General features: G+C 47.3%; 2 protein-coding genes and 1 pseudogene across 2 annotated transcripts; 1 reads left to right on the forward strand and 2 right to left on the reverse strand.

Moving 5' to 3' along the window:
• The first annotated feature begins 14,338 nt into the window (after positions 1–14,338).
• On the forward strand, positions 14,339–100,511 carry AXL (AXL receptor tyrosine kinase). Its single transcript, XM_083159827.1, has 20 exons — positions 14,339–14,842; positions 36,063–36,261; positions 38,454–38,548; positions 38,779–38,961; positions 53,153–53,233; positions 60,925–61,040; positions 67,070–67,265; positions 72,277–72,416; positions 75,330–75,474; positions 75,559–75,576; positions 77,360–77,498; positions 77,589–77,680; positions 81,239–81,334; positions 85,961–86,038; positions 86,468–86,560; positions 90,600–90,721; positions 91,927–92,036; positions 92,283–92,442; positions 94,348–94,484; positions 95,462–100,511. Exons 1-20 carry the CDS (start codon positions 14,779–14,781, stop codon positions 95,859–95,861), a joined length of 2,664 nt encoding a protein of 887 aa, XP_083015953.1. The 5' UTR covers positions 14,339–14,778; the 3' UTR covers positions 95,862–100,511.
• Positions 100,512–110,135: 9,624 nt separating this feature from the next.
• On the reverse strand, positions 110,136–119,541 carry LOC146036927 (olfactomedin-4-like; annotated as a pseudogene).
• A 7,106-nt stretch (positions 119,542–126,647) lies between these two features.
• LOC146036712 (olfactomedin-4-like) lies at positions 126,648–133,627 on the reverse strand. The gene is made up of 5 exons (XM_083160610.1): positions 133,514–133,627; positions 130,696–130,842; positions 129,563–129,775; positions 129,256–129,403; positions 126,648–127,571 (listed from the first exon to the last, which is right to left on the reverse strand). The coding sequence occupies exons 1-5, from the start codon at positions 133,568–133,570 to the stop codon at positions 126,733–126,735; spliced, it is 1,404 nt and encodes a 467-aa protein (XP_083016736.1). The 5' UTR covers positions 133,571–133,627; the 3' UTR covers positions 126,648–126,732.
• Between the last annotated feature and the right edge of the window lie 10,552 nt (positions 133,628–144,179).

Raw genomic sequence — 144,179 nt, forward strand, 5'->3', positions numbered from 1 at the left:
AATACACAGCGCCGCAGGACAGGTACCCCCCTCCCCCGGCACCGGACAGCGCCGCAGGACAGGTACCCCCCCCCCCTTCCCCCGGCACCGGGGCGCCCCCACCCCGACTCGCCTGGGGCGCTCCGGTGCCTTGCACCGGCCCTGCACCTTTAAGTCGGGTTATTTGAGTATGCTGTCTTTTTATTAATGCGACTTGCAATTTGATGGTCGTTACAGTATTTTAATAATGCTTTGGCCCATTAACTGTCTGTAAGGGCTAAATTCTTTCCTATGATCTCATGGCAAAAAAAAAGTTGGCCAAATCTAGGTTGTTTTGCTGATGTTCTTTCATGGATTACATAACTGTCAGTGAGGGCATAATTTGGGACTGCTATGCTATTACTGGTGCCTGTCCTTGTGTTTCCCTCCTATCTCCCTATAGATTGTAAGCTTGCAGCAGGGCCCTCCTACCTCCAAGTCTGTCTGTTGTTACCCAGTTTGTTTTATCACTCTCTACAATTGTAAAGCCATACGTGCCTACTTTCAAATTTATCTCTCCGGAAGAAGCCCGGAGAGGCAACACGTCAGGCGGGCGGGAGCAAGGCTGACATCACTTGGCCCCGCCCCCCATGCTAGAAAACGCCGTGATTTGCGGGCCGCAGAGAGAGGCGGGGCTTAAATGACGCAAAATGCTGCGATTGCGTCATTTTAGCCCCACCCCCTCTCTGCAGACCCGCGATTTCCGGTAATTAAACCAGCGGGCATAGGGGGAGCGGGGGCTATTACCACAAAGCGGGAGACTTGCCTACCTTCCTGGGGGGCCGGGAGGCGGACCCGATTTCCGGGAGGCTCCCGGCCATTCTGGGAGGGTAGGCAAGTCTGTGGAAAGCGCAACGGAATCTGCCGCACTATATAAGACACTGTAACGGAATCTGCTGCGCTATATAAGACACTGTAACGGAATCTGCTGCGCTATATAACACACTGTAACGGAATCTGCTGCGCTATATATGAAACTGTAACGGAATCTGCCGCACTATATAAGACACTGTAACGGAATCTGCTGCGCTATATAAGAAACTGTAACGGAATCTGCTTCGCTGTATAAGACACTGTAACAGAATCTGCTGCGCTATATAAGAAACTGTAACGGAATCTGCCGCACTATATAAGACACTGTAACGGAATCTGCTGCGCTATATAAGACACTGTAACAGAATCTGCTGCGCTATATAACACACTGTAAATAAATAATAACTTGTCTAGCTGCAAGGATCACCTCATGTTATGACTGTGGGCCAGATGTACTAAGCTTCAAAAGTGATAAAATTGAGAGTGATTAACAACCAACCAATCAACTCCCACCTGACATTTTTTGAAACACAGTCTGTGACATGACAGGTACAGTAGGAGCTGATTGGTTGGTTGTTTTTTCACTCTCCATTTTATCACTTTTAAAGCTTAGTACATCTGGCCCTATAATAGTAAACTTTTGGAAAAGAGGGGCAGATTAGTCCTTGCAGGAAACCGGGCGATTTCCCGGTGGGCCGGCCCATAACTCATTATGGGGGAGATTCTCTTAACTAAAAATGCGGTAAAAACCCTGTTATGCTCTAAGCATCCCCCGCCGGGTTACCTCGACAGGGGGCATCGCCAGAAAAATATGGCGATGCCCCATAGAAGCCTATGGGCTTCTACCGCTATGATAGAGCATATGCGATTATTATGTCGGCGATGAGCGGCGAAGGGGGGCGGAGCTAGGCTGCGGAAAACATCCCGCCCCTGGTCCTTTGCGGAGCTCGTGAGTGACAGCTCACTGCTCCGTCCTCCTCCCTCTGACCCCCCCCTCCAGTGGCACCACTAGGGCCTGCCCCACACCAGCGTGTCACCCTGCACATACATCTGCACGGCCGCCAGAATTCAGTGTCACGCCCGGCAGAACTGACTGTAACAACTGACAGCTGAGATGATATACTATTACCTGACCTACAAAGCACCCTCAGATGTTGATGGGGGAGTGAGTCCCGTCATTCGCGGGTATTAAGGGGGCGGGGCTTAATGTTGCAAAAGGCCCCGCCTCCATCAGACACCTCGGCTGGATCAGGTAATGTGACTGTGCTTGCCCACCTCTCTCTGACACTATGGAGGTCATTCTAGATGATTTGGTACCCTGCGCGTTCACACGGGGGAAATGTTTTCCTATTGCAAATGTGTATAATGATTTATGCGCATGTGCAGGGTCTTTAGGCGAACGGCCTCGGCGACTTTCATAGTCGCCAAGCCGTTTGCATGTACTGTTGTCGCCCAGGGATGTGGGGCGGTGGACTTGGGTCGCGCCCATGGAAACACCCAGCGTTTCATTGTCGTCCCCATGAAAAATCTGGGCGGTACGCATGACGTCAGCCGCCTGCCCTGTCTTCGGCCGGATGCCCACAAATATAAGTCGGTCTCCAATGACTTATATTTGCGAGCCCTAGGGAAATTATTTGATGGTCGGCGACCATCGAATGATTTCTCCGGCAGTGGGCACATGTCTTTGTGACATATCCCTGGCATGGTTGCAAGGGGATACGGCATGGTGGGGGGGAGGTGGCGATTCAGCGGGGCGGACCTCTGGAACTTGGTAAGCTGTGAGGGCCTATGCTTCCCCCTCTCTCCCTGACTTTCTGCCCCACCCTCCCTGGCAGTCTGTTTCCCCATCCTCTTTTCCTAAAACTCTGTCCCCGTCCTCTCTCCCTGACACTCTCCCTGTCCTCTCTGATGCTCTGTCTCTCTTGTTCATTTCTCGACCCTCCCTTTCTCACTTTGCATCCCCCTTTTCAGCCTGCGTCTTCTCCCATCCTGCATCCCCCCAACCTGCGTCCCTCCCTTTTCACACTGCATCCCCCTCACACTGCATCCTCTCCCACCCTGCACCTTCCTCTCCCTGAGTCCCCCCTCTCAGCCTGCGTCCTCTCCTACCCTGAATCCCCCTCTCACCCTGCGTCCTCTCCTGCCCTGCATCCCCCCTCTCACACTGCGTCCTCTTCCCTATGTCCCCCTCTCACACTGCATTCTCTCCCACCCTGCGCCCTACCTTCACACTGCATCCTCTCCCACCCTCTGCCCTACCTTCACATTGCATCCTCTCCTATGCTGCGCCCTACCTTCACACTGCATCCTCTCCCACCCTGCGCCCTACCTTCACATTGCATCCTCTCCTACCCTGCGCCCTACCGTCACACTGCATCCTCTCCCACCCTGCGCCCTACCTTCACATTGCATCCTCTCCTACCCTGCGCCCTACCATCACACTGCATCCTCTCCCACTCTGCACCCTACCTTCACACTGCATCCTCTCCCACCCTGCACCCCCTCTCACTCTGCGTCCCGAAATTTCACTCTGAGTCCCCCCTCTCACCCTGCGTCCTCTTCTACCCTGAATCCCCCTCTCACCCTGCGTCCTCTCCTGCCCTGCATCCCCCCTCTCACACTGCGTCCTCTTCCCTCCTATGTCCCCCTCTCACACTGCGTCCTCTCCCACCCTCTTCCCTACCTTCACACTGCATTCTCTACCACCCCACGACCTACCTTCACATTGCATCCTCTCCCACCCTGCGCTCTACCTTCACACTGCATCCTCTCCCACCCTGCGCCCTACCTTCACATTGCATCCTCTCCCACCCTGCGCTCTACCTTCACACTGCATCCTCTCCCACCCTGCGCCCTACCTTCACATTGCATCCTCTCCTACCCTGCGCTCTACCATCACACTGCATCCTCTCCCACCCTGCGCCCTACCATCACACTGCATCCTCTCCCACCCTGCGCCCTACCTTCACACTGCATCCTCTCCCACCCTGCGCCCTACCTTCACACTGCATCCTCTCCCACCCTGCGCCCTACCATCACACTGCATCCTCTCCCACCCTGCGCCCTACCTTCACACTGCATCCTCTCCCACCCTGCGCCCTACCTTCACACTGCATCCTCTCCCACCCTGCACCCTACCTTCACACTGCATCCTCTCCCACCCTGTGCCCTATTTTCACATTGCATCCTCTCCTACCCTGCGCCCTACCTTCACATTGCATCCTCTCCTACCCTGCGCCCTACCATCACACTGCATCCTCTCCCACTCTGCACCCTACCTTCACACTGCATCCTCTCCCACCCTTCACCCCCTCTCACTCTGCGTCCCCCATTTCCCTGCATCCCCCCTCTCACCCTGCGTCCTCTCCCGCCCTGCATCCCCCTCTAACACTGTGTCCTCTCCCGCCCTGCATCCCCCCTCCCACACTGTGTCCCTGATTCTAATTGACTCAGTAAGCTGCTAAGCTAGCAGTTTACAGAGTCCTTATGATGCCGCACCGGCAAATACCTGCCCCCCCAACCCCCCACCGTATCCCCTTGCAACCATGCGAGGGGATGAGTATTGAAGACATCGAATGATTTCTCCAGGGCTCGCAAATACAAGTCAGTAAAGACTGACCTATATTTGCGGGATTCCGGCCAAAGACAGGGGGGCGCCTGATGTCATATGACGTCAGCAGCCAGCCCCTGGCACATCTCGTCCTGCCCGCATTCCCATGGGAATACCCAGCGTTTCCATGGGGAACCCATACCAGCCACCGCACACCCCCGACGCGAACGGCTCTGCGACTATGCAAGTCGCCGTAGCCATTCACACAGGGACCCAGAACATGCACATAAACCATTATGCGCATGCGCAGTAAAAACCATCGGTCTCCCAGTGTGAACGTGCGGGGGGACCAAAGCAATAAGAATGACCCCCCTGTGTCTCCTCCCGCCCTACATTCATCACTCCTCTCTCTGCATCTCCCCTCACAACCTTTGTCTTCTCCCACCCTGTGTCTCCTCTAACCGTGCATCCCCCTCTCACACTGCGTCCCTCCCACACTGTATCCTCTCCAGCCCTGAATCCCCCCTCTCACACTGCATCCCCCCTTTCACCCTGCGTCCTCTCTTTCCCTGCATCCCCCCTCTTTCTCTGCATCCTCTCCCGCCCTGCATCCCCCCTCTCACACTGCATCCCCCATCACACTACATCCACTCCCACCCTGTGCCACCCTCTCCCTGTATCCCCCCTCACCCTGCGCCCTCCCCTGCACTGCATCCCCCTCTCACACTGTGTCCTACCTCTCACACTGTCTCCTCTCACCCTGCATCCCCCCTCTCACACTGCTTCTTATCCCACCCTGCATCTCCTCTCACCTTGCATTCCCCCATTATTAATGCAAAGGGCAGCTATCCCTTTAATAGTTGCCCTCAGCAATGCGCTCTGGGGCCTGTTCTCCACAGGGCATTTCACTCCCCCAAGTCAAGGAACCCTATACATACACACACACCCGTAGCATAACCCATTCCATACACACCCACACACATCTGTAGCCTAACCCTGTCTATACACACACACACACAAACAAACACACACACATACACACACACACACACATACACACACACACGTAACCTAACTCTGTCCATACACCCTGCAACATAACTGTGGTTGGGAAATCTCGTGAGGGGGCATGGTCAGCTAGGAGGAGGGGGGAAGTGATATAAGAGGTGGGAGTACCCCCTCCCCCTTTGCTGACCACGCCCCCTCATGAGATCCCACCCCCATTAGGGCTGCTTTGAGAGATTTCCCAGGTTGGTTTAAAATCCCAATCTGCCCCTGTTGGAAACGGTCTAAAAATACTACACATTTACAGGGCTGCCATCAGAAATTGTGGGTCCCGGCCCGGGACTGAGAACATAGGCAGAGCTCCCATTACCGACTGCTCGAGTGATCCTCACTGCGAAAGCAGTGAGGAATGCCGGCGGCCCCAACAGCGGGACAGTCTGCAATTAGTGTCCCACTGTAATCGTAACAGTCTGCAATTAGTGGGACTGTCCCGCTGTAATTGTAACAGACTCAGTTAGGAGGTATGATGCTGCAGGTTTGATAGAGGGGGTTCGGTACTTTGCCTATTTTGTCAGCCCCTGGACCCACAATTTTTGATGCTCATTACCATATAGTTTTGAAATTGGACAGCTGAAAACTTTCTAATAAAACCGCTTAGCAATATCAAAAGTTTTAAAAGCACAACAGAGGGCAGGAAATATTTTGTAACAGAACAAGATTTGTATAGGATGTGGTAAAAAAAAATGTGCTAGAATGGACACTTTAATGAAATGAAGAAATGTTTTCCCTTGACCCGAATGATTGCCTGTGTGCTTCCTATTCATGTACATCCAGGAACGCTGAGTCAGATCAGAGGGCATGCGTGTGAACCACAGCTTGGTCATCCCTCCGATTTCACCCTCAAATCAGTCTTGGCCTTTGCCATGTGTTTCCTCTGACCCACTCCCACTTACCTGCATGTCACACGAACAGGTTCAGCACAAATTTCACAGCTCCTTGTCTGAACGTTTCCAGAGACCTTGAAACTTCACATATTAGTACAACAATGAGTCATACTTGCCTACCTGACCCTCTCCATGAGGTAGAAAATGCTCTGTTCCTGCAAGGGACTTCCTTGGTAATGGATGATTGCCATCACCTGTGGTGACACCTTTTTTATCTATTACCTAGCTCCCCACAGGTGCTGACAATCATACATCACCAGGGAAGCCCAGGAACAGAGCATCATGCCTCCCAAGACAGTCCAGCTTGCCGCTGGAATGTCCCCAATTTTGGGGATGTTCCCGTGTCCCGCCCGGGGCTGGCAGTGTCCTGCGTGTGTGTGTGTGGGGGGGGGGGGGGGGGGGAGTCGGAAGTCCCCCCTGTCAGACACACAGAATCTATTCCCACAGCCAGAGGGGCTGGGGGAATGGCTAGAGGTTTACAGAGCCTCTGGGCCATGCCCCCACAGCGACAAAATGGGGCGTGGCCTCGTGGGAGATATAATTATAGGCCACGCCCCTTTTGGGCAATCCATGCCCCCTAATTTCGGGCTTGCGCCTATGTCCCTCTTCACTGACCCTGGAAGTTGGGAGGTATGGAGCATGAAGGAGAGGGTCAGGTAGGCAAGTATGCAATGAGTATTTCCTTATCGAAAATGACTTGTTGTACTGTATGGATATTTTCAGCAAGCTCTTTATTAATTGTTTTGAAATATTTACTTCACCCATACCTCCCAATGTATGTCCTGCTGGGTCGGGACTTTCGAAAAGGGGTCGTGGCCTATGAAAAGATGGAGTCACCTCACGGGATGATGCGTCATAAGGCCAAGCCCCCGTTTTCCACCGCTCTGTGGTGCTGAATAGATGCTGTGCGCATGGGCACAGTGTCTATTCTCTTCAGGCTAGGGGGGACTCCCAACTGCCCCCCCCCCAACCCACTGCGGGACAATGGCGGCCCCGGGCGGGACGTGGGAACATCCCCAAATACTGGGACGTTCCCGCGGTAAGCGGGACAGTTGGGAGGTATGACCTCACCATGTATTTTAATAAGCATGGTATAATTTGTGCATTGTGGGATTATTCATCCTAGTTATGAATATTGTTTAAGGAGACCCCACCATTAAGGTGACCAACTTTTTTACAATGAAAAGGAGGACACAAATGAATAAAAAAAAATTATCGAAAATAAAGAAACATTTTATACAGTGCAACAATAAAACACCATAATATGATAAATGCATAAAAAAGTCTGGAGTGGCTCCCAGCATGTGGTGCCCACTCCACCATCCGCCTGACAAAATCATGCTACGGAGTCCACTTCCCTCTGAACAAATACGCTGATCACTGTGCAGTCGGCCGGGGGGCCGTCTGCAATTACCAGCGTCTGAGCAAAGGATGGTGGGCTCTTTTAACAGGATAATTTTTTATGGCCCCATAAAATGGCGTCCGTGCATTGTGGGAAATGCATTTAAAATTCATAAAATAATCAAATAACTCACCTAAAACCACTACACTTTTTGAAAAATTCTCCTGTGCTCTATCACACTGACGCGTTCCCTCTCCTTGTGGCCTGTGCTCTATCACGCTGACGCACTCCCTCACCCTATGGCCTGTGCTCTATCACACTGATGCACTCCCTCACCCTGGGGCCTGCATTTTATCAGACTGACGCACTACCTCATCCTATGGCCTGAGCTATATCACACTGACGCACTCCCTCACCCTGCAGCCTGTGCTCTATCATACTGACACACTCCCTCACCCTGCACTCTAACACACTGATGCACTTCCTCACCCTGCAGCCTGTGCTCTATCACACTGACGCACTCCCTCACCCTTCGGCCTGTGCTCTATCACACTGATGCACTCCCTCACCCTGGGGTCTGTGTTTTATCACACTGACGCACTACCTCATCCTACGGCCTGTGCTCTATCACACTGATGCACTCCCTCACCCTGCGCTCTACCACACTGATGCACTTCTTCCCCCTGCAGCCTGTGCTCTATCACACTGACGCACTCCCTCAGCCCACTATCACAATGATGCACTCCCTCACCCTGGGGCCTACGCTATATCATACTGATGCATTCCCTCCCCCTACGGCCCGCACTGTATCACACTGACTCACAACCTCAGCCTGCAGCCTGCGCTCTATCACACTGATGTACTCCCTCACCCTGCGGGCTGTGTTCTATCACACTGATGCACTACCTTGCCCTATGGCCTGCGCTGTATCACACTGATGCACTACCTCAGAATGCAGCATGCGCTGTATCACACTGACGCACTCCCTCACCCTGCGGGCTGCGTTCTAACACACTGACCTACTACCTCACCCTACGGCCTGCGCTGTATCACACTGACACACTACCTCAGCCTGCAGCATGCGCTTTATCACACTGATGCACTCCCTCACCATGCGGGCTGCGTTCTAACACACTGACCCACTACCTTGCCCTACGGCCTGCGCTGTATCACACTGATGCACTACCTCAGCCTGCAGCCTGCGCTCTATCACACTGATGCACTCCCTCACCCTGCGGGCTGCGTTCTATCACACTGATGCACTACCTCGCCCTACGGCCTGCGATGTATCACACTGATGCACTACCTCAGAATGCAGAATGCTCTGTATCACACTGACGCACTCCCTCACCCTGCGGGCTGCGTTCTAACACACTGACCCACTACCTCACCCTACGGCCTGCGCTGTATCACACTGACGCACTACCTCAGCCTGCAGCATGCGCTCTATCACACTGATGCACTACCTCACCCCACGGCCTGCGTTCTATCACAGCAGCAGGGCCCTCTTATTTCCAAGTCTGTCTTTTGTTACCCAGTTTGTTTTAGCACTGTCTACAATTGTAAAGTGCAACGGAATCTGCTGCGCTATATAAGAAACAGTAATAAATATTTTAGCACACAAAGGAGAAATTTGGTCCATCAAGTGGCCTCTAGAGGTCAGTAGTGGTACTTCACCTCATAGAGGTAAGGAGTAGACAGATAGATAGATGGTCCGTTAATGAGTTACTGATACAGGACCTCCTATAGGAGCCCGTCCTGCCCACCCATTAATGCTACACATTAACAAAGATTACTTATTGCTGAGAATTGCTGTGATAAGAAATCTTATCATCAAAATGTAATAAATCTGCCTGATAGCATCCCCTAAGTGTCAGTGAGTGCACAGGATGAATGTCCTATTTCTATGGCTCACACTTATTAATTATAGCCCCTTTAGTCTGACAGTACAATCTTGTCAAATTAATCTGAACATCCTAGAGCCTTAAGTCATTAACATGCCACCCGTGCTGTCCCCGGCCATTAGCTGGCTAGAAGAGTAAATACCTGAGATGCCTTGTCACTTACAGCTAGGACATGCTTTTCGCAGCCCTCTAGGGATAGGGTCAAAGTATCTGACAGACTTCAGACATCATTCACACCCCTACCTATAGGGTTAACTGTGTTGTTCTAACCTTCAGGGTCAAGAATCCCCGTTTCTTTATCAAGACAATCAGCCCAAACTGAGCCAAACAGGGTGTCAGGTTTACAGTAGGTCCCCCCTGATCTTGTACCCTGCAGTCCATGGTGTAAAATAAAGAACATTATCAGGCTAATTGTTTCCAGGGACATCTTGTTGCTGAGTCAGTGCTCATATACAATTGTTCTTGGTTCTGTCTAGAATGACGGACCTTGGTGCCTTGTTCCTGTTATGCTTGCAGCTTACTGAGCTTACTGGCTATGTCATTTTTTGAACTTTAAATGCTTTGCATGACTAAGTATTAAGAGGACTATGGGAGGTATTCAATCCCGCATTCCACCTGTCGAGACGTTCCGACAATCAGATTCCAGTCCATTGCCGATGGCTTCCAAAACGGTTTTCAATATACCGACTGTCGAGTTTTGGAAAACGGGCGTGAATTCGACAATCTGCAGCCGTTTCCGATAAAACAGATCCAACTTTGAAAAAAAATTGTGTATGACGCCCTCAATGCTGTCAGCAACGGCAGCATTGAATAGGTGAGTGCCTATTTTTCACCTATAGGCAGGCCTGCCTACCCTCCCGGGAATCGGGTCCTTCTACCGGCCCCCCGGGAAAGTGGGCAAGTCTCCTGCTTTCTGGAGTTAGCCCCCGCTCCCCCCTTGCCCACTGGTGTGATTACCTGAAAACGCGGATCCGCGGAGAGGGGGCGGGGCTAAAATGATGCGATTGCGGCATTTCGTGTCATTTAAGCCCTCCCCCTCTCCACGGTCCGCGAATCACAGAGTTTTCTGGCATGGGGGGGGCGGGGCCAAGTGATGTCAGACCTGCTCCCGCCCCCCTGACGTGTTGCCTCTCCGGGCTTCTCCCGGAGAGGTGAGCGTAAAAGTAGGCAAGTATGCGTATTACAGTTTGAATACCCCTATGTACCAGTACTATATACTGTACTTCTTATAATTATAAATTATAAAATATTCAGAAGTCTTACATACTGAATATTTTATAATTTATTAGCAGTTCTTTATACAGCTTTAGCCATACAGTATTTTTTTATCCATCCAGAAGTTTCCAAGCTTGAAATCACTATTCTGCATAATGGACTAGGGCATACTTGCGTAGGTTTGAAAACTAGTTTCAGGGAGATTATAGTTGGTAGTAGAATTTTGCACAGCGTCCCATTGAGGGGGGCGTGTCGTGCTCCAGCCAGAGGGCGTGTCTAGTTCCATATGGTGAGATTGTGAAAAGAGATTGTGGATGTGGCACCTAGATGCATGGGTGTGCACTGCTACATCTGAGAGGAATCTTTTAAAATGACTTATATACAAATGTAGATGAGCCCCAAGTCATTGATTGGGGTTGTTCCATAAAAATAGATACAAGAAATGCAGGTACTTATGTATTATCTGGGCTCCCATGTTAAATGAACCCCATTTTTTCATACCCCTACTATCCAAATACGCATGGAGTTGATTTTATATAGTGTGGCGAGCGCAGCGAGCCACCGTGCCCGAAGCGTGGCGAGCGCAGCGAGCCCCGCGAGGGGACACGGTCTCATAAGAAAAACGGGAGCCCAGATATTACATAAGTACCGAAATGCATGCCACCTTCATTGGGGGATCACTGTGTTTTATCACCAATGATGGGAAATGACCCTGATGATTCAGTGTAAATGTATCTATCTCTCAATACTTTTTCCCAAAAATATGTGATAGCTACATAATGTGGGCTACTGTAGGTGACATGAGAGAGATTGCTAGACTGATCAGGGAGAGAGGGAGATTACTGCTATTTCAGGGAGTCTCCAGCAGAATGCAAGAGAGTAGGTAACTATGGGCTAGGGTGTGGCCAGGGTAACATAATCCAAAGCCCCGAACACAGGGGGGAGATATATTGCTCAGCCAGTTTCTCCTTTTCATCAGCGACCAGAGATGGACGCTGATGAAAAAGAAACTGCCGGGGGGAGCCCGGCAGTGGAAATCAGCTGGTCGCAGGAGCATGTTCCTGCGACCAGCGATCACTACAGGGGTAAAAACGAGAGCGCGCACCCGGCGATATTACACAAAATCGCCCCCGTGTGTACGCACCTTTAGTACCACACACTCATAACACTGTCTGGGTGTCCCCTTCCCTGACCCTCCCAGAGAACAGGGCTGAGAAGTCAGCAGCTACTGTATGGCATATTGGGGCAGATGTATTAAGCCTGGCGAAGAGATAAACTGGAGATAAAGTGGAGATAAAGGGGAAGGAGATAACGCACCAGCCAATCAGCAGTGTTTGAAATATGACAGTTGGAAGTTGATTGGCTGGTGCGTTATCTCCTTCCACTTTATCTCCAGTTTATCTCTTCGCCAGGCTTAATACATATTCCCCATTGTGTATTGTAGCTCTTTACAAATAGTAATAAAATACAGCCCGTTTTTTGAGACTGTCCCGCCATCCCACCCAGGTGCAGCATTGTCCTGTGGTGGGGGGGCTGTTGACACTTGCTTTTTAATAGGGCAGCAGTGAATAGATGCAGTGCGAATGCGCATATTGTCTATTCACAGGAGACGAAGGGGCTGGGGGCGTGGATAGCAGCTCACAGAGCGCTGGCCATACCCCTATAGTGACTTGGAGGCGTGGCTTACAGGCAGGGGTGTCGACAGGTTGGTTTGGTAAAATGTAGGAGGCATGACTATTGCGAGAGCCGTGGCTAGCGGAAAGGGGGCATGACCCTGGTCTGCAAGAAAAAAAATACCCAACTTGTGCAGGCAGGCGCCAGTGGGGGTGCGGGTGTGATCGCACACCCACACAGGGATGGAGAGGAGAGGCTGCCGCTGTCTCTCTCTCTCCCCAGCTCAGCATTGAGCAGTGTGTGCTTGGCTGTCATCTCTCTCCCCACTGCCCATTTCCCTACAATGGGGGAGGGGGGAGAGCAACCAAGCCTTTGCCCCTGACAAATAGTACACCCCCCCCCCCCCCCCCCTCTGTGCCATTGCTTTACATGAAGCCATGCCCCTTTTTGACAAGGCAATTTCCCTTTTTAGGCTAGAGAGATACGCTTTATAGGCAATTCATCAAAGGTAATTCATCTGTAGCACCGGTGCGCTTGAGCAACCCATCTCGGCGCTCCATTCACCGCAAATGGGGTGCGTGAGCGTCCCGAGAGCGGGTTAGATGGACGTGGCCCCATCTGTACATCATACATTACCGCAGTGTCCGGCAGCTCCTTGTCTATGTTTTTAGATTTGTATAAAGCCAGAATCTTGGCGCTAAATCCTGGTGTAGATGTTCCTGTCTGATTACTAACAGAGGATGCTCTGCCTATAAGCTACAAGTTGATACAAGATTTATAGCAGTTTCCATACCACGGACAAGTCTTTAGGTGCTTGTTTCATTCATATTTTAAATCATTTCCCTTAGTTTTTTTCTGTCTCTTGAACAAGTTATACAAATATATTTTTCACTTGCAGTGCGGTGTGATCGGATAACCCAGGTTGGACCTGTTCAGAGCATTGGAAACAGGAGCATATTTATAATGTGTGTAGTGTGCACATTGCACATGGGTCCCTGAGTCCCAGGGGTCCCACCAGAGCCGAATTTCCCATTAGGCACGTGAGGCACCGGCCTAGGAGCGGCACATGTTTGGGGGCGGCACTTGGATGCCTGCAATAGTACTGTCAGCCCAAAATGTACCAATTACTGCAAAATATCCACTGTACTGTACTATATTCCATCTTAAATAGAGTGTAAATGGATGGAATATGCAGATACTGCCCCTGTAAACTGTCCTACTTAGTAAATATGTATTCATAGTAAAAGAACATGTCACAGTTAGTGGCTTTTTTTTATAAATCCATTATATTGGCTATTATCAAATGAGGGCTTATAAGTAATCAATAAAAATAATACAATTAGGCGGGGAGGGGGGCGCAGCTGGTATTGTTGTGCCTAGTGGTGCCATCACCTCTAAATCCGCCCCTGGGTCCCACACTACACATACTGCACCCATCTTTTTTGAATACTTACGCTCTGGAGTCCCACAAAGTCAGCAGCAGCACTAAAGAAATCGCTTGAAAAATGGCTGTGGTGCCATTTTCCCATAGATCTGAGCATGGGCAGGGCAATCTGAGCAGGAATCGCTGGAAAAATGTCCGCTGCGCCATTTTACTGGAGATCTGTGCATGCACAGTAGTATTAGTGCGATCCTGCTTTTGTAATCTGCAGGGGTATATGAGAGATGGATGGCTTTGATGAAAAAGTTTTGTAGAGAGGTGGAGAGTCTGGTAAAGACAGGGAAAGAATTCCAGGCAACTCAAAAACTGCGAAATGCCTTGTGCAGCGCACAGCTGCCCAGTGCGGTGCTTATAAGACGCACATAACTGGGAGCATAGATAGAATCCTTCAGTCCTCTGGTCTTCTCAGATTTACTAACACTTCAGGCCCCTCCCTGCTGTACTATGAGCTCCTGCAAAGGAATGCTTCCCCTCTGCTATTGTACAAAGTCTTAACAGTGGGTGTTTGAGTCAGACTACAATCCTCCCCTCTCACTCACCCACCCATCTAACCGTGTACTCCACAACTCACTTTTCACAACTCTTAACACAGAGATTTTCTCTCTCTTTGCTGAAGCTTCACTCAGTTTATTTTGTTATTATAATTTATACTTTTGATACTTTTGGATTTACTTGACATTGTGTTGTATAGTTGGGATGTTTATTTTGTGTCTACTACCTGCTGGATGTGATTGCTTACTGCGAAGTTACCCCACTCCTGTTGCAGAGCTTTGGGATTGCCGAAACCTGGAATTTGGGCATCTTTTCTAATTTACAGACTTTTTGGAATTTTTTATTTTTTTTGAGGAGTTTGATGATCTTTTGGCTCAGATGAAGAGATAACGTCTCAAGTGCTGCCTGGGCTTTGGAGTGGAGAAAGTCTTGTCACCAGCATGGGACAAATGTTTTGGGTGCTGTTTCTCATGGGAATACTGGGAGATGTATTAGCACAGAATGGTGAGTACAAACAAAGCTATTGTCTACTGATTATCAGAGCAAAGACAGGAACAATGGAAAGAATGTGTACTAGGAGACCTAGACGTGAGAGACGGCTATGCCTCCAAATTCTAAGACCTCCAACCTCTTCCTAATACATCCATAACACCACACAGCCATGTCACCTGTTCCTAGTACACACACCTTCACTTAATACACAGGGATTAGGACACGGACCTCTCACCTCCTCCTAATACACAGGGATCAGGACACGGACCTCTCACCTCCTCCTAATACACAGACATCAGGACACGGGCCTCTCACCTCCTCCTAATACACAGACATCAGGACACACTGACATCCTCCTAATACATAGACATCAGGACACAGACCTCTCACCTCCTCCTAATACACAGACATCAGGACACAGACCTCTCACCTCCTCCTAATACACAGACATCAGGACACGGACCTCTCACCTCCTCCTAATACACAGACATCAGGACACGGACCTCTCACCTCCTCCTAATACACAGACATCAGGACACAGACCTCTCACCTCCTCCTAATACACAGGGATCAGGACACTACCCTCTCACCTCCTCCTAATACACAGACATCAGGACACGGGCCTCTCACCTCCTCCTAATACACAGACATTAGGACACACTGTCATCCTCCTAATACACAGGGATCAGGACACAGACCTCTCACCTCCTAATACACAGACATCAGGACAAAGACCTCTCACCTCCTAATACACAGACATCAGAACACGGACCTCTCACCTCCCCACATTGCAGACTGTTAAATAAACTTGAAAGCTTGGGATTGGATTCTAAGATAGTTGAATGGATAAGAGCATGGTTGCAGGACAGAAAACAGAGAGTTGTAGTAAACGGAGTACAGTCAAAGGAGGGAAAGGTTACAAGTGGAGTACCCCAGGGATCTGTACTTGGACCGGTGCTTTTTAATATCTTTATTGGTGATATTGCAAATGGAATTGAGGGTAAAATGTGCCTTTTTGCAGATGACACAAAGGTATGCAACAGGGTAGACACACCAGGAGGGGTAAAACAAATGATTGAGGATCTAGGCAGATTAGAGAAATGGTCAAGAGAATGGCAACTACAGTTTAATGCCAAAAAATGCAAAATCATGCACTTGGGTCTCAGAAATCCAAAGACTCAATATAGTATAAATGGCACTATAATGGAAACTACTGAGGAAGAGAGGGATCTAGGTGTCACTATTTCAGGGGACTTAAAAGCAGGTAGGCAATGTAACAAAGCAATGAAGAAGGCAAGTCAGATGCTTGGTTGCATAGGGAGAGGTATCAGCAGTAGAAAGAAAGAAGTAATAATGCCACTGTATAGGTCATTGGTACGACCTCACCTAGAGTATTGTGTTCAGTTCTGGAGGCCATATCTCCAGAAGGATATAAATACATTAGAGACTGTACAAAGAAGAGCAACTAAAATGGTGCATGGCCTACATCACAAAACGTACCAGGAAAGACTAAAAGATCTTAATATGTATACTTTAGAGCAGAGAAGGGAAAGGGGGGACATGATAGAAACTTTCAAATATATCAAGGGCTTTAACAAGGTACAGGTGGGAGACATTCTTCACAGGAAGAGGAGCAACAGAACACGAGGACATGCACTGAAACTAGAGGGAGGAAGATTCAGGGGAAATGCGAGGAAGAATTTTTTCACAGAAAGAGTAGTAGATAAGTGGAATAGCCTCCCAACAGAGGTGGTAGACGCAAATACAGTAGTACAATTTAAACATGCTTGGGATAAGCATATTTATATCCTTACAAAAAAATAAGGATCAAATATGGTTTGAGGTAACATGTTTAAAAAAAGGGGCAGACTAGATGGGCCAAGTGGTTCTTATCTGCCGTCAAATTCTATGTTTCCTAATACACAGACATCAGGACACGGACCTCTCACCTCCTCCTAATACACAGACATCAGGACACGGACCTCTCACCTCCTCCTAATACACAGACATCAGGATACAGACCTCTCACCTCCTCCTAATACACAGACATCAGGACATGGACCTCTCACCTCCTCCTAATACACAGACATCAGGACACGGACCTCTCACCTCCTCCTAATACACAGACATCAGGACATGGACCTCTCACCTCCTCCTAATACACAGACATCAGGACACGGACCTCTCACCTCCTCCTAATACACAGGGATCAGGACACAGACCTCTCACCTCCTCCTAATACACAGACATCAGGACACGGACCTCTCACCTCCTCCTAATACACAGACATCAGGATACAGACCTCTCACCTCCTCCTAATACACAGACATCAGGACATGGACCTCTCACCTCCTCCTAATACACAGACATCAGGACACGGACCTCTCACCTCCTCCTAATACACAGACATCAGGACATGGACCTCTCACCTCCTCCTAATACACAGACATCAGGACACGGACCTCTCACCTCCTCCTAATACACAGGGATCAGGACACAGACCTCTCACCTCCTCCTAATACACAGACATAAGGACACAGACCTCTCACCTCCTAATCCACAGACAACGGGGCACGGACCTCTCAACTCCCCATAATACACAGACATCAGGACACAGACCTCTCACCTCCTCCTAATAGACAGACATCAGGACACACTGACCTCTCACCTCATCCTAATACACAGACATCAGGACACGGACCTCTCACCTCATCCTAATACACAGACATCAGGATACAGACCTCTCACCTCCTCCTAATACACAGACATCAGGACATGGACCTCTCACCTCCTCCTAATACACAGACATCAGGACACGGACCTCTCACCTCCTCCTAATACACAGGGATCAGGACACAGACCTCTCACCTCCTCCTAATACACAGACATAAGGACACAGACCTCTCACCTCCTCCTAATCCACAGACAACGGGGCACGGACCTCTCAACTCCCCCTAATACATAGACATCAGACACAGACCTCTCACCTCCTCCTAATAGACAGACATCAGGACACAGACCTCTCACCTCCTCCTAATACACAGAGATCAGGACACAGACCTCTCACCTCCTCCTAATACACAGAGATCAGGACACAGACCTCTCACCTCCTCCTAATAGGCAGATATCAGGACACAGACCTCTCACCTCCTCCTAATACACAGACATCAGGACACAGACCTCTCACCTCCCCCTAATACACAGACATCAGGACACGGACCTCTCACCTCCCCCTAATACACAGACATCAGGACACTGACCTCTCACCTCCTCCTAATACACAGACATCAGGACACAGACCTTTCATCTTTCGCTAATACACAGACATCAAGACACGGACCTCTCACCTCCACATAATACACAGAAATATGGGTAAATGCCTCTCACCTCCCCCTAATACACAGAAATATGGGTAAAGGCCTCTCACCTCCCCCTAATACACAGCTGGGCAAACAGTATACATTGCATTTAATCATCACAGAAGTAATGGATTGGCAAACATCCACACATCTGTATATGCACAATTGCCCCATTTCCAGGTCTGCAAAACACAGGTGCACCCCTTGGACCTTATTCTGGTCCGTTCGCAGCAAGTCTGCGTTCGCACGGGGACCGATGTTCTTTTAGTACGCATGCGCATTTCTGCGCATGTGCATATGTAGGGTGCCTGCACACATGGGGAAGATTCTGTTCGCTGGGTGCACGCACCCAACATAGCGGGCTGGGTGGGTGCGCCGGGCAGCTCCATTACCATATGGGAACGCCCAGCGTATCATGGGCATTCCCATGAGAACCATGGGCACTCTAATGGTAATGAGGCCGTGACGCGGGTGCCGGGGGCAGGCAGCTGACATCACTGGGTATCGGCTACCTGTCCATTTTCGTCCCAGGGGGGGGGGGGGGGGCGTGCATTCGCCAGGCGCGGTTTGGTGGACTCACAAGACTGCGAATCAACCAGAATAACCCCCCTTGTCTGGCCGTCACATGTAAATCATCATTCTTTATGCGGCTAATTCAGATCCCTATAGAATAGATTGCGAGCAGGGCCCTCCTACCTTTTTTGGCTGTATGTAAATACCAAGTTTGGTGTATCACTAAATATTAGTTTGGTGTATCACTATATACTATATAATAGCAAAATTTACTGCACTATATAAGTAACTGTTATTAAATAAATCTGGATTGGTATCGCTGCTGCTTTCGTGAAAGCAGTAGTGATAGCACTGTACGGTAGTGCAGCAGGAGGCATCTACTGCTGCAGTAGTGATTCATCCTGTCCTAGGACCCAGGATCGAATCACTGACTCACCATCAGGTAGACTGCAGCACCTATTGTGATGCGCAACCTGCCCGCCACAGACGCCAGGAAATATCTGTACTACCACAGATATCCCTGGACTCTTCCCTCCCCCTAAATGGCGGAGACACACCTCCATTTGTAAAATGGAGACTGTCGTTGTCCCCTCTCTGACAGTCTGTTGCCCATAATCACCCAACATCGCAGGACCCATTCGCAAACACGCTGATAAACAGTACTTTGCGCATGATGTCATAGATGCTCCAGGATCCCATTATCTCCCACTATGTCAATGACAGAAGTATCCAGCTTGTAAATCAATATTAGGGGCCAATTCAATTCATCACAAGGTTCTGTTGGAACCTTGAGCAAGAATATTACCAGGTTGTCTGGGCTGGATGTAGTATAGCGGCCCAACAGTTATACTAACATCGGAATCCCAACCGACAGTACTCCGACAGGGAAGCAAGCACAATAAAGCCCCTTGTGGGCTCGATGGTTCGCTGCACTCGCCACTCGCCATCTATGGGGTCTTGACTGTCGGGCATTTCAACAGTTGGGATTCCAATATCGGTATCCCATACCTCCCAGTCCAGTTTTTTGCGGGTCCGCACCGTTTTTTTGGTTCTGGCTAAGTGAACCTGACCTCTATTGTAATATTGCAGGAAAACCCAGCACTTGCTCATGGTATTGTTACATGTAGTAACATAAGATCTTGCCAAGCACATTCTTTGATGGAGGAGGGAGGGGCCACTGAGCCTTGAAGTACATTGTATTATCTCCACAGAGATTATGTTGCACCTTGTTTGCTGTTGGAGTACATATAATGGGCTATTAGACACACTGATAGTTATATATAAACCAAGCCCACGATTCTCATGGGGCCTACATGTGGGGTGATCTCACTAGCCCATACACTGGGCAATGTACATTACCTGCAATCTCATTTCCTTTGATTGCAGCAATCAATCACAGGAATATAGCCCAATTGGCAGGTGACTGATTGCGGATCCTATGCAATGCGCATCGCACCGGACCCACCGAGTCACCCCTGCTGCAGAAGTAATTCCTTGACTGCTTCTGAGCCGGGCAGAATCTTCTGGGATTGCATGCAATATATATTGCATGCAAATGGACCGCACTGAGAATTGTGAAGTTGCCTCAATGTATAGGGGCCTTTATAAAATGCCCCTACATCGCCCTGTGTGTAGGGGCCATAGTAGTGCGTGGCCCCATGCATCGCTATAACCCAGCATGGCTGTATATTTCATGTATGTGAATCTCATTTCTGCACTACAAATCCCAGCATTCTGCTCTTCATTGCCTCCTGTGTGCCCTATGCTGTATTTCAGGGTTGCCTACCAGACCCTCCCCATGAGGGAGAAATTGCTCTGTTCCTGGACTTCCCTGGTAATGTATGATTGCCATCACCTGTGGTGACACCTTTCTTAAGGTGGCCATACATCAGAAAGATATTGTACCCAATCATACAATCTCAATTGATTGTAAGATGGATTGTATGCAGATTGTGTGCACATCTTTTGTACACAATCATACAATCAATCAACAGATGGATTGTATGAGTGATTGTATGATGGATTGTATGCAGATTGTGTGCACATCTTGTGTACACAATAATGCAGCAGATGGATTGTATGACTGATTGTATGATGGATTGTGAGTAGATTGTGTGTCCAAAAACCACCAAGGACAGCCAGGGATTTCAAGGGAAATTGTACACAATCATGAGCGCAATCAATCTTAAGATCGATCTTTCTGATGTATGGCCAGCTTTATTCATTACCTAGCTCACCACAGGTGATGGTAATCATACATTACCAGGGAAGGCCAGGAACAGAGCATTTTCTCCCTCATGGAGAGGGTCAGGTAGGCAACCCTGCTGTATATTCCCATTGATATCCTGAAATCTCTATAATCTGTTATTATGTATTATCCGGAGAACTATTAATAGGAGATTTTGACTAGATAGTAAAAATCTCCTAGCAGGTTAGCCAAAATCTCCCTATTTTTCTCCTGCTTATGCTGTGTACACACGGGGGCGATAGGGGCTATAATCGCTGGAAATATGGTCGCAGTCGACCATATTGCCAGTGATTGGAGTGCGCACCAGCGATAAATCGCCGGGTGCGCGCTCCCGTTTTCTGCCCCATTGTAATCGCTGGTCGCAGGAGCTTGATAATTACCTCTGCAGCTCCCCCAGCAGAGGTCCTTTTCATCAGCGACCATCTCTGGTCGCTGATGCAAAGGAGACACTGGGCAATATATTGCTCAGGAATATATTGCTAGCAATATATTGCTGGGCAATAAATCTCCCCCCCCCCCGTGTGTAAGGGGCTTTAGTCAAAATTGTCTAGCAGAGATTGCTTAGCATAGACTGACTGTGCAGGCAAGGCAATTTTGACTAGATCATAGACTATCATTGCTTAGAAAAAATCTCTTAGTCAAAATCTCCAGTGCATCTAGCCAACATCTCTCCCAAAACTTCTTAGTCAAAATTGTCCATTAGTGGGGGATTGCGGGGTCTAGAGTCCCAGGCCCTGACAGAAACAGGGGCCCGGGGCAGATGGTTCTGCAGCCGTCCTTGAGATCATCTTGTTCCCTGGACGTGCAGGTGATGTAACTGATCGCGCGCACACACACAGGCAGCCTGTGCCCCTGCAACTTTGGATGAAGGCGCATTGCATCTGAGCCCGCCGCCAGCACTGATCCTCCGCAATTATCAGGGACTCACTGTACCCGCGTCGGGGACTCATATGGGCAGAGACAGAGCGTTTCAGGACACTGCAGTGGGGGCAGACATGAGCGTGAGTATCGGCTGCAGAGAAGGCGCGCAGTAGGCGCACTTCAGTGTCAGCGTCAATGAGAACATGGCACTGTGTCAGCTGGTGTTGGTATTCTCACCCCTTTAGCAGGTTAGTGGGAAAAGGGTGTACCTGGTGTGTGGCCTGGCTCTATCAGCACAGAAGGGCTGGGGGGCATAGCAAGCCGTGGTGCAGAGTCAGAGGTGTAACTAATATTGTGGCGCCCCCCCGCCAAAAAATTACCTTACCCCTCCGCATGCCGCCGCCGCTGCCGGCCCCGCATTCAGTCCGGCACCGCAGATAGCCTCCGGGCTCCGTCTCCTGCAGTAATGAAAAATGACACGACAAAATGGTTGCCCCCGTACAGCAGACAGTTTTTTTAGGGATGTTAGAGGAGGCGGCGGCCTCCTCTAGCATCCGTAGAAACTGTCTGCTATTAGGGGGCAGCCATTTTGTCGTGACATTTTACATTACTGCAGGAGACGGAGCCCGGAGGCTATCTGCGGTGCCGGACTGAATGCGGTGGCGGCGGCATGCGGAGGGGTAAGGGGGGGTCTGACCAGAGTGCCCCCCAAGCAGCCGCGGTGGCTGCCTTACGGTAGCTACGCCTCTGTGCAGAGTGCCTGGTCTGCATCAGATCAGGGCTCCTCCTGCAGCTCAAAGCCATTATTGTTTCTGTGTGTAGGGACCACAGTGAGGGTGTGTGTATAGGGAGTATTTAGCAAGGACTGGAGGTTGTGTGTATAGAGACTAAGGATTAATGGAGATTTGATATGAATTTTTTTTATATTATTCAGATAAAGTTTATCTGAATTGGCTAAATTGGCTTCATATATCCCATTTCTGTAAGGGGCACTGTAGATCATTTTATATTATTTGATCCTAATTGAAGATGTACAGTATAAGATTACGTTGTTTTTGAACATTCTGCTTCATTATTCACCTTTCTCACTTTTTGTCATGTTCCTCTGTATAGTATAAGATATTTCTATATATTTGTGTGGCTGTCTGTGTATGAATTGAGGGCACTGTGGCATGGGGGCCCAAACTATTCTGCCAGTCCTGGGCTTAACCATTCCTGATGGCAGCCCTGCCACTACCAACCCAACCCCCCCCCCCCCCCCTCAGCAAATTACACACCAATCTACATGTTTTAGTCAAAAAATGCGGCCATTTTTTCAGCTAATTTTCTCCAGTGCAGAATATTGCATCGGCAGAATAGGTATTTCTGGATTTTTCAGCTAGCCAATGAATATAATTGGATACACCCATACAGTCCATTGATATGCTCAATGTCTTAACGATGCGCTCTCCCGTGCATCGTTCACGACCCCAACCTCCTGTCCACTGTACATGCAACTCTAGTCAACAATTGCATGTACAGAGCAAAGGATAGGTGACGTTATTGACCAATATCTTTACCGAAATGCACTATATCATGACCATTATACAGTAGTTAACAATTTTGGTGATGCCGGAAATCACCCAATGTGTGCCCAGCATTAGACCCCAGAGCATCAGAATTTTTTTCACGGCATCTCTAGGCCAAAAATGTCTTACTAAAAAATTGGTACTTGTGTATTATCACGGCGCCCACGATGTGCATCGTAGGGCATCTCATCGCATTGCATCGCATGCCATATAGCGGCATACAATGCATGCCATGCATTTTTTAATTGTGCAAGCACCCTGATGGGTGCTTACAATGTGAAATGGCCCCTCATTGTCAACGCCACCCCCAGTATCAACGCCAACCCGAAGCGTGGAGAGCGCAGTGAGCCTGCTAGTGGAGGCGGTACGCGCCCTCCGAACTTTTCATAACCCCACTATCCACGTCGGCGTGGAGCTGATTTTATATAGTGTGGCGAGTGCAGCGAGCCACCGTGCCCGAAGCGCGGCGAGCACAGCGAGGGGACGCGTATTACTTTACATGTATTCCACGTCCCCTCGCGTAACTCGTCTCGTTCACCACACTATCTAAAATCAACTCCACGCCGACTTGGATAGTGGGGGTATGAAAAGGACGGAGGACGAGTACCACCGCCGCTCGCCACGCTTCGGGTTTGCTGTTGATACTGGGGGTGGCATTGACAATGGGGGGCCATTTAACATTCTAAGGACCCATCAGGGTGCTTGTACAATTAAAAATCGTATATGATCGCATCGCATGCCATTTAATGGCATACGATGCGATGTGATATTTTATTGTACAATATCGTGTCGCATCGCATACCATCGTATACCTTATTTAGTGTAATGGTATACGATGCGATGGGCGCCGTGATAATACACAAGTACCAAAACATTTAGTAGTAGAATATTCAATTAAGTAAATTGTGTTTATGTGTCATCCCTAGATTCAAATATGTGGTGAGGAATAAGATTCACTGTTTGTCCACATATTTTATGATTGGCAGCCTATTACATTAAATATAAACAATTTGAATTGATCCTGGACCACCAAACCATGGCACCCCTGAAAGTGTCCTGAAGCACCCTGCACAAAGCATGGATCCATGCATATTCTATCATCTTCAATGTTTTATAAGGAGCGGATCTGGCCACACATGCATTGGCATAACTCCCAACATTCAAGATGATCGGCGCGGGACGGCGCGCAGCAAATTTTTTGGGGTGTGGCCTGCTGGAAAAGGGGCATGGTCTATACTCACAGCACAGCCGCATGGCCATGCCTCCTTTTTCCGCCACTGTCTGTCGGCCCTCTGAGGAATGCGGGAACATCCCAAAATATCGGAACGTTCCCGCGATAAGCGGGACAGTTGTGTGGTATGCATTGGCCTCGCCTCCTCTTATTACCGGGGGGTAGCAGAGCTGTACAGCACAGTGGTATTTATATGCTCGGTACTCTTTACCTAGCACGGCACCCACGATTTTGATCGTGGGCATCGCAGGTAAAAAAATCGCGGGCATCGCGGCCATTGAATGCACTAAAAATCGGGTGCGACGCGACCGACGTGATGCTCGCGATTTCCCATAGGGAACAATGTTAAATTTCTCAATTGACCCGATTTGACTGTTCAATGCCTCAATTGACATGATTTTTCCATAGGAAACAATGTTAAATGGCCCACAGAGGCCAAATAGCCACCCTGAAGTGTGAAATGGCCCCCACAATTGGTAACGCCACCCCACGATCAACGTCAACCCGAAGCGTGGCGAGCGCAGCGAGCCCGCGAGGGGTGGCGGTACGCGTCCTACAACCTTTTCATACCCCCACTATCCACGTCGGCGTGGAGTTGAGAATAGAATAGTGTGGCGAGCGTAGCGAGCCACCGAGCCCGAAGCGTGGCGAGCGCAGCGAGCCCTGCGAGGGGACGCGGATACCTTCACAGGTAAACGCGTCCCTTCGCGGGCTTCACAGGTATCCGCGTCCCCTCGTGGGGCTCGCTGCGCTCGCCACGCTTCGGGCTCGGTGGCTCGCTGCGCTCGCCACACTATTCTATTCTCAACTCCACGCTGATGTGGATAGTGGGGGTATGAAAAGGTCGTAGGACGCGTACCGCCGCCCCTCGCGGGCTCGCTGCGCTCGCCACGCTTCGGGTTCACGTTGATCGTGGGGTGGCGTTAACAATTGTGGGGGCCATTTCACACTTCAGGGTGGCTATTTGGCCTCTGTGGGCCATTTAACATTGTTTCCTATGGAAAAATCGTGTCAATTGAGGCATTGAACAGTAAAATCGGGTCAATTGAGAAATTTAACATTGTTCCCTATGGGAAATCGCAGGCATCGCGTCGATCGCGTCGCACCCGATTTTTTAGTGCATTCAATGCCCGCGATGACCGCGATGGGCGCCGTGCTAGGTAAAGAGTACCGTATGCTCTATAGAAAGCTGTCAACAAATGAAATATATTCTGCCAAAATCTAATGAATAAAATCAGTATGCTGGGTACTACAGCTCACTGCCGTGCGGTACTACAGCTCACTGCCATGCGGTGAGTGTCTTACTTCTTAGTCATCATTTGTAAGGAAAGCGTTAATCTGAATCATTCAGCAACCACTGCACTGAGTCATTCCAAGGGCATCTGTAACAATTGGCCGCTCTCACTCAGAGAACTCTGAAATGCCAAAATTTAGGGAAAGTCCTAACACGGGAGACTTTTGTACCTTATTAGGTCTGACCTGTATCTGTAGCTTTCTACATTGTAATGAAGAACTAAAGCTATACACTACACTATGGTCCTTAGTCAGATCTGATCGCAGTACAAATTTGTTCTCAAAATGGGAAAAACCATGTGCACTGCAGGTGGGGCAGATGTAACATGTGCACAGAGAGTTAAATTTGGGTTTGGTGTGTTAAACTGAAATTTAAATTGCAGAGTAAAAATAAAGCAGCCAGTATTTACCCTCCACAGAAACAAAATAGCCGACACAAATCTAACTCTCTCTGCACATGTTACATCTGCCCCACCTGCAGTGCTCATGGTTTTGTTCATTTTGAGAACAAATTTGTACTGCGATCAGATCTGAATAATGTCGTCTGCTACGGCAGATCAGAGAGACATATGAGGAGTATTGTCTAGTGTGTGCCCACTACAAGGCGTACTCCTGCATGCAGGGCTGACATAAGACATCATTAGCTATGGCCATGCTGCGATACGATCACGCATGTTCAGAATGGGTCTTGAGCGTGCGCTAATGCCCCAACATTGGGAAACTGCATAGGGGTTCTTATAAGTGACCCCTGCTGAAGAAGGCCCATTATCCCTACCCTAAAGGATGGTATTGCGGGAACTTCACTGTCCCTGTGAAACAGCCATTTCCCAGCAGAATTCAGCTTGTGTAAAACTGAACTCTTCAACTAATTCTTCCCTGGAAACTGTAATTACCAGAAAACAAATCACAAAAAAAACAGAACTTACAGTGATTTATTAGATGACAAGTAAAACAAAATATGACACAAGAGTTAAGGCCCCCATACACTATGCACTTTTCGGCCGATTTCATCCAATTTCGGTCCTTTGGGCCGATAAATTGGGTGAAATCGGCCCAAAATCGCATGTGTTTTACATCTGAACTGGTCTGATGCGCGGTCCCGCGCGCATCGGATCACGGCGTCGGACCTGCAGAACATAAGATATATCGGAATCTGAGCCACCATGGGTGCTTTTTAGCACCCACGATGTTCAGATCCGATATATCTTTATATACAGCCCCCCTGTCTTACTAGCTGCGCCACCCCCCCCGCATTGACGGCTCCCGGCAGAGGTAGTGCAGGCGAGGACCGCAGGCGTTGCAGAGCAGAGACCGTCGGCGCGGCGGGAGAATAGGAAGAAATCCTATTCAAAAGACCGGGCGGCCGCTGATTGGCTGAGCTCTCAGCCAATCATCAGCCGCCCAGTCTTTTGAATAAGATTTCTTTCTATTCTCCCGCCGCGCCGACAGTCTCAGCTCTGCGACGCCTGCGGTCCCCGCCTGCACTACCTCCGCAGGGACCCGGGAGCCGTCAATGTGGGGGGGGGGGCGCTGCTAGTAAGACAGGGGGCGCTGTGGGGGACACAGAGTTGGCAGTAACAGAGCCGGGCAGGAAAAGCTGTCAGCGCTGGGAAAAAAAGCCCATACAATGAATGGGCAGCCTGTGATTGGCTGAGCGCTCAGCCAATCACAGGCTGCCCATTCATTGTATGGGCTTTTTTTTCCAGCACTGACAGCTCCCGCCTCCCCCTGCCCGGCTCTGTCACTGTCCCCCGCAGTGTCCCCTGCACGCTGCCTTAGCAGCGCCCCCCACCAGCAGCCCTGTTCTGCAGCCCCCCCTGCTCCCCAGGTTTACATGTGATAAATCGAGACGATTTATCACATGTAAAAAATGGCACATCAAGTGCCAATCTTATCAAGCTCCCCCGGGGAGCTGCCGGGGAAGCTCAGGGGGAAGTCGGGGGCGACTTGTCCTCAGGACAAGTCGCCCTAGTGTATGGGGGCCTTTAGTTCTCATTTTTGTGAACAACTTGCTATATTTAACTTCTAGATTCTGTGTGATACAGTTTTTGGTTTCATTTGAATGTATTTAAATTATTTATCCTTATATTGCGCACACATATTCCGCAGCGCTGTACAGAGAATATTTGAACATTCACATCAATCCCTGCCCCAGTGGAGCTTACAATCCATATTCCCTACATTATGTACACACAGACATTGTAGGGTTAATTTTTTTGGAACCAATTAACCTACTGTACCAGTATATTTTTGGACTGTGGGAGGAAACCGGAGTACCCGGAGGAAACTCACTGATTATGGTTTGTGGCCCTATGTAGAAGCAGGGTACTACAGGGTATTACTTTTAGGCTGCCTCCTCCAGGCAGGTCGGGTGTGTGTGGGTGGACGGACGGACATGGTGCAGCGTGTGGAGGGAGCGTAGCGTCAGGGCTGATGATGTACAGGTGATGGGACGGTTCTTTATCCTTGAGACACAAAGCACATCAATGGCTTTTTTTTATTTACCTGGGGGTTATTCATACTTGCCGACTTTGAAGATCCGGTAGAGGGCAGCCAGCTCAGTATGGCAGGCGGGCCGGGCCAAATCTGGGAGTAAAAAGGGGCGGGGCGGGGTCGAGCCACAGCACTGATGACCTGTTTAGGGGCGTGGCTAGATGGATTGCAACATTTTAGCCACGCACCTGCCGAGCAATGCCGGTATTTCAGGCATTGCACTGCGGGGGGCGGGGCTAAAATGCTGCGATCGCTTCATTTTACCCCCTGACCCCCGGCCAAGGGGAGGTTTGCGGGAGATGGGGTATTATGTGGGAGGGTTTCCCCCCTTTCTGGGGGGGCAATTTCCGGGACCCTCCCGGCCATTCCGGGAGGGTAGGCAACCCTTGGGTTATTCAGTTAATAGATAATCGTCCGGGTTGTGATTTTGCAGCCCAGCGATCAGGTCTGAATAACCCTCTCTATATGTGACTCTAACTTCACCATCAAAATATCTGTTAAGCATAAAGCTTCACATAATTTTGCCACACACAGATATGTGATATTGGATCATTTTCCTCGATATAAAATTAGCGCGTCTAATGTTTTTTATTTTCATTTGTTTGATTTGGTTCTTTATATACTTTTAGGGCTTGTGTGAAAATCTGAGGTAGTTTCAAGACAATTTTCGTTAGAAATATAAAAAATTCTAAAGGTTTCACGTACATTCATGCACCGCTGTAGCTAATCTATCTGGCAAATTTATTGAGGCCTGGAGGTCACCTTATTTTTGGCATCTTGAGAGGAATTTTCCACTAGAGCCAAAATACAAGAATCACAAAGTAAAATCATCACTGGAGAACCGGCTGATTATTTTATTAAGCAATGTATTTATTAGAATTTTCCATCTTACTTTCTAACATGTTTTCAGTTGATTACTTTAATACGGACCAGCCGTGTCCACATAAACCATCAGTGGTGTCATTTCATCCGCAGTCTGAAGATTGTAATAGCTGATTGTGTGCTGAAAACAAAGACTTATAAAATTGCCTTTACTTTCCTAATCCAAAACTAGGAACCAAACTCCAAGTTAAGGAGGTCAGTTAATGTAGGCCGGGCGCTGAGGGAGGAGGGGTGTAGCAGGTAGTACTTACCTGGGCCAGCTGGAGGGGCCTGGGTCAGTAGCATTACAGGCAGGGAAAGAGAGGAGACTACTGCTGTTATGAGCCGCACTAGCGGCTTCCGCCCGACGGGCTTCCGACAGCGTGTCCCGGCTGTTGCCAGGCAACCGGGACGCCGCTGCGTGACGACGCCGCCGGGCGGGGACAGTATTACTAGCCGCACGAGCGGCTTCCGCCGCCGCCCGACAGTCTCCCAGCGGCGCGTCCCGGCCGTTGCCCAGCAACCAGGACGCCGCTGCGAGAGCGCACTGATAGGCAGGGCTGGGGAGACGGGGAACAGCGCATCGTCACTTCCTCCCCTGCAGCAGCGGTTGCCTAGGCGACGGGGGACGCCAGGCAGCCGCAGGGAGGAAGGGGTTTAGCGCTCAGCTGTCCCCACTCGCAGCTGCAGGGCTGCCATTGGCTGCTTTTCATATTTAAACCCCTCTAGCCCCTGGTCAGACGCCGGATATAGTTCTGACGTCAGTCTAGAGTGTTCCCGGTTCCTGAGGCCAGTCTTGCCTGTCAGTTGTGGGTTACCTGTCCAGTGGGATTTCTCTCAGCCTTCCAGCTCTCCAGCCAGACCCTGCCTTGTCCTTGTGCTCCGTGGCATTCCTGTTCACCTAACAGATAAGTGGGAACGTTTTCCCATCTCTCCTCCCTTGCTACGTTAGCTGTTTGCCATCTCAGCCGTGTGTATAGGTTGCAGGAATTGCCACTGATATTGCCATTGATTGTTATATACCACCTCAGAGCATTGTTGCCATTGATTGTTATATACCACCTCAGAGCATTGTTGCCATTGATTGTTATATACCACCTCAGAGCATTGTTGCCATTGATTGTTATATACCACCTCAGAGCATTGTTGCCATTTACTGTGTACGTCCTGATTGCATCTCCAGGTGGAGTACCTGTATTATCCATCTCGGTAGAGTCACCCCCCCCTTAGGGGGCTCGGGGCTCCTCGCTTAGCTCTGTGCTAGTTAGAGGTTCCCCTTGTTGTCGGCTAGCCTTGGCAGACACGTTGTCACACACAAGACCTGGTGGCATCGGGGTTAGAGCCGGCCTAACTGGCTCTTTCGGACGCGGCTATTATAGGCGAAGCCTAGCACCGCACGTGTCCGTCAACCACTAGTCCGAGGCAACGGAGTTAGGGTCAGTGAGGACGCCCCGAATCCTTAACAACTGCTGCTGCTGTGTGCTGGACTGCAGAGGAACGCTTTACCTGCATGTGTTATGGTGGTGGGAGGAGTCACACTGATTGCACCCCTGCAGGGCCGCCATCAGGGGGGAGCTGTGGGTACAGCTGTCTCGGGCCTAGCCTCTCTGACAGAGAGTGAAGGGCCTGGGCCACACATTCTGCCCACCATACCCCTCCGACTGCATGCGCTGAACGAAGGCCACTACACCCGGAACACAGGTTTCTTCATCTCCGGACGCTGGCAGCCAATTAAAAAGCTGCACCGGGTGGTGAGCCAATGAGAGTTTATGAGCCCCAATTAGCTTACAAGTCGATGCCATATATTAAACGGCCACCGGAGATAAGGAAGCCTGCGCTCCTCGAGCAGGGGCTTCATTCAGCACAGGCAGCCCAGCGCAAGAGGTGGAGGCAGAGCCTGCTCTGCTCCCACCCAAGCAGTGCCGGGCGGTAAGTTGGGGGGGGGGTCAGGCATGTAAGTGGGGGAAGGGTGGCTGGACTAGAAATCAGTCCCAGGTCCCACAATTTCTAGTGGAAGCTCTGCTCCCCTCCCATAGTTCTGCCCCATGGTTGAGAGAACAAATCCGCCCCACTTCACAACACGTGGTTCCCAACATAGTACCTATGCCCATCCTTGCTCTCGACAGCCCGGAGTATTGTGTGTAGGTAACCATACCACAGATGTGTCCAGTATAACAGTTGTTTGCTCTCTGGTCACACTGCACTGATAATATATAAACTGATCTCAGAGCCGGCCCTAGCCTAAATGACGCCCTAGGCAAGATTTTGTCTGGTGCCCCCTAGCACCGCAACTAGTTCCGCCTCTGACCCTGCTCCCCTTTCCCAGCACCATCAACCCTCATCATAGCAGTCATCATTTTGGTGCCCCTACCCGCAATATTTTAAATAGAAACAGCACACACATTCGGTGCGCAGCCCAAACAGGAGTGTGTTCTTGCTGGGAAGGGGCATGGCCACACAATATTACCCCCAATTCAAATTATGCCACACGGTAGTGCAACTTTATTCACATTATATCATGCGATGGTGTCCAGTAGTACCACTTTACCTTATATACATTACGCCTCACATTATTCACATTATACCCTTAGAAAAAAATCCTGAGAAAATGTTGTATTTTAACCACCTCCATGGCGACACTGCAACCCAGCACAAAGCAGTGTGTGCTGGGCAGAGGAGAAGAGCTGCAGCTGCTGCTGTCACTTAAGGGTAGGGGGCCCGGGGCCCCCACTGGGCCCTTCCATCAGAATTTGGCCTGGGTAATTTGTACCCTCTACCCCTTTCTCTCTGCACCCCTGATAATACCACACAGAAATGCCCCTTACACATGACACACATTATTAATGTCCTTATAACCATAATGCCCCTTACACATTATGCCAACCTTTATTAATGCCCTTCATACACATAATGACACACATAATGCCCCTTACACATATGTTGCACATTACTAATGCCCTTATACACATGACACACATAATGCCCATTACACATATGTCGCACATTATTGCACAACCAACCCACCCGCAGACAGCACTCGCACAGCCGCTACCACTGTGACCTCTGCCTCTGCTTGGATACAGATGTTTCCTCATACATCTTGCCTCAATAGTCCATGCAGCTCCTGGCCAGTTCTGCTAAGGTTGGGTGCCTTTTTTGCTGAAAATTCATCTTATTTGCATTTTTATGACCAGCACACACAAGGAGCTTCCAATGATTAAAATGATATGCAGCATGCCTATATTCTGTGAGCAACTGTGGCTGTACCTGCATGCGGAATGCTATGTTACAGTGATTTCCATAAATACACTATTTCATATGCAGACACAGCCTCACTCACACTCAGAATATAGGCATGCTGCATATCATTTTAATCAGCAGAAGCTGCTGATGCCCCTAGGCATTCCAAGTGCCCTAGGTTGCCTAGTTTGCCTATGCCTAAGGCCAGCTCTGTCTGATCTATTAATCAAGATTAAATAGTATTTAGACATTGATAATTCAAATAAAATACTAGTGGATGTTCATTCATTTAAATCTACAGGACAGCGGATGTACATAACAATTCAAGGTTCTGCTCCCCCCGGTGCTCATTGTTGCCAGTAGTAACAGAATACACAATTTGTCAAGAAAAACTAGAGACAATGGAATTGCAGGGTTGAGTGAGTCAGTGAATCTTTGGCAAGACGCAGCCAGTGAGGATGCTCATTCATCATAAGAAAGAAAGGAGCACTGTAACCACAAAGCATCTAAACTTGGCCAAATATGGGTCGACGTTTTTCTGACCCCAAACAACAGGAGTGATCTGACAATATGTACCGTAGATCTGGACGACATCCGTTGTAACATGGGTCTGTAACAATTACTGTATACTCTGAACATAAACACACACGGCAAATATAGCTTTGTTCTGCCAAACACGTTTCAATGGGTATAATTATTATTTTTATATTATTACTTTAATAGGTAAAAACAACCATTAATAACAATACAAATAAGCAGGATATCAGGATAGACCTTATTTGTCATTGGTAGAGCATTCAGAGATCATTACAAGTCAGTACAATACATGAACAAATAAAAGCCCCAAAATGAACTCTTTTGTAGTAGTTCTGGGGAAGTAAAACAAGATAAAAATTAGGACTGGGAGGAAGGGAAGGCTCCAAGGGGAAAGCAGGACGAGGTGCATATTATAGGTGACTGGGCAGGTAGTTATTCGGAAGACAGTTAAGTAAAAGCATTGAGGAGATGACAAGATATTTTGGTGAGCCATCCTGGGAGCACACTCTAGGAAGTATAATCCAGTTATGTATCTTTAATGCATTGATGATGTTGATTACTTGACCTGTAGACCGTATTAGATTGACAACAAATGAGGGCAGCAGATGACCACAGTTGGGGTGACAACACATCTGCCAACTTAAAAATGATGCAGTATTCCACAGATGATGGATAAGAAGCCAAATGTATGGATAGGGGCTGTATGGTTACTTGGATGAGTACAATTCTGCATACAGGCCAATATCCACCTTTAATGCTGCACAATTACGGCCGAGTTCCACTCAACTCTGCATTGGCCCCAATGTTTGTATATGTGCCCCAAACTGATCCTGGATGTGGATAATTCTCAGGCATGTCCATCATTTGGAGGCCACACACATCTAATCTACTGGTAGTGATACCGGTAAATGTGATTCACTACCTTATGCCAATGCAAGAATTTGTATGGCTATTGTGGGAGTTGGTGCATATGCTATGCTGCCCCCACTTCACACAATGTTGTGGCATTTGTATCGGTCACCACAGCCACTTGCTCGTCCACTTTCCTGTGACATGCCCCCCCCCCCCATACACACACTGAGCTGACCTACAGTAGTTGCCCCCTCCAAGGGGTGGCTACCTCCGGGAATGAAGGAGAAAAACCATACAAGGAAAGCCACAATCCTCACGCAAAAGGAGATGAAAAAATGTGTCATTGAGATCTGGGAAATCTTTTATCTAAAGGGGATTCTGGATTCTTCAGTTTAATAGAGTGTTGATTTGAAAAGTGATGAAATAATATATATTTGAACAATGTATAGTACTGATATAGAACAATGAAACAGCATTTGCTTCTGCTGTGCTCATTATTGCCGGTGGTTAGATTGTAATACAAAGAGATTTCATGGAAAGCTCTAGAGAAGCGATGACAGTGTTTGGTGAGTGAGTCAGTAGGGTCTTTGGCAAGAGCACACAGCAAGTGCATGAGAAAGCCCATTCATAGCTACAGAGAAAAGAGTGATTTAACCACAGAGCAACATCGGTCAAAGGTTCGGTATTTCATCACAGTGCTTCCCTAGGACAATGGGATCTTTACATACAATGAAGGTTATTTGTGAAACACAACAGAGGTGCTCTGGAAGCTGCTTCGGCTTCAAACGGGTGCAGTAAATAGTCTCTTCCCAGAAAATGCCAATGCTCCCCTCACTTCGAAGATCCCTCTGCAAGCTGCATGAGAACCTGGATTTTAGTAGAGGCAGCAAATCCTGAATCATGTTTTTGTTTTTCTCACTTAAAACTTAATTTGGCTTAAGCCAGGAACAGGGTGCCTTAGCACTTCTCCTATCATCAAAAGGTTGACGCATGAAAAAGGTTGACATGTTATACGTTAACAATTGCAAAATGTCAACAGAAGCTAAAGGTCGACATGCACATTTTTTCAGGCTGACTTACTTCTCCATCAATGTCGACATAGAGTGAGATTATTAGAGTGTGCTGAGCATAGCGAGGCACCGAGCCTGAAGCATGGCGAGCGAACGCGTTACACTAATTGGGGGTCAGTACCGACATAGTCACACAAAAAAACTCCCCAAAAAACAGACATAGTAACGTGCTTTAGCGGGACTACGTGCGCACGCCAGCTACCATTCATGTCAATGGCATAATGGGAGCTTGAGATCACGCCTGCGGAAGCATGCGCTGAAATGTGTTCGCGTACGTCCCCTCGCATGGTACCGAGAGGATTTGGCCTGAGTTCCTTTGGGCAAAGCCGATCCTGCCTCCTGTAACCTTTACTATCTAAAAATGACGTCATTTCCCTGGCTCCATTCTATCATTTCAGCTAAGTCTTTATATAATGAGACACAGTTGTATGTGTCCTTGGATGTAACACAGCTTTGCATGAGTAGAGATCGGTGTTGTGTTACATCCCATGACCATGAACATTAACAACTGCATGAAACTTAATGCCATGTATCTAATAAAGTTACTAGATGACATCTATAAGTCAATAAATTGAAGCCATAACAAGCTGAATAATCCTGAAGAGAATAATATTCTGTGAGTTTGTTTCATGGTCAATTTCATTTTTGATTGGTTAGTTGTTATATGCCATTGTGTTCTGACTCAAACAAATAAAATGCCACAGAGATGAATTCAACAAATGGAATGTGGGGACTTAACATCTAACAGTAATTGGCACCAAGACATTGAAGAACATAGACTAGAAGCAGTGTGCGGCTGAGGGGTCCTAAGATTACCTAAATTCCCCGGCTTTTCCCAATTCCTAGATATAAGAAGAACATACAAAAGTAGATAGGGCAAAATGTATCAAGCATTAAAAAGTGATAAACAGCCAGCCAATCAACTCCAAGCTTCCATGTTACAGGCTGGGTTTGAAAAATGACAGGTAGGAGCTGATTGGCTGGTTGTTTATCACTCTCCACTTAATCACGTGTTGAAGCTTGATACATCTGGCCCATTGTTTCAACTTGCTGAGCCAATATCACAATGTACAGTATCTAACCAACCAACTGTCGTTATACCATAGACGTTCATTTCAAGACACACCCGTCCAACATCACCTCTTCGCTCGGGAAGGACATCGTGATTCGGTGCTCGGTGATTGGTGATGGGGAGATGCCAGATATAGAGTGGCTGAGAGAAGGGGAAGCTTTGGACTTTGCTGACAGCAACCAGTTCCAGATGCCACATGAAGATGATACCTGGCTGGTCATCAGTGAACTGAGGTAAGTGAAATCCATGAGCATAGACTAGAGCCATGTCTATCGTCCTTGTTTTGTATGATTCCTTCATCAGCCAGTATTGCTATATCTATCAATGGACTAGAGACTGGGGCCAGATTCTCTAAGCTTCAAAAGTGATAAATGGAGAGTGATAAACAGCCAGCCAATCAGCTCCTACCTGCCTTGTCATAGACTGTGTTTGAAAAATGTCAGACAGGAGCTGATTGGCTGGCTGTTTATCACTCTCCATTTTATCACTTTTGAAGTTTAGAGAATCTGGCCCTAGATATGAAGGATAATGTGTAATAATGATAATGTTTACTTGCTGAAAAATTCCAGAGAATTTCAGCTACAGGTCAGTGCAACTGAAGAGGAAACTGAAAAGTAATAGTTTAAACACAATATGACCACTATCAACATTACAGGCCACCCTACATGATATTACAAACAACAAGATGTCCAGCCACCATCTTGTAGTGTAAACTATGAGGACATTCTGTATATCCCAAAAGGAATGTAAAGTCCTAGTATAACCAGTGGTGGAGCATTCCATAACCATGGGCAGTGTGTGGAGAATGTAGGAGGGACGTTGATTTCAGGGGAAGGGAAGTGTAGAGCAAAAGTTCAAATCACAAAGTGGAAGGAAAATGAAGTAAGATTATAAAAAAGAAATGTCCATGAGTGATTGCTCTAGCACTGTACTTTGTGTTATCCTGTTGAGCATTCTTGGAATAATCCCACATACACAGCTGCAGTAGGGTGTGGCATCAAAGGTCTACACTTATTAGATAGGCAGTCATTAGGTCAACAAAATATGGTCGACTGGGTCAAAATGTTGACATGAAAATTGTCGACACAAAAAGCTACACTTTTTGTAAGTTACATCTCCTGTGACCCCTGTTATTGGTTACTAGTTGAAAGCCCATCAAAATGACAGCTTAGTCAATACCTGCTCCTACCACCAATCTCTGGGAGGGATGTACTAAGCAACTGCGGAACATCCCGCTGCACATCGCAATGCAGAGCCGGCCCTAGCCTAAATGACGCCCTAGGCAAGATTTTGACTGGTGCCCCCTAGCACCGCCACTAGTTCCGCCTCTGACCCTGCTCCCCTTTCCCAGCACCATCAACCCTCATCATAGCAGTCATCATTTTGGTGCTCCTACCCGCAATATTGCCTTTTGACTTTCTATCCATAATCCAAATATCGTTGCACATAGTCATCTCTGGTATTTGCATGTCAATCTCATTTTGTATTGCAGCTCCCATCTTCTCCCACAGACAGAACTACTTTTTCTGTTCTGCCCACCCCCCCCCTCACACACATTTGTCACTACATCTCCATTTGTGCTGCAGTGTGCTGCAGATCTTTCTGTACTGACCCTTCGTACACAAAGATCTGTCACTGGGGTGCAAATCTATTAAAGTGGTGCTGGAGTCATGGTGGAACTCATTACCCTCTGCCGCCTAATTAACCCCGCCCCCCATTAGGCAGTGCCAGGGCCAGTGGTAAGGTTTTTGCCCCCCCCCCCCCTTAAACTATAATGATTTTCTGTTACAATTACTGTGTAGTGCCAAGGATGTTGAACTGCTGTAGTTCCACCTCACCATTACAGGTGGTGGAACTCAGTTCCAGCCCAACTTTAACACTGGCCTATTGCCATCACAAACAAGAATTTTTGCATGTTATACTGTAGGTTCTTGCCTCAAATTGTAAGCATTACAGGTGGTGAGACCTTTAACTGGCAGTGCATCCTCCATACTTTTACATGGGCAAGCCTATTTAATATGTATTGTGGTGGCATCTCATTGAAACAATGGCATTAACTTGACCTTAAGAATGGAAATTAATGTTATATGGTTGAACATCATTTATATTGTCTTGTGATGGTAGTGTTTTCACTATGCAATGGTGACTTTCCATGTGCGGCTACTGATGGCCATGCAATGTTAAAATACAGCTGAATACACCTTTTTAGCAGCAAAAACGATGGTAGACTTGCCGTGGCACACGGCCGAGCATCATGCCATCATTAGCTTTCAGTATCCATCCACAATTATATCTTTAAATCTGATGGGATACAGACAGCCTACACACACACACGTAAAGCTCCCCCATCTTTTGTTGGATCTGTTATATGAATGTATTGGCATCAGAATAACTTTAGCTGGTACCATTTCCTTCCTCTCCGCAGAATCCGTTCTCTGAACTTGTCAGATGCAGGCTGGTATCAGTGTTTGGTCTCGGGAGTGGAACTCTATTCTGACGCAGCATTCCTAAAACTGGAAGGTAAGACAATGTACACGGAATTTTATGCACAAATTCAGACATAAAGAATCCCCATTATATAAAATTTATGTGGGTATAGATATCTGGTTATATCGGCTTTGATCACTAAATCAGCCGTAACATCTTCTGGACTATAGAAACTATTTTGGCAAGGCCGCATAACGGAACTGTGAGAGTATATTCCAGGGTCCCTAAAAATGTACTAATTGAATTTATTTTGTTACCCCCAGGTCTGCCGCTCTTTACCGACGAGCCCCCGGACATGCATGTGAATCCTGGCGTGCCCTTTAATCTTAGCTGTGATGCACATGGGCCCCCTGATCCCGTGCGCATGATATGGCTGCACGACGGGGTCCCGCTGAACTCCCTGGATGATGAACTGGCATTGACACCTGCACTGCTTCAAGTTAGAGGTGAGGGGCTTATTATCAGTCTATTGTCCAGGGGGTGTCATAGAGCCGTCTTCTGGCCTTCTTTGTCCTGTTACGCAGCTACAGTAATTCATGTGTGTCCTTAATCATTTGACATAAAACACTTTTATAATAGAGGTATGTTGTCATAGTTACCGTTTTTTATTACGTAGTTAGAAAACATGCCATGCGAGTGTTCCGTATGTCCAGCAGCTGTTATATCGATATATTCATGTCAACACACTAAAGGTCAACACAGGCTTAGGTCGACATGATTGGAAGGTTGAAACAAGCATTAGGTCGACAGTCAAAAGGTCGGCATGGGCTTTCCACTTCACATTTGAGGCGACATGTGCCGACAGGCAGTGATTCATGCCCTACCATCCCCTAGGGCTGGGATGGGGAACCTTCGGCCATCCAGCTGTTGTTGAACTACACATCCCAGCATGCCCTGCAACAGCTGTAGCATGGCCACATAACACAACTGTAACAAGGCATGCTGGGGTGTGTAGTTCCAAAACAGCTGGTTCCCCATCCCTGCCCTAAGGCATGGAGGGAGAATAGAATAGTGTGCTGAGTGAAGCATGGAGAGCATAGCGACGCATGCATTGTAAGGTTGTGGTCAGCGCTCAGTGGCTGCACCGCTGCCAATCAGTGGGAAATGCGGCGTGGATCCTCCTGACCAATCCTGGGTGATAAGTCTGACTCACCTTCTCATAGACTGGACTGCACTTATTGATGTCATTCCTGTCACACTCACATATACAATGGCAGAGACACAAAACTAGATTCCAGTTATGATTAAAATGCGCATATGTATTATTTCTCAATAAACCAAGCTCAATACCACCAGCTCTTCAGACTGAGATATACCATCTGGCATTCCTGTAACTGCGCTGGAAAGTCCCTACTGCATTTTTGATGATAATTTATTTTCAGATGTGTCACAATTTATACATCTGATACAAATAACCTGGGTTTATGACAAAACCTCAAGCAGATGATTCATCTTCTGCAATCAAAATGGCTGCTGTGTTTATAGTTATAAACATTCTGGGTGGTATTCACTTGTTTTTCACCAGCATTTCATCTTGCTGTCCCTGGGGGTGGTGAGCTGAAATGCGCAAAAGTGTGGCTAAACCTGACCATAATAAGCATGATATGCGCAAATAAAATTATCAATTGAATTCCGCCCTACAATCTCCTGTCATTTTAGATGGGATTGGGTGTGATATAACAATTGAATTCCACCCCCTGTGTTTTAAGTCCTGTTCTTCATGTCATTAAAACAATAGAACCCGCTCTCAAAGGTGCGTAGGGTGTCAGAGTCCCCAAAATCAATACCTGCATTCGCAAGTAAGCATGGATAAGGGAATTGGCTTAGCGGATTTCCTTATCCTTGTAATTGATACCATCATGATAGATGACAATTCATACGTTCCACACAGACCTGTAATATATGAAGACAGCAGACGCACAAAGTAAACAGTACAGCATCATAGTCACTGCACATGACAGAGTATACAGGCAACATAGAACTAAAGGTCCACATATTGATAAGAGCGTGCCAACAGTGGTAATTAGCACCTGCATGAGGCAGCCAACAGTGAGCAAGAGGTGCAGGGTTAGGTGTTATATAAGGGAAGAGGATCCTTCTTATGAGAACTTACATTGTAAAGGGTAGGGAAGGGGTGAATCTATGCTGTTATGAGGTGCAGACTTGCAAGGTTTGGCTGCTTTTTTCCATATGCACCAGGCATGTATCTATAATGGGTGCAATATGCGAGGTGCACATGAGTCCCCGCACTTCACACACTGCTTTTTTTTACTTCTCACTCCTCCGGAGTCCCTCCGCGCCATTTTCCCGGAGGTCTGCACATGCTCAATGGAGTCTAAACTCTCTAGTGCTCAGACTCTATTGCGCTGTGCGGTGCTGTGTCCAGCAGGGAGGAGGGGGCCCAAATGGAGGAAGCTGCATACGGGCCTCCTCCTCTCCTAAAGTGCCCCTGTGCGGAATGATGCATGCAATCTCATGTGGTGGAACTAAGGGACTGATTCAAAGGGCTACATTTACTAAACACTTCTAAAAAATGAAAAGAGGTGATGTTGTGCCCATAGCAACCAATCAGATTCTGTCTATCAAGTTCTAGGATGGAATAGAGAAATGAGAGACAGAATCTGATTGGTTGCTATGGGCAACATTACATATTTAAATTTTTAGAAGCTTTAGTGCATTTGCCCCAAAAAATAGACTGTGTTATGCACCCACTGGAGCAATATTTTTGGCACTGCTCACATGTCTGATTTATACAAGCACTGCACATGTGCTGTAATGGTAGGTCCCAGGGAAGTGGTCACAAAGTGATTGACAGTAAGGGACGTTTGTGGGAGGTAACAAGGGAGCGGTGCCTCAAATGTAGGTGTATCATCACCATTTTAGGATCTGAGCTTACAACTGCGAACCTCTATAACAGGCAAGGCCAAACTATGGCCCTCCAGCCGTTGTGAAACTACAAGACCCGACCCGTCATGCCTTGCCACAGTTTTGCTATTAGGTAATGTTAAAATTATGGCAAGGCATGCTGGGATGTGTAGTTTCACAACAGCTGGAGGGCCACAATTCTGTGGCTGCTCTATACAGATACAATGGCTCCAGCCTTTTACTACCAGCTGCCATGCGGCACATCCATTGTGAACAAAAATTGAGAAAGGCACTTATCCGGCGCTAGGAATATCACTGGATTTTCTCTTTTTTCTCCACTCGGCACATATGGAGGAATAAGAAATGGTATGCAATAGTGAAGTATGTATTTTAAACACACATCATTTAATGGCAATACACATAAAATCCACATAAAACACGGAATAAAACAAAGCTTAAAATATGGTTATCCAAAGATGACAGGGTTTGCAAAATTACCGGATCCTGTGGGAACTGAAAGATCAGCTCCAGATGCATTTAGAGTGTCTCCCTCACAGGCATTACAGCTGGGCACTTCTGCTGCAAAAATGACCGGAATCCCCTGTCTTTCCTGGAGTCCAAATACAGTCCACCACCAACGCGTTTCTTTCTCCTCAGAGGACTTTTTCAAGGTGTACTGTTTCCCTGTATTGGAGTCCTTAATATAGTCAGTCCTTCCCGCGTCTCAGCTGGACTTCTAATTAATGAATGAAAGACTACATGTCCCATAGTCCCCTGCTGAGGCTGCGGGACTTCCTGTTACTGTTGCCAGCAACTAGGGTAATCTTGACAACCACGGCGTCCTTGCTCTGCATGCAGTCTAAGAAATGTCCATTGGTTTACTCAAAGGGACAATGTCAACGGATTCCATGCACAAGCAGCAGCTACGGCATTTGAACATTTCCGCATAGTTGCTGGTGCGGTTGCTTGAGTGTCCTTCTCTGACAACAAAAGTTGGGAGCAGAGATGATACCATAGGCAGAAAGGTTGGAGGGTGGATGGGACTGGCAGAAGAGGGTAGGTCTGATGGTAAGTGTGAAGCCTTGGACGGTATCCAATCCAATGTCTATATAAAGTTGCAACATCATTTATGAAACTAGTTCATGTCAGTGTGACTGCGGCATGTCTAGACAGCGCGGTGTAACTAGTGCGCTGATGATTAACTGTGATTGGACCATTGATAAAGTCTTATCATTCAGTGATCTCTGTAATACGTAACCAGTTTTGAGCGAGTTTAGTAACTGATCTAGATAGAGTGATGGTAATGATTAGGACCAACAGGCTGGACAGGAGAATGAGCTCTCTGCCCTCACACCCCCCCCCCCCCCCTTCCTCCCCACTTCTCCCCACTTCTCGACTGTGTTCCAGGGACTTTTCCTTCTCATCCTGTTTTTAGATCTCTTATATTTCTTTCTTTTCTGTCGGAAATTCACAATTTCCACTGACATCTGTCTTGAAAGCCTAAAGGAAACTAAAAGTTTGCAGAGTTGGCAAATGAGTGGGAGTGAGAAATGCAAAGCAGAAGCACATTGCCTGCCCAGACGTACAGCGGCTCCAGACATACAGCAGTCCCCGAATACAGCGACCAGCCTTATTGTGATGCGCAATATAACATGGGCCAGGGTCCTCTTAGCCCTAGCATGTATTTCTGTCTCATGGGCACACATATGCAATAGAGTTATATATTTGGAGTGTGGAAGGGAAAAACCCAGGTAAATGCGATGAGTACATACAGACTCCACACAGATGGATTCTTGCTCAACAATTAAACTCATGCCCTCTGGATTGTGAGGTGGCAATGCTATCCCTATACAAACTGTGCTGCCTGTTAGTGTCTGCCCTTCATAGGACTGTATTAATGTAAGAATGGTGAGATGGAGCGTTAGTCGTGTCAGTAATCACAGGCAGTATTACATAATAGAGCAGCCCTGAGATGCTGGGAGTTCTCTTCCATAAGGACGTCAGTGGGATGACCACAAGGCAGCTGTGTTGTTGTTGTCTCCATTGCTCTGTCTAGGGAGGGGGGGTAGTAAACCAAAGTCTGATCAGTCCCAGATGCTCCAATCCCTCCACAGCACATCTGCCATAGAGGGGGTGATCTGGTGCCCATCTGAGGGAGGAAGAGGGTATTTCTGGCCATGCTACCTGGAAACGTGCGGCTGATGGTCTTATGTCCAGCAGTAGTGACAGGAGGTGACTGTCAGCGATGAGTCTTATGTTAGCTCTCCCTGTCTCTGGTATATAACCCTCCCTTCCCAGACTTCATCTATCCCCCCTGACCCCCCCCCCCCCCCCTCGCTCATTGTCTGCTCCACATTCCTTTCCCTGTGGTATGCTGCTCACTCAATCTCACGCTCTCTGGGTACATCACTATTAGAAGCATTTCCTTCCAGCTAAATTTACACACAATTAATGTCATTAAATGGTGAAAAACAATGACTTTAACCTGCAAAGTTCCTAATACTAATAACAGGGTTAAAAAAGCAAGAAGTGTCAGCGCTGGCTATACCAATGAATGGATCAGACGGTTCTCAAAAGTATAACAAATTTAATAATACAGTATATTATACAATGATAAATGAAACATAAAAAATAGAATTAAAAAGGTGTGAATCAAATAGACTGAATGTCCAATAATTTCTTTAAAAAGAATATCACCGGGATATTTGGATATATAGGCACTTATTGACTGACATATATGTTACCATCATGGGTGGTCTGGTTGGTAGGTGAATCCAGACTGGTGATCGATTGTGTCCTTAGGTGTCCTATAATTTCAAGGACTCACGGTTCCCACTTGTACTGATTGCCTCTTGTTTTGCTGGAAGAATTAGGGATTGTGCTGTTATCCCAATAAGATAGGTCCAGTATTGATTGAGGAGTATCTGTGGGTGGATCGGACAAGTCACCAAATGGTCAGAGATGGAGTCAGTCGGCCAGGTATTGTGCAGCTCAACGCGTTTCCCCGGAAGGTTTGTGCATCCGGCTTCTTCAGGAGCAAGTGTCCAAATGAGAGCTCATGGCTCATATATATACCAGAGGACTTAATTGTCTAATTGATTCACCTGTATGTAGTTTTCACACCAAAAGATACAATATTAAGTAAAAAGAAGGAGAACCGTCTGAAAAAAGCATATATTTAATATCCATAACAACTTCCAATGTAATATATTTCTTTTTTATTTTGATATAATGACATATAAAGCAGTTTTTAAGCATAGTGTGTCCACTTCATGTAGTTCACGGGTCACATGACCCGGAAATCATTTGCATATATTACGTATTTCACTTAGAAAGGGATTCCAAATGAGGGTCCTCTGTTGTCCAGTGCTGGGGCAGTCATAGACATCCCAAGGCGCCACGCCGCCGCGGCCCGATTGCCGGTATCGGGACGCGATCAGCGGGACGCCCGTAGGTGTCCACGGCTGCGTCTATGGTGTTGCTAGGTGACGGACCCGGTCACATGCACCCCACGTGACTCGGGTCGTCATTGACGGTGCACGATGACGTCCCCCCCGCAAGTCCGGTCACTGGGTATGGAAGGGGCGTGCACGCCCTATTCACATGACACACAGTGATCCCTCCCAGCTCCGTGACATCGCCTAGCAACGCTTAGACCCTGACATATATATTGCTCAGGCGCTGACACTTCTTGCTTTTTTATCCTTTTTACCCCTTGGGGTCTGACAACCCCGTGTTAGTTGCTGATTGGTTGCGCACCACGCATACACACTACTCTAATAACAGGGTTGCCTACCCACCCAGAATGGTCAGGAGGCTCCCGAAAATCGGGTTCGCCTCGCGCGGGTCTCCGAGGAGGGGATGGGCTAAAATGTTATCATTGTGTCATTTTAGCCCCGCCCCCTCCATGGAGATATGTGAATCGGGTTATTTACAGTCCTGGGGGTGGAGCTTGATGATGTCGCGCTCAAGCCCCACCCCCCGAAGTGCTGCTGATACTCTCCTCTCTGGGCTTCTCCCGGAGAGGAGTCTAGAAAAGTAGGCAACCCTGACTAATAAACTATGTAACAAAGGCCTGATTCACACCTGCTCGCTGGGGTCCGGCCACCATTATTGTGGGCACGCCCATGAGATGCTCGGGGTCCACTGAGGAATGCTCCCTGCCTGCATTCAGGCTGCGAACACCTCGGCCATGAGAGACTTAGCCAAAGGTGTTTGCAGCCACGGCCTGCACATGTGCATTGGCGACAATACGTATGCGCAGGGCAAAAAATATGCTGCTCAACGGGCAGGTCTGTATCGGACCCAAAGTGCACTACACACACCACAACACCCTGACAGATATACACATCTTAATACCCTGACATGTACACACACCAAAACACCCAGACATGTACACAGTGTAATACCCTGACATGCACACATAACACCCTTCAGTGTGACATGTACACACATCGTACAGTACATCAGGGTTGCCTACTTTTCCAGTCTCCTCTCCGGGAGAAGCTCAGAGATGAGACTGTCAGCAGAACTGCGGGGGCAGGGTCTGATATTGGCATCATCAAGTCCCGCCCCAGTCATGCAAATACCTGGATTTGTGTGTCTCTGAGGAGGGGGTGGGGCTAAAATGATGTCATTTAAGCCCTGCCCCTCCCCGAAAAGCCGTGAATCGTGGTATTTAAATACTGGGAACAAGGGTCAATGGGTGGGCCCGGCGGAATCCGGGAGGTTTTCCCATCTTTCAGGAAGGCTGGGAGGGGGACCCGGTAAATCCGGGAGGGTAGGCAACCCTGCAGTACATACAATGTAATGCCCTGACATGTGCACACACCACAACACTTTGACATGTACACAAGGGAGTTACTACCATAGGTGCAATGGGTGCAGCTACTATGGGGCCCATCTTTACTGTAATGTGTTACACACATTTATAACCATCAGTTGCTAAATAGGGGACCCTTAAAAACTTTTGCTATGGGGCCTACGAATATCTAGTTACGCCCCTGCATGTACACACATCGTAAAACCCTGACATGTGCACACTCCACAACACCCTGAGTACCAGGGGCCATATGCATGTGCAGTGTATCAACAGTAGGCCGCTATTAAGAGCCTGTGAATTTGTGATTGTTAAATAAAGCTATTGAAAGATAGGATAAGGCCATAGGAAATCTCAGGTGAGTGGCAGTTAGATCTGCCAATCAGGTAGCATTGGGGAGGTAGCTTAGAGAGGGGTATATATAGGCAAGTGGATAGGAAGAACTTCCTCTTTGAGTCTGGATCCCCACCCTCCCTTCCCTTTTTCTCTGTGCTACCCGGCTCACGGGCCTTTCACCAAATTTATTTGATAGCTTTAATTATTAATCGGCGAGAAGGTCCACTCAGGTGGGGTGTCAGGTGGTCTCTGTGCTGTGTGCCCCTCCCCCCTCTGCCAGGATGGCGGGCGAGTCCTGACTCAACGCGGTGGGGCGCTGGCCACTTCCTGGAAGTGTCCGCGTCAGGCCATAGGAGGGGTGTGGCATATCCATCACAGCGCAGGCTGTACCCACAATGGAGAGATGTTAGCGGTTTGGGGCGCCCTGGGCGCTGCCATGAGTAACATCCGCGGGGGGGGGGGGGGCGGGTGCTGGTCTCAAGTGCTTTTCTTTGCCATCCCTTAACAAATAGGGTCATACCAGTTACAATAAATATTCCATGACCTTTAAACTTACGCAGTTGGTGTCTGTGCCTTATTTCTAGGCTCAAGAGTCAAGTAAAGGTATAGGCCAAGCAGCATAATTCACTTGGCGCCTTAACTACACAGACAAAGCTCAGTACATATGTTGTTTGTGGTTGAGGTGAAATCATTTCTTTGTTCCTAGAAACACCTATATTTGGTGCCATTGTACATATCTCAGACCCACAATGGGTATATACGGGTTGGGATCATTTGGTCTATTGCATTATGGTAGAAAGTCATTAGGTCGAATCCATTAGGTCGACATGCTAAAAGGTCGACATGATTCTAGGTCGACATGTGAAAAGGTCGACATGAGTCTAGGTCGAAAGGTCATTAGTTCGACAGGTCATTAGTTCGACAAGGTCATTAGTTCGACATTGTTTATGTCGACATTCACAAGGTCGACATGGGGTTTTTCACTGTTTTTTTACCTGAATGTCAACACAGTCAACATGGACACAGTTTAAAGTGCACTGCATCCCCTCGCATCGCTCGCTGCGCTCGCTATGCGTCGGGCACGGTGCCTCGCTACGCTCGGCACACTATTTTATTCTCCCACCATGCCCTAGTGGATGGTAGGGCATGAAATACCGCCTGTCGGCACATGTCGGCTCAAAAAACAGTGAAAAACTCCATGTCGACCTTGTGAATGTCGACATAGACAATGTCGAACTAATGCCTTGTTGAACTAATGACCTGTCGAACTAATGACCTTTCGAACTAGAATCATGTCGACCTTTTCCCATGTCGACCTAGAGTCATGTCGACCTTTTAGCATGTCGACCTAATGGATTCGACCTAATGACTTTCTACCATAATGCAGTAGACCAAATGACCGCATCCCGTATATACTGTACACATCCTTACATCATACAGCATTGCTTACTGCTGGTCCCAGCAAATGTACCCTGTTTCTATATATAGCATTTGAGCTAAGGTGACAGAAAAACGACACTGGGTCCCTGATTCCGTCTCACAGAGCAGCGGGGACAGGCTGTTCTCATTTGAGTCTTTTCATTTAATTTCCATAATCTTCAAGTCCTCCCTGCTGTGGGGGCTGACGCAGGGCATGACGTATTAGTTGTTTGCTTTGGAGTGTTTCAGTCATTAGATCATCTAATATAGAACAGTTAGACATACCAGTCTCTCTCTTCCAGGGAAGTCTTGGGTAATAACACTACTGCCCTGAGGGAGAACGTATATATGTAAGAAGCACCTACACTAATATCAGTTCAAAGAGCATTACAGGAAGGCTCCAGGATCTGTGCCAGTCTCTCCTCCACACAATAGACAGAATAGTTCATTCCCAGTATTAGTGGTGTACAGGGGCGGGCTGGGCCGGGGGTCAGAGTGCCATATGCCCCCCGGGCCGCTTTCCCACCCAGTGGCTGCGGGCCGCGCTGGATCAGCTCCTCCAGCCCTCCTGCGCTGGCCGCGGCTTCCAGAACACGGCCGCGGCTACAGGAAAATGGCCGCCGGCCTCCTGCACTGGAATGTCTATTTTCCAACTGGATTGTGTCAGTGCTTTTTGTTTATGGGCCGTGGGTAGCAGTTATTCGGCGTAGATCATTTTAGTTTTATATTTGCGGTTTTGGAATTTGGAAATCACTGGGGAAAGCTTATCACCCGCCACATGGTCATCCTGGATAGGTTGTAGTGTGTTAGCATAGTGTAGTAGTTGGGCTATAGAGAATAGACTTTGGGCGGGGAGTCCAAATTTAGTTTGGATGTGTTTACCAGATAGTAACTTGCCACCTGGGTCGAAGACCTGGCGGAACATCGGATTCGTAATCCCCGGGGTAAATAGTGGATTGCCCCATATGGTAAGCCATTTTGAGTTGCGTGGGTTGTGGTTTAGGGTATTGCATACCGACCACCAAGCTTCATATGTGTCTTTGAAAAGCAAATGAGTATATATTCAGGGGCGGGCTGGGCCGGGGGGCAGAGTGCCATATGCCCCCCGGGCCGCTTACCCACCCACTGGCTGCGGGCCGCGCTGGATCAGCTCCTCCAGCCCTCCTGCGCTGGCCGCGGCTTCCAGAACACGGCCGGGGCTACAGGAAAATGGCCGCCGGCCTCCTGCACTGAGGACGTCCTCAGTGCAGGAGGCCGGCGGCCATTTTCCTGTAGCTGCGGCCGTGTTCTGGAAGCCGCGGCCAGCGCAGGAGGGCTGGAGGAGCTGATCCAGCGCTGCCCGCAGCCAGTGGGTGGGTAAGCGCCCCCTCCCCGCAGCATATGTATTTCTGGCACTCTGTGGGGGCATATGTGCCTCTGGCACTCTGTGGGGGCATATGTGCCTCTGGCACTCTGTGGGGGCATATGTGCCTCTGGCACTCTGTGGGGGCATATGTGCTTCTGGCACTCTGTGGGGGCATATGTGCCTCTGGCACTCTGTGGGGGCATATGTGCCTCTGGCACTCTGTGGGGGCATATGTGCTTCTGGCACTCTGTGGGGGCATATGTGCCTCTGGCACTCTGTGGGGGCATATGTGCCTCTGGCACTCTGTGGGGGCATATGTGCCTCTGGCACTCTGGGGGCATATCTGGCACTGTGGGGGCATATGTGTATTTGGCACTGTGGCGGAATATCTGGCACTGTGGCGGCATATGTGTCTGGCACTGTGGGGGCATATGTGTATTTGGCACTGTGGGGGCATATGTGTATTTGGCACTGTGGCAGAATATCTGGCACTGTGAGGGCATATCTGGCACTGTGGGGGCACTGTGGGAGCATATGTGTATTTGACACTGTGGCGGAATATCTGGCACTGTGGCGGCATATGTGTCTGGCACTGTGGGGGCATATCTGGCACTGTGGGGGCATAAGTGTATTTGACACTGTGGCGGAATATCTGGCACTGTGGGGGCATATCTGGCACTGTGGGGGCATATTTGGCACTGTGGGGGCATATGTGTATTTGGCACTGTGGCGGAATATCTGGCACTGTGGGGGCATATCTGGCACTGTGGACATCACATTGTGAGGTGTAATGGGCATCATGGTATGGGGCGTAATGGGCATTACGGTGTGGAGAGCATTGGGTACTTGCCATCACAGTATGGGGTGTAATGGGCATCAAGGTGTGCGGCATAATGTGTAATTAGCATTACAGTGTGCGGTGTATTGAGTAATTAGCATCGCAGTTTTGGGCGTAATGTGTAACTGGCATCATGGTGTTCAGCATAATGTGTAATTGGCATTACAGCATGTGGCTTTATGTGTAATGGGTATTACAAGGTTCGCTAAAATGTGCAATCTGCAGGTAGACAATACAATCATGGTACAGGCCACTTCCCCTTATGATAGGCCACGCCCCTAATTTTCCTGCGCCCCTTCGGCGCGCAAAAGCATTCCGTCTGCCGTACAGTTGGCAGATTATGGGCCAGTGCTCTGGACTTGCCCCCTAGGCTAAAAGTTGCCAGCCAGCCCCTGGTGGTGTAGCTAGGTGCCACGTTGCCTGGAGCAAGGACATGTTTTGTGCCTGTTTTGTGCCTGCTCCTTACCCTGTGTCCCCTGTGCCTACTCCATACCCTGTGCCCCCTGTGCCTGCTTCTTACCCAGTTTCCCCCATGCCTGTCTCCGTGCCTCCCCCCATGTTTGCTCCCCCCCACCGCCGTGCCTGCTCCTTACCCAGTGCTCCGGGGATACAGCCAGTGGGCTATGAGGAGGGTGGGTGGCAGCAGCAGGAAGCAGAGGAGCCGGTGATCCAGCGGCAGAGGCAGCGCAGTAGCCGGGAGGTGACCCAGCTGGAACCAGCGATGCCACCGCCAATCAGTGGAGGGGAGAGGAGGGGACCATAGTAGCGCCCCACCCCTCCCTGCCCCCAGGTCGCAGTTTTTTGTGAACTCTGACCCTGGCCCCCCTGAAATGGACAGGCCCAGATAACGGGAGCAGACGGGGGAGCCGGGAGCTGGGAGAGGGCAGGGGAGAGGGCGAGCTGGCGGTGCAGGGACGGCTCCGGCGCCCGGAGCTCGTGCTTCACCGGCTCCGCCCCTGCTCAGTATTGGCTTAAATCCATTACAAACTTATAAATGCTGATTTATTTATTATTAGGAATCTTAAGCTACATTCAAACCTATTGTCAAATCTCCCTCTCTGTGGGGAAAACAGGTGCCGCCATGTTATCGGAGCTGTTCCCTAGTTACCTCATCTCCCTACACCCACTCATTGCATGTATGAGTCATAGAATCGACACTATGAAGGTTGACACACATTTGGTCGACAGGGCTTAGGTTCGCACATGAAACAGGTCGACACGGCTAAGGTCAACAGGGTTAGAGTCATAGAATCGACACTATGAAGACATTGGGTAGGTCGACAGTCAAAAGCTCAATGTGAGTTTTTTACGTTTTTGTCCCGAATTTCGACGTATGTCAACAATGACACCGTATTCGTGCACGGTGCTCCGCTATGCCCGGCACACATGCCGACCTTTTGACTGTCACCCTTCTCATTTTCAACCTGCCGATGCTGTCGACCGTAACCAAAAGTTTCTATGCAAACCATGATATATAGAAATACGGGCAACACTTCTGCTCATCCTGGGCGGAAATACATCTGGTCATAAGAGGCGCTATTACCGACAGCGAAAACACCACAAGGCATGATAATAAATATACGTGGTACATGTGATGGTACGGCAGGAGAACACATGACTGAACAATGTTCCTGGAAATTTGGGCAGAAGACATGATGAGATGTTACTACCTTATAAACTCTGCGTGTTATACATGACCGTCCTGTCTTATATCATGGCGCGAGGCTTCTTTACGAGCCTCTGCATCTGTCTGTCATTAGTGTGGTTGTTCGTATGTGTGCTGGATTTTATTATGTGTATTTTTACTTTTCAATACATTTGGAATCTATTTTTCCTAACACTGGAATGTGTTTAAAGCTCAATTAGCATTGTGATGCTTTCCTGATAAACCACACTTGCCAGTTTGACAGGTCATTAGGTTGACACAAGCATTAGGTCGACATGGTCTAAGTCGACAGTCAAAGGGTCAACATGGGGGTTTTCACTGTTTTTTGACCCGCATGTCGACACAGTTGACATGGACACAGGATTAAGTGCACCGCGTTCCCTCGCATGGCTTGCTGCACTCGCCATGCTTTGGGCACTATTTGATTCTCCCACCACGCCCTAGCTGTTGATAGGGCATGAAATACCACCTGTCTGCACATGTCGACTAAAAAAAAAAAACAGTGAAAAACCCCAAGTCGACCTTTTGACTGTTGACCTAGGCCATGTCAACCTAATGCTTGTGTCGACCGAATGGCCTGTCGATCTCGACCCATGTCGACCTAGACCAATGTCGACCTTGCAGTATGTCGACCTAGTGGTGTTGACCTAATGACTGTTGCTCATCAGCCAGGCCAGTCTCTGCAGATGTGATCTTGCCACAGAAAGTAAATGGAGTATTGTACTAGTAAGCCTCAGTACAAACTAAGGTGAACAACTGTGTGGCCTGTTGGCATCATCACCCACCTGCCACTAGCTATTTGCTGAGGGCCCGGGGGCGTGTCTTGCTGATACTGTTTGGGTCATAGCACACCTTATGACAGGTAGAGGATTTTTGGGAGAATTGGTAGCTATTGGGAGTCTCCTGGTCAATTTGGGGGAGTCATCAGCTATGACAAAAACAGGTGCATGTATTATTAATGAATGAATAATAGGTGTTCTTGTTTTAAGAATAATCAAAAATCAAGCTGTTCCTGTTAATAAAACTCTGGAGATATATAACCTTGGGTTGGGATTTAGGATTTTATTATTGTCAAGCAGACTTTAAAAGAGATACTGTAGCAATAATGTTTATTTGTCACTTTGTTCACGAAATACTGTAGCAATATTTTTTGTCACTTTGTTCAAGAGATACTTTTGCAATAAAGTTTATTTATTTGTCACTTTGTTCAAGAGAAAAAAAGTTATAGGAAAACCCTCTATGTGTGTGATTATACTAGCATTACCTTGGGTCCGGTTATTAATCAGTTTTTCCTGTATATAGAGGATCATTGCATTATAGTACACACTGTTTCCTATTCTCCCCTCTAGGTCTCAATAAGACCTCTATGTTTTCCTGTGAAGCTCATAATGGAAAGGGCGTCACCACATCGAGAACCGCAACAATTAAAGGTAACGTACAGTATACAGAGAAGGAAGATCTTCCATAGATTGTATGTGGGGGGATGTTATTGAGAAAGGACCTACTGTACAGTATCACAGGTCCTTCTGTTTCAGAACCCTGTGGGGTAGATGTAGGAAGGGAAAAGTGAGCCAGATGAGTGGAGCAACCAATCAGCACTGAAGTAACATCTATAATTTTCGTAATATAAAATTATACAGAGTAGCTGATTGGTTGCCATGGGCCACTTCTCCTCTGGCTCCTCCCTTATCACTGAATCATACATCTATCTCTCTGTCCTAGATCCAAATTAATTTGTATGACTATGTACATTGTTATTAGTGATCTTGTATTTTACGGTGTTTGCTGGATGGTTTCTGGTATTGTTACTAGGTAATGGTGGCATATTTTGCTATTATAATCCAGGATGGAAAGCCCCCACTCACTGGTGCTCAGTGCTCTAAAAAAAGTTGGTGTCATCCAATTGGATAATATCACCCGGTGCTGCCCGCAATTCCCTAGTGACACCACTGACTACCACTGACTACCCAGTGGCATAACAATAGCCCCGCAGACCCCGTGGTGGTGGGGAGGTGCTGAGAAAGTGTGGGCGCCAGGGGTCGGCAGGGCTATGGTTACGCCGCTGCAGTGTCTGTGGCCAGGGCTCACAGTTGTCTGTCGCATCTGTGTGGTCCCGGCTCTCCGTCTCCTCCTCGCTCCTGCTGCAGTGCTACTGAAAACAGACCCTCTTAAAATGGCTGCCCACATACAGAAGATAGTTTTTCAGGATGCTAGAGGAGGCCTCCTCTAGCATCCTGAAAAACAGTCTGCTATTAGGGGCAGCCATTTTGGGAGGGTCAGTTTTCATTAGGAGCAGTTCGAGGAGCGCCGGACCACGGCGCAGAGTAGACCAGCCAGGAATGCAGTGGTGGCACACACTGTACCCTATTGCATAGGGTACAGAGATGTTGTGGGTTGCATAGTCACGGAGGACGTACAATGCCAGTCCACACTGTGGATGCCCCTGGTATGCTCATCTGGGCCTCAGCGGTTTCAGGCGCTAACACAGGGAAGTTCAGCAGTTTAGCAGTGAACGCAGATGAACCTTATGCATGCTACTATAGAAGAGCAGGAGACCCTTTTGAGGCTATACAGAATGGTCACATAAATAGTGAAGACCCTAATTGGGCCCCATGCATGCACAGACAGTAAGGTGGGAGACTCGAGAAAGCCATGAAAATGTTGCAATGGGACCTTATGATGTCCTTTGTAAAGGGTAATCAGGCACTTTGTTGTACAGTGTGGGGGGAAATCAGACACTGTATTGTACAGTGTGGGGGAGAGCAGACCCTGTATTGTACAGTGTGTGGGGGAAGGGAGATCAGACCCTGTATTGTACAGTGTGGGGGGAAATCGGACCCTGTATTGTACAGTGTGGGGAGAGCAGACCCTGTATTGTACAGTGTGGGGAGAGCAGACCCTGTATTGTACAGTGTGGGGAAATCAGAACCTGTATTGTACAGTGTGGGGGAGAGCAGACCCTGGGGGAGATTCTCTAAGAATCTCCGTCCCCCTTCGCCTCTCTTCGCAATTATAATTATCGCATATGTTCTAACATATGCGATAATTATAGCAAAGGACAGCTCTTGCTGTCCTTTGCGGTGAGAGTCGCCGGGTCCCAGCAGGTCCCGGTGGCTCCCCCCTCCCTCACACACCCGGCGCTGCTGCTGCTGCGCCGGGCTCTCCTCCTCCCTGCACCCGGAAGAGGATCAGTGCAGGGAGGAGGAGGTCACAGGTCCGGGCAGCACAGCTCTGTGCTGCCCGGACGCAGGAGAGGGGGCGATGCGGGGCGGTGGGGGTCCGTGCGGGGTGGCGGGGGGGCGTTGCGGGGCAGCGGTGGGATGCGGTAGAAGTCTATTGGCTTCTATGGGGCATCGCCAGATTTTTCTGGCGATGCCCCCCGCCGCGGTAACCCGGTGGGGGATGCTTACAGCATCCCAAAATGCGGTAAAAACCCGATAACAGACCCTGTATTGTACAGTGTGGGCAGAAATCAGACCCTGTATTGTACAGTGTGGGGGAGATCAGACCCTGTATTGTACAGTGTGGGGGAGATCAGACCCTGTATTGTACAGTGTGGGGGGAGATCAGACCCTGTATTGTACAGTGTGGGGGGATCAGACCCTGTATTGTACAGTGTGGGGGAGATCAGACCCTGTATCGTACAGTGTGTGGGGAGATGAGACCCTGTATTGTACAGTGTGGAGGAGATCAGTCCCTGTATTGTACAGTGTGGGGGAGATCAGACCCTGTATTGTACAGTGTGGGGGGAGATCAGACCCTGTATTGTACAGTGTGGGGGAGATCAGACCCTGTATTGTACAGTGTGGGGGAGATCAGACCCTGTATTGTACAGTGTGGGGGGAGATCAGACCCTGTATTGTACAGTGTAGAGGAGATCAGACCCTGTATTGTACAGTGTGGGGGGATCAGACCCTGTATTGTACAGTGTGGGGGAGATCAGACCCTGTATTGTACAGTGTAGAGGAGATCAGACCCTGTATTGTACAGTGTGTGGGGAGATGAGACCCTGTATTGTACAGTGTGGAGGAGATCAGTCCCTGTATTGTACAGTGTGGGGGGAGAGCAGACCCTGTATTGTACAGTGTGGGGGGATCCGACCCTGTATTGAACAGTGTGAGGGGGGATCAGACCCTGTATTGTACAGTGTGGGGGAGATGAGACCCTGTATTGTACAGTGTGGGGGAGATCAGACCCTGTATTGTACAGTGTGGGGGGAGATGAGACTCTGTATTGTACAGTGTGGGGGAGATCAGACCCAGTATTGTACAGTGTGGGGGAGATCAGACTCTGTATTGTACAGTGTGGGGGGAGATCAGACCCTGTATTGTACAGTGTGGGGGGGGATCAGACCCTGTATTGTACAGTGTGGGGGGATCAGACCCTGTATTGTACAGTGTGGGGGATCAGACCCTGTATTGTACAGTGTGGGGGGATTAGACCCTGTATTGTACAGTGTGGGGAGATCAGACCCTGTATTGTACAGTGTGGGGGGGAGATCAGACCCTGTATTGTACAGTGTATGGGGGATCAGACCCTGTATTGTACAGTGTGGGGAGATCAGACCCTGTATTGTACAGTGTGAGGGGGGATCAGACCCTGTATTGTACAGTGTGTGGGGAGATCAGACCCTGTATTGTACAGTGTGGGGGAGATCAGACCCAGTATTGTACAGTGTGGGGGAGATCAGACCCAGTATTGTACAGTGTGGGGGAGATCAGACCCAGTATTGTACAGTGTGGGGGGAGATCAGACCCTGTATTGTACAGTGTGGGGGGGGATCAGACCCTGTATTGTACAGTGTGGGGGGATCAGACCCTGTATTGTACAGTGTGAGGGGGGATCAGACCCTGTATTGTACAGTGTGAGGGGGGATCAGACCCTGTATTGTACAGTGTGGGGGGGATCAGACCCTGTATTGTACAGTGTGGGGGGATCAGACCCTGTATTGTACAGTGTGGGTAGATCAGACCCTGTATTGTACAGTGTGGGGGGGGAGATCAGACCCTGTATTGTACAGTGTGGGGGGGATCAGACCCTGTATTGTACAGTGTGGGGGGATCAGACCCTGTATTGTACAGTGTGGGGAGATCAGACCCTGTATTGTACAGTGTGAGGGGGGATCAGACCCTGTATTGTACAGTGTGTGGGGAGATCAGACCCTGTATTGTACAGTGTGGGGGAGATCAGACCCTGTATTGTACAGTGTGAGGGGGGGATCAGACCCTGTATTGTACAGTGTGTGTGGCGGGGATCAGACCCTGTATTGTACAGTGTGGGGAGATCAGACCCTGTATTGTACAGTGTGGGGGAGATCAGACCCTGTATTGTACAGTGTGGGGGGAGATCAGACCCTGTATTGTACAGTGTGGGGGGAGATCAGACCCTGTATTGTACAGTGTGGGGGAGATCAGACCCTGTCTTGTACAGTGTGGGGGAGATCAGACCCTGTATTGTACAGTGTGGGGGAGATCAGACCCTGTATTGTACAGTGTGAGGGGGGGGGGATCAGACCCTGTATTGTACAGTGTGTGTGGCAGGGATCAGACCCTGTATTGTACAGTGTGGGGGAGATCAGACCCTGTATTGTACAGTGTGGGGAGATCAGACCCTGTATTGTACAGTGTGGGGGGGAGATCAGACCCTGTATTGTACAGTGTGGGGGGGATCAGACCCTGTATTGTACAGTGTGGGGAGATCAGACCCTGTATTGTACAGTGTGAGGGGGGATCAGACCCTGTATTGCACAGTGTGTGGGGAGATCAGACCCTGTATTGTACAGTGTGGGGGAGATCAGACCCAGTATTGTACAGTGTGGGGGAGATCAGACCCAGTATTGTACAGTGTGGGGGAGATCAGACCCAGTATTGTACAGTGTGGGGGGAGATCAGACCCTGTATTGTACAGTGTGGGGGGGGGATCAGACCCTGTATTGTACAGTGTGGGGGGATCAGACCCTGTATTGTACATTGTGAGGGGGGATCAGACCCTGTATTGTACAGTGTGAGGGGGGATCAGACCCTGTATTGTACAGTGTGAGGGGGGATCAGACCCTGTATTGTACAGTGTGGGGGGGATCAGACCCTGTATTGTACAGTGTGGGGGGATCAGACCCTGTATTGTACAGTGTGGGGAGATCAGACCCTGTATTGTACAGTGTGGGGGGGGGGGATCAGACCCTGTATTGTACAGTGTGGGGGGGATCAGACCCTGTATTGTACAGTGTGGGGGGATCAGACCCTGTATTGTACAGTGTGGGGAGATCAGACCCTGTATTGTACAGTGTGAGGGGGGATCAGACCCTGTATTGTACAGTGTGTGGGGAGATCAGACCCTGTATTGTACAGTGTGGGGGAGATCAGACCCTATATTGTACAGTGTGAGGGGGGGATCAGACCCTGTATTGTACAGTGTGTGTGGCGGGGATCAGACCCTGTATTGTACAGTGTGGGGAGATCAGACCCTGTATTGTACAGTGTGGGGGAGATCAGACCCTGTATTGTACAGTGTGGGGGGAGATCAGACCCTGTATTGTACAGTGTGGGGGGAGATCAGACCCTGTATTGTACAGTGTGGGGGAGATCAGACCCTGTCTTGTACAGTGTGGGGGAGATCAGACCCTGTATTGTACAGTGTGGGGGAGATCAGACCCTGTGTTGTACAGTGTGGGGGGAGATCAGACCCAGTATTGTACAGTGTGGGGGAGATGGGGTACAACGTACAACTTAATCTATGTTATAGAATGTGGGGTAGGTAAGATATTGTACTGAACACAGTTGGACAGTCAGATAATGATTATATATCTATGTTATACGGTAAGGTGTAGGCTTAAAGACCGTTAAATGAACCTAAGACCTGCGGTCACACTAATCATTCCCACCTGTCTCCTGAGTGGGTGACACATTAGAGTGGAAGTTTCCTGCAGGAGGAATGTGGCTGATTCACTTGTTTAGATCCAGCGTGGCCTGACTCAGTGCCCACTAACCTCGCTGGCATCTGGGGGAGGACATAGCGGGAGGCTGCTGGCTTTATGTTAACTGCTTCATTGCGGCTGCCATGTAATTCATCATAATTCCCTCCCAATCTAATATTCTTCTTCTGTGTCATACAATCCTGCAGCAGACTGCTGTTAGCTGCTACCGATATTGGGGCTGATTTATAACTCCAAGCAAATCCAGCTGCTGGGTGCAGAATGTGTACCTGAGAAACCATTATGTACTGCAGCAGGGATGGGGGGATATACGGTATATACACACGACCCTGAGGGGACTACACAATGTACAGTTAGAGTTAGAACAGGGATGCTGACTTACTGGCTGCCCTCTCAGTGAGGGGCGGAGCCACTGACAGGATAGGGTGGGGATGGTCGGTCGGCAGATGATCATTGTGGGGGCGTGGCCAATGTAATTGCGTCCTCGCTCCCCCGTCATGCAATGCAGGCATTACACAGCAGGGGATGGGGGGCGCAGGGGGCTTGCCTACCTTTCTGGGGGGCCGGGAGGTTGACCCGATTTCCGGGGCCCAGGGTATTCACTGATAGGCCCCAGTGATTTAGGACCCCTTCCACTTTTTTATAGGAAATGGGGCCTGTCCCAAACCCTCATTAAAAGTTAATGCCGCCAGGCAGTCAGTAGTATCAGCTATTGACTAACCCGGCAGCTGCAGGATTTCTGCTCTGTTTCTGTGCGGACGGTGGGCACTGGGCAGGCACGTCGCTTCCTCGCAATACGTTGTGACGGCACACGCCGGACCGGCCGACACTATCCCCCGGAGGGCCCTTAAAGTCCAGTCCAACACCGGCTGTTTCTCTTCCTTGGGTCAGTTTACTGGGCACGCGCCAGTTCTCACTACTCTCACAAGTTCTTCCGTCCAGCCCGAAGCTGGCAGCCGCTGCATCCAGGGACAGTGCTGTCCTTGCTGAGGTGAATGGGCAACGACACTTGCAGCTGTTGAAATCTGTAGGTGTCGGAATGGTCAGGGCTAGTGACTGTTCATACATTGCCCCCGCATAAGAGTGCTGCTATCTTGTATATAGCCGCACCAATTTATTTATTTATAACAGATTCTTATATAGCGCACACATATTCCGCTGCGCTGTACAGAGAATATTATTTCCTGTTATTTATAAGGTGCACACATATTCCGCAGTGCTTTATAGAGAATATTTGAACATTCACATCAGTCCCTGCCCCAGTGGAGCTTACAATCTATGTTCCCTACCACATGTACACGCACACACAGACATTCTAGGGTTAATTTTGTTGGGAGCCAAATAGCTTACCAGTATATTTTTGGGATTGTGGGAGGAAACCGGAGTACCCGGAGGAAACCCACGCAAGCAAGGATAGATTATACAAACTTCACACAGTTAGGGCCATGGTGGGAATGGAACCCATGACCTCAGTGCTGTGAGGCAGTAATGCTAACCATTACACCATCCGTACCCCTAGCTGTGTCAGCTGTGAGCTTCAGACTGAATGGGAGATCTTGTGATAGTAGTGATATCTTACACACCCAGTGATCTGGCCAGAAGGGGAGACAGGGCATCAGCACTAGGCTATGTTAGGGATGGCCATCATTGCCATTGCCATCATTGGCAACAGTGCAAATGGCCATCGATGGTGCTAAAATGTGCAATGGATGATCATCAATATTTTTACCTATCGATGGATATCCATTTTGGTTGCATGATTGGCCTGTGGGCTAATTAAAACACGGGGTGGGGCTTTGAAGAAGCCAGGGGGCGGAGCTATGCTCTGTGTCCTGGTACTTTGAAAAAAAAGAAACAGCAAAACGCCATCGATGGAGGGAAACCATCTGGTTCTCCCCTATCAATGTTAAAAGTATTCGACATCGGCCATAAACCATTGGTGATTTCAAATCATGGATGGTCAATGGCCATCCCTAGGTTGTGTGCTCTGGCGGGGATCGTCAGAGGTGGTATTTTCACCCACTTTATCATCCAAGCATTTGGGTGGTACTGCTTTCTGCTGAGTCTAAGTAATGAGTGATATGCCTGCAGAATACGTTTGAATATAATACATTTACCCCTCAGTTTAGTGCAGTGATGGTGATATGCCATTCCAGTCATTAATAGCTGAAATTTCTCTTCTCCATGTAGTTCTACCTAGGCGGCCAAAGGAACTGAGTCTGGTGACTAGGAGTACAACACAGCTGGAGATATCGTGGCAACCAGGGGAGAGCGGAGTTCACAAAGTGAATGTTTGCACCATACAGGTGAGTGCACATTAGCATAGGATGTACAAACCTCTGTCATTGGCAGTTATTATTGGTGGAGGAGACAATTGGATAAGTAAATTTTTTATTTCAGCCACTTTGGTATTTTTCCATAAGAGTTACTAGTCATACTGTATATAACATTTCAAAGTGGAGAAGTTTGCTATTGCAACCCACCAGATTATTTTAGATTGTTCTAGACAAATGATAGCTGCAATCTTATTGGTTGCAATGGGTAAATTCTCTACTTGTCCTCCTTTTAGTGGTATTCCCAATAAATCAGAGTATACAGTACTAATGACTTCCCTTCCCTTGCTGTTTACCTTGCCCATCACTACTGAGTATCCAATGACCAAATAATGGGATCTCATGGCATGTTCCATTTCATTGGAGGGTGTGTTTGTGGTGAAGCATGGGGATTGCATTGGTGAGACAGGAAAAATCAATAATATACCAGACAATGTGTGACTGATCCCCCAGCAGGGGCCAGTCTGTCATTACATGCCATGAGAGAGGGAGGGAGGGGTGAGGAACAGGGGGATGGCATGTTGAGGCAAGTGGCTTACAGATGAGGAGGAGAGACATTACACACCATATGTAAAAAGATGAAACTATTATTGATGAGATTATTTTGGTCACTAATGCGTTGATTTGGTTGTACAACTATTGAAGGTACTCATATATTTGCCGGGAGCCCACTAAGCAAATAGCTTAGTGGGCTATTCTGCTTAAGAAAATCGCATCGCATGCGATTTTTGCATGCAATGCTAATTTTCCTATGTAATTTATTCACTGCTCTCTGGCCTTCTGCGGTGCGATGAGATCGCATCGTATCGGATTTCCCCGCACATAAAATCGCATGCGATTTTATAGGGTACGATGCCATTTAATTTACTGTACAGTTATATACATACAATGGGATTTAGGCACCACCCCACTATTGAGTGAAGAATGTGTATAGAAAGACAATGTGCCCAACTTGCTCTCTATATAGAATACATCCCATTAAAACTGAGAATGCTCACGCAGGTCCCTGCTGTATAACCCACATCCATGCTGGGGGTTACTCAAATGACCGAAGTTCACACGCAGTGATTTAATGCTTTGGCATCAGCCGCAGCAGCAGATCATGAAAGCACCAAACAGGAGGCATCTATTTACACAAGACACCTGCAGTGGCATTAGTATTTATTAACATAGCCACGGTGTGCAAAGACTCTGCTGCTGCGCTACTGCGTCGATCTCTGAATCAGGCCAATACTGTAGATGCTGAGGTCGGGATGTACCAAGTAGTTGCGGTACATCCTGCCACAATTCGCATTAATACAAATTGCATATGTACCAGGGTTGCCTACCCTCCCGGAAAGGCCAGGAGGGTCCCGTAAATTGGGTCCCCCTCCTTGCCCCCTGGAGAGGGGGTAACCCTCCCGGAAAGCCGCCCAGCTCCCATAACCCCCCTGCCCTCCTCAACGGAGGAGTCCTCGGGTCAAATTACGCGAATCGCGCCATTTTAGCCCCGCCCACTGCAGTGCAATGCCTTAACAACGGCATTGCACGTCGGGGGTGTGGCTAAAATGCAACTCTCGCTCTGGCCTCGCCCCCAAACAAGTAACCACTAGTGTGGCTCTGCCCCCACCCCACCCCTTTTCACTCCCGGCGGCCCCGCCCCCCTGAGCCGGCTGCCCTCTCCTGGAAAGGACAGCCAGAAAATAGGTACAGTGCGTATGATATGTACTAACATTTGCGATTAGTATTGCATGGGGCAGCTCTTGCTATAAGAGCAGCCGGCCGGGGTGAGCGGGTCCCTGTGGCTCTCCCCCTCCTGCTGGGAGGCTGCCCAGACATCAGGAGAGGGGGGCAGTTAGGGGCAGTGCGGGATGGCGGGGGACGCCCATAAGCTCTAGCTGGCGTAACCCCCCGCAGCGAAGTGCATCTGAAAACGCACATTTTCTGTTTAGTACATCCCACCCTGAGAGAGCAATCACACAGTAAATATACAGCATTGTTCGCCTTTAATGGGAGGAAAGAGAAATGTACCAACTGGAGAAGATTTCTATTGCAATAACTGTGTTTCATATGTTCCATACAATAGACCAGAAGAACAGAAACAAACAGACAATTTAACTTACACAATGAGTTCACTGTTTCTTTTCTGCTGGTGGATGTAAAGTTGCCGGAATGACATTTCCGTATCCACGGTCTATAAACAGGCAGTGAAAGAGGAAGAACTAATTGCTGAGTGTAACTTCTTACTTCTCCATTGACTCGAGAGTGTAAGCAAAAGGCTCTAGCATCATGTATAATGCTCATGTTCAGTGGTTGTAGAATGCAACAGATGTGTATTACCATCCTGTCAAGTGGTCCGGTATGTTGGGGATCATGGCAAGATTAAGGTCTGTGGAGGCCCTGAACCACAAACGTGTGGGGGCCTGCATTGTGATCGGTTCAATTCCTTAATGAAGAAGATGCAGTATTTTTTTGAAAACCAAAATGCAAATCGCACAGCTCAGCTGATTCATGCTGTGTGCTAATTTCAGTACCAGTGACGTGCGCATTTCAGGGGAGGACGGTGGGGGCCTCTACTGTGTTCGGGGCCCCTGGATGGCCGCCCCTGTTGCCTTTCCTTGGATCCGGCCATATTAAGGAAGTTGTGTCCGCTAACTATATAGAGTGCGTCACATTGGGGCTATTCATAGGTCGGCGCTTTAGCATGGCATCTTTGTGAAATAATGCTAAAACGGCAGGAAGGTGTCCTTAGTAAAAAGAGGCCCAATGGTGGCATCTCTGACCTGCAGTTGTGTCCAGAACACACAGCATTGAAATGACTGCATGACCATCGGACATCTGAGTAACCCTGGAGCCGCACTGCCAGGGCTAGTGTATTCTTCTGCACCCCCCTCTGGTACTTTCTCCAACATATGTGGTTCTGAAACACGTGTAGACGGACTATTGTGCTGCATTTATTCTGGTAACCCGCCTGTTACATAAGGGACCCACTCGGAATATACTATAGCCCAAGTCCTGCAATGATCCTTAGCTAAGACCACCAGGTTATATTCTATTTCGCACCAAAGCTAGTTGGCAGTAGTCATTCCTTAAAATCCCCGAGCTCATGACCGGTTCATTTTATCACAGAACGGACAAATTGGTTTATGCTTATTCAATAATGAGTAACAAAACGAAGGGGATGCGGTGCACATTCGGGTCAAAAAACTGTAAAAAAAACCATGTCGACCTTTTGACTATCCACCTAGACACTGTCGACTTAATGCTTGTGTCGACCTACTGACCTGTCGACCTAAACCCATGTAGACCTAAACCCATGTGGACCTTGTTCCATGTCGACCTAGAACCATGTCGACCTTTACCCATGTCGACCTACCGCTTGTCGACCAACATGCTGTAGACCAAACGATCCCAACCCCAAAACTTTACTCATCGTACTTATTTCTTAATAAGGTCTACTACACATTAATTAGTTCTGAATAATTAATTAGCTTATATACAGCATGTCCTATGAGTTGAGTGTAGATTACGGCCACTGATTATGTCACATTGGATCACTAATTAACTGATATAATCTCCATTCTCATAAACATTGGTCCAGCTCTATAATAGCTTCCGCCGCAATAGCTCTCTGTAATATATAGGACAGAGGACTGTAGTTTTGTTTTCCTCTTACGCCCCCAGTTCCCCTTTTGCTGGGAGCTGTGGTTTGATTGGGACTTTTCATTATGTCACAGTACAGAAAGTGGAACAAGAGTGACATTATATAAATACGCCTGTTTCCTGAAAAGATGACCCGATTCACATGTTTTCTGGGGTTTACTCACTCCAATACAGTAATTCAGATTACAATGCCGATTCATTTGTATTGGTGTTTGGTAACACACTATCGATGTTTGTCACTCTCATGAAATCACAAAATTGTATCATATTATAAAGATTGTGAACTTTTATTCAAGACTCCAGATATGTTGGACACAAAATTGTGGATCGGACGGACGGAGTGGGACAGGCTACAGTAATAAAGGGCTCATCAGTCACTCAAATGAAGCACAATAACCACACTAACCTGAGCCAGGCAGTGGGGATCCGTGCAGCACTGCAGTGGGGTAGAGATGGGCAAAACAGGTCATTAACGAGAGCTGAGATCCAGCAGTTCAGTCAGTGAAAAGATCCGTATCTTTTAGGCGAATCGACGGTTCACTTAGAAAGAAGGGGTAATTTGAGAATAGCGAAGCATAATTTGTTTTACAATCATTTATTTATTTATTTTTTAACTTTTTTTTTTTTTAAACAGTGACCTGAACAAATAAGAACATACATGACCGAGTAAAACACTGATCGATGGCTGGGTGCAGAATCGCCATTGATGGCGATTCTGCACCCAGCCATCGATCAGTGTTTTACTCAATAGAAACAGGCTGATCGGGGCTGGAGTGGACGTCACCTGACTTCCCCATAAATGCCTGGGCAGCCTGTGTTATCCCTGACACTCCCAGAAAACGTCCGTGTGACACCCACATACGCCAATCAACTTGCATGCGGCCAGCAATTAAAAAAGATGCTGGATTTTATTGCAGGATGGGCTTGCACATGCATGCTAAGATATGTACGCAAGCACAGTCCATCGATTATCATCTGGCCTGCGGATTTGCAGCCTTGGGATCAGGTCTGAATAACCCCCATTGTTTTAGTGTGTGAATATGTCCTATATGATAGACATGCTTTAGTTCATAAGTTACACATGGTCGACACGGTCAACAGTGCTTAAGGTTGACAGGTACAAAAAGGAAATATGGTAAAAAGGTTGACAATGGCCAACACACAAACTGTCATCTAGAGATGCATTTGCAGCCCATCCAGCAATCGAATGACAGCACATGTGCATGGTATGCAGTGCAGTGTCCGAGGGCAGCCAGTAAAGGCTAGTCTTCATTGGCTGTTGGTAGGATGATTGACACCCTGCTGGCATTTAGTGGCGGTAACACAGCATTTTCTGGGAGTACCCCAGCAGGTATACCCTGACATCATCAGCGGCCTCCTTCTCCTTCACTTTGCAGTGCCGGATTAACCACGGGGTGACAGGGGCGGTCACCCCGCGGCCCTCATACCTGCACTGCTGTGGCGGTGGCGGGTGGGTGGGTGGCAGGCAGTGGGGTCGGGCAGCACGGGGCGGGCAGGGGGTCCCTGTGGTGGCTGGACATGCAGCGGATGGGAAGTCAGTGACGGGGTCCCTGCGGAGGATGGGCAGTCAGCGGCTGGGTCCCTGCGGCAGATGGGAACAAGTAGCGCTACTAGTTTCCGCCGCAGGGACCCCGCCACTGACTGTCCATCTGCCGCAGGGACCCCACTGCCTCCCCAGTGCTGCACGGTAGAGATGGGTCGTTCGCGAACGAAGCGGGTATTTTGAACGGATCCCATAAAAGACTGAGGGAGCCACCGCTCCCAAAAAGGTGATCCGTCATTCTTTTACTTTCAGTTTAATTTTTCATTACAATGCATTTGCCTGATCTCAGCACTGCCACCTGTGGCAGCTGAGATGTACTGACTCCGGAGACTGAGTACAGTGCTGCCACTGCAAGTAAAAGAAAGAATAACAAGGCTGCTGCTAGGAATGGCCATCAGTGCAGACGCCATCGATGGTTGCCATCGATGGCGATTCTGCACCCAGCCATCGATCAGTGTTTTACTCGGTAGAGTAACAGGCTGATCGGGGCTGGAGTGGACGTCACCTGACTTCCCCATAAATGCCTGGGCAGCCTGCGTTATCCCTGACACTGCTATCGCACTGGCCAAGTAGGTCCTGGGCTACGTACACACTGAGAAAGTCATTTGAGCAGTTGCGATTGGATTTGCACGATTTATAGGGCTGCAATATTTTCACAGGCTTCACGGGGCGGGACTTCACTCTGGCTGGGTAGCAATTACCTGATTTTAGGGCTATACAAATTAGCAGCCCAGCGATCAGGTGTGAATAACCCCCATGTTTTATATATTTACAATATATATATTTACTTCTTTAGGCCACTGTCTCCCAGAACCACCTCAGCACTGCTCCTCACCACAAGATATACAACCAGAACATCAATGTGCCCCCATACAGTCATGTGATCAATGGCCTGGCACCCTACACAATGTACGAAGTCCGTGTGGCCTGCCTAAGCAGCGAAGGGGTGTCCCACTGGACAGACTGGGTTGACATGGAAACCATGGAGGGAGGTAAGAGTTTTTTTTAGCATAGATAGTATTCACATTGTCAGCATTTCTGGGTGAAGTGTATCAAGGTTTGGAGGGAGATAACTTGCCAGCCAATCAGCTTCTAATTATCATTTTACAGGCTGCGCTAGAAACATTACATTGAGAGTCTGATTGGTTGGTATGTTGTCTTTCTCCACTTTATCACTCCCGAAGGCTTGATACATTTCCCCCCTCTCTTATTTTGCGGGCACATTTACTATTGTATTTTATACCTTTGAATTTGTCATTTCTTATTGGTCATTGTTCCTATGGTAGCCTGTATTTGTAGTGCGTTAGAACTGACCACTTATGCTTCTCCTTTGGGGCCCGGGTGAGTGGAGATTGACTGGAATTCATCTACTGGTATCTAAGGAACGACCGCTGCTTAGCGAGCCTTGCTGAATTATTTGTGGGAAACTTCTATTTATTGGAAATGATGCCTCAATTTGTAACCAACTTTGCTTTAAGCCTTTTGGCTTTTATTATTCTATTGGCCTGATTCAGACCTGATAGCAAGGCTGCAATTTTTTCAGATGGACAAAGCCATGCTGCACTGCAGCTGAGGCAGATGTAACATGTGCAGAGAGAGTTAGATTTGGGTGGGTGCGTTCAAACTCAAACCTAAACTGCAGTGTAATAAAGCAGCCAATATTTACCCTGCACAGAAACAAAATATCTCCCCCAAATGTAACTCTGCACATGTTACATCCACCCCACCTGCAGTGCAGCATGGTTTTGTCCCTCTGAAAAAATTGCTCACTTTCTTACAGTCCTGAATCAGGCCCTATAATTATCGGTCCCATTTATTAAGGATCGCATTTACAATGTGATATTGGCAGAATATTATCGCCCAGGACGCATTGTAATATGCCATCCTATCGTGGAGATGTATCATCCCGCGCACACAGGGACAGGGCTCAGCCAGGGAAACGTCAGACCAGACTTAGGTCTACAGTCATTAGGTCGACCCCAGAAGGTCGACTGTCCCCAAGGTCGACAGGGTTAAAGGTCGACATGGCTCAAGGTCGGCATGACTTAAGGTCGACATGGGCCAAGGTCAACATGGTTTTAGGTCAACAGTCATTAGGTCGACATGAGTTTTTCACTGTTTTTTTAGCCGACATGTGCCGACAGGCGGTATTTCATGCCCTACCATCCACTGGGGCGTGGTGGGAGAATAAAATAGTGTGCCGAGCCCGAAGCATTGCGAGCGATGCGAGGGGCTGCGGTTCGACTCCAACTGTGTCCATGTCGACTGTGTCGACATTTGGGTAAAAAAACAGTGAAAAACTCATGTCGACCTAATGACTGTTGACCTAAAACCATGTCAACCTTGGCCCATGTCGACCTTGAGCCATGTCGACCTTTAACCCTGTCGACCTTGGGGACAGTCGACCTTCCGGGGTCGACCTAATGACTGTAGACCTAAGTCTGTTCTGACAGATGTACCGCTTCCCTCAGCCAGGAGCCGGGGGGTCTGCTCATGTGCGGTTAGCGCTGGCCGCAGTACCCCAGTGGGAGTGCTACAATGGGCTACCGCCATCTTAAAGTGGCAGTAGGCCAGGGACCTGAAGCAATGCAACATCGGCAGCTTCGCATCCCCCTTAGTAACCTATGGGGGATGTGGCCGGCAGCGATGCCGGAGGGATCACAGCAGGGATTGGAGATTTCTGCTGTGGTCCCTCCTGATACATTCAGGGGATCAGGGCCGGCGCTACCCACTCAGCAGCTCCTGCAAAGCAGGGAGGCGCCATACTGAAAAGGCGCTGTCTCCTTCCCTGCTCTGCTAAAGCTGCATCAGCCCTCACTGTCACTGCCTCCTGCACGCCACCCGCAGCGCCTGTCTGACAGCGTCGGCAGTATGGAGAGGCTGAGCAGCTCCCTGCACCGCGCACACACTGGCCTCCTCCTGCGACCTGCCCCCTCTTCCTCACGGACACTTGCGCTGAGGCATGTAGCGCTGTCTGTGAATGCCTGGATGACATGTCATGTCCGGATCCGCCCCCTGCCCATTGCTCCCTGCGCCTGTCAGCTGTCTACCAAATGACGAACAGGCAGCAGCGCCACCTCCCCTTCCTTCCCTCTTCTCAGTGTGCTGTGCCAGTGCCGCTGCCAGTCCTCAACACTCCGCCCCTCTATCTCCTCCTCTTCCATCTCCTCCTTCTCTTCCCTCCTTTCCCCCTCAGTCACGAGTGCTGCACATACTTTTTGTACTGTTTTTGGATCGCATCACACACACATTGCATGCATGCCGTGCAATGTGATCTAGCCCATAACGTATGCTATTCTCGCAGCGTGTATGGGCACCTTTAGTGCCTGCAACATTTTGCGGACACAGTACTGAGATGGTGTATGCATACATGTACATGCACCCGAGATCCTCCATAGGATCGCATGTTGCATACACTCCCACAATCGGGCTGCAGCTTGTTGCAATGGCAATGTGAAAGGGCGCAAAATGTATGGTTTGCAGGAGGGCTCCAGACACCCTAGCACCGGCCCTGCAGGGGATACTTAATATTTGCAGCAAACCATCGAAAACGGGTGTTTTAGGGATTTAGCCGCATATATTAAATGATAAATGGGCCCCTAAATCTCTCTCTCTCTCTCTCTCTCTCTCTAACTGTTATGTCTACTTTCCCCATCTTTGTGTCTGTGTTACTTATTCTTTCTCTGTGCCTCAATTACCATTTGCTAAATGTTTCTCCCTGTCTGCGTCCCCTCCATGTCTGCCCCTTTCTTGGCAAAGGAATGAAAGCAACTGTGCCTTTCAGAGGGGCTTCTTTTCAGCCGCGGCCCCTCATGGTCATTAGTATACAAGGCGCAAACAATTCTCCCTGTGTCAGCATTCCTGCTGCAGTCCCAGTAGCTGTCGGTGCCTTTCCAGTTCCACCGACGAGATGTCAAATGGTTTCACTCCAGCTTTAGCCATTGTCCCCACTTTATGTTTGTCTCCTTTCTGCCTCTGGAGCATGCATTAGTGTACTGTGGCAGGCCGCTGTGATAGAAATTTAACTCTTAAGCTGGGTACACAATGGGGTTTATTCTGGTTCACTCGGAAATTTACAATCACTCTCTAATGGACAAAACCATGTGCACTGCAGGTGGGGCTGATGTAACATGTGCAGAGAGAGTTAAGGTGCGTACACACGGGGCAGAAAACGGGAGTGCGCACCCGGCAAATTATCGCCGCGAAACACTTCCATCACTGGCAATATGGTCGCCTGCGACCAAATTCCCAGCGATTATAGCCCCTATCGCCCCCGCGTGTACACAGCATTAGATTTGGGTGTTTTATTGTTTCTGTGCAGGGTAAATACTGGCTGCTTTATTTTTACACTGCAATATACTGTAGATATCAGTTTGAAGTGCAAACTGCACCCAAATCTAATGCTGGGTACACACCAGGACGACAAGGGTCTGATCCCTTAACCAATGCTGCCTTATAAGTGTACTATATAGTGACTGCACCTGAGCCAATGCTGCCTGATCAGTGTACTGTATAGCGACTGTACCTGAGCCAATGCTGCCTGATAAGTGTACTGTATAGCGACTGTACCTGAACCAGTGCTGCCTGATAAGTGTACTGTATATTGACTGTACCGGAGCCAATGCTGCCTGATAAGTGTACTGTATAGTGACTGTACCTAAACCAGTGCTTCCTGATCAGTGTACTGTATAGTGACTGTACCTGAGCCAATGCTGCCTGATAAGTGTACTGTATAGTGACTGTGCCTGAGCCAATGCTGCCTTATAAGTGTACTGTATAATGACTGTACCTGAGCCAATGCTGCCTGATAAGTGTACTGTATAGTGACTGTACCTGAACCAATGCTGCCTGATAAGTGTACTGTATAGTGACTGTACCTGAGCCAATGCTGCCTTATCAGTGTACTGTATAGTGACTGTACCTGAGCCAATGCTGCCTTATCAGTGTACTGTATAGTGGCTGTACCTAAACCAGTGCTGCCTGATAAGTGTACTGTATAGTGACTGTACATGAACCAGTGCTGCTTGATAAGTGTACTGTATAGTGACTGTACCTGAACCAATGCTGCCTGATAAGTGTACTGGATAGTGACTGTACCTGAACCAATGCCGTCTGATAAGTGTACTGTATAGTGAATGCACCTGAACCAGTGCCGCCTTATAAGTGTACTGGATAGTGACTGTACCTGAACCAGTGCCGCCTGATAAGTGTACTGTATAGTGACTGTACCTGAACCAGTGCCGCCTTATAAGTGCACTATATAGTGACTGTACCTGAACCAATGCTGCCTGATAAGTGTACTGTGTAGTGACTGAACCTGAACCAATGCTGCCTGATAAGTGTACTGTGTAGTGACTGTACCTGAACCAGTGCCACCTGATAAGTGTACTGTATAGTGACTGTACCTGAACCAGTGCTGCCTTATAAGTGTACTGTGTAGTGACTGAACCTGAACCAATGCTGCCTGATAAGTGTACTGTGTAGTGACTGTACCTGAACCAGTGCCACCTGATAAGTGTACTGTATAGTGACTGTACCTGAACCAGTGCCGCCTTATAAGTGTACTGTATAGTGACTGTACCTGAACCAATGCTGCCTGATAAGTGTATTGTGTAGTGACTGTACCTGAACCAGTGCTGCCTTATAAGTGTACTGTATAGTGACTGTACCTGAACCAATGCTGCCTGATAAGTGTACTGTGTAGTGACTGTACCTGAACTAGTGCTGCCTTATAAGTGTAGACTCTTGAGGGTAAATGTAATCGGGTCCGGGCTTTTGTCCGATAATGACCATATTTTTAAAGCAGCAATCATTTACAAGGCAAAACCAACCTGGTTTTGCCTTGTATATGATTGCCATTTTAAAAATAATGCCATTCTTGTTGGAAATCCTGGACTTCCGGCTTTTCGTACCCTATTAGATGTACCCCTTGAAGATACATTAGCTGTGGTCTCTATATACACCATGCACTCATCATATTAATTTTCCCCTTTTCCCCAATAGTTCCATCTGGTCCCCCTGAAAATATAACTGCAACAAAGAACGAGTCTGTTACGGTAGTGACGTGGAGAAAGCCAAGGGCATCATTAAATGGAGTTTTAAGAGGGTACAAACTGGCATATCAAACCAAGGACCAACCTGAGGTGCAGAATGCATGTAGAATTAAATGTTCTTGGTCTGTGTGTATACATTGTATCAAATCTGTATTCATCTAGGCCAGTGGTGGCCAACCTGTGGCTCTTGAGCCTCATGCGGCTCTCCCCCTTGTAAAGTGCGGCTCCTGCTCCCACTGCTGTCCGCCGTCCACCGTCTGTCCCAGTCCTCCCTGCTGCCGGTTCCCTGAATCCCTTCTCCTTCTGAGGGGAGGAGAGCGCGCATCGCGCATCTCTCCTACCCCTTACTGTGCATTCTTGTGACTGGGCCGTCTGCCAATCAGAGCTCGTGGGCCAGCAGCCAATCAGGAGCCGGCCAGCGAGCTTTGATTGGTGGGTGGCCCAGTCACAGGGAAGTGAGGGGGAAGGAGACGCGCGGTGTACTGTGCTCTCCTCCTATCGGTGACATGACAGGAGGACTGCAGGGGGACACCAGACTGTCCTCTACCCGCCTGGCAGCAGCAGCAGCAACAACAGTGAGTGCTGCTGCTGGGAAATTTGCACTGTGGGGGCATAGCAGTTGGTGGCACTGTGGGGGCATAGCAGTTGGTGGCACTGTGGGGGGCATAGCAGTTGGTGGCACTGTGGGGGGCATAGCAGTTGGTGGCACTGTGGGGGGCATAGCAGTTGGTGGCACTGTGGGGGGCATAGCAGTTGGTGGCACTGTGGGGGGCATAGCAGTTGGTGGCACTGTGGGGGGCATAGCAGTTGGTGGCACTGCGGGGGGCATAGCAGTTTTGGGCACTGTGGGGGCATACCAGCTTTTTGGCACTGTGGGGGCATACCCGGCACTGTGTGGTGCATACCTGGCACCGTGGGGGGGCATATGTGTATCTGGCACTATTGGGGGCATATGTATATATGGCACTGCACTATTGGAGGCATATTTGTATCACACCCACCCAAGGGGTCAAAATAGACTACGCTTTTTTGGCGCATGCGCCTTTGGCGCGCGCATGATGTTGGCTCTTTAGCTTGACTATCGATATTTTTCGGCTCTTTACCTCTGACCGGTTGGCCACCCCTGATCTAGGCTGTTTACATGACATGGTGTAGTAGTGTCTGTGCTGGAGCAGGGCTGTGTTTGGATACATTGTATCATATTTGTATTCATCTAGGCTGTTTACATGTCATGGTGTAATAGTGTCTGTACTGGAGCTGGGCTGTGTGTGTATGGCATGATGTAATAGTGTCTGTACTGGAGCTGGACTGTGTGTATGGCATGGTGTAGTAGTGTCTGTGCTGGAACTGGGCTGTGTGTATGGCATGGTGTAGCATACCTCCCAACACTCACGATTTCAGTGGGACAGTCCCGATTACCGGGTCCTGTCACAGCGTCTATTCCCAGCCGAAAACGGGGACGCGGCTCATTTGCATAAGCCGCGCCCCTCATTTACATAAGATGCGCCCCCTTTTTGGATGCTCGCGCGAGTGTCCCTATTTCTGCAGCTACAAAGTTGGGAGGTATGGTGTAGTAGTGTCTGTGCTGGAGCTGGGCTGTGTGTATATGGCATGGTGTAGTAGTGTTTGTGCTGGAGCTGGGCTGTTTACATGTCATGGTGTCTGTACTGGAGCTGGGCTGTGTGTATGGCATGGTGTAGTAGTGTCTGTGCTGGAGCTGGGCTGTGTGTATATGGCATGGTGTAGTAGTGTCTGTGCTGGAGCTGGGCTGTTTACATGTCATGGTGTCTGTACTGGAGCTGGGCTGTGTGTATGGCATGGTGTAGTAGTGTCTGTGCTGTAGCTGGGCTGTTGACATGTCAGGGTGTAATAGTGTCAGTGCTGGAGCTGGGCTGTGTGTATATTGCATGGTGTTGTAGTGTCTGTGCTGGAGCAGGGCTGTGTGTATATGGCATGGTGTAGTGGTGTCTGTGCTGGAGCTGGGCTGTGTGTATATTGCATGGTGTTGTAGTGTCTGTGCTGGAGCAGGGCTGTGTGTATATGGCATGGTGTAGTAGTGTCTGTGCTGGAGTTGGGCTGTGTGTATATGGCATGGTGTTGTAGTGTCTGTGCTGGAGCAGGGCTGTGTGTATATGGCATGTATATGGCATGGTGTAGTAGTGTCTGTGCTGGAGCAGGGCTGTGTGTATATGGCATGGTGTAGTAGTGTCTGTGCTGGAGTTGGGCTGTGTGTATATGGCATGGTGTTGTAGTGTCTATGCTGGAGCAGGGCTGTGTGTATATGGCATGTATATGGCATGGTGTAGTAGTGTCTGTGCTGGAGTTGGGCTGTGTGTATATGGCATGTATATGGCATGGTGTAGTAGTGTCTGTGCTGGAGTTGGGCTGTGTGTATATGGCAGTGGCGTAACTAATTAAAATGCACCCCCCCCCCCCCCCCCCCCCCGCCAAGTAAAGTTAACCACCCCCTCCTTACCCTTCAGCTTGCCGCCGCATTCTTGGCCTGGATCTGCGCCGCGGTCCGGCGCTCCTCTTCTCCTAATGAAAACTGACCCTCCCAAAATGGCTGCCCCTTATAGCAGACCGTTTTTAAGGATGCTAGAAGAGGCCGCTGCCGCCTCCTCTAACATCCTGAAAAACTGTCATTTGTATGGGGGCAGCCATTTTGGGAGGGTCAGTTTTCACTGCAGCAGAAGCGACGAGGAGAGCCGGGACCACACAGACCACCACAGACGCTGCAGCAGCGTAACCATCGCCCCGCAGACCCCCGGCGCCCACACTTTCTCAGCGCCTCTGCGCCACCGTGGGGTCTGCGGTGCTATGGCTACGCCACTGGTATATGGCATGGTGTAGTAGTGTCTGTACTGGAGCTGGGCTGTGTGTATATGACATGGTGTAGACGTGTCTGTACTGGAACTGGGCTGTGTGTATACATGTTACTGTATAAAGATGTCTGGGTTATATCTTCCTGTAATGAAGTGTATAACGTTCTGTATTACTCAGGTTGTTATGGATGCTGGGCTGACCACTGAAGTAATACTGGAGAGTTTGCATCCAGTGGATAACCTGACAGTCCGGGTGTCCTCTTATACATTTGCTGGGGATGGCCCATGGAGTGACCCAGTAGTTGCTTCATTTATAACTTATGGTGAGTAACAGGAGCACCTTACTGCTGATTTCTGCTTGTCTTGTATGTTCTGATGTCTGATCTGTCTCTCTCTCTCTCTTTCAGATATAAATCCAGCAGAAGGTGAGGAACAGAGCGAAGGATGCTGGGAGTTCATATCTGTGTAGCTGTTAGAGCAGGCGTGTCCAAACTATAGTCCCATCATGCCTTGCTACAGTTTTGCTATTAGTAGATGCTAAAATTATGGCAGACATACATTAGGTCTTCAAGCATTAGGTCGACCACTGAAGGTCAACACGACTGAAAGGCGACATGCATGAAGGTCGAGAGGTCTTTCGGTTGACCCAAGCTTTTGGTCAACATGGGGAAGCTCAATAGTCAAAAGATCGACATGGGATTTTTCACTTTTTTTGTCCCGAATGTCGACTCAATCGACATGGACACTAAAAAAGTGCACCACGTCCCCTTGCATGGCTGGCTACACTCACCATGCTTCGGGCACTATTTTATTCTCCCACCATGCCTTAGTTGATGGTAGAGCAGTGGTGGCCAACCTGTGGCTCTTGAGCCTCATGCGGCTCTCCCCCTTGTAAAGTGCGGCTCCTGCTCCCACTGCTGCCCGCCGCCCACCGTCTGTCCCAGTCCCTCCTGCTGCCGGTTCCCTGAATCCCTTCTCCTTCTGAGGGGAGGAGAGCGCGCATCGCGCATCTCTCCTACCCCTTACTGTGCATCCTTGTGACTGGGCCGTCTGCCAATCAGAGCTCGTGGGCCAGCAGCCAATCAGGAGCCGGCCAGCGAGCTTTGATTGGTGGGCGGCCCAGTCACAGGGAAGTGAGGGGGAAGGAGACGCGCGGTGTGCTGTGCTCTCCTCCCATCGGTGACATGACAGGAGGACTGCAGGGGGACACCAGACTGTCCTCTCCCTGCCTGGCAGCAGCAGCAACAACGGTGAGTGCTGCTGCTGGGAAATTTGCACTGTGGGGGCATAGCAGTTTGTGGCACTGTGGGGGCATAGCAGTTTGTGGCACTGTGGGGGCATAGCAGTTTGTGGCACTGTGGGGGCATACCAGCTTTTTGGCACTGTGGGGGCATACCCGGCACCGTATGGTGCATACCTGGCACCGTGGGGGGGCATATGTGTATCTGGCACTATTGGGGGCATATGTATATATGGCACTGCACTATTGGAGGCATATTTGTATCACACCCACCCAAGGGGTCAAAATAGACTGCGCCTCTTTTTTTGGCACATGCGCCTTTAGCGCGCGCATGATGTTGGCTCTTTAGCTTGACTACCGATATTTTTCGGCTCTTTACCTCTTACCGGTTGGCCACCCCTGTGGTAGAGCATGAAATACCGCCTGTAAGCACGTCCGCTCAAAATAAAAGTGAAAAACCCCATGTCGACCTTTTGACTGTCAAAATGACCTAATGACATGTCAACCTTCCCCATGTTGACCTTCAGTCATGTCGACTTTCAGTGGTCCATCATGCTTGATGATCTAGCAACCGTATCCCAGCAGACTGCAATGCTCATTAATGTATTTTTGTGTAACCTTAAAGTGGGAGGGACAAACGCCATACACTATCTCATATCTCCCTTCTGACGTAGCGATTTATCCTGTTTCCTAAGCGATCTGTCTAGATCGCCTAGAAAGTCATCACGGCTCGCTCAGCACACATTGCCGGTGCATTGCATGTGTGTCAGCGATGTGTGCTGAGCGATCTGTGCTTAACCACCTCGCTCAGCATGTGGCCCCCGTCTCCCATGTGTCAGGGGCTTTAAACGTGTTCTACAGCTCTCTTCTGTCTGCGAAGCTCTGCAGTTGTCAGAATCTACCTCATTCTTCATACAGTATCTGACTGATTCCCCCTGATTCACCTTCCATTCATTGGTCTTTTCCAGCATCTGTCAGAGATAGTCCAGCTCCTGTCTTCACCTGGCACTGGTGGTACGTGGTGCTTGTGGTTGCTGTGGCGATTTTTGGCGCCATCATAGTTGCTGTTTTTCTGGCACGTCTTCGGAAGAAGGAAACACGATATGGGTGAGTGCAGATTCTCCGTTTGTAAGGAGAACCATGGTAAATATTGGACAAATAACACTAACACTGCTGCTGTTACATATATGTATGCAGAGAGGCGTTTGTACCAACGGTGGAGCAGGGAGAACTCGTCGTCCGCTACCGAGTGAGAAAGTCTTACAGCCGCAGAACTACAGAAGCTACTCGTAAGTCTGAGGATCAGGTTTGATAATTAGAGAACTGCAAAAGTTACAAACAATAGCATCTCCTCACTCTCCATTGCAGCAGCCTAACCCTAACCCACCCCTGCCCGCTAATGTTTAAAACCTATCCCATGTACCCCACAACCTAAGCTTAACCCCCCTGCAGCCTAGTCCTAAACCCCTCCCACACACACAGCCTAACCCTGTGTCCCCTCACCCTAATCCTGCCTTCCCAGCCTCCTTCTACCAGTTCACTGATCAGGATGCTGTCAGTAGTCCGGTGACAGCATTGTGATCTTTTTGAGGTTCCGGCACTGTTTTTGTGATGGCATTCAGGGTGCCGGCCTCTGTATACTAAACGCCGGCATCCTGACCTCCAAGATTCTAACTGCATCCATAACACACACCTTCTCCAAACATTAACATACACGCAATCACAACACACACTTACCTAAAGCTGGAGAATACATTGGAGCAGATCAGCGGTGATCTCCGGCTCCCCCAACTGTCCCCCCACCGGTGAGACATTGCCACCCATGGGAGGGACAGCGGGACAATGTCCAAATAGCGGGACTGTCCCTCTGTAATCGGGACAGTTGGGAGGTATGAGAATACATACCACAGCCAGAGTCCACGAGGCCAGTAAAAGGTAACACACTCTCAGGGAGACTCCCTGAAATAATATTGATCTCCCTCACTCCCTGAAGTGTCTGACAATCTCCCTGGTTGAACCATACCCCCATTATGTAGCTGTTTTATTCTTGGGAATAAAATAAATCAGTGCTCTATCAATGCCATGTCCCTGTTTAGATTATAAAGCACAATGATCTCTATGGCTACATACATTTTAAAGTATGGTTTCTTGTGCCCACTTATGTGGAACCACTTGTAAAACACAGTACATGAGCAAGTCCTGAAAGTATCATGTTTTTATCATCAAGTACATGATCCTCAAGATCTACCAACAGTTTTTAGGCAACCTGTGGATCTATAGTAGGGATGAATGCAGCAGGTTTGAAAATGTGACAGTTAGTAATGACTCATACCTCCCAACTTTGGCTGCTCAGCAGCCGGGACAATTTTCGGGGGCGTGGCCTAATTTGGGGGCGTGGCCTATACTCGCGGCTCCCCGCGAGGCCACGCCCCCATTTTGCCGCTATGGGGGCATGACCCAGAGGCTCTGTGAGCCTCTAGCCATGCCCCCAGCCCCCTGGCTGCGGGAATAGACGCTGTGCGCATGCGCACAGCGTTTATTCCCCGCTGCATAGCAGCTGACAGGGGGGACTCCCAACAGCCCCCCCACACCGCGGGACACTGCCGCCCGCGGGTGGGACAGCGGGACAGGCCCTAACAATCGGGACTGTCCCGATAAAATCGGGACTGCTGGGAGGTATGATGACTACAGCTGTACACCAGCCAGGTGATCTGGAAAACACGGACTGTTGGTAGATCTCGAGGACCGTTTTGGCCACTCCTGAAGTAGACCTTACTAACTGCTTTGGGGCTCATTTACAATTGGATGTAAGTCATTTCACAACTGGGCAAAACCATGCTGTACTGCAGATGGGGCAGATGTAACCTGTGCAAGACAGTTAGATTTGGATGGTGTGTGTTCAACTAATATCTAAATTACACTGGAAACAAAGTTGTCTGACATTTGTGGACTACACGCAAAAGCAGACAGCATTTACCATGCACAGAAAAATATAACCCACCCATATATAAAGTTCTTTGCACGCTATATATACCTGTACCACCTTCAGTCCAACATGGTTTTGCTAAGTTGTGTGTTCCTTGGCTTTGCTTGCATCTCTGAAGCAGGCCCAGGAGGTTCTAGTACACCCTGAGCACAGTCTGTTTCTAATAAAATAGATTGCAGATTGTAGTTGAACATCGGCTTATGTAACATCTGAATTCCATGACTGTGCTGCTTGGTGTTGCTTGTTGATTTATCTGCCAGATGTCAGCAGAGCCCCATGTGTGTCTTTGGAAGTGAAGGTCTGCAGTGCAGGGACTTTGTGGTGACACAGGTTGGGCTCAGACCAGACTGATGGACACATGATCTTTAGGAGACTGCAGGGAATCTGCACAGGCTTCGTCCACTTGGCTGAACATCAGGAAATGACTGCTCTTGTTTTGTTCTGGATAACTCTGGGATCAAGGCTGCTCCATAGTTACCGAGGGACCCTCCTCCCAGCCATGGCCATATCCACTTCAATGCATGGCTGTTCTGGAAGGAGAGCAGCTTTTAATGGAAATTAATACTGCGCTCCGTTATAGGGGTCAGTTGGATAAAACAAGTTTGCTGTGTAACAGGGATTTTCCACCAGAACTGAACGTGCGCCTGTTGCAGAGCATATCCTGCATGACTTATAGTAAAGCAGGCCTATAGGACAATCTGGACCGTACCTACGTGTGAAGACACATTTGCAATGCGCATCCCTATTGTGCAATGTATGCCTGATTTATGTTTAGCAGCAGGCCCTGCGTGCAATAGTTCCTGCAGCGCCCTAGTGTGCCACCGAATGCTCCTACTTCACAAACCTCTGCTGGGTGATAGTGTAATAAATTTAGATTTTTGTTCCAACCAAGAAGATTAGACAGATAGGGTGGAATGTATGAAGGTAAAAATACAGTTTAACACCCATTTTTTGGGGTTGTACCACATTTTCAAATGTACTAACACCCGGCCGCTGTATTTTCGCCGGCCAGGGTATCGCCACCTTTGGGTGGCAATACCCTATAGAAGCCCATGGGCTTCTTATTGCCGCCCGCCGCAGCCGCTGACCCCACTCTGACGAGTCCCTGGCATACAGTACCTCCATCAAACTCCTCCTCCCCCTAGCAACAAAGCCGGAGGTCCTTCTGGCTGCAGGGGAATGGATGTGGCCAGAACACCGTGACTTGCTTCCCTGCCCAGGAATGTGATGTAGACCCCCCCGCACACCACATCACAGGTATCGCGGGGACCTCCATCACCACATTGCGATGCTAGTCGCATATGTTAGTACACATGCGATAGCATCGCTGCGGTGGCGCGCCGAGGGGCAGCGATGTATTTTAATACATTCCGCTCATAATATTAAACCCCATACACACTATACGTTCCCTGCCGCTGCCGATCTCAGTTCATAAACACACAGGGGGAGGGAGAACACCACATCTCCCAATTTGTAGGTCCCGGTGATCGGGATGCCGAAAAGGGGCAGGGTACACTGGGGCAGTATGTATTAAGCCTGGTGAAGAGATAAACTGGAGATAAAGTGGAATGCACCAGCCAATCAGCTGTGTTTGAAATATGACAGTTGAAAGTTGATTGGCTGGTGCGTTATCTCCTTCCACTTTATCTCCAGTTTATCTCTTTGACCGGCTTAATACATCTGCCCCAGTGTACCCTGCCCTGGCTTAATACATCTGCCCCACAGTTACTTCCTCCTTGCTACTTTATTCCCATATCAGAATCATGCCCTGTGTACATAGTAAGATGCCAATACGTTTCCTTTTATGTTTGTTAACACACTTGTTTTTACATTAACCATAACATTACATTACATCTTTCAGTGAACCGGCTGGGAATTAGCGATGACCTTAAAGAGAAGCTCCGAGATGTTATGGTGGACCGGCACAAACTGACACTTGGCAAGACGCTTGGGGAAGGTGAGTAGATGAAGTGTTTTTTTTAAAATGGTTGTACTATGAAAAAGGCCAATGGATTACTGTCTTAATTGTTATCTAGTTAACCACTGGTCTGCAGTCTACTGACTGTCACAGGTTAATTGGTGTTTGCTTTTAATATGTATTCTACTCCCCTCTGACCAATCTCTTCTTTTCCCTCCCCTCTCCTCAAACATCTTCTATGTCTTCTCGTCTCCCCAATCATCTTCTATGTACTCCCGTCTCCCCAATCATCTTCTATGTACTCCCGTCTCCCCAATCATCTTCTCTCCCTCCCGTCTTTCCACTCTTCAATCGTCTTCTATGTCCTCCCGTACACCCACTCATTTACCTTCTCCTCCCTTCTCTCCAGTTATTTGTCTCCCCTCCCCAATCATCTTCTATGTCCTCCCGTCTCCCCAATCATCTTCTATGTCCTCCCGTACACCCACTCATTTACCTTCTCCTCCCTTCTCTCCAGTTATTTGTCTCTCCTCCCCAATTATATTCTATGTCCTCTGAACCCCCCAATAATTTACTCTCCCCTCCCTTCTCTCCAGTTATCTTCTTAATCCTCCAATTTCCCCAATTATCATCTCTCTTTAATCACTTCTCTCACTTTCCTTCATATTATCTCCCTAATCATCTTTTTTCCCCTCTCCCCTCCTTCCCATTCCCCTGCTCCTCCCATCCTATCCTCTCTGTGCCATTTCCTTCCAATTGCTTCTTCAAATTAACTGCTACACTATAACTAGATATCTATAGCTGAGAACGTGATATGGCAAAATGTGAGTAAATTACAACACCCAGCATTGAAAAACCATATAACCCACCCACCTACAGAGCTGTATATAATTCAGGATACAAACACCTATGCACTGGCAGCATATCATTGCATCAAAATGTCAATGTACCTGCCCTGCAGCATCTGAAAAATGCATCTCCTAACAGGTGTATGTGCATGTTTCTGCAGCTCCAATGGGGCCTGGGTGAAGTGGGCCCCCTACTCTGAGCTGCGCCCCCTCCCTGCACATGTTGCCATGCTACCCTCCTCCTCCTCTGTGGTGCTATCTTCCAAGTGAGGGAGATGGCACAGTGCCAGAATCTTTGCTTGCACTGTGCGACTCCATCTTCCCGAAGATGTCACTGGGAATATGGCTTCGTGGACGAGGAGGAGGGACCCTCTACCTGACGCACATGGTATTGTATAATCTAGGTGCAGTATGAGCCTCTCTAAACCCAGGGTCTTGTATGCACTGCACACATTATAAATACATGTATGTACTGCACATACAGTACTCCATAACAATGGTCTGACATCTGCTGAATGTAACAGGCTAATAGTGATTCTGTATCAGAGGCAGATCCTCATGTAGTACATGTGCTTTGTCCTGAGTGTAACTACAGCAGTAACACACTAGACTGATTAATACTGATTTATGCTGAGGTTGATCTCTCTATTTTCAAACCTCACAATTAATGAGAGCAGTTCCCACTGTCTGCTCTGCAGTGTGTGGGAACGGTCAGAGTAACACGAGTCTTCCATGCCCCACTTCCGTTCCCTGTCTTATCCTACACCGTCTGGAAAATCTATCGGAAAACAGTGCTTGGTCTAATGGCTTCCTCTTACTCTCTCCTGGGAGACTGATCACTAGCCAGCTCTTCCTCAGCTCTTCCTGTAGGGCAGCTCATTAGCACAGCGGCTGGGGAAGAACGCAGCAAATATATGTGTAGCAATGAAGATAAATCTGATATATCTTAATTTCAGGAAAAGTTTATATATTTAAATATATAAACTGTGTGTGTGTGTGTGTGTGTGTAGTTTATATACTGTATATAAACTGTGGATACATTGTAGCAACATACTCTGAAGCTGGCAGTAGAATAACCAGACAAATGACTATATACTTGTAAGGGTATCAGTATTTATGGACTACAAAAGCATTGCTGCTGAGAGGGTAATTAGGCATGGAACCAATTATCCAAGCACAGGTTTCTAGTGGGGCCTACACACGGGGTGATTTCAGGGCATTCAATCATATATGCCAGTTGGCTGAGACTGAACCCAGATAAAACAGAAGTCCTGATGATAAATCACAGGACAAGACGGCAGCATAGCCAACTGACAGATCTTACGCTGGGGGGCACAGCACTAAAAAACTCTGATCATGTGCGGAATCTTGGTGTTGTCCTGGATAATGGCCTGATACTTAAACATCAGGTGTCAGCCACAATCAAATCCTCATTCTTTCATCTAAGACACATAGCCAGAATCAAGCACTTAATTCCCTCAGAAGACCTGCCTAAAGTCATACATGCATTTATATCTTCACGACTAGACTACTGCAATGTTCTCTACCTGGGTCTTCCAGCAAAAGAATTTCACCGCTTGCAGATGGTACAAAATGCAGCTGCCAGACTATTAACTCACCAGCCCGGCTCCAGCCACATAACTCCCATTCTCTACGCCCTTCACTGGCTACCTGTAAAATGGCGAATCGTTTTCAAGATTGCCTTACTCACTTTCAAGGCCCTACATGACCAAGGCCCAAGGTACCTGCAGCAGCTTCTGATTCCTTACTGTCCTACTCGATTACTATGATCCACTGAAGAAGGACTACTAACCGTACTCAGAATTCATCTGGGGGTCGAGCTTTCAACTTTGTTGCTACAACTCTATGGAACTCTCTTCCTAGCACAGTGCGAGAAGCCCCCACTGTAGAATCCTTTAAAAATAGACTAAAGACGTTCCTATTTACTCAAGCATTTCACTGACATCTACTGTTAAGCTTGTTTTGTATATTGAGCTGTAAATACAATTGTAATGCACTTTGAGTCCTATTGAGAGAAAAGTGCTATATAAATATAATTTGTATTATACATGTTCAAAACAAATGAATTATGACGAATTATGTGCTATTGCCCGGTGAGTAATATCTAGCATGTTACATCACCGGTCAGGGCCACGGTTCTCACCGGACAACAGTGGCCCTGACAAATCGCTCACCATGCACATCGTTGAGCTACTTCTGAGCTATCTTGCTGAGCATTCAAACATTGCTCAGAACACTCAGCAGTCTCCCTGGGTGTAGGCCCCTTAAGAGAGCTGAGGGTTGACCACATAGATGTCACAGCCAATCAACCTTCCCCCATGACATCTTCATAGTTGACTTAATGAGGTGGGGCCATGGCCTACTTCCAGTATTGGGGCCCGTGTATGACCTCTCTGCCCAAGTTCTACTTCCAAAAAGATGTGTTGTATAATCCGGAATCAGGAACAAATCCACCCAGCGAGGGGCTTGTCCCATAGGATGTGCTTCTCTGGCATCTGCTATCTGAACACATACAGTGTTACACAACGGAGCAGATCTCTCTTAGGGGACAATGTAATTAGCTTCGGAGAATTATAAGGTGGAGAGAAATAAAGTACCAACCTTTGAGCAACAGTCATTTTTCAAACACAGCCTGTAACATTGACGTTATTGGCTGGTACTCTTTCCACTACATCCAAGTCTTAGTACATCTCCCCCTTAGTGAGATCATGCTTATGAGATGGGTAAGTAGAGGGTACTGTACAGGGCGGATCCAGAAAATAATGACAGGGGGGACAGTATATTTATATCTGACTTTGGGATGAACTTTATTAAGTTGAGATATTAAGTTGGATTTTTTATCTTTATCTTATTATGCTATATTGTTCTCTTTTTAAATTAATTGTCTTAAAGTGTGTCTTTATATTAATTAAAAATATACATAGATTTATTAAGTGCGCTCTCTCTTTTTACTTTAATTTGTTTGTGTTGGTTCAAGTTTATTGGTAGCAGCACTTCAACTAATTACTGCTGTGGTATACTGATTGTTAGGCATTATTTATTTATTCATTTTAATTTATATTTGGCGCCTGATATACCGTTGGTATATTTTGTTGGTCAATTAGCTAGCGGTCAGAGATGGTAGAGACTAGATCCCCTTCAGTTTTGATTACAGGATGTGACGTTCAATGAGGGTGGAAGTTGTTAGATGCACTCACAACGTTTTGTATTTTATCTGTAATTGACGTAGGTGTAGGTAATTTTGTTTTATTTTAGCTGCCCTTTTACCCTCGTGGGCTCGCTGAGCTCGCATGCTTCAGGTACGGTGGCTCGCTTCGCTCGCCAGAGATTTATATTCCCCCTCCAGATATATGTGGACCCATCGCATGATGGTAAAATTGTCAAAACTGAAGGGGATGTAGACGATACCCTGCCTTGTATCCCCGCCTGGCGGCTCCTCCCACACTTCAGACGCATGGGCGGGCGGTGTCGGTGTTATGATGTCACCGGCACAGCGCCGAAACTGGGAGTAATCTGAGGCACCCAGCGGTAGGATCCGGCTTCGGCATATTGGTCCTTGGCAGCAACCGGCTGCTACTGCTCCCTGCCCTAGCCCCCTCATGGCCCGCTGGAGCGTTTTAAAGAGTAATTGAAAAAAAAATACTAAACGACAGGGGGGGCGTGCCTAGGTGCCCCACCCCCCTAAATCCGCCCATGGGGCTGTATGTGTAGATTACTACATAGGACGGCTGGGGTTCGGTTATGGGATATAGATAATGTGAGACAAACTAACCTGATCATGTTTTTGAATTCTCAGGAGAGTTTGGCTCTGTCATGGAGGGGCAATTAAATCAAGATGACTACATCCTGAAGGTGGCTGTAAAGACCATGAAGAGTAAGTGACTATCTATTACCCACACTGCAGTGGGAGTGACAGACTACATATATCATAGCTTCCCTCTGACTGGGTCACCCTGCAGTGGGTGGGACAGACTACATATACTACAGACAGATTATATAGCTTCCCTCTGACTGGGTCACCCTGCAGTAGGCGGGACAGACTACATATACTACAGACATATATAGCTTCCTCTGACTGGGTCACCCTGCAGTGGGAGGGACAGACTACATATACTATAGACAGACTATATAGATTCCCTCTGACTGGGTCACCCTGCAAATGGGAGGGACAGACCCTGCACATCATAGTTCGCTGCATAGATCTCTACTGCCTATAGATCTGTGGCACCTGGCAGTGGGAGGGGTTTTACATGTTATATGTATTATTTTTATATTTTGACTGTGTTTGTCCTGCCCCTCCCAGTCGCTATCTGCACCCGCACGGAGATGGAAGACTTTCTGAGTGAGGCCGTCTGCATGAAAGAATTTGATCATCCAAATGTCATGCGTCTCATTGGTGAGTAATGAGGTCCTCAAACATAATCCCTGGCCGCATCTATAGGTCTATGCAGGGCCGGTGCTACCCACTCAGCAGAGGATGCAAGGCAGGGAGGCGCCGAGCTCTTCCTGTTCTGCATCCCCGCAGATGGTCGTTGCTGCTGCCGGCTGCTGCGCCTGTCACACACTGTCTGACAGGCAGCGGTAGCATGAAGCTCCCTCCCACCTCCTGTAATAGCACCAGTGATCAGGGCCTTAAGGCGAGCTAGACAGACCTCAGGGGCGGATCTAGACAGACCTCAGGGGCGGAGCAAGACAGACCTCAGGGGGTGGAACCACGCGAGAGTCAAGACAGGATGAGCTGCCAGGCAGATTTAGGTAAGGGTAGGGAAATAAAGCTGTGGTGGTTGTGGTGGGCTTAATGTGTGCCCGCTATGTGCGGTGTAATGTGAATAAGACGGAATTACAGTACTCTGGCATTATTTGAAATGTGGGTTTTGTGTGGTCACACACCTTCTTTGTGGAACCATACCATCCAAAATCAATCAGCGAGCAAATTGCACCGTGTGTACACACCTAAAGAGATTATCCCCGCCATAAGACCTGGCTGCTTTTAAACGGTTAAAAGGTAATTAGTATCAGAAATCTGGCAACAAAGCTGCAAAGTTTGAAACAATCAGTGAAAGTTGAAAACGCCTAAAATAGTAATTGGAGGGCCCTGTGGGTTACAGAGCTGGACAGAACAGTTCAGATTTAAAAGATTGTTTAGCGCAGTCCTCAAGCACCACCAATAGGTAATGTTCTGTGCACGTATAGGTGAGTTAATCTATGTTGCTGGGTCAGTAATTATCCCACCTGCTTCCACTGACAGAAATCCTCAAAAATAACCTTTTAGGGAAACTTGTGGGTTGAGGTTGAGCAGCAGTGGTTTATAGTATACTGTCCTGTCCTTTACTGCCACCTAGTGGCAGAAGTAATATACTGTACAACATCTCCTAGTAAGCCAACATCTGCGTTTGGATAAGCTTTCTCCTCCCTCCTCCTCTTCTACAATTTATCATTCCTGAAGACAGATCTCTAGATTCTAACAAAATATTTTTCTGCACTTGCGACCATCTGATTTTGGGCGGGTCTGCATTACCAAAGTGTTTTTCAATTTATGTCTGGATGTGTCTACATGCTGCGTAACTTGGTACAGAACATTTACCCTTCTAGCAAAGTAAGAAATACAACTTTTTTTTTTAGAAGTAATAAGGCAGCTTTACATAATGTCGATAAAGTTAGTCCACACACAGCAAATCATCACTAACAAGAACCTTAGGTCATGCCCTTTCCCTGGCAACACAAAGTTAACTCAATAGGGAACATTTTCTAAGATGGGAGTTCCATTTCAGATAGGATGTTGCTATCGGCAACCAATCAGATACAATATATTATCTTCTAGAAGGTGCTGAAACTCCCAACCGCAGGAAGACCTGAACTTGGCACTTTGGCTTTTTTCAGACCTGATCTTAGGGGAAATTTGTTCTAAAAATTAGCAAAACCATGCTACACTGCAGGTGGGCAGATGTAACATGTGTAGAGAGAGTTAGATTTGGGTGGGGGGTGTTTAAACTGAAATCTAAATTGCAGTTTAAAAAAAGTAACCAGTATTTACCCTGCAGAGAAACAAAAAAACTCACCCAAATCTAAATACTGTATCTCTGCACATGTTACATCTGCCCCACCTGCACTGCACATTTGCCCATTTTGAGAACAAATTTGCCCTGCGATCAGGTCTGAATTAGGCTCTTGGTTCCTTGGGAGATCCGGACCGGGTTTTGGCTCAGGCTTGGACCCCCAATATTTAGGTGGATTAGGTTTCTGTAGAACCGAACCACACATCTTAAGCTTCGATTTTTCCGTTTTCGATTCGATTTTGCTTATAGAAGCATCAAATGACTTTTAGGACACTTTCGATGTGTATTCAATGCGCTCTCCCGTTTTCTCAAAATCGAAAAGAAAAATACACTGTGCAGCCAAGGAAATATCGAATTCGATCCAGTAAATCGAATGTGTACAATGTACCATGAATGTAAATTGAATTCGATATCGAAATCGATATCTAATGCAAAAGTACAGATCTAATGCCAAATTGAACATCTAATGCCAGATCTAATAGAAAATCGAATCTAACATCTAATCTAAAGCAAATCGAAGTGTGTGTACAGGGCTTTACATTTACAGGTCCTCTCCAAGAGATAATTATTATGTTTATAAGGATTGACCTGTCCACTCAGCTTTGGCAGTAGGAAGAGTAGATCATATATAAACCAGGGACCTATCAGGTAGACAAAGTAAATGAATCAATTTTTTTATAACCAAGCGCAGGGCACTAATTATAGTCCCAGCTGCCGTTTATAAGGGATACTCAACCCTTAGAATGAACAAACACTTAGACAAAAGAAAGTAAACGGCGCTTATGGACTATAACTCAAGTTCAAAAGTTTATATAATTTTTTATTTTTTAAGCAATTAGCTTAAAAGCTATATATTAGCCAATATATTTTAACCCTGCAGGTTACAGTTAAATGGTTCAGAATTTTTAAGAATCTATATGTTTTTTTAAGGAATTCTGTGTACACAGTTTGTGATATTGTTCTACCGGCCGGTGGTATTGTGTATTAAATTTATTTTGCTTAAAAAAAAATAAAAAATGATATAAACTTTTGAACTTGAGTTATAGTCTATAAGCGCCGTTTACTTTCTTTTGTCTAGACAAAGTAAATGCAGATGTGTAAACAACTGGTACGGAATGGTCTGCTTCTGACAGAGCTTACAATCTACTCAAAAAAGGGCTGGGCTAGGATGTGTGAACGTTATACAGAGATTGGGACAGAGACACCAGTGATAATATTAATTGAGGGATTACTTAATGGTAATATGGTTGATGCATCAGGGCAAAGATACCCTGACAAGTAAGGCGGTCCAGTGGGTATAAATCATACTTGTCTACTTTTGAAAACTAGTTTCAGGGAGATCATAGTTGGTAGTATAATTTTGCAGAGCGCCCCATTGAGGGGGCGTATCATGCTCCTCCCAAAGGGCGTGGCTAGTTCCATATATGGCGAGATTGTGAAAAGAGATTGTGAACGTGGCACCTAGAAGCGTGGCTGTGTACTGCTACATCTGAGAGGAATCTTGTAAAATGACATATATACAAATGTAGATGAGCCCCAGAGCAGTTAGTAAGACCTACTGTACTTGGTAAAGTGCTGGGAAATGGTGCTGATGACTCAATGTAAATGTATCTGTCTCTAATTCTTTTTTCCCCAAAAATGTAACAGTGTAATGTGAGCTAGGTGACATGAGGGAGGTTGCTAGACTAATGAGGGAGAGAGGGAGATTGCTGCTATTTCAGGGAGTCTCCTGCAGAACGCAGGAGGGGAGGTAACTATAATGTAACAGTGTAATGTGGGCTAGGTGACATGAGGGAGATTGCTAGACAAATGAGGGAGAGAGGGAGATTGCTGCTATTTCAGGGAGTCTCCTGCAGAATGCAGGAGGGGAGGTAACTATAATGTAACAGTGTAATGTGGGCTAGGTGACATGAGGGAGATTGCTAGACTAATGAGGGAGAGAGGGAGATTGCTGCTATTTCAGGGAGTCTCCTGCAGAATGCAGGAGGGGAGGCAACTATGGTATAAATATCTCTCCCCAACCAAAATGTAGAAAGTCCCAGGGACATAATAAAGTGTATGCGACCAGTGCTGCCCCCTAGGATGGAAGGCTGAGGGGGTATAATGATCGGTACCAAGATGGGACCCTGCTACAGGGTGTTACACTGCAGGGTGCCTGGAAAGCCTCATTATAAGCCTTAGATTATTCCTAGAAGCCAACTTCCTGGTCCTCTGTAGCTTCCAGTGCCACACACAAGGCTGAGGCTCACATAGCTGAGAGATGCTTTGCTACTGGTGAATCAAGTGGGTCTGTGTGTGATAAATGGAAATAAAGACACAATTAAAATAACAGCCGTTTCCTGTTCATCTCACAAGACTGTCGCTCTCTCCGCCATCTAGGGGTGTGTCTGCAGAATACAGAGAACGAGGGATACCCATCTCCTGTGGTCATCTTACCCTTTATGAAGCACGGGGACCTGCACAGCTTCCTCTTGTATTCTCGTCTGGGAGACGCCCCCCTGGTACGTAACGCAGAATCCCTTCTATAATGCACAACATATGCTAATATACCTGTAACTTCATATAAACTATATCTATATAAAAGGAGAGTTCTGGTGTATTTTAAAGTAATATAGTAGCCCCTTATGTAACGTAGTATAGTGCTTTAAGCTATCCTGGGTGTTCGCTTTCAGCTATTCTTGTTGTACAGGGGGCAGTGGATAAATGCAAAGCTATCTACTACAAGGAGCACAATAAATCACCAACATTAATATATACAGTATATACATGGGTCCTGCATTATTGGTTGCACTATAGCTGCAGCAATGGGGGAGTGGAGAGTGGGCATTGCCGGTGATCTGCAGCTGCATCCTACACCACAGCAGTGGATTACTAATGCATGCTGTAAGCTTCTACTTATACCAGATGCCCCCTGCTGTATTCAGTGGTGCCGAGAGGCGGGGGGGGGGGGGGTACTTATTACTCAATTCCAGTTCTTATGGAAGGGCCCAGTGGGGCCCCCAGCCTGGAAGCATCAGCTGCACCAGTCTCTCTCAACCAAACACATGCTGCTGTGTGCTGGGCTGCAGTGTGGCCCGGAAGGTTCCTTTTAAAGTACTTTTTTTCCAGTTTTTATTCAAAGGGTGCATGGCCACGCCTCCTGCACTTAGGCCACACCCCCTGGGATGTACCTGTGCCCAGGCAGGCTCTCTTCTGCCCTGGCTGCATTAATAGATCAACGATGCTCACTACAACTACATCTGAATCATGCCCAGAGTCTGATATAAAATTGTACAATAAGAAGTTCATGGAGCATAGAGAATGACTGGCTGATGACGTGATTATCCACTTGATGACAATATTTTCTGTCATATAGACAGAACTGATGTAAAACAATGACAAATTATGTTTAGTCTTTTAAAACTATATGTAGCTGAAACAGATTTGATCAGATCATTAGATTGATGTTACACTGGACTGGCTACAACAGTGATCATATCAGACCAGCTATCACATTAGACTTGCGGCCAGTGGTCATATTAATCTGGCAATCACATTAGAGAGTTAAAGTAAATGCATTCAGTGGCCCTTTATAGGCTGGGGGACACTCTTAAAGGAACCCTCCTTATCCCAGTAGTGTAAAGAAAAGTTATAGGAATAGTTAAAGGACTTTGTAGCATGTGTGCTTGGTTCCTCTTGTTGACCCTGCATTAATTACCTTTCACAGTACCTGCCAACACAGACGCTGGTGAAGTTTATGACGGATATATCAAGCGGTATGGCGTATCTAAGCAGCAAGAACTTTATCCACAGGGACCTGGCTGCCAGGAATTGCATGTGAGTTCCCTGAGGGTGGGGTTTGTGGTTTTCTTCCTGGGGTAATGGTCTGTTACATTCCCAGCTCCGGTCTTCCCTCACAATGTTTTTACTGTTCTTCGCTACTTTGATCTCATCATCTCCGCTCATCTGCCGCAACCTCATCCATGTGGAGCTTATTTACTTCTGTGTTTATTGACTCTTCAGTGTGGTGGACCTAAGCTTCTTCATTCATGGTTCTTATCCACTCTCTTTGCCTCCATCCAGGCTAAATGAAAACATGAATGTCTGTGTGGCAGATTTCGGTCTGTCCAAGAAGATCTACAATGGAGATTATTATCGTCAAGGTCGGATTGCCAAAATGCCAGTCAAGTGGATTGCAATAGAGAGCCTGGCTGACCGTGTCTATACCACCAAGAGTGATGTGGTGAGTAGGAGATGGGTCAGTCTCATGTTGGGAGACTGTGGGGGTAGATGCATGAAGCAGTGATAAGGGAGGAGAAGCAGGGCCGGATATGTGCCTAGGCCCGTGAGGCACCAGCCTCAGGGCGGCACCAATTAAGGGCGGCAGGCAGGCTGACATTCTGTTAAATAGCAGCATGGCAGAGCGGGTGGGCAGCGGCGAGTGACGAGTGCCGCCGCTGCAGACATGAATGATCATATGTCGGCGGCAGCGTTGCTCGTCACCCGCCACTGCCCACCCACTCTGCCATGCACATTACATCACCGCTTATTGGCTGGGTCCGACGGTCCCCCTGCGCATCCAGAAATAGCTCAGGCTCACTGCTGCCAGCCCCCGCCCATTGGCTACTCTACACACACACACAGTCTATTGGCTGCTGTGTATCCAGCAGCTGAGCTGATCGGCGCGCAGATCCTCCCTGCACTCAGTCAGTCACAGTGTGAGAGAGACTGACGGAGACACTGTGCGAATCACTGTACTAATAAGTGCCTCCCTCCGGTTCCTCCGTACAGTGAGCAGTCCAGAGTGCTTAAAAAATATTAAGGTGGGCTACAGTTAAATTTTAATGAAATTATATAAATAACAATGTGTATACATATATGATTACATTAAAATAGGGGGAGGGGCGGCAGAAAAATGTTGTGCCTAGGGGCGGCCTGACCCCTAAATTCACCCCTGAGGAGAAGTGATAAAGTGCCTGGTACGTTATCACCGGCCGATCAGCTCTTAACTGGCCTGTAACTTAACAGTCAGGAGCTGATTGGCCGATGATAAAGTACCAGGCACTTTATCACTTCTCATCCCATATCACTGCTTCATACATCTACCCCTGTATGAGAAAGTATCAGGTGTCTCTGCTGCTTGAAAACTTAAACATCAAGCATTCCCCTCCAGTACACTGGTCTGTGAGCCACAAGCTGCCCAATGTTGGTACATGTGGGATTGGTCAGCCAACACCAGGGTCACTCATGCCCCTTTCAGACCGCACTTAAAAACCGGTATTTTGACGATTTTTATCCATTTTAAAATGGTAATCTGTGCGGTCTGAAAGGTGCAGGACCACTTTACCGTTTTTGTAAAATGGTTAAAATGGAGGGTCCTACCCGTTTCAGACGCGGTATTTTGCCATCAAAACCGGGTCTGAAACGGTATTTAGGACCCAGCCAATGAGCTGGGTCCTAAATTCAGCGCAGTGAATATTTAATGAGTGCTCATTAAATATTCACAGCACTGGAGCCGCCCCCCGCGCGTGGGTTAACATCCCCTGATTACCAACCCCCCCCCCCGCAATGTGTCAAGAAAACACCCCCCCACCTCCGAGCTGAAGACTGGCAAGGGGGGCGGCGGGGGGACGAGCTGAAGACTGGCGGGGGGGCGTGCTGAAGACTGGCTTTGACCCTGTGTGATGCGGTGTGGCGGGTTTTACCTGGTAGACCCGTTTTTGGAAACGTTTCTAAATACAGGGTCAAAGCCAGTTTTGCGGTCTGAAAGCAGCATCAGCTTCACTATTAGATATGTAACTGGAATGGAAATGCTGTGTAATATTCATCAGAACAGTATAATACTGGGTACACACCTGAACGATTTGGCCTCAATTCCCCCAATTTCAATACAATCTTAACTGATTGTATGTAAATTGGCCATGTTTTTATATCCGATCCGATGCGCCTCCCCGCTTTTCGTTACCTGCTGCATTCAGGATTTGAAAACGATCCCTTCAACTGGGTACAGGTCGTGATGGGATCGCATGCTCCAACAGATCGTGCAACCATCGTACGATCGTCTCACGATCATGAGCGTTCTGGTGTTGAGTCTACATACGATGTTTTGGTAGCTGTAAGGTGACTGTTCTCCCTTTCTTATTTTCAGTGGTCCTTTGGAGTCACCATGTGGGAGATCGCTACAAGGGGCCAAACGCCTTATCCTGGGGTGGAGAACAGTGAAATTTATGATTATCTGAGACAAGGGAATCGTCTGAAGCAACCACCAGATTGTCTGGATGGACTGTGAGTTCTATTCCATCAGTATTTGTAATACAGAAATGAAGCACTAGGGGCAGTGTTGCTACATAGAAAGGGCATGTAGAATGTAGAGATGTGCCCTCATTTACTGGTTGTCTGTACGCCACTCAGCATGAGACGCCTGGCAGTGCAGCGACAAGCAATAGTCAGCCCTAGGGCAAGTCTTCACCTGAAGCCCCAAGCTCCTTATTGATGTGATTGCTATAGCACTGGTGTATAATGCCTGCTTATATGTCATTATAGACTGATGTCTCTCTTTATTATAAAGTTTTCTTTTAACTTGTTACTCAGACTAATAGGGGCCCATGTGGTACTTGAAACATTTCAGGTTGTCTACCACTGATTTACGTTTCTCAGTACAGTAGTTTATAGACACCTGTTCATCCCCCAAAGTATGAATTAAATATTGCAATAACATATTGCTACCTGTATTATGTCAGCATTTGTGTAAGTACTGGCCTGTAAGGATCATTTATATACATACTTGCTGACATTAAATGTCTCCTGTCTTGGAGAAGCCCAGAGAGGAGACTTTCAGCTGCCATTAAGGGGCAGGGATGGAGCCCTACATGATCAAGCCCCGCCCAATTGCAGAAAAATCCAACGATTCGTGGGTGTACAGGGAGGGGGTGGGGCTAAAATTACCTGATGTGTCATTTTAGCCCCGCACCTTCCGCGTCCATGTACATGTGGGGGCATGAAGGATGCTTGCCCATCTTTCAGGGGAGGCTGGGAGGGGGACTCCATTTTTGGGTGCCTCCCGGCCATTCCAGTTGGGTAGGTAAGTATGATCCTACACAGAGAAAGTGGTGGACAAACACTATAATAGGTGAATAATTTTTTAGCTATTACCAACATGCATATTTGTAGGAGCAGATGCCCCCCAAAAATGTCAATTGGCCTAAACAATTAGTGTAGAAAATGGCATCTAATGTGATCAATGATTTATTTTCTCTTGCTAGGTATGAGCTAATGTCCAGTTGTTGGCATTTGAATTCCAAGGAACGGCCATCTTTTGAAACACTCTATGGAGAACTGGAGAAAATTCTCAAGAATTTACCTCCAGCAAAAGACCCCGAAGAAATTCTCTATGTAAATATGGAAGAAGCCCACTCCACCTCCTTCATTGATGATGGTGAACTTGGAGCTGTGGGTGGCTTGGATGTCAAGGATTTGGTTGAGGACATTTTCTCAAAGGCCAGTTCTATCCCTGCAGAAGTTCACCAGCCTGAGAGCACCATTCGATACGTTATGTGCCCAAGACGGGAGAACACGAGGCTCTCCATGGAGAATCTACGCTATAGCTCAGCTTTAGAAGATGGGACATTGGAAGAGCTATCAGCTGGCTTAGGATCCAGATAATGAACAGTTGCCAGATAACGTGGGAAGTTTTTGTTAGAGTCTCAACATTGTGTTTCTACCATAGTTTCCTCAGAGTTCTGGTCTTCTTTTAGCTTTCGTATTCGCCTCTTAACCAACTCAGCAAACATTCCCCTTCCATATAAAGGCATTCACGTAGCAAAATGTATCACTGGTCTTCCGACTTTACAAGGAGTCTCCTGTTCCAGTACTGAATAGTTCCAGTGTACTGAATTGACCATCTGTGCTAAATAAGAGCTACAGAATCCCAGTGTGCTATGGGAATATGAGATGCCATGACAGCAATGCCGCGACAAGCCATTTATATCATGGTACAATAAACTACTGTATGAATGTGCATTTTATGGGAGCACAGACAGACTCAGAACATTGCTATAATGCATTGAATGGTTACTGGACGGTGATGGAGTCGTCATACTACTTTACCAGTACCCAACAAAGACCTTGGTTTGACAAATGGTTCTACCACTCTCATCTTGCCACTGGTTGTTCGTAAGGGTCATTTCCATGCTGTGTAGAAAAGTTCCATGGTTTCATATGCTATTGGTCCTACATTTTGCATGAAGAAATGCTCATGCCAGTGCGGACTATATTTCTAATTGAGTCTTTGGAAGAATTTATCCAGCTCTGTCTATTTGATGAATGTTGTGAAACACGGCTTTGGAGAACATCTCACTGCTATATATTCTTCTTCTTACTGCTCCACTTGCTCTCTTGTGTTAGTCACACGGCTCCAAGTGTCAGGATAATAAGGGATATAACAATGTATGCTTGAACTACTGTATGAAGTGATTGGCTGCCATGTTTTATATTTGAGCACTTTGCATAGCACACCAATTCTGCTCACAGGGAACAGAGCTGTTTCATGTAGCCTGGTGTCGGGGGAATCTGTGAATTTTCCCAACCATGTCAGACGTATGGGGTCAATAACTCCACAATCACAAAGGTCTAAAGTTATTTTTTTTAAACGGCTACTGTTAAAATGACCAAATTGTCCTTAAAACTGTGCGCTAGTTATTGTATAGTGATACATTTATAAGAATACTGATCCGTGCACAGGAGAGAACCTCGTCTAACATAAGGCTAGGTCGATGCGCACAAGTTCGACGCAAGCAAAAGGTTGACGTGAAAAAGTTGGACACATGAAAAGGTCAATGTCTACACGTGAGGATGATGAAAAAAAATAGTGAAAAACTCATATAGACATTTTCGTGTGTCGCTCAATTACCACGTTGATCTTTGCTTGTATTGACCCTTTGTCAGAGTCGACCTAATCCATGTTAAAATTTTTGTCAATGTTAACCTTATGCATGTTGAATTTTGGATCTGCATCTCGCTACATATATCCGTCTTTCTCCCCATTGTCCCTGGCATTCATGTATTGATGACATAATATAGCTGTGCTCCTCACATATATTTATGTGCATATTATCCTTGAAAAGCAGTACAGTAATAATGATCTTATATTCCTCCTCTTTTTCTTACCTGGCATTCAGAACTTCTTGGATAAGGAATATCAGAATTTGCAGATTCTATACCTGGGCTAATTGCTAGAATGTTACTAAGCTAAATGTGTTTAGTTGCTGATAGCTTTTTACTAACAATGGTCATATATACAAGTCTCGCACAGGCAGTGGTGCAGAGAGCAGGGTTTCTAATTACCTGAATAGTACCTGGGCCCAGCTAGGCTCTCTACTGTCCTAATTTTTGGAGCCCTGCGATCAGGTGTATGCAGCCCCGCCAGAGTGAAATCCCGCCTTGTGCAAGCCTGCAAATTTCTTCGCATGGCTTTAGCTGGATCGGCAGAGGCGTGAGTCTGGGAGGCAATGGAGACATCTGCCACCGGGCTCCTGCTCCCAAGGGGCACCTCTCCTCCGCTGCATGTTTGAATCAGTTAATTGAAAGCAGTTGATATCGCTTCTGTGGCTGACTCCCCCTCCTAACATCATATTGCATTGGAACCCATGACCTGTCTTACTGATTGAGCATTGGGGGGGGACCAATATATATCTGGTCTCCGGGCAACTGGGACGAACTTACGCCACTGTGGATAGGGGAATAGCTGCAAATACATTTGCAAGCAGCTCACATTCAAATTATTTTCCCAGAGTGAGCTGTCTGTCCGTAGCACAGGACTTACTCGGCGGCTGCGATAGAATCAGCCTGATCAAGGCCGGACCTGATGTCACACACTATCCCCTCAAATGCCGGGGCATGCCTGCATTTTCCCTGACTCTCCCAGAAAACAGACCGTTACCACCCAACAAGGCCAGCTTCCTGTCAATCAATTTGTTAGCGGCCAGCGATTTGAAAAAAGTAGCAGGATTTTATCGCAAGATGGCCATGCGCAGGCCTAATATGGGACGCCTGTGTGCGCAGACTATTGATAATTGCCCAGCCTGCGGATTTACAGCCGTGCCATCCGGTCTGAATTAGTCTTTCAGCTCTAGCATCCCATGTGACTATGGTGACAGTGCAGATAAGCTCTCACATGCAGCGTTAGTAAATAACCCTCGTTATCTCAGAATTCACAGAAAGAATCTGTGCATTTATTAATTATTTAATTAGTAACCATTTATTCTGAGCTCGTCCTGTTGTGTAGATATGCGAGTAGCACTTTACAGCTTGTACCCTACCTACTCTTTGGTGTAGCTGCACAGAGAATTGCATTGCACTAATGTATATTCACGTTTGTCATAATAATAATAATAATAAATAATAAATAATAATATTCTGCTGCATTTAGGGAATTAGAATGTGCAACTACTTTTATTTATTTCCTATAGTCAGTGACAGGTGGGACATACTCTGTTACTATTGGGGTGCTTCAGAGTTGGACGCACTGCTTATATATGCGCACTGTGTAAAGTTTGCCGTAGAACTTGCGCCAGCATTTTCAGTTTCATGTATCTTGTGGCGTGTTCACTAGGGAAGGCGGATACAATTCAGGGATGATCACACGCAAGCACGACACTGCAGGGCAAGCAGGCGCCAGTTATTGACGCCCACTTTCAAACAGAACAGATTGTGGGTTCCGCACATGTTTTAAATACCTACCTACTTAGTAAGAGTAACTTATGTGACAAAGCCAGACGGATGCAGTTTAGGGAATATAAAACTATGTATCATTACGCCCTTCTATCTATATCGCCCTGCAATGGGCGATGACCGAATCCAGTATATCTCCATTTTGTAATTATTACATATTTTATTTGAAGTGCATGTAAACCAGCTAGGTGACACTGCCATGCGCCCACCTTTGTATACAGTATTTCTTATCGCTTGTCCCCATTTTATCTCCATTTGATCATCACAGCCAGGACTGCACTGCCTACAGGTACAATCACTATACAGACAATGCCTTCCCCACCCCCAGTATGTAGCAGTGACACAAGAGGGCTAATGTCGTTACTGTAAAGGGAATGCCACATCAGCCTCACAGCATAGCCTATTGTACAACAAGCTGTATATAAATACGGTACGTCACAGCTGTCACACTGTATAGACTGGTACAGAGATCCCCAGCACCCTGGGATCACGTTCCTCAGTATATCAATACTGAGCATGGGCAGAATACAATGAACTTAGCAATGGTACTGTTTGTCTCAGGAGGGTACTCCGGAGGCAGCCATTTTGTACTGTCCCGTTACACATGAGAGTGCAGACAATGTGATGTCACAAGCTCCCATTAGTCAGTATAGATATTGGTTCCTCCTACAAAATGGCAGCTTGTGTTGTGTGAAGGCAACAGCTTCGCTGCCAGTGCATTGTATAGCTGACAGAATTCTGTATCACATTCCACACTAAGGGGTAGATATGATGCAGTGATAAGGGAGGAGAAGTGAGCCAGAGGAGAAGTGGAGCATGGCAACCAATCAGCACTGAAGTAACAGCTATAATTTGCATAATATAAAATTATACAGAGCAGCTGATTGGTTGCCTTGGGACACTTCTTCTCTGGCTCCTCCCTTATCACTGCTTCATACAACTACCCCTCAGGATCTTATATCCATTCAATTATCTAACTGAAATTGGATCAAATATTAATACTTTCAAGACAATACAGGTATGAGATCTATTAGCGGACATGACTGACTACCAAATAAGGGGTCTTTCCATAAATTGTTAAATTCTACATAAAATTATTTTATTAGAGCTCCTCACAGTAATTTCCTAACACTTCTAAAGTAAAAGTGATGCTGTTGCCCATAGCAACCAATCAGATTTTAGCCAACAGTTTACAAAATCTATAGCTTGAATCCTATTGGTTGCTATCGGTAACTCATCTTCTTTTCCATTTTTAGGGAATCTACCCCTAAGTTGATCTTGTGTTTTGTACAGTATATGACAAAATCACTACAATGCAGCATTATTCCACTCTGTATTATGGAACATTCCGGATACGTCCGGATAGCCATCTCATACCTGTATATCTTTGTGTGAAGAAACCTCTTTGGGACAAAGTGACATATCTACGTTACAGATAGATACACCCATGTCGGGATGTTCTAGTTACTTGTTTGTTACAAATGTATATACATATTTTTTTGTATCTGAAATGAAATATATATTTCTGTACACTTTGCTGATAGAAAAGCGCAAACTGTCAAATAAATGCTTATTTTTTAATCAGATGATGTTATTATTTTTTCAAAATAAAGAATATAAATAAATTATAGATATATATAGATATACACACAGTAAATATATCCAAGAAAGTAACTAGAACTTTGTGGGACCCAAAGCAAAATCTTGAAACGTTCCAAGGCCTGTCGGCCTTTTCATCAGGACGTGTGAATGAAAGTGCAGATAGTGCTGTACAAATATACCTAACCCTAACCCTATATTTGCACAGCACTATCTGCACTTTCATTCACACGTCCGGATGAAAAGGCCGACAGGCCTTGGAACGTTGACAATGTTACATTTCACTATGGATTTATAAAATATTTTGTTTTTCAAACCGGTGGAAGGCCGCCTTCTCCCCCTAAGCTCCGCCATAATCTGTGGGGATATTTGCAACTTTTTAAAGGTTGAAACCTGGCCCTGGATGTTGAAAGAGTCTGCTTCTTTAGGTATAAAATATTTTGGGATACATACAGATGACCGGCGGTTGGGATACCGAAGTAGGGAATCTTGACAGGGGTCAGGTAAGGCGGTTGGAATACCGAAGTATGGAAGCTTGACAGGGGTCAGAGGTCACCCTGCACCACTACTAACCCTCACTTCATACAGCCTAAACCTTACCCTCCCCCCTGCAGCCTGATTCTAACTCCTGTTCCCCACCGCCTAAACCTAAACCCCTGTTCTCACTGCCTAACTCTATCCTCCCCATTTGGAGTGCCTAACCCTCCCTCCCCAAAAACCTAACCTTAACACCATGCAGCCTAACCCTAACTCTACCCCTAGTGCCTATACCTGACCCCTGTTTCCTTGGCCTAACCCTTAAGTGCCCTGACAATTCCACACTGCAAGAGCGATTTTGGCAGGACGAACAAGCATGATCGTGGCTACATTTGTACAGACATCTCAGGATCTGACCTACATGCAGACATGCTTTTATAACTAAAACACCCGGTAATTACAGATATTTGGGATGCACTACATGTTCTTTCCTAGAAACAGGAGATCAGTTTGTGCACCCACACTCGGGCAAGAAAATTAGGGGGAAATTTACTAAAGGAAATTTGTAAAATATAGGTGTATTTGTATCCAGAAATACACTTATTTTTGACATTTACTATCCTGAAAATACGGCAATTCGTATTCGTATTGATAGCACATCACTACGACTACAAATTGCTGTATTTTCGGGATAGTAAATGTCAAAAATAAGTGTATTTCTGGATACAAATACACCTATTTTTTTACAAATTTCCTTTAGTAAATTTCCCCCTTAGGATCAAACATGTCCTCTCGTGTAATAGTAAATTTGTATTTTTTTTTCTGTAATGCCCATGTAGCCTTTATTACATCAGAAAAACTATTTGCCAGTTTAAAGAGAGAATGACGACAAGACAGGCGCTGGAAGGAAAGAACATTGAAAAACCTATAGAACAGCATTTTAAGCAAACACACACTATCATCTGTAAGATAAACAAATATATATGGTGCCAGTGGATAAAAGAGGAGACAATGGGTGACATTTATTAGAGATCGATGTTGGGTTTTTGGCGATTTATATCGCAAAAACGTCTGTTTTTTTCTTTTTTTTCCCAAATCGACTACTTAATGGGTGGCGATTTGCGGCATAAATCGCACTTTTTGCCGCGAAATCGCACTTTCTGAAAGTGCGATTTTTTTTAACTCCGGAATTCGCATCCAGATGTTTTAAAACTTTATTACATACACACATCCACACACCTCACTTTTACACCGCTATACATACCGATCCAGGATCCAGTGCTGGTCTCTCTGCAGCAGAGCCGGACAGCACGCACTGACAGCGGGCTGACCGGCTTTCTCCGATGCAGCTAACAGCTTCTGTCGCGCTGTCCCAGCGCGACACTGGCTGAGAGCGTGATTGGGCGATGCGTCTCCATGGAGACGCATAGCTCAGCCCTGATTGGCTGAGCTATGCGTCTCCATGGAGACACATAAGCCGGAGACGCTCTCAGCCAGTGTCGCGCTGGGACAGCGCGACAGAAGCTGTTAGCTGCATCGGAGAAAGCCGGTCAGCCCGCTGTCAGTGCGGGCTGTCCGGCTCTGCTGCAGAGAGACCAGCGCTGGATCCTGGATCGGTATGTATAGCGGTGTAAAAGTGAGGTGTGTGGATGTGTGTATGTAATAAAGTTTTACTTTTCTGTGTGTGTGTTTTATTTTAACATTCTTTTTACTGGTGGACTACAAGTCCCAGTGGGCACATTAATGCCCCGCATGCTGGGACTTGTGGTTCTCCAAGTCCCAGCATGCGGGGGAGGTCTGCTGGCACTTGTAGTTCTCCTGTATTAAGCAATGTTAGGAATGTGAATTTAACCATATCAGGCCGGCGTCCAATGGCCAGGGACGCCGGTGACAGCCCCGGGCTTCAGCCCTGGACGGGTGAAGCCTGGGGGGGGGGACCCCCTTTATTGGGGGGGTCCCCACTCCTCCAGGTACCCCGTCCAAGGCTGACCAGCCACGGTGCTCATGGTACGGCCGGGGGACCTTGTGTAAAAAGTGTCCCCCGGCTGTGGCATGACACTGCGGGCTGTTGGAGCCCGGTGCTGGTTTCAAAATACGGAGTACCCCCAGATTTTTTGTCCCCCGTATTTTTGGAACCAGGACCGGTCCAAGAGTCCAGGGCTGGTTTCAGAAATACGGGGGACCCCTACGCTTTTTGTCCCCCGTATTTTTGGAACCAGGTCCGGCTCAATGAGCCCGGGGCTGGTTATGTACAGGAGGGGCGACCTCACGCCAATTTTTTTTTTTTTTATCACAAAATCGCACATTTTAAAAAAATCGCACCTTTTCATGACTAAAAAATCGCACTTTTCATCCCGAAAATCGCCCTACATCGCACTTTCATGCCGGAATACACACCTCATTAAATATTCGATTTCTGGGGGAAAATGTGATTTAAAAAAACGGCGATACAGGGCGATTTGAGCAAAAATCGCATTTTCGGAAAAACGGTCAACACAATAAATCTCGCCCATAGGGTCTTCTACTAATTCTCCTTCTCTTATTCCCCTTTCACACAGAAAATGAAATTCCCGGGTAAAGCAGTTCCACACGAGAATTTCATTAAATACACGGGTTCTTTTTCTGTGTGAAAGGCTTGATCCGGATCTAAAACTCCGGGACTCCGACCATGCAAAAGACCAGGGTTAGATATCCGGAATTTAAGACCCAGATCGACCCTTTCACACGTGAGTGAGAAAATCCAGTGTAATAGAGCAAATCTCCGGGTCTAGGGCGTGGTATGAGAATAAAATAGTGTGCTGATAGTAGCAAGGCACTGCGCCTGAAGCATGGCGAGTGCAGCGAGCCATGCAAGGGGACGTGGAGATACGTTTCAGTGTCCATTTCAACTGTGTCGACATTCGGGACAAAAAATGTGAAAAACCCCATGTCGACCTTTTGACTGTTGACGTAACCCATGTCAACCTAATGACTGTCGACCATCATGCTGGTGACCTAATGATCCATACTCTCTGTCAGCATGATCCGCCCTTTCTCGTCTGCCCCCCCCCCTCTACTATGATAAAGCCAATCTGTAAAATACTTGATATTGCTGGCAAGTGGGTGGCTTCTGGGGGATTGAGGCATTTTTGCCACATATGAATGATAACTATAATTAGAAGGGCACCAAGCTGCTTGCGCCCTGCATTTCACCCGGGCCCCGACACAGTGGTGAGTGGGCGGGGGAGCAGGCAGGGCTGGCGGCGCCCTGCTTTTCATCAGGCATAGTGATGAGCGGGGAGCCGGCAGCGGGCGGGGGAGCAGGCTGTGCCAGCAGGCAATGCAGGCACGGCTCCGGCGCCCTTTGATCTTCCGGCGCCCGGAGCTGCTGCTCCGCCAGCGCCACCCTCGCTACGCCCCTGACTATGCCGATCAGTCGGCATATCAGATAAGTACTCCGAGCCTCAGGGCAATTACCTGATCAATGTGTGTAACCCTGTATACAGTATCACTGTCTGTGATTAACCATTTTTGATCTATCAATGTTGCTTCCAGTTGTAAAGTACAAAGGAATATGCCGAGCTACATAAGAAACAAAAATAATATACTGTAAGTTTAATGGGTTTTATACTCTTAGAAATGAGTATTAAATAGAAGATCATATAGATAATATCCATTATACATGTAGTAAATACAAAAAAAAACATAAGGCCCCTTACACTTGTCCAGTTTGTCTGAGGGACAAGTTGGACCTGATTGACTTGAGATTTATCCTATGTGCAGGAGGATCAATCTCTTGGTTAGACCCAATGCGCACGGGAACATGCACATTGGCACATTGGCATAACTACTGTAAGGCAGACCCTGCTGCCGCTTTGGGGAGTGAGCAGCAGCGTGGTCTGGGCGGGAGCCGGGAGCCAGCACCCACCCGGCGCACTTACATGCTGCAGCCTGCCGCTGCCTGCTGTATGAGCACCGGAGGCGAGTCAGCTGCGGCGTAGGCGTGGCCATGACAGAGACAAATCCCCCACTTATTATTTATTCATCTATTTATTGGACTATGATACAGTGCTGCAGGGGGTACAGGGGAACTTAGAAAGTTCCAGGTGACTGGCCACTGGCCCAGCAGCGCACGTCTTGAGACTCATGCCGCAAGGTAGTGCTCCTTTTGGTTAACGCTTTACGCAACAGCCAATAGGCACTTTGTATAGCCTTAATCAATGGTAGCGCTTCTTTGCACTATTACAACAAGCATGTAACCCCTGGCAATGAGCATGTGACCGCAATTGCAAAAATTTACAATTGTACATGTAGTAAATAGAAAAAAATGTAAGGCCCCTGTACACTTGTCCAGCTTTTCTAAGGGACAATTTAGACCTGATTGACTTGAGATTTATGCTATGTACAGGAGGATCAATCTCTTGGTCAGACCCAATGCCCACGGAAACATGCATAGTGTCCTACAGCATCAGGCACAGTGGCATAACTACTGTAAGGCAAACCCTGCTATCGCTTTGTGGAGCGAGCACCAGCGGGGTCTGTGCGGGCGCCAGACGCCGGCACCCACCCGGCGCACTGACATGCTGCCGTCTGCCGCTGCCAGCTGGATGAGCACCGGAGGCGAGTCAGCTGCGGTGCAGGCACGGCCATGACATATAGAGACAAATCCCCTACTTATTATTTATTCATCTATTTATTGGAGTATGATACAGTGGTACAGGGGAACATAGAAAGTCACAAGTACGCCTCCGGGTGACTGGCCACTGGCCCAGCAGCGCACGTCTTGAGACTCATGCCGCAAGGTAGTGCTCCTTTTGGTTAACGTTTTACACAACAGCCAATAGGCACTTTGTTTAGCCTTAATCAATGGGAGCGCTACCTTGCGGTATTGCAACAAGCATGTAACTCCTGGCAATCAGCATGTGACTGCATGTAACCCTTGGCAATGAGAAAGAAACCCCTGGCAATGAGCATGTAGGAAACAAAATGTAAAATTAATGTTGGGGGGAGGCGGGGGCAGGGGGGAGCTAGAGACTTTTTTGGCTTGGGGGAGAAAAATTTCAAGTTACAAGATTTTGTCAAACAGGCACATCAGGTTTTGTAAGATAAATTGGTACATTCCATCTGAATTTGGGTCAAATCTGACAGAATTTGATAAAGCCATTTTGTAAAATATTTGATATTGCTGACAAGTGGGTGGCTTCTGGGGGATTGAGGCGTTTTTGCCACATATGAATTATAACTATAATTAGAAGGGTACCAAGTGCAGTAATCTGTCTCTGGGATGAAAGCTGATTTATCAATGCTATACTTGGTGAATGACTCCCTCAGCTATGTGACAGCTCACCCTAGTCTGGTGCCATCTCATTTTCTTTCATATTAAATATTAGGGGTGTGGTGACCCCATGTAGGGCACTTGCTGATGGACTGGAAGTGCCAGTTATGCATTTTCTTCCTGTTCATATTTGTGGTCTGCAATGCAAAGAAAAGTCTGCACCACTATGTACTCGTCAGTACCAAATTAGTCAATACATTTAAAAATAATTTACAAAGTTCAACAATATTTTTATTCAAATCACACATAAATCATATGTCCGATAGCAGATACTGTAGGATATTAATTAATCCCCCCATAGGAAAGGAGTAGTATCACCTCTTCTACATAACTAGTTCCAGAAACAGAAGAAATCAGCTAAGCTAGTGCCCAAAATATCCATTCATACCGTAACTAGAGGAACTAATGGTAGTGCCCACAATATCCATACATACCGCAACTAGAGAAACTAATGGTAGAGACATCACGCTAGGGGCATGCAAGACATGCCCAATGACTTCTAAGAAAACTGGGAAGAAGTGAAACTTGAGCTACAATGTATTGTGAAATTACCAGAAAATATGCCTTCTATGCATATGGCCATACGGGGTGCAAGTCAGGTGCAAATTATAAATTGCACTTGGGAAATCCAATAGGCAGCCAGTGGATAATAAGTCTGGTAGAACAAAGGCTCTGCAATCACCCACTAACCTAGAAACGTAAGCTAAATATACAGTTATCATTTCCGAATCTTAAGTATGTATCCTGCCTTTTCTTTAGGCTGTATTCAACAAGTCAGATCTGCCCAACAACTCTCTTTAAGGGGATTATTCAAACCCCCTCCGCTATTTCCGACAGGGGAAATAGCGGCGGGTACTGTCTTTCCCAACAGCATTGAAGAGGCATCTTGGCCTCGGGCGTTTCTCAGGGACATGCCCCCTTTTTGTCTTTCGCCAGGAGGGACATTGAATCCCACCTGCCAAATATCAGTTGAAGAATGGGCCAGGGTCATGTCTGTCGGGACATCCTGCCAATTGTGACCCAGGATTGAATACCCCCTTAAGCTGGGAACACACTGTGCCGATCAGTCGGCACATCAGATAAGTACTCCGAGCCCCAGGGCAATTATCTGATCAATGTGTGTAACCCTGTATACAGTATCACTGTCTGTGATTAACCATTTTTAATCTATCAATGTTTCTTCCAGTTGTAAAGGAATATGTCGAGCGGGGTCTGGGCGGGTGACGGACGCCAGCACCCGCCTGGCGCACTGACATGCTGCCGTCGGCCATGACAGACAGAGACAAATCCCCCACTTATTATTTATTCATCTATTTATTGGAGTATGATACAGTGGTGCAGGGGGTACAGGGGAACATAGAGAGTGACAAGTACGCCTCCAGGTGACTGGCCACTGGCCCAGCAGCGCATGTCATGAGACTCATGCCGCAAGGTAGTGCTCCTTTTGGTTAATGCTTTACACAGCAGCCAATAGGCACTGTGTATAGCCTTAATCAATGGGAGCGCTACCTTGCGGTATTACAACAAGCATGTAACCCATGGCAATGAGCATGTGACCGCATGTAACCCTTGGCAATGAGCAAGAAACTGCTGGCAATGAGCATGTAGGAAACAAAATGTATAATTAATGTTAAGGGGGAGGGAGGGGGCGCGCTAGCGACTTTTTTGGCTTGGGAGAGAAAAATTTCAAGTTATATCACTGATCAGGCACATCAGATTTTGTAAGATAAATTGGTACAGTCCATCTAAATTGGGTCAAATCTGACAAAATCTCACAGGTATTACTGAACTAATTTGAGCATCTACCACTATCTGTATGCAAAATCTCACAAGTGTAATGGTGCCCACAGACGCATCAATTTTACTGTGCTATGCGTTTTTGACTGTACAATGGTTCTATACAATTTTCCAGCTTGGATGCGATGTGCACTTGGATGCATGCGATGCGATGTGATGAACCCATGTTTGTAATCATAGCTTAAAGTGGTCCTTGAGAGGTGGTGGAACTCCTTTTCCCTAACACCGACCCCGACCTCATTAGGCAGAGCCCAGACCAGTGCCAGGTAATAAAGGTATAATGGTCCCGCACGGAAGGGGTGTGGTCACACAATAGTAACTCCAATAAAAATGACAACACTCAGTAGCATTGTTCATGTCCCTCAGCAGCTCCATGCCCTGGGTCCCTGCAGCAGCTTCTCCACCTCTGCGTCCCTCCAGCCTGCTCTCACCCTGTCTTCAGCAACCACAAAGTCTGAGCTTCTTAGTGGGTCTTCTTCACTTCAGTGGCGGTGATGGCATGACATCACATACACCGTGCCAGGAGAAGCAGATGGGGCAGGATTTTCTGTTGGAATTACTGTTCATGGCTGTGGTAGAGGTGGAACTCAGTTCCCCCTACCATTAGAGGTGGTGGAACTCAGTTCCACCCCGTTCCCCCTCACTTTAACCCCTGTTTGTAATGTTAATTTTCAGATGTAGTCTAAAAAGTACGTGCAGCACGTACTTTTTTAGACATACAATATCGGGCTCCTGGGAACGCGCATTGCATCGCACAAGCCCATAAACACCACCCGATAATTGTACATAAGATGCATTTTGTACTTAAAAAGTACAAAACGCATTCGATAATTGATGCGTCTGTGGGCACCTTAAGGGTCCCTTAAGAGAAACATAAAGTTTTAAGTATAGTTTTATGAGATACAAGCATAATACATTAGGTTCTGCAATGACATAGCAGAAATGCAATCCCCTCTGCCTGATTGACAGGCAGAGCTGTTACTTGGGAGGGACCAGGCGGGGGCGGCTGGAGCTTCCAGAAACAGGGGGGACGTGTCTTCCTCATTTTTTGAGAGTGGCCAGGCCAAGGACTGCGCAACAAGGCGCAGTCTCCTTGGCCTAGCAAGCTGTTGTGTGACAGGCAGCCTGAGTAAGGTCAGACTTACTCAGGGACTATGAAATGTAAATATTAATCACTCACAATTACTGTACAACCAATCTATAATAATATGGGCCTGATTCAGACCTGTGTGTATTATCGCTGCCTAGCAAACAGGTTAATGCTGCCCTACCGAATGCCTGCCTGTCCCCGCCAAACAAATCCCAGTATTTGAATTACAAAGATGGAGATTGGTGAAAAGGGGGCGGCCACTGACATCATGTGACACCCACCACCCGCCCCATGCAGGCATTGACAAGCCTGCGTATCCAGGGTACACCCAACATTTTTGTAGGCACGCCCGTAAAACACCAGGGATTCCCTTGTTTCCACCCATGCCCATCCCCTATGGCACGAATGCCCCAGCGAGTGTGAAGCCTGCGAGAGGTGTTCACTCTGGGGGTTGTGCATGCACGAACCCACAGCATAGGAAAGTGAATTCACCAGTACGAATAATAGTAAATCTGCCGATCAGATAGAATTACATATGGCCGCTCACCCGCATTTGGCGGATTATAAAATCATCTGATGCCCATGACTCGGCCTTATAACAGATGGAATTAGTACAAATTAATGCATTCGTACTCATTTCATCTTAGTATATTTCCCCTAACAAAACATAGTTGGTGAAATGAGGAAGAACATTGCAGCTTTCCCTAAATGGATGTGTAGGTCAAAACTAATATCAACTCTAAAGCTGGGTACACACCGAGCAATAGATAAACCGATAAGGATGATATCATTGACAATATTGTGTATATATCCTCCAGTGTAAACAGTGAATATCAGTAACAATGCACCTCGGTGTGAGTGGAGAGAGACAGCCAGCAGCGTTTGGGTATGCCGGTGTCTATTACTTCATGGTATTGGCTCCCCGCAGCGCTTATAGTCCAACACTGATGGTATCTCTGTAGAGTTGTACACCCTTCCGGTCAGAAAACCCGAAGGCAAATGATTCCGTTCCCAGCATGCCCATGCCCAGGCTCTTATCTGTAGGTATTTTGTAGAGCAGGAGGTCGTCATATGTAGGGTAGAATCGAAGAATGTTCATCATACGAGCATCTGTCTGCAGTGGGGCCACCCAATGAATATCCCGATTAGCACCAAGAAAAGAGTCTTTGCCCCAACCTCCAAATTTATAGTTGAAGCCCAGCCAGTTCAGCTGTGCCACAAATGGTTTGCTGATGTTCACAAGCCCGCCATGATTGCAGGATCCTGCAGATATTACAGTTAACAGTTATAAAATTAGCTAGTACAATACTTTAAGATCTCTACAAACATATAGCAATAAAATTAGTCAAAAAGGACAATGCTTAGATTACTAGTAAGTTTTCAAAGAAACATATACAGTAATTAGGCTTACTTTTCTCAATTCCCATCCTTGGCTGCTTTAAAGCTCATTGTTTTAACTATTCCCCGTTTACAGTTAAAGTCATTTAATGCAAAATGTAAATGGAATATTCAATTATCTTTTCAGTGACACATATTGTGGGCTATACCAACACGGAATATTTTTGCACCCACTTATGCATCAACACTGGCCTCCACTGCCATACATTTTTGGTCACAAATATTATAAATACAAATAGAAAATGTCTAATCCACTATTCTCTTCTTCATATCTATCATGCTGGTTATACAGAGCCTTACATAAATGCATCTCTTTTGCAAATCTACAAAACCTTTAGAGCTGTCCATACACAGAAGCTGCACTTTACAAGTGCAGATCTGGGTCTACGATGCGCTAGCAGTGCCACAAATGTTTGACATGCTGCTAGCATTTGGTTGCGGCATTGAGCAGTGTTCCAGGACCAGTGGGGCTTGCTGAAGCATTGTTAGAGGTTGCTACACTAACATTGTGTCCATTGGTCACGTGATGCAGAGTCTTCAGACACAGCAGTGGATTACAGAAGTCTTCAGTGTTCATCTTTATGCACAAGACGCTTTGTGTGGCTTTTGCATATTTTAGAATAGCTGCTGGGAACAAAGAAGTATCCACCTCAGAAATCAGCCCCACAGACCAGATTGGCTACACTCAGGGGCGGATTTAGGGATGAGGGCGCCCCTAGGCACAACAATAATGTTTACTAAGTAGGACAGTTTATAGGGGCAGTATCTGCATGTCCTATCCATTTACACTCTATTTAAGATGGAATATAGTACAGTACAGTGGATATTTTGCAGTTATTGGTACATTTTGGGCTGACAGTACTATCACAGGCATCCAAGTGCCGCCCCCAAACATGTGCCGCCCCTAGGCCGGTGCCTCACGTGCCTAATGGGAAATTCGGCTCTGGCTACACTCATACTGTACACTGATTTCCACAAATAGGTCTTCCTCATGCAACGTTTCTGTGAACCCAAAGCATAATATTTATTTTAGAATTGAATTCCATTGACCTACCATAAATAACGAGTGGTGTTAGTACCGCCTTGTTTTCATTGCTCTTCTCAAGTCTCTTGCACAGTGAAGCAATCTCCTACTTCCCAGCCAGGACATTGTTCTTGTCGAATGACTCCATCTGGTTCACCATGACCGAGAAATTGTGGATCTAAAGTGAAGGCACAGCAATAAAATTAGTAAAAAGTACAATGCTTAGATTACCAGGTCTTGACATAAGTGCCACTTACCTACATGGTCATTGCTATGGGTTTCTTGCTTTATGCCACAGAGGATTTCCCCTCCACCTCTTCCCTCCCTCCCCACCGTTACCATGTGCATTAACCAGAACACTCTGGCAGAGCAATGGACAACCCACCTGGCTGTATCAAAGCAGATATGTGGCTCTTTCAAAACTCGAGGTGGCTCGCAAGCCAATCAGGAGTTACCACTGCCTCTCATAATTGGCTTCCGAACCGGCAAGCTCAAATTAGCTAGAGTTTTGAATTAGTAGCAGACCTTCTCTGATACAGCCGGGTGTGTTGTCCACCGCTCTACCTGGCTGTTGCCATTACTGCAAGCGCACCACAAATCTGGCCTCCAGGAAGCAAAATCAAGTTGCCATGGTAACCTGGCCCCTAGGATTTGTTTTTAAATATACCGTACAAAAATTAATTCATAACTCTTATGCCATTGAAGCCAATACTAATGGTCAGCTCACCTCCACAAAGAGAGCTTCCACCAAAGCATTTGATCCATCCATGAATACTCTGAGCTTCCCCACCAAGGAATCCATATCGCTAATCTCCAGCTTAAGCAGCTGGAAGTCCAGCTCTGTATAAGAAACACCTCCCATCTCCACCACCTCCACCTGCCTGGTCAGGTTCCTCAGCTTCTGCAGGTACTCAGTCATTGTAGCTTGGTAGCTTTGTATCTGAAGAGGAAAATGAGAATACTATAAATACTGTACATATTGCCCTGCATTTATTCCTAAAAAGTTAGGGGTACATTTACCAATTGCTTCTAAAAGTGGGGATGTGGCCCATAGCAGCTAGATTCTATAACTATCTAGTATGCAATAGAAAGAGGATGGGTAGAATCGAGTAGGTTGCTATGTGCCACATAACCACATAGGCAATATTCCTATTTATCACTCTTAGAAGTTAAGTATACAGTATTTTCCCCTTTATCACTTTTTGAAGCTTGGTGCTTATAATGGTTCTAGAAATGAACAAGCAAACTGATCACAAACAGTTTGTAGTAAAATAACATTGCATTGTGCAACTTTGAGCATTTTGCATTCATTCCTACCCAATTCCAGTCTGTTCTGAACAGATTTGGTATGAAATACAGACGGTCATAATACCGATAGATACACATAGGTCAAAAAGTATACACAACTTATTCATATTTTGTTGGTCTGTATGTTGACATAAAACCCGTATGAGTGTGCCGCTGTGCGCGCCCTCCACACCCTAGTGGATGGTAGGACATGAAATTCCGCCTGTCGGCACGACATGGACAGTCAAAACGTAGTACGGCGTCCCCTCGCATGGCTCGCCATGCTTCGGGCACACTATTATATTCCCCCGCCATGTCCACTGGTATGATTAAGTATGAACAAGTTACATGTCGGTATTTTGACCATGTCGGTCAATGGTTGTCGGTATTTTGATGGTAGGTAAATTGACTGCATTCCGTTCTGAACGCCTCACAATATTGTTTTTAGGTGAAATGGTTGCACCGAGGTATCTGAATGATTAAACTAAGTGACACAAGTGGTCAGCACAAACGCATAGCACCAGTGGAGACACTAGGGGGGGTGCTGCCCACACCCGGATGTCACCTTTCGGTGGGGTGTCAGCAACAGTGCTGTAATCACACCACCACCACCCTGCCTCCCCCAGAAGGGCAGCTATCCCTCTGTAACGTGCTCAGGGGCCTGACAGGAGGACAGCCCCTGTGTAACTCGCTGAAGCCGTTCGTTGTCGGTCTGCATATGCACAAATACGTGCCCAAACATCGGAAAAGGGCCAAATTCACCCCATTCCGAATGAATAAGAATCAGAGCCTTCATTCTCATTTTACCTTAGTGATCTCCTGCTGCACATTGATGCTCATGGCCTGATTGGATTGCTCCAGGATCTCCAAACGATCTGCTGGGAATGTGGAGTCTGGGAGGACCACAGAGCAGTGGCAGACACCGGACTCATCTAGAGAACCTGTAGAGTTCACCTGTGGAGGGAAATGACATGCTTGAGCATAAACTAATTGGGGGAGCCACAGCAAAAATAGCAGAAGGTGGTCATTTTATTTAGGGAAAGGGACTCACCCAGTGTAAGAAATAATTACTGTTGAATTTATTCCAATAAGCTTTATTGAACTTTGCATCTGCTACATGCCCAGCTCCAGTTACAAGGACATGTCTGGTGTACTAAACAGAACAGGGGTACAGAATCTATAAATGGATCATCATTGATATACTGCAGTAAAGCCAATACACAATTTCATTGATACAATTTTTTATTACAGTTCCTATGTATATACTCAGATAGCACAGCAGTAATATTTCTCCTAACTCCTAATACTGCTCAGTGTCAATTAATGTATTAATATCTAAAACCTGCTATTGGTTTATATAATCAGTATCAGTCTACTGGTCATACTTCAGGTGTGTCTCCCTAAGAGGTGCCCATACACGAGGGCATTATACATGAAGCCACTGGATCACAAGTGCTCCAAGCAGGGCCACTTCCGGGTGTAGGCAGGAGGAGGTGGAGCCCAGCAGTCCCTGCAGCCATCTCAGCAGGGGGCTGCCAGGCAGACAAGGAGGAGGGAGAGCCGCAGGGACCTACTCACCCCCCACCTGTTGAGATACTAATCGCATATGTTAGAGCATATGCGATTAGTATCATTATTGTAGCCAACGGAGGGGGGCGGTAATGGGCTGCAGATGTTAGTGCCTCCCGCCCCTTATATGTTTGATCCCTAGCATGAAGGTTTAAGTGCAGGGCAAAGGATCCCACCAGGTCAAGTTTAGGAACACAGTATGTAATATGGCAGAAGCTACATACCCTCCAACTCTACCGTTTTAGTCGGTACAGTACCGTTTTTGTAACGGTCTGTAGCAGCTAAATCAAAGTGTACCAATTGTACCGGTTTTTGAAGGGTTCGGGCGGCTCCTCCCTCCCTTGCCAGGTGATGGGAATCGATCGAGACCGGCGCGGATGGAAAGAAGCGGTACTCTTTACCTAGAACGGCGCCCATCGCGACCATCGTGACCATCGAATGCACTAAAAAACGGGTGCGATGCGATGCCCGCGATGGCCGCGATTTCCCATAGGGATCAATGTTAAAAGTGAGATTGGACGCGATTTTAGTGTTCAATGCCTCAATGCCCGCGATTTTTACATAGGAAACAATGTTAAATGGGCCACAGAGCCCAAATAGTCACCGTAAAGTCTGAAATGGCCCCCACAATTGTTAACGCCACCCCACGATCAACGTCAACCCGAAGCGTGGCGAGCGCAGCGAGCCCGCGAGGGGCGGCGGTACGCGTCCTCCGACCTTTTCATACCCCCACTATCCACGTCTGTGTCCCATTTAACATTGTTTCCTATGGCCAAATCGCGGGCATTGAGGCATTTAACAGTAAAATCGCGTCCAATCACAGTTTTAACATTGATCCCTATGGGAAAATCACGGGCATCGCGGGCATCGCGTCGCACCCGTTTTTTATGTACCTGCGATGTACCCGCGATGCCCGCGATTTTTTACCCCCGACGCCCGCGATGCCAATCGCGGGCGCCGTTCTAGGTAAAGAGTACCAAAGAAGCATGTATTCTGCCTATTCTGGCCCTTTTGCACCCGTTCCCAGGGGTGCATTGTGGCGGGTCCCAGGGTGCATTGCGGCGCATCATGAGAGACGCTGGTGGAGCATATTCTATGTTCTGGATGTATCTGTGGCAGGACCGCAGGAGATGAGGGGAGCGCTCAGCGGCCAAATATATGTGTGGCCTAATAACCTCGCGGGGCTCGCTACGCTCGCCACACTATATAAAATCAACTCCAGGCCGACGTGGATAGTGGGGGTATGAAAAGGTCGGGAGGACGCGTTCCGCCACCGCTCACCACGCTTTGGGGTTGCGTGGATAGTCGGGGGGTCAGTGAAACCTCATTGTATGTCATACAAGTGTATAGCTAATGGCATGGCATCGCACCCTATAAAATCTCATGCAATTTTTGGGGAGGTGCAATGCAATGTAATGCAATCCCCTAGGGCCAACAGAGCAGTGAATAAATTGCATTAAAAAATTGCATCGCATCGCATGGCACTATAATGGCCCATGAGATGCAATGCAATGCGATTTTGCTACGGAGAATAGCCCTGTACGCTTACAGCATACTGGGCGCCCTGCTAGGAAACAAGTACCCAATTTTGTTTTTACATAACATTTTTCATTTGATTTCATATAACAAATGTGAGCGACGCTGGCATTTCTACTGGATACCTCTCACAGAGATGAAGAATACATGTACACGCACTAGAAACAATGTATAAAATGTATTTTACAATTTATTTAGACAAATATGATTTTTCACTGGCCAGTGATACTAATCAATAAAAAAAACCAATAGGCATAAATAGAAAAAGAAAAAGGATTTTGTTAATGTGTGGCCTCTGTTGGTTTAATTGTGTCCAGATATTATTGGATCCTTCCTGTCGACAGTATGTCGGCTGTTTTTAAGGGACACTGTTTAGTGCACAGGAGAGTTCTATACAGTCCACTGTCTGGCCAGACAACTCCCAACCAAATGGTTGGTATGCGGTTATAAAAGAAAAAAACAAAAGGAACATTTACTGCTTTAAAATGTATATAAAGATCCCAGTGCGTGCTTGCTGCTGGCTGTCAAGCTACTTGTAATTACAGTGCTGATTAGAAGTTTGACAGTACTTGCTTATCCTGCAGGCAGATGGGGGGATCGTGTTCTGGAGCTCCAGAGAGGGTAGTCAGGTAGTTAGTAGTCATATGACGTGTTTCTCCGCCTCCTGTGGGGTGTCAGCAGTTTCATCAATTACCTAGCTCACCACAGGTGATGGCAATCATACATTACCAGGGAAGTCCAGGGACAGAACATTTCCTCCCTGAAGGAGAGGGTCAGGTAGGCAACCATGGGTATAGGCGAGACCTGCCCTTTACATACAGTATCATACCTCCCAACATTACCCTCTCCAGGAAGGACACATTGCTCTGTTCCTGGCCTTCCCTGGTAATGCATGATTGCCATCACCTGTGGTCAAACACGTTTCTTATTAATTACCTAGCTCCCCACAGGTGATGGCAATCCTACATTGCCAGGGAAGTCCAGAACAGAGCAATGTGTCCCTCCTGAAGAGGGTAAGATAGGCAACCCTGTGTTTACACCTTATTTGTCCTTGATGATGTCCCCTCTATTAGTAGTTCATTATCATAGTACTACTTTTCATGTTATATAGACTCCTAGTTGGTTATTCAGAGCTGATCGCAAAGCTTATTTTGTTTTCTCAAATGGACAAAACCATGCTGCACTGCAGGTGAGGCAGAGAGAGTAAAGCACCTCAAGATGTATGTGTCCATTCTGTCTGGTGGGAACAAAAATCTGGTAAAGTCTTGGAGCAAATGACAATCCATCATGCTGGAAAATAGACAAAAAATAATTGTTTGGAGTAAAGCTGGCCATACATCTACAGATCGATTGTCAGATTGGGCTGGTTGGAACAAAATCCTGGTAATGGATGAGAACAAATGACAGTTGATTATTTGCTTTGAAATGCTGTAATACTGCCAAAAACTGTCATTCATCCATTACCAGGTTTTTGTTCCAACCAGCCCAATCTGACAATCGATCTGTAGATGTATGGCAGCCTTTAGTTTCATAAATCAAATGGATTTAACAATTTTTCTGAATGGCCATTGTATTTTTCCAGTGTTTAGGAGCAAATGGTTGACTGCGAATTGCTCCTATACGTTACCAGATTTTTGTTGTCACCAGATAGATTGGACAGATAAATCTTCAGGTGTGTCCCCAGCATTAGATTTAGATTTTGAGTTCTTCATGGTAAAAGTTATGGTCATGATTTGTTTGGACATTTGGGAGATTAAGTGACTGGGTTTTTTATGCATCGAACGTGTCTATGGAACCTTTTAAGGATTTTCATATTACAATATCTTTTGTATCTTTTTTTGTTTTCATTGGTAGTTCATTGTTTAAAAAAATATTACTTAAAAAATAAGTATGATTGCGCTTTATATTAGTTTATTTCCATTGAACTATTTTATATTCCCCTATTCAATTGAATTCCTAAACTCGCTTAGCCCATCTGAAATCCCACTACTTAAATTGAAATTGAAAATTGTCATTTGTACAGTGGACGATTATCGATACACTGCGCAAGTGCACGACACCTGCGGGGAAATCCTGCCACTTTTTTCCTTTGCTATCCGTTCACAAGGTAATGGACGCCCATTTCATGGGAGTGGCCAACGATTTTTCCTCAATGTGGAAAGTAAGCCTAAACATTTCATATTGCCGCTCTGGGGGTGGGCGCTGACATTATATGAGGTCAGCTGCCCGCCCTAACCAGGCATGAGTTTCTACCCATAAAACGCTAGGTTATACGGTCACTGGGTCAACAAAGGGGAAGGTTGACATGCATCAAGGTTGACACACCTGAAGATCGACTTTGGTCGACAGGTCACTAGGTTGACTCCTGCATTAACTGAACAGGAGAGTGAGAGTGGGCGCTCTACCTCGGTTGCCGGCTGCTAAGTCTGGTTTGTCCAAACCCAGGGTAAGTTAAATAACAAGAAGGTGACTAGCGCTCAGGCTATAACTTGATAACGGAGATGATATCTAGTGTGGTACAGCTTGCGTGTAAAGCAGGGTTATAAATAACAACAGTGTGCCAGTATAATGAAAGCAAAGGTGTTTATTGTCATTTAGTAAAAAATGACATCCAATGGTGGGGGTGGTGAGGGATTGGAGCCCTCTATAGGAGGGGTGTGGGGGGCTGGTGGTGGCTGCAAGAGCCAGAGTCCAGAGTCTTACAGGAAGAAGTAAAAAGTCACACAAGCACACTCCGTTTCACCTCCTGCGGTGAACACAGTCTGTGTGCTGGGTGGAGATGGATGCTGTGGAGATATTGATGCACAGAGAAATCGTTTGGCTGAAGATGGTAGGTCACAGTCTTATCATAGGGTCATGGTAAGTGTCCAGGTGTCGCTCAGGTTAAAGAGCGTCCTCTCTGCTGGCCAAGCGGTGCACCTGACACTTACCTGATACCGCTGATGTCCTCAATCCTTCCGTCCCTCGCCGCTTCGCTGCTGAGTGGACTGTATCCTGCTGGTGTCTGCACAGCCGTGCAGATCACCAGTGAGTAACCGCGTCGCTTCAACAGAGACAGAAGCACTTCCGGGTCCCGCTGGCTTGCATTCGCCGGGTGCTCCTGATCTCTGGAGTAACTCGGGCTGCACTCCCAGAGGGGAGGAGGCTTGTTGTAGATGGCTGTGTATGAGGTGCTGTCCAACGCGTTTCAACCCCGCTGGGGTCTTTTTCAAGGAACGCAAGCCAGCGGGACCCGGAAGTGCTTCTGTCTCTGTTGAAGCGACGCGGTTACTCACTGGTGATCTGCACGGCTGTGCAGACACCAGCAGGATACAGTCCACTCAGCAGCGAAGCGGCGAGGGACGGAAGGATTGAGGACATCAGCAGTATCAGGTAAGTGTCAGGTGCACCGCTTGGCCAGCAGAGAGGACGCTCTTTAACCTGAGCGACACCTGGACACTTACCATGACCCTATGATAAGACTGTGACCTACCATCTTCAGCCAAACGATTTCTCTGTGCACCAATATCTCCACAGCATCCATCTCCACCCAGCAAACAGACTGTGTTCACCGCAGGAGGTGAAACGGAGTGTGTTTGTGTGACTTTTACTTCTTCCTGTAAGACTCTGGACTCTGGCTCTTGCAGCCACCACCAGCCCCCCACACCCCTCCTATAGAGGGCTCCCATCCCTCACCACCCCCACCCCCCACCATTGGATGTCATTTTTTACTAAATGACAATAAACACCTTTGCTTTCATTATACTGGCACACTGTTGTTATTTATAACCCTGCTTTGGCAAAACGAGGGCAGCATAGGCCAGAGTGCAGTTAAGAGCCCGGGGATTTGGGGGTTAAATGCAGATTGCAATGCAGCACAGAGCAGTGTATGATTCACAGGCAGGTTAGCATGTGGTGCAGCTGGGCCAATCGGCACCAAGAGGGGAGGTAGCTTAAGCGGGGTATATAGGGTCCAGCTCTGGGGTAGGAACTTCCTCTTGGAATCCGGAACCCCACCCTCCCATCCCTTTTTTTTTTCTTCTTCTCTCTGGTGCTCATTGCCTTCGGGCTGTCCAAACAATTCGGTAAATTAAATTTTAGTTTAAAAAATCGGCGAGAAGGCGCTCTCGACCAGCAGTCGGGTGAGGTGTCAGGTGGTCACCGTGCGGTATTACCCCCCCTTGCCAGGACGGTGGGCGAGTCCCGAACTGAGCGGGGACGGTGGGCACTTCCTTGAGGTGTCAGCGCCCTACCTTAGAGGGGGCGGGGAGCCGTCACGGTGCAGGCTGTACCTTACGTAAGGGGTGTGTTTGTTAGATTGGAGCGATGCAGTCGCTGCCATTGGCATACACCTCTGACTGGTGCTGGTCTCAAGTGCTTTCTTGGCCATCCCTTTGATAGACTAACAAGGGTCATACCACCTAAATAAATAACTTGACCATTTTAAACTTATGCCATGGTTGTCTAAGTCTTATTTTTAGATAAGGTGTCCGCGTGAATTATTTCTAGGCAGTAATGTAAGGGTAACAACACAAGGCAACCAACATAATCCCTTGGGCGCCTTAACACGCAAGCTGTACCACACTAGATATCTCCGTTATCAAGTTATAGCCTGAGCGCTAGTCACCTTCTTGTTATTTGACTCCTGCATTAGGTCGACATGAGCTAGGTCGATCGTCAAAAAGTTGGCATGGGGTTTTTCATGGGTTTTTTTGAACCCGTCATGTGCTGACATGAGTATTTCATGCACTGCCATCCACTAGGGCATGGTAAAAGAATAAAATAGTGTCCCGGGCGTAGCGAAGCTCTGTGCCCAAAGCATGGCGAGTGCGGCGGCATACTTTTTAGTTTCCATGTTGACTGTGTTGACATTCAGGATTTAAAAAAAAAAACGTAACAAAACCCATGTTGACCTTTTTACTGTCGACCTAGCCCATGTTGAACCTAATGCAGGTGTTGACCTTCAGGTGTGTCGACCTTGATGCATGTCGACCTACAGTCTGTGGACCCTATGATCCATACCCAAATGCTGGGCGGTCCCCTGCCTGCCCCTCTTCATGTGAACGCAAATCGGTTCACTCCGGGGGTTTGCACATTAGCGACTATGCACATGCGCAGACCCTCACCAGATTCGGAACTGTACGAACAGGTCTGAATCGGTCCCAAAGAGTGGTTGTAAAATATAGCATTTTCAAGCTGGATACCAGAACATAGGGCCTTATTGTAGTTCACTCTTTCTGACAAAGCCATGTGCACTGCAGGTGGGGTAGATGTTATTTGTGCAGGGAGAGTTAGATTTGGGTGGGGTTTTACTTAAAAGTGAGATCTATATTGCAGTGTAAAAATAAAGCAGTCAGTATTTACCCTGCACAGAAACAAAATAACTCACCCAAATCTAATTCTCTCTGCACAAGTAACATCTGCCCTCCCTGCAGTGCACATGGTTTTGTCCATTTGAGAAGGATTTTGTCAGAAAGAGTGAACTAGAATAAGGCCCTAAGAGCGGTACCGCAGGGTTCCATGCTAAGACCTCTTCTGTTTACATACATAATAACATAGCACTATAGTACTGGGGCAGATGTATTAAGCCTTAACAAGAGATAAATTCAAGTGTGATAAAGAGAGAGAAACGTCCAGCCAATCAGCTCCTTAGTGACTTTTTTCAAACACAGCCTGTAACGTGGCAGTTAGCAGGTGATTGGCTGGATGTTTATCTCTATTTATCACCCTTGCATTTATCTCTTGTTATGGCTTAATACATCTGCCCCAGTGTAACATAGTAATTAAGCTGAAAAAAGACATTAGTCCATCAAGTTCAATCTATCTAACTTGTAACTACTGACTTGAGTAATACCCCTTTTATACCAACCCGGGTGCAACCCGGCATTTGGTACCTTTTACACCGGCGCCCCCCCCCCCCCCCCCCACCCGGCGCAGGTAGTTCCTGAGCCGCCACTTGGAGATTACATCATCTCCAAGCGCCAATTGCAGCTGCCGGGACTCGGCAAGCCCAGCACTAAGGTAATCTGCTGGGCTGCCCCCCAGCCCCCGTGAACCCCCCCAGCCCTCATCCGGGATGTGAATGGATGCCGCACACAGGCTTCCATTCACCTCCTCCAATACTGCCGCTGCTGTGTGCAGAGTATAGCAGATAGCAGCAGAGGTTGTGTGTGCCCCCCCCCCCCCCCCATCCAACCTGCGGACGCTGCGGTCCGCAGGTTGTACATCCCCCATTGATGTAAACGGGAGCCGGGTCAGATTACCCAGCGTACCCGTTTACACTGCTCTCTACCTAGGTCCTAGCTGTTTTCAACCCAGTTCAGGACCTGGGTAGAAATCCCATGTAAAGGGACAAGGCATGACCCATTTACACCGCCGATGACCCGGGTTTTTGCAGTGGTGTAATCTATAGGATTCCCTTGGCCAAAAATGCATCCAGTTTTTATGTAAATTCATTAACATTAGTTGCTGTAACCACCCCCACCAGCAATGAGTTCCAGAATGTTACTGCTTTAATGGTGAAGAATTCTCTTCTTAATTGAGTACGGAATTTCTTTCCCTCGAGCCTCAGTACATGCCCGTGTGCCCTAATTATAGGCCTGTTAGTGACCAATCATCTCCCAGTTCCATATGATTCACAATCCTGTATCTGAACGTACTAATCATATCACCTCTCAACCTCTGTTTCTCCAGTGAAAACATATTCAGCCTGGTTAACCTATCTTTGTTTTCTAGTGATTCGAGACCTTTTACTAGCTTAGTCGCCCTTCTCTGTACCTGTTCCCATTGGCGGATTCAGGGGGGGCACCTGGGCACGTGCCCCCTGTAATTTTGGAGCTGAGGACCAGGGCTTTCAAACGAGCCCAGCCCTGTGTCCCTAGCCTCCCGGGAACCGGAGATATCGCCAGACAATGCTAGAACGTTTTCCCCATAGGATAACATTGGACCCGATAATTCTGACCCCATCCGGTTCCGATGGCTGCTATTTCACCCCGTGGCATCACAGAAACTCCGGGTCTCATTCGAACCCAAATATCTGGGCCTTCAATTTGATATCAGGCAGGTTCATATGGGTGAATTGGTTCCAGTGATATTGTGGGTAAACCGAGTTTTTAATTTCTGAAATGTAATTTCATGGCTGTTCATGTTCTTGAGGGCAGATTTCTCTGGAACCCCAGTGTCACAGGACCAAAATCATGTGAAGCCCACTTAAAAGTTTTTCAATATGATACTGATGTAAATGAGCCAGTTGGTTCCAAAGATATAGCCGGTTAAACAAGATAGCCGGTTAAAGAGAGCGGAGGGGTGGTTTTCTCTCCAACTCACACCAGAAAATGCAGGGAGTAGGCTGGTGTAAAAGGGGTCAACCCGGGAATGTCCCTGCATGATCCTGGGACCATTTTCCTGGGTAAGTCCCTGCATTTTCTGGTGTGAAAGGGGTATTATTTCAAATAGCCGGGACCTGCAGTGCTCTGAATACAGCTGGGCAGCCCCCCGCTATCTGCCTGGCTGTCACTTCTGCCTGGCGGTGGCTGCCCCCAGTTACCACAAGCATGTATTCCCTCTTGGCAATGAGCATGTAATCCCACATGGCAATGAGCATGGAACCCCTGGCAATGAGTATGGAACCCCTGGCAATGAGCATGGAACCCTTGGCAATGAGCATGTGGGTACTGTAAGCAGCACTCATGTAGCATCATTTTTAATAGACATTATGGTCTGTGGCTTAACATGTAATGGTCATTATGGTGTCAATCTTTAATACGCGCCTTTGGCGCGCAATGTCCCTGCTCATGAAACATATTGTGAATTTTGAGTTAATTTCTGTGGCATTATGTGAATTTTTGCTCAATCCATGTAACATTATATGAGTTTTGACTCAATCCATGTAACATTATATGAATTTTGGCTCAATCCGTGTAACATTATATGAATTTTGGCTTAATCCGTGTGGCATTATGTGAGGTTTGGCTCATTTCATTTGGCATCATGTGTAAGGGGCAAGTGTAATGGGGTCTAGTATTTTGTTGCATAATGTGTAGAAGTTGTATATGGTGTGGTACACAACACTCAGGGACACGCCCCCTTTTGAGTGGCCAAACCCCCTCTTCGGCGCGCGCACAACTGCATCCTTCACTTTTGTCACCACTGTGGGCCTGTGTACTTTAAATGCCAGAGCCTTTTTTTAATCCCATTCCCACCCTCTCTCTGCTTTCCTCTCTCTCACCACTCCCTTAGCATGTACACTGGCACCACTAACACCCTCTCCTATCATGTTGTCCCCCCTGTCATTTTCTCCTGGATCCGCCCCTGCCTGTTCCAATCCATTTATGTCCTTTCTAAGGTGCGGTGCCCAGAACTAACATATTCATTAATGATATAGAGCAGTGTTTTTCAACCACTGTGCCGTGGCACATTAGTGTGCCTTGAGCTGTTCTCAAGTGTGCCCCCAGATCTAGAGATGCCCAAACTAGTTTACAGCCACCACCAGTTCAACTGTTATTTACTGGTCTCTTCTTTTCATGTAAAGGGCCAATATATTTTATTTTTATTACATGTGGCAAAGGCAGAACTCTGGGAGGCAATGGAGTCATCTGCCGCCGGGCTCCTGCTCCCAAGGGGGCACCTCTCCTCACCTGGAAGTTTAAATCAGTTATTTAAAAGCCAACGATATTGCTTCTGTGGCTGAGTTCTGAAATATATATGTGTTATCTATCTATCTATCTATCTATCTATCTGAACAGAAATATATATTTTATATAAGGTTATATAGGGTTGTATGTGTGTGTGGGGGGCACCAATATATATCTTGCCTCCGGGCAACTGGAACGAACTTACGCCACTGACATGTGGGGACCAGTGTGATTGTTTTTTTTACATGGGGGCCATAAGGTTTTTTTTTCCTGTAGGGGCCAATGTGTTTTGCCCTGTGGGGATCTCATGGTGTGCCTTGGCAATTTTCAAATCTTATTTAGTGTGCCGCAAGGTAAAAAGGTTGGAAATCACTGATATAGAGGATGGAAATCTAAGCAAAGTATAAATAATTGCAGATGACACAAAGCTGTGCAGGGTGATTAGAATGGTCGAGGATGTCCCCATGCTACAGAGGGATTTATATAAACTAGATACCGTAGGTGGGCAGATAAATGGAAAATGAGCTTCAATGTATATAAATGGTTATGTATCAGATTAGCCAAATTAGGAATGTTTACGCTGGAAAAGAAACGGTTACAAGGAGATATGCTCAACATGTATAAATATATCAGGGGCAATATAATGAATCAAGCAACCTCTTTGCTTTAAGCTCTGAGAGTGGACATGAGCTCAGAATAGAAGAAAGATTCCGTTCCCTTGAAGGAAAGGTTTTTTTACGTCAGGGCAGTAAATGGAGTGCTCTTCCAGAAGAGTTGGTGTTGGCAGACACAATGGGCGGTATTCAATGAGCCAGAATCGCCAAGTTTTATGGCGATTCTGTGTTTTTTTCGTGTCTGACGGTGATTTTTGGAGCTCCTAATGCGAATCACCCTATTCAATGACCTATAATCGCCGATAAGGACCGGTAAATGAAGCACCAATCGCCAAATGTTATTCTCTACAAATCGCCGTTTTTAGTCTATAGGATTTTGCATGGGGAATCGACGGTAGTCGAGGGGAATCGCCAAAAGTGTATTCAATGAGAAGTTGGCGATTCCTTTTTCTTGTTACATATCGCCGTTCCTCACCGAGTGTCCCTCGTCATCTTTTTCTGGTGAACTTTTATAGGAACATGTCAAATAATTGGTTTTAAGTGTTCTATTTAACTGTGCAAGTGTAATGTATTATTATTTGCTGCCCTTGTGTGATGTGATGGTCGTAGAAGTGCTATACAAATATATATTTAATTTTTTGAGGTATTTTTTTTTTCTCCCACAAAGCACTGTTCTTACCCATGGTGCACCTCACTTACCCATGATTCTCCTCCCCACCTCACTCCTTCGTTTGGCCTTTGTGCAGATTACCCAGATTTTGCCGTCTGCTGTATTGGAAGCGTTTATTCAGGGTAATTTGCATTTTTCTTGCATTTCACTGCAATTTTTTAAACACTGACGACATTAATGAAGCTGTTTAGGGAAACGCAGGGTTGGCTGAGAATCGCCGTTAGGGCCGGCGATTCTCAGCCACGTTGAATAGGGTGACTCGGCGACTCCCCACGAATCCCCATGCATGGCGATTGGCAGCAAAAAAACGGCGATTGGCTGGCGAATGAAAAAACTGAATCGCTGTGACCAACGATTCAGCTCATTGAATACCGCCCAATAAATATATTTAAAGTAAGGCTGGACAAACATTTATTGAAAAAAAAACATTCAGGGGTACAACGCACAACCACTATTTAGCCCAAAGTTGAAACAAAGCAGGATATTTACAAATGTTATTAGTAGACAAGTTTGGTTGTAAAAGGACATGTACTGATAATAATAATAATATTTACAGTAGGTCATTCTGGGCCAGATGCACTAAGCTTCAAAAGTGATAAAATGGAGAGTGATAAACAACCAACCAATCAGCTCCTACCTGTCATTTTTCAAACACAGCCTGTGACATGTAGGAGGCAAGTACTGTAGGTAGGAGCCGATTGGCTGGCTGTTTATCACTCTCCATTTTATCACTTTTGAAGCTTAGTGCATCTGGCCCCTTATCTGAAACCCAAACTACACGTCGGAGATGAAGTGTTTATTTCAGTAAACAACAACTTTTATGCATAGCTAGGTGTTGGCTTAAAGGAAAGATCATAGGTGACTTGGTAGCCATCATTGTACATGTAGAGTTTGTGATCATTAGGGTTGTAGGACAGACTCTGCACATTCTCCATCATCTTGTCGTACTGGATGCTCATCTGCTCCTCCTTTCCTGTTTTAGTGTCAAACTTGTAGAAGATCTCTTCTCTCCTTGTGTTCAGGGTTCTAGTGGCATACAAAGCCCCACACACCATAAAGGCATTGGTGACACCAAGCTTGTACTGGGATGTAGACCAACTGTTTTCCACAGTCAAGGAGACCGGGTTGAGTTTGCTGATGACTATGTTGCCAGTGGTCGCTTCTGTAGAATAAATGGCCCACAAGCCATCTTCATCACTGGCCAGGTCAATGTCTTGCCAAGTAGAGGATGCGTAGGAGAAGCGGTTATTAAAGGCGGCATCTGTGAGTGTCTTGCGCTCCACCGCACTGGTGTTTACATTGTACTTGCATATGTCTCTGGAATTGTAGCAATTGTAGTACATTGAATTGTTGAACATGATCATTCCACCACCTTGTCCACAACTAGCGTAATCGTAAGTATTGCCATACAGGAGCCTAGGGAGGCTCTTATCTGTGGGTCTTTTGTAGAGCAGGAGGTCGTCATATGTAGGGTAGAATCGAAGAATGTTCATCATACGAGCATCTGTCTGCAGTGGGGCCACCCAATGAATATCCTGATTAGAACCAGGAAAAGAGTCTTTGCCCCAACCTCCAAATTTATAGTTGAAGCCCAGCCAGTTCAGCTGTGCCACAAATGGTTTGCTGATGTTCACAAGCCCTCCATGATTGCAGGATCCTGCGGATATTAAAGTTAAAAATAATATAATTTATAATTAACTAGTACAATACTTTCTTGAACCTAATTACTCTATATATTTATAGATATCTTAATTAAAAATATATTTTAATTTGACTCAATTCCCATCCTTGACTTCTTCACAGCTCATGGTTTTAACTATTCACCATTTACAATTCATTCAAGTCATTCAATGAAAAATTTAAATGGAATATTCAATTACTGTATATCCTTTTTCTCTAGACATATTGGGGCAGATGTATTAAGCCTTTACAAGAGATAAATGCAAGTGTGTGATAAGGAGAGATAAACGTCCAGCCAATCAGCTCCTAACTGCCATGTTACAGGCTGTGTTTGAAAAAAGTCAGTAAGGAGCTGATTGGCTGGACATTTATCACACTTAAATTTATCTCTTGTTAAGGCTCAATACATCTGCCTCTATGTGGGCTATATATACCAATATTAAGACTATTATTAAACCATTTAGGCATGAATATTGGCCTCCAGAGAAAATGTCTAAATCAACTATTATCTTCGTCTAGTTCTCTGGTACAGGTTGAGTATCCTTTATCCAGATATACCAAAACCAATATATTCCAAAAAAACATGTTGCGCACCCCCACCCCTTTTTTCATACTTCCTTTGTCCCCCGATGTCCAGCGGATAAGTCTTCAGCGGCATCCCCGTTCCCAAGGATGTATTGCACATGTGCAAGGCATCCTTAGGATCGGGGATGCTGCTGAAGATGAATCCGATGGTCACCGTGGACGCCAGGGGACATGGTGAATATGGAAAAAATATATATTCCCAAATCTGGAATATATATTTTTTGACATGCTGCTAGCATCCTTAGATGTTACTTCCCTGGCACTGGCAGTGTATCCAAATGCCACGCAGTTGATTCAATGATGAGTCTTCAGATACAGCAATGGATCACAGAAGCCGGTACACTGGGTGCCGGATGGCTGACAGACAGTCGGGATTCCGACAGTCATTACACCAACATCGGAATCCAGACTGTTTAAACCTTGACTCGGGGTCCCGACAGACATGACTATTCTCCCTTCTGGAGGTCCATGACCCCCATGGAGGGATAATAGAATAGTGGCGAGTGTAGCGAGCCACTGTGCCTACAAGGGGCTTCGTTGAGATCCCGATGACAGGCTAATGATTGTCAGGATCCTGACTGTCGTGTGCTATACCACGCCCGGCTACACTCATACACTGATTTCCACAAAGAGATATCTACTTCATTCAACAACTCTGTACCAGTGGTGGCTCTTACCTTTTTGCTACCGCAATGTGGGCTCCCCCCTCTGCTGCTGCTACCACACTCCCTGCACCTGGCGGTCCCCTGCATGGGGCCAGCGCATGCGCAGTAACTTGATACATACTGCGCATGTGCTGGTCCAAGCCTCCATGGGCTGCCTTTGGAGAAGCCCCCGGAGGCTTACGGGTCCGGTGCATGCGCAGTAACGTTTGCTGTACTGCGCAAGAGCATAACCCATTTTGGGGGCTTCCCCGCATTTGTGCACAGAGAGGCATCCCGGAGGGAGGAAACTGCCTTGAGTGACTGGCAGGTCGGGCTTCCAATAGGAAGTCACTGCCAGTCACATTGAACCGCCACTGCTCTGTACACAGAAGTGTAATATTTATTTTATTATATATAATTCCATTGACCTACCATAAATAACGGGTGGGGTTGGTTCCGCCTTGTTGTTCTCGCAGTCCTCAAGTCTTTTGCGCAGGGAAGCAATCTCCCGCCTCACAGCCAGGACATTGTTTTTGTCAAATGACTCCATCTGGTTCACCATGACTGAGATATTGTGGATCTGAAATTAAGACACAGAGACAAAATGAGTCAGTAGGACAATGCTTAGACTACTCATAAGTGATCAGGTCAAGCAGATATCAGAATATATTATAAAAAAAGAGAGTTCATTTCATAACTCTAATATGCCATTGACGCCCCATATAAATCGTCAGCTCACCTCCACAAAGAGAGTTTCCACCAGAACATTTGATCCATCCAAGGATTCTCTGAGCTTCATCACCAAGGACATCATCTCCGTGATCTCCAGCTTAAGCAGCTGGAAGTCCAGCTCTGTATAAGAAACACCTCCCATCTCCACCACCTCCACCCGCCTGGTCAGGTTCCTCAACTTCTGCAGGTACTCAGTCATTGTAGCTTGGTAGCTTTGTATCTGAAGAGGAAAATGAGAATACTATAAATACTGTACATATTACCCTGCATTTATTCCTAGAAACCTATGGGGTACATTTACTAAAGCTTTTACAATTGGGGGGATGTTTGCCATATAAACCAATCAGAGCCTGTCTATCATTTTCTAGGATGCAATAGAGAAATTATAGCTAGAATATCAGTTGCTATTGGCAACATCCCCACTTTTCACTTTTATAAGCTATAGTAAATTAGTGCAACTTTTTAAGCATTTTTCATAAAGAGTTTCATTTATTTGGCATTTCAATAATATAAAGATGATTAAAACGAAGCATATCAGGCACGATTCAGGGCGGCTCGCTAAGCACCGGTTTCACTGCTTAGCAAGCGGCTCAATGCTGCCTGCCCGGCGGACAAATGCCCACCTCACGGGAACCCCTTCGGAAGCATGCAGATGGATGTGTACGCCGACACATCCATTTACATGCGAGTGTACGGGGGAGGGGGGAATCTTTCGATGGTCATCAACCATCAAATGATATTTCCCCCGTTCGCAAATAAAAAAAATTTTGGTTAAAAAATGTGCGAGAATGGTGCAGGTCAGCCTCCCGTCCTGAGCAGGGTTCGCCGCATCTGCTTTCACAAGGAGACGCCCAGCGTTTTTCCTAGGCACACCCGCCATTTTTTTGTGGGCATGCCCAGGAAATTCTGGGAGACCCCATCCGCCATCCCCCTGTCCGCCCTGATGTGTATGACCGCCTCGGCGACTTTGAAAGTCACCAAAGGCGTTCACACAGGGGGCTGCATATGCGCAGTCCCCAAAACATCGTAACAGGGCCGAATTCGTCCAAAAACAAATTAAGCTGAATCACCCCCGTGGTGTACACATACAATAGAGGCAGGTACTATATACTGTTGGCTGGACCAGCATTCTCATTTTACCTTAGTGATCTCCTGCTGCACATTGATGCTCATGGCCTGGTTGGATTGCTCCAGGATCTCCAAACGATCTGCTGGGAATGTGGAGTCTGGGAGGACCACAGAGCAGTGGCAGACACCGGACTCATCTAGAGAACCTGTAGAGTTCACCTGTGGAGGGAAATCAAATGCTTGAGCATAAACTAATTGGGGCAAGGGCATAACTACCGTAGGTGCAAGGGGTGCAGCTGCTATGGGGCCCATTTACATACATTTTCAACCTCGGTTCTCAGGACCCCATACGGTGCATGTTTTCCAGATCTCCTCACAGAATCACAGGTGAAATAATTAGCTCCACCCAGAGGCGTAGGGAGGGCGGAGCCACCGGAGCTCATGCTCCGGGCGCAGATTGGTGGAATGGCGCCGCCGGCCCGCCCCCCCTCCGCAAATTATCCATTCCCTGCACAAGTTAAGTATAATAACGGGCAGCGCGCGCCGGCGTCTGCCCTACCCGGCGCCGGCGTCTGCCTCCGTCCTGCCTTTCTCGCCCGGTCCCTGCCGCCAAGCGTCACTGATGGTGTGGCCGGGCGGCGGGCGGACAATCTTCTCTCTACTCTAAATTGCTGCTGCTGCTCGGTCCGGCTTCCGGGCAGCGCAGCATAGTAGCAGAACTAAAGACTCCTCCCAGAGTCACCTGACTCACTCCCTCCTCCGTGGCTACAGCAGCGTTATTATCAGCCATCCCAAGCGCTGGCTGTAGCCTGGAGGAGGACAAGGTGTTCTGCTACCGCCCGTGCCGCCCTGTAATTCAAGGTGAATTGTTATTTTATTTATTTATACTGCAAATTAATGTTAATATTAAACATAGTAATAAACTTGGGGTGGGGTGGGTGGGGGTGAATATCTCTGGCTTCTGCTGCCGCCCCGGCCCTGCTGTGCTGTATATGTCTTTATTCTTTATCTGCATATATATTTATTTACAGCTGTCAGCATCTTCTATAGATTCCGTTACAGTGTCTTATATAGTGCAGCATATTCCGTTACAGCGTCTTATATAGCGCAGCAGATTCCGTTACAGTGTCTTATATAGCGCAGCAGATTCTGTTACAGACTCTTATATAGCGCAGCAGATTCCGTTACAGTATCTTATATAGCGCAGCAGATTCAGTTACAGCATCTTATATAGCGCAGCAGATTCCATTACAGTGTCTTATATAGCGCAGCAGGTTCCGTTACAGTGTCTACAGCGTCTTATATAGCGCAGCAGATTCCGTTACAGTGTCTTATATAGCGCAGCAGATTCAGTTACAGCATCTTATATAGCGCAGCAGATTCCGTTACAGCATCTTATATAGCGCAGCAGATTCCGTTACAGTGTCTTATATAGCGCAGCAGATTCCGTTACAGTGTCTTATATAGCGCAGCAGATTCCGTTACAGTGTCTTATATAGCGCAGCAGATTCCGTTACAGTGTCTTATATAGCGCAGCAGATTCCGTTACAGTGTCTTATATAGCGCAGCAGATTCCATTACAGTGTCTTATATAGCGCAGCAGATTCCGTTACAATGTCTTATATAGTGTCTTATTTTTTAATTTTTTTCTTTTCAAATGCCAACACATGTTAGCCACGCCCCCAATTCATTACAGGGGGGGGGGGGGGCGCAAATTATGCCCTTGCTCCGGGCACCATGGCACCTAGCTACACCGCTGGCTCCACCTGTGATCTTTTAAAATGTGTCAGTGAGTAATGAGTGCACCTGTCGGGGGACCTGGGAAACGTGCACTGTTCTAGAAAGTGCTAAATAAATTATTAGTAGAATCTGATAGGTGCTATGGGTATCACCCCATATTCAATGGAATGCCCATCTTAGTAAATTTACCCCTAGGAGTGAGGGGCAGTGCTGGGCAGCCCAAGATTGTCAGGAACTGAATTCATTACATTGCATTATGCATGAAACAAAATTATATATTTCCTAATACCAGTTTTTTAGTAAAGTCTTGATCCTGGGGGTTGTTCTGGTTCACTTGCAAAGGAAAATTCACTCTCTATTGGACAAAACCATGTGCACTGCAGGTGGGGCAGATGTAACATGTGCAGAGAGAGTTAGATTTTGGTGGTGTTTGTACTTTCAAACTGATATCTATATTGCGGTGTAAAAATAAAGCAGCCAGTATTTACCCTGCACAGAAACAATATAACACCCATATCTAACGCTCTCTGCACATGTTACATCTGCTCGACCTGCAGTGCATATGATTTTGACCATTAGAGAGTGAATTTGCCTTTGCGAGTGAACCAGAATAATCCCCCATATTTGTACTGCAAGCAGATGTAATCTAAGAATGACCGATTACAAAAGTCATTGTTGTACTGCTACTAAAATAGATCTTCCTTTCACCATATTCTTTTATCTACATTTTATACATACCAATCAAAGGAGGACTTGTAAGAAAACAAATTATAGTTTGGGATGAAGTTAAATGGGCAATCTATTTCATTGGTTGATGAACTTTCTCCTGAATGACACTGCACACATCTCCCCTACTGTTTTTGGAGAGCATCTCTGGACCCTGGTAGGGCTCAGGGGATCTGCTGGATTGGACCTCAACCAAAGTCCTAAAAGGTGGTCATACACGGGCGATTTGCATGCGATTTGCGTGCAATGCAATCAGGACCTAGTTCAAAAAATATGTGCTGCACATACTTTTTGAACTAACTTCGGATCGCATCGCATGCAAATCGCAATCGATGCGATGTAGTCCAAAACGCACGCAATTATCACAGCATGTATGGGCACCTTGACGGATAAGATTAGTAATAGCAGTAGTCACTGTACTCACCAGAGAGGCAGCTTGGCTGTGCAGCACACCTGAGGCTATAATCAGTAGCTGCAGCATCTTCTCCTACAGACCTGACTCCTGTGCTAGGACACTGGCACTGCAGCTCTATTTATGGGGACCGGTTTAGGGGAGGAGTGCCCAAAATGTCCAAATTGTCCACAGATGCAATCCAAGACTTCCTTTCACGCACACCCCCTATCTGTGCCTATCTGTTGTGAAATCACACTGTTGACATAAGTGTAGTAATGTCCTTTAAAACCAACATGTGAAACAGTCTTATAGCAAATGCAAGGAAGGGATTTAACCCATTATGTGTCAGGGAGCTGCAAGCTAACGTGTGCCAAGGCTGAGAGTGAAATAATTTAGAGATAGTTTAAAAAATGATTCAATATTTATATTTGTCTAAATTTGATTTGTCCCTTCCATACTTCCTACCTCCCAACTGTCCCGATTTTCGTGGGACCGTCCACTTATTTTGGGACTGTCCTGTGTCCCACCTGGGGCCAGCAGTGTCCTGCGATGGGGGGGGGGGGGGGGGGGGGGGCAGTTGGGAGTTCCCTCTCACCTCCTGTTCATCCGCGCAAGCGTCTTGATTACCAAAGTTAAAATGTTAAAAAAGCTATGCGTATTTTAATAACTATCATAGCATTACCTGTCTTGCTGTATAATAGACTCATCGGTACTTATGTATTATCTGGGCTCCAGATTTTTTCATTGCATGCCACTACTTAAGGCATGCAATGCAATGCAATGCAATGCGATTTTTCATTGTAAAGACCAGATTTTTTATTGTATAGTCAACCATGGGTGATTTCATACCCCCACTATCCAACTACGCATGGAGTTGATTTTATATAGTGTGGCGAGCGCAGCGAGCCACCGTGCCCGAAGCGTGGCGAGCGGACGTGGATAACTTTACATGTATTCTGCGTCCCCTCGCGGTACTCGCTGCGCTCGCCACACTATATAAAATCAACTCCATGCGTAGTTGGATAGTGGGGGTATGAAATCACCCATGGGTGACTATACAGTTAAAAATTGGGTCTTTACAATGAAAAATCACATTGCATTGTATCCCACTATATTGCATGCGATGCGATGCAATGCAATAATCGGATGCCGATAAGTACCGACTCATCTTCATACACTTAGGGCCTAATTCAGTAAGGTTCGCTAAGCAGGGAAGATGCGCTGCTTAGAGAGCCCTTAATGCCCGCTTCCCGCATGTACATCCACCGCCACAATGCGGATGGATGTTTTGCATACACATTCATTTGCATGGATCGCCGACCATCAAATGATTGAAGAACATGGTGGAGAACACAGGTCGGGCGCTGCCGTTATGTGACGTCAGCACCAGCCACTGACGTTGCACGCCTGTATTTGGGTGGGGACGCCCAGCATTTTGCTGGGCGCACCCAACATTTTTGAAGTAACACCCAGAAATGCTGGGGGTCCCCATGAGCCATCCCCATGTCTGCCTCTATCTATGTAAAACGGGCACGGGTGGTGGGGTTCAACATTAAACAGTCGCCAGTCAAAAGGTTGACCACTATTGGTCAACAGTCAAAAGGTCGGCATGGTCAAATGGTCAACATGGGTAAGGTTGACATGGAAAAAGGTCAACATGAGTTTTCCAGGGTTTTTTATTGTCTACAGTGTGTCAACATATGTCCACATGGACGCCGTGTAAGTGTACCGTGCCTTCCGGTCCTACCTGCGCTCGGCACACTAATATATTCTCCCTCTATGTCCACCGGGAAGGTAAAGTATGAACAAGGCAGGTAAAAAAACAAAAAACATGAAAAACTTTTGTCGGCCTTTTTCCCCATGTCGAACTATTCCATGTACACCTTTTGCTTGTGTCGGTCTTTTGACCAGGTCGACCTAATGCATGTCGACCTTTTTCATGTGTGGGACTTTTGACTGTCAACTTAAGGTGCCCATACACTGCTGTGATATCTTGCAGCAGTGTACGGACACCCGATACCCCGTTGTGATGGATCGCATGCGTCCCTGCTCCCCGCCTGCCAATGCGCATAGGGCCACGTATCAGATCTGAGGGGACATCAAACTGACCCAATATTGCTCATTTCAGAAACCGATTCGTTGGAATCGGGCCAAATCAGCTCAGTGTATGGGTGACTTTAGACACTGTCATCCAACAAGCATTGGGTTGACACCATTAGGTCAACATGCGGAAAGGTTGACATAGGTGTAGGTCGACCTGGGTCTAGGTCGACAGGTCATTTGTTTGACACAAACATTAGGTCGACATGGGCAAGGTCAACAGTCAAAAGGTCGACATGGGGTTTTTCACTGTTTTTATACCCAAATTTCACAGTCAACATGGACACTGAAATGTAGCACTGTGTCCCCTCGCATGGCTCGTTGTGCTTGCCATGCTTCGGGCACGGTACCTCGCTATGCTCGGTACACTATTTTATTCTCCCACCACACCCTAGGGCAGTGGTTCCCAACCTTTTTTCTCTCCCGTACCCCTTGATTAGGCTTTTCATTGATGAGTACCCCTCCTCTCAATTTAAAATATAGACAGTACGAGTGGAATGGAAGTGAGCGGTATGCGTGTCCTTATGCTTGTGCTTATATTAAGGACTAGCGGACAGGAATCGTGCCCTTCCGTGTCTGGCCACTGGTTGTTTATTGTCTCCAGGGTTCCCACTTACACCTGTAGGATTAATGCCGCTGCTTCTTCCACCCGTGTCAGTGCAGGGCAGATGATCGCTGATGTCTGAGGGCAGCACGGGTAGCTCCCATTGGATTGCTGATCAGGCAAAAGCACAATGAGACGCTGATGACAGAACCATAAGTGACACAACATGGTTCTTCTCCATAGCAATGGGTCTTCTTCTGCCATCAAAATACTTTTTTCATCTTCTGCCATTATCAATATTATTTTCAAGTACCCCCAACTGGTCTGCAGAGTACCCCCAGGGGTACTAGTACCCCAGGTTGGGAACCACTGCCCTAGTGGATAGTAGGGCATGAAATACCTCCTGTCGGCACATGTCGGCTCAAAAAACAGTGAAAAACCCATGTTGACGGTTTGTGTGTAATGCTTGTGTCAACCTAATGACCTGTCGACCTAGACCCATATTAACCTAGACCCATGTCGACCTTTCTGCATGTAGACCTAATGGTGTCGACCCAATGCTTGTCGACCTAATGACCATATCCCCTAATAACCACATCCCAATCATATTTGCCATTGGAATTTAAGCGCTTACAATTTCCTGTTAGGATGTTTTGGAATGACAATAAACAGCACAAGGCTGGTCCTTTAGGGCCTTATTCTGATCGGTGCGGATATTCCCGAATTCTTTCGGTGCGGGCCGCACGCATCGCTGTGCGGCAGCGTGCGGCCATCGTCCGTAGAAACGCCCACGTGTCCTCCGCATTCGGACGGAGTCACTCTTTAAAAACAGGGCGTGTGTACGGACGACATACAAACCGTGCGTGTGCGGGGGAAACGTACAGATTCTTGCACGGTCTTCCCGCACAAGCACGGTGTTACCGCGTGAGAACGTACGGAAAGCTGTCCGTACGCCCCGATGCGGAGTATTTACGCACAATCCAACACAATTGTGTACTGAGTACACACAGCGATCACATGACCCATTATTTGCAGTGTTAAAGTGTGTGACAAGTGCAGCATGTAATGTTCCCTTTAAGCTGCAATGCTTCCAATTGTAGCAGTGAGAAGCGTGTAATTAACAAGTTATGGGTAAAGTATGTGATTGTATTGGGTTCAGGTGACATTGGTTGAGGTGCGTCCGTCCTGATTAGGCGTTCCGATTGCCTAGCGCATGACCGAGTGGTGTCCGCAAAGCAAGAGTAGCCTTTTGGACACCGCACATTTCTTCCCTTTTTGTTCGCGTGCATTCGGCGTGCTGTCCGAATGCACGCCTACCAATATATGTGTACTCCCCCGTGTCCGCCCATGTTTCCGCCCAGTTTAGCCCACTTTGAAACTACGCCCCTGTGTCATTCCGCATGACGCCCATAACACACCCCTATTGGCCGAATGTATGCGGTGCACAGTTCTGTACGGGTTTAGTGAGAACAAGTACGGAGACCATGCGTGGCACATGCGCGTCGCGTTCTCCACGCATGCGCAGACGGCTAAAAAACGCCATCCGAAAGAATGCGGAAAAGTCCGCACCGATCAGAATAAGGCCCTTAGTGTCATTGGTGTGGACATGCGCGCCGAGGTCTTCTCATGTGCGGTAACATCTGCGACCCCACTTTCCTGGCATTCCCCGGCTACCACATCCATAATAACCGCATATGCCCCAAGATTTACGATTAGTAATGCAAAGGACAGCGCTTTAGATAAGAGACCCAGGAGCCCTCAGGTGTAGGTGCTGGCCACAAGGCACGCTGGGAGGGATCCGTGACGGAACCCTCTGACAGAGCTGCAGGGAGAGGCCCAGGGAATTATGGGCAGTTGGTAAATGATGTATGACTATTAGTTTGGGCAGATGCATTATAGAGTGCCCCAGGAATTGCACTTACGCTAATGCAGTTTGTGTTAGGGGTGGGTGAGAGTGGCACCGACACTCTGCCTATATGTGTCTGTTGTTGTAAACAGAATTATAAACATTCATGCACGTTGTGTGTTTTCATGCTTAATGAGCTGCGGACAGAGCTACAGTATAATCGCATCCTGCTGTGATGCTCTGATTACACAACAGCAGGCAAACAATAACCCTCCCAGGGCTCAGAACAAGGAAATTCCTGGTTTTATTTTGCTTGCCGTAAATCCTCTGTACTATCCCAGAAACAGCAACAGAGCTCATTATCAATGACAACAGCCTGTGAGGCGTCCATGCACATGTAGATGGACTTTCCCAGATTTCTGTGCCATTGATAAGGAGTGGTTTATTTGTTTTACCTTTCTAGAGTCTTGCGTTGAAACGCAAGGAAAGACTGAATGTGTCTTCTCTGGGCCACGCTTTATTCTGTATTTGTATAAGTGTAAAATTTCAAATATAACTTTTATTAATTGTGCTTTTAAAAGGAAGGGTGACATCTGTCACCAAAAAGTCAAGAATGTGCCAAATTGGTGTTCCAGTTCATTGGTGTATTAATACAGTGTTCTTGTATCATATAGGTTCATACATCCAAATATAAGAAGTAATTCCAATCTTGTCTCCAGCTGCGACAATTTCTAAAAAGTGGATAATTTCCTCTTCCTGTTGTCAATTTATTTTACATTATATTAATTATCGCAACAGGTTAATGGGGTTATCCTAGCCGCTCCCTCCTTCCACCTTAATACCTCTTAAGGGTTTAGCATATGGAGGTTACCCACGCTCATATGTCTGTGTGTCAGAGATCTAAAGATCAGAGGTACATATTCCGCTGATACTTACTTATGTCTGCCCAAGGGGAGAGATAAAGGGGGTTATTCTATTCCTTCGGTTCACTGTACATTCACACGGAGGACCGATGTTGTGTGTCCGTGCAGGCGTGTTTCTGTGCATGTGCAGACGTAGGGTTCGCCCTAGATGGCGGGCGGGGGGGGGAGAAGGGCAGGGGCGCCGGGCTGCCCCATTACCACATGGTAATGGGTTTGGTGGATTTGCAAGGCTGCGAATATGCATCCTTGCGATACAACCAGAATAACCCCCAAAGATAGACATAGTGTGCTTTTATGTCACGGTCAATCCCTTCTGCTTTCCAGTATCATAGGTTAGTATTGAATACTGAATGAGAGAGAGAGAGAGAGAGAGAGAGAGAGAGAGAGAGAGAGAGAGAGAGAGAGAGAGAGAGAGATGGAATCGTGTTTCAAAGCACTGAGGTACAGATTCAGGATAGTTTTAGCTTCTGCTTGTCACAAATGACTGCTCGGAGCATCTCAATTGCAATTATTGCATTGCAGAGTGTCCACTCGGCTGTCTGACTGAGAGAGCTTACTATGAAGGTTCTAAAGGCCCCCATACACTAGCCGATTTTGGTCAGATTTCAGCCAGATCAGTCGGATCTGGCCGAAATCGGACCAAAATCGGCTAGTTTTGATGTCCCCTCAGATCCGATGCGCGGTCCCGTGCGCATCGGATCTGCGTCGGGTGGTCGGACCTGCTGCACGTCCGACCACCCGACTTGGGACCTAGTGCGGCGGCGAGGCGGTAGAGGGAGCAGGGGGGGCTGGGGACGCTGCGGGGGACACAGGCAGCATAGAGCCGGGCAGGGGGAGCCGGCGGGAGCTGTCAGTATTGAATAAAAAAAAAAAAGCCCATACAATGCATGGGCGGCCTGTGATTGGCTGAGCGCTCTCTCAGCCAGTCAGCAATTGGCTGAGAGAGCGCTCAGCCAATCACAGGCTGCCCATTCATTGTATAGGCTTTTTTTTCTAGCACTGACAGCTCCCGTCGGCTCCCCCTGCCCGGCTCTATGCCGCCTGTGTCCCCCGCAGCGTCCCCAGCCCCCCCTGCTCCCTCTACCGCCTCACCGCACAGACGCTGTCCCCCGCAGACGATTTATCACATGTAAAAAATGGCACATCAAGTGCCAATCTAATCAAGCTCCCCCGGGGAGCAGCCGGGGAAGCTCAGGGGGAAGTCGGGGGCTACTTGTCCTAAGGACAAGTCGCCCTAGTGTATGGGGGCCTTAAGGCAGGGAATTTTATTAATGTGTATATCCCTGTGCCTAATGAAAACCCCAGGTTTTAAACAATATCTGTTCTGCTGTCTGACATCTGCTGTAAAAGCATCCAATGCTAGATGAGAGACTGCTATCTTTGTTTGTCATTTCACTCCAAGGACAAACTGATAACTGTTTCTGCTGTCCTGAGTTTGCTATCATCATTATGGGGCACATTTATCATGATCGCATTTACAATGCGATCTGGGCGGAATATTACCGCCCAGGATCACATTGTAAAATGCGATCATGTTGAGGGAATGTATCAATTTTAAGGGCACAGGGACAGGGCTCCGAAAAGAGCCTGTCCCTGCGAAGCCCTAACCCAGAAGCCGGGGGGTCAGCGCATGCGCTGTTATGCATTTACCCCCGCCGGCCCCTCTTACCGCACTGCCCTGCTCGGTCAGTGCGATGTGTAGCCATAGGCTACAATGGGCTATCGCCTATATCAGAATGGCGATAGCCCAGGGGTGCGATGCCAGGCTGCCCGATGTTGATACATCGGGCAGCTTCGCATCCTCCATAGAAACCTATGGGGGATGTGTTTAGGGGATACTTAATATTTGCTGCTAAATCCCGAAAACGTGTGTGTTTTCGGGGATTTACCCGCAATTATGGTTTGATAAATGGGCCCCTATATCTGATGCTCTGGCATTGCAGAAATAAATGTTCTAGCAGTCAGAATGAGAGAACCGTTAGAGGTAAGAATAGAGATCAATCTCTGGAGCCACTCAAGAGGTATCTGATATGATTATTCGGCAATTTGAGGCTGTACGGACGGTGTAATGGTTAGCATTACTGCCTCACAGCACTGAGGTCATGGGTTCTATTCCCACCATGGCCCTAACTGTGCAGAGTTTGTATATTCTCCCCGTACTTGCGTGGGTTTCCTCCGGGTACTCCAGTTTCCTCCCACAATCCAAAAATATACTGGTAGGTTATTTGGCTACCAACAAAAATTAAACAGTAGAATGAATGTGTGTGCGTGTACATGTGGTAGGGAATATAGATTGTAAGCGCCACTGGGGCAGGAATGATCAAATATTCTTTGTAAAGCGCTGCGGAATATGTGTGCGCTATATAAGAAACTGTTAATAAATAAATAAATGTATTTACAGTTGTCTCAATAATATCAAATATGAGAGCAATTACAACATTTGTTATACCACATGACTGCTTTCTGTGCATAAGAAGGTCTGAAACAATTGATATGCAAAGGTGACATTTTCTGTTTATTAGGAACTAATACATATGGTTCCCTAGCAGCTTAATCAAAGCTGTTTAAATGTTATCAGGCATATAGGTAATTGCAACAAAAGTTTATACAATGCAGCCATTTCTAGCCCACATAAAATGACTGGAACGCATACAGAGGAAGATTGCAACAATTGTTTTACAAAGTAGATATTTTTAGCATATATGTAAAGAACTAGAAAGCCTATGAAGGCTAATGGGAATGATTGTTATCCAAAAAAAAAACTTGAGATAGTTTCAGATACAGAGGTAATGTTCCTATTTGTTAGGACTCTCTATTTATCAAAGAGAATAAATAAAAATTTTAAGGTTCATATAAGGTAATGCAAATGTTAATAGTTCCATTTGTTTCTTAAATCATAGGATAGGGGAGTGAGGGAGAGCCGCCGTTTAAACCAGGCGCTCTAGAACTTAAATCTCCTGAAAGACACTGGGGGTTATTTTGGTTCACTCGTTCTGGCAAATTCCTGCTAAAGCTGTGCACAGAGGGGCAATAATCACTGGCAATATGGTCGCTGAGCGATTGGAGTGCGCACCGGCGATTTATCGCGCTCCCGTTTTCCACTTCCTAATGGTTGCTGGTCCTCCTCCGACCAGCGACTTCCCCTGCCTCTTCTCCTGGGAGTGTGTCATTTTCAACAGCGATCATCTCTGGTCGCTGATGAAAACGGGACACTGAGCAATATGATTGCTGAGCAATATATTGCTAGCAATATATTGCCATCGATCATATTGCCCCCTGTGTACACAGCTTTAGATGGACAAAACCATGTGCACTGCAGGTGGGGCAGATGTAACATGTGCAGAGAGAGTTCGATTTGGGTGGGGTTTTACTTCAAATTCAGATCTATATTACAGTGTAAAAATAAAGCAGTCAGTATTTTCCCTGCACAGAAACAAAATAACTCACCCAAATCTAATTCTCTCTGCACATTTTACATCTGACCCCCCTGCAGTGCAGATGGTTTTGTCCATCTAAGAAGGAATTTGTCAGAAGGAGTGAACCAAAATAACCCCCACTGTCCCCTGTTACTCAGGGGTAAGGGCTTGTCAATTGTGCCTACCCACCGGGATTGCGCTGAGAGGTGAGACAGAATGACAAAGTTGTAAATAGTTTAGTATTGTGGTCAGAAGATACCGCTGGTTACTCACAGACCGGCCGCATCAGTCAGATAAGTAGCGGTCGCTGCTTGGCAGGGAGAGGCGGGGTCCATGCCAGCTATCAGGTCAGGCTCTCGCGTATATTTGCAGTCAGTCTAATGAACAGGTAAACCCAGCCCTGCCGAATGATCCCCCACCCCCTAGATCGAATCCTCTCTGTAACATGTGAGGGGATGTGCACGTTAATGCATTCCCTTGCATGGAAAGGAGAATGACCCCCTACACCTGAGTGGAAAGTGCTGATATAATTGAATAGTACTCTCCTGGTATATGTAGTTCTTTTCTGATTCCTTATTTTTTCGAGACCATGAAAAGAGAAGACAATAGAGAGGCACCACAGACCTCGTGTAATACTGACACGGTAAATGGACATCATATTTTTAATCAGGAACAAAAAATTATGCAGCTAGCATCAGTGAGTTAATTTCAGGGATTCCGCCTTACAGGTTACTCATAAGGATAAAGTAAATGCAATCGTGTCAGTAATATCCTGAAACACTCACTTTCTCATCTGGCGTGAGAGGTTCGCTGGGGTAAATGAATAACTTTATTGGTCACTTATACATGTAGTAAAAAAGAAGGAAATGGGTTATTAGATGAAGGGGGGGGGCATAGATGTGGCATATCTAGACTTAAGTAATGCATTGGACACTGTCCCACATCGCAGGCTGCTAAATAAACTTGAAAGTGTGGGATTGGATTATAAAACAATTAAATGGATAAGAACCTGGTTGCAGGATAGGAAACAGACAGTTGTAGTAAATGGAGTGCATTCTATGGAGGGACATGTTACCAGTGGAGTACCCCAGGGATCTGTACTTGGACCAGTGCTCTTTAATATCTTTGTTAGAGACAATGGTATTGAAGTTAAAGTATGCCTTTTTGCAGATGACACAGAGATATGCAACCGAGTAGACACCAGGAGGGGTAAATGAAATCACTGATGATATAGGTAAACTTGAGAATTGGTCAAGATCATGGCAACTAGAGTTTAATGCTAAAAATGCAAAATGATAGACTTGGGACTCAAAACCCCAAAGGCTCAATATAGTATTAAGGGTATTATAATGGAAACTACTGATGAGGAAAGAGATCTAGGAGTCACTATTTCAAGTGACTTAAGGCCCCCATACACTAGCCGATTTTGGTCAGATTTCAGCCAGATCAGTTGGATCTGGCCGAAATCGGACCAAAATCGGCTAGTTTTGATGTCCCCTCAGATCCGATGCGCGGTCCCGTGCGCATCGGATCTGCGTCGGGTGGTCGGACCTGCTGCACGTCCGACCACCCGACTTGGGACCTAGTGGGGCAGCGCGGCGGTGGAGGGAGCAGGGGGGGCTGGGGACGCTGCGGGGGACACGTCTGTGTCCCCCGCTGCTGGGGACAGCATCTGTGCGGCGAGAAGGTAGAGGGAGCAGGGGGGGCTGGAGACGCTGCGGGGGACACAGGCTGCATAGAGCCGTGCAGGGGGAGCCGGCCGGGAGCTGTCAGTAATGAATAAAAAAAAAAAGCCCATACAATGAATGGGCAGCCTGTGATTGGCTGCTGAGCGCTCTCTCAGCCAATTGCTGACTGGCTGAGAGAG

Source organism: Crinia signifera, chromosome 9 (genome assembly GCF_055691185.1).
Source record: "Crinia signifera chromosome 9, ASM5569118v1, whole genome shotgun sequence".
NCBI lineage: Eukaryota > Metazoa > Chordata > Amphibia > Anura > Myobatrachidae > Crinia > Crinia signifera.

Excerpts from the sequence above, each read along its gene's own strand:
- AXL (XM_083159827.1), top strand. The coding sequence starts at position 14,779 with ATGGGACAAATGTTTTGGGTGCTGTTTCTCATGGGAATACTGGGAGAT. Across the intron at positions 61,041-67,069 it reads TGAATGTTTGCACCATACAG|GCCACTGTCTCCCAGAACCA; the intron begins GTGAGTGCACAT and ends TTACTTCTTTAG. Across the intron at positions 86,039-86,467 it reads GGCTGTAAAGACCATGAAGA|TCGCTATCTGCACCCGCACG; the intron begins GTAAGTGACTAT and ends TGCCCCTCCCAG.
- LOC146036712 (XM_083160610.1), bottom strand. The coding sequence starts at position 133,570 with ATGCTGCAGCTACTGATTATAGCCTCAGGTGTGCTGCACAGCCAAGCT. Across the intron at positions 129,776-130,695 it reads TGCAGCAGGAGATCACTAAG|ATACAAAGCTACCAAGCTAC; the intron begins GTAAAATGAGAA and ends TTTCCTCTTCAG. Across the intron at positions 129,404-129,562 it reads TGGAAACTCTCTTTGTGGAG|ATCCACAATATCTCAGTCAT; the intron begins GTGAGCTGACGA and ends TCTTAATTTCAG.